Here is a 121,028-nt window from a genome sequence, read left to right as displayed (position 1 = left end):
CTGTAGCTTTCATTGCAAGAAATATGCATCTTCCTCTGAGGTAATTTCACCACACAAACTTATTTCCACAAATAATTCTTAGGTATAAAAAAATGACATGGGGACAATGTTTTCTCTTTTTAAGGTGCTCATATTTGGGAGCAGTACAAAGACCTGGGAACTTTAGACATCTAGCTTCTTACCTTGTGATGGAAAGTGTGTAAATTAAATGTCAAGAGGAAACCAAGCTGTGGAAATCTGATCCCGTCAGACTCCCTACTGCCCCCGAGATGCAGGTCAGGAGCTCACTGAGCACTGAATACTGCCATTACCTGGAGCCGCATTCATTTCTGTCAGGTAAGAGGCTAACCATCCGGTCTTTCCAAAAACATGTCAACTGTTCCAGTTTTACTAATAACTTTATTTAAATAAGACACAGGAACTTCTATACTGAAAAAAATACAAAACGAAAGCCACACATTTCCTTGTGTAAAGCCATATTGTATGCTGTCTCGAATACTGTTCAGCGCAGTGGCTAGAATGAAACAGTACCACTATATACAAAATTTAAACAATTTCTGACAAATTTCTACAGCTGGATGTAGAATACATTTGAGCTCAACAACTTCTGGGAAATTTACATGGCAAAGCATAAGCTTTTAACACATTTGGTTCAAATTTTAATATATTCTACGAACAAATGTACAACACAATTAATATTCAGCTTCTCATGAGAAAATAAAAGCACATGTCACCATAAATATTGTACATCAGAATTCATCACCAAAAAAGCATATTCGGTCCATCTTTCAGAAATTGATATTGATACTATTGCATCTTATTTGGACAAAAGCAGAGCATAAGATCAACACATCATGTAATGCTAAATCAGATATCAGAAGTTAATGGAGCTCATATTTATCTTACAGAATAATTTTCTTCCTTTAACCATAACCTACAAAATATAGTATTTTCATCAAGGCCTGAGATTATTAGGGTTAAAGGTGTCTGCTGCTGAAGAGATTGTTTTAAAAGGTTCCCCTGTGAAAATGGCAAAAGTAAACTGAGTCTTTTTCCATGACAGTCTCCTACTATATAACACTGACTAATTAAAAGGAGCCAGAATGCACCTTCAGGAGAGAGTATTACTGCACACTTTGGTGGGAAGATAATTGGGATCATGACAAAATAATACATAGAATACACACACACACACACACACACACACACACTCACACAAACATATACACACATATATATATGCCATTTCTTTAAAAAAAAAAATCAATGGTGTTGCTTTCATCTTTATCACTTCTTCCTTCTTCAATCTCCTTAGAAAATAAAGAAAAACCCAGGAATAACTGAAGGGAACTGAAACGTTCCTGTAGCTGTCGGCACCTCGTTCCCCTAATTCTTAAGAAAATTGTGCCATACACTTTAGGTGCAGATGGAAACAACTCTTGTTTTATTGAACCTGAAAACAATGGAATAAAAATACAAAAACTTCCCTTTGCTTTTGGATACTCTCTTTGTGCTGTAGAAAACAACGTCTGAAAGTCAGGTTCCTCCCCTGACAAATCAGGAGTATCTAGGACTCTCTTCACATGCTGTCGATACATTAGGTCAAGTCCGCAAGTTCAAGGCTACTTACTTGGGTGTATGCTCTACTCTGCACATCCAAAACATTAACAGCACTATTCATAGTATTATGGGAGGCTTAAATGAGACAGCTTCAAACTACTGCTTTTGTAAGTCACCAAATAACCTGCCTACTTATGTTGCGTTGATTCTAAGACCCACATATTCTCTCTCTATGTGAATGCAATTCGTGCACCTAAACTGCTTGAGGAAAGCAATAACCAAAAGTGTGTCGTTTTCCAACCTGCAAGTGAAAGAATTTCCAACAGAGAAACTAAACATTAATATGCCTTTAGAGAAAACAGTAGCATTTCATGACCTTGATGGCCAACAGTAACACAAAAATCTCAATCATCCCCTGCGAAACTTCACTTGTTCTGAATTTAAACCTAGACATTGTCTTTAAATTCCCTCACACACATCACACTCAATGTGGAATGTTTATGTACAGTCTGGTACTGGACACTTTATTTGTGACATGGAACAGTCATTAACTGAGCAACACCTGAACTTGTTAAAAAAAACAAAAAGCCATGTTGACACGTTAAAATGGTGAATATAGCAGTTGTTTTACTTGTAACCACATGACAACAGTGATGTCAGACACCACAGATTTGCTGGTTCTTCTCATGTTCCCCCATGTCCAGGATTATCATTCTCCTAGGTTGAATGCACTTCTTATTCTAAGAATGTGGAATGTGATGAGGAAAGGGAAATGCGTAAAATAAGGAAAGGCAAAAAGAGTGATGTTCCCTCTTTAGCTTTTTAGCTGTGAAATATTTAATATCCCGATATGATATACATTCCAAGTTACCTGAGTTTAGACTTCACCTGAAGTACCTGAAGCGAGGCCATAGGGTGGGCACTGTGCAACTGTTGTGGCCATTCATTCTATTTTATTTTTTTGCATTGTATGTAGTACGGAAGTTAGAAACAAACACCTGGATCAATTGTAAACATAATCCTGAAGTACAGTATTTTCCATAGGACAAAACACAGCAAGACATTTTCTATTGAGACAGGCAACTTTTTGATAATAGAGCTTATTTTACTGAAGAATTTGGAACAAAACACAGGACACGGACGACTCTGTCAAACATACTATGAAATGCATAGTCTCCACTTAAAATGCTGAATGACACACACGCATACTTTGCAAGCATCGCTGCCTTCCACAAAACCTGCTGACGAGGAGTTCCGTCCCTGCCAAGATCAGCTAAGAGATACGTTATGATGCCGATAAGGAGTTTGTTGTCGGTGGTGGTGTTTGGAAAGTCTGTCACTCCATGCACATGGAAGTCTGAGGGCTAGTCCCTGACCCATGGGACGCAGGGGAGAGGCCAGCTCCCCCCTGCCTCAGATGATCACATAGTTCTGAGCAGAGATGTGCTCTTCACTCTGCAGTTCCTGTAGGAGCGGCGGTGGCGGCAGCGGGGACGGCTGCTGGACAGAAGCCTCCGTGGCGCCAGCCGTGCTGGTGTCATCAGAAAGCGACGTGAAGGAAACCCGGGACGAGAGCTGCTCAACGGTCAGGGTGGCCAGGGCTGAGCTCTGGCCCGAGTTAGGAGCGTTCTTGAGCATCAGGTCGGAGGCAGGTAAGAGAGGGCCTAGGAGTTTTACAGGACAGAAAGCTGATCCGGTTGGGATGAAATTAACCTTGTTTTTGTCAGGACATGAAAAGAGAGGGGCTGAGACAGGCTGACGAGACCTAAAACCGTGAAACAAAAGGAGGTTTACAATCACTAAAAAAGGTAAGCACTTTCTAAATTAAGTGGAGTTCTCTAAAACAGCTAAAATGTGAATGGCAGGGAATGAGTTCAGTGTACACAGAGGGATAAACATCTTCCATAGCACAAGTCAGCTGGCAGACTACTGATGTACACAGCACTGAAGTGAGATTTCAGATGAAAGGATTTCTAAAAAGGCTGGGCACGTTTTTCAGAGGTCGTTAATTTGCTTTCCATCATTTGGGAATGTGGAAACACCTCTTACATTATAGCTGAAGATTATGCAAGGTTAGAATGACCTTTTGCGTGAAGAAAAGTATGTTGGGAGAGGGATTACCCCGTCATATATTTGGTTTTGAGCATTTCCTCCTTTTTCTGCATCTCTATATATACTTCTAACACAGATCAGGAAAAAAAAAAGTTTCAGTCGTTTCTGGAAGAGCCAGTCAGCCCAGCAGAGCAGGGCCCACAAGCCTTTCCTCGCCTCCCGCTCCCAGACGCTAAGCCATCAGCTTCTGCAGGACGGGCTCTGTCCCCAGCTAGGCTGCAAGAGGACGGCGGCCTCCACTAGGCACCTGTCCTGTAGCAAAGGGATGGGTGAGCCCAGGAGCCACAAGGTCTTTTTTTTTTGGTGCTATTCCGCCAAGTATTTACAGCACGATCCTCTTTTTTTTTTTTTAAATTTCTAATTTATACATACTGAAATTTCAAAAAGAAAAAGAAAAAAATCTGTGAACAGAAAGTCTCAATTCAATGAATACACACGCTAGATGTGTCTACAGGGAAGGAGACTGGTTTCCCTCTGGCTGTGGAGTCGCTGTCCTTGGGCCAGCTCCACGTGGACATGAACTCTGCCGCTACCTGTCGTGGTGTTAGCCGTCTGTACTCATCGGGCCTTGGAAGGGAAATGTCTTCATGACTAAAAACAGATCTTTTAGCTAGGAAGGATGAATTTCCAAGGTTCTTTTGTATTAGCTCACATTTTTCCAGTATACAGACTCCAGTTCTCCTTTCATAAGATCTCTTTTGCCCTATTCAATTCTCTTTTCAGAATTTTGAAACACATTATCAGCTGGATGGAGTAGTTGATTCATCTGTAATCAACTGGTCTCGGTAAAAAGCTTTACAGCTTTGCAGATCCCAGCTGATAGAAAAGACATTACTTACGCCATTTCCTCAAAGACCTTCACTCGCTCACATCCCTCTGGGGGCTCCCGTTTGAACATGTAGCTGTTGTTTGGTTTGGGAGATGAAGCATACTTGGGTAACGGTGAGCTACTCCCACTGTCTGTAAATTTAAAGCAGTTATATTAACTAGTGATTGAACGCTCTTTTAAATTAAATTTGATTTCCAAACAAGCAGCCTTTTGCACAATTTATCCACTATTGCCCCTCTGCTTCCACCACAGAGCTTCCTTTATTGAAAAGTTATTTCTAACACCCTTGTGTAGTACATTTCTTGTAAATAAAAGCTTCAGTGCAACAGTAATCTGCCACACTACAGAACATGAAAGGACAGTATTTTTTGGTCCAGAAAACTGCATTTTGAATGAAGTAGAGCTGTAGTGCTGAAAACAAATACATTATTATGTATTTCAAAAATGTAAATGAATGGTGTAATATGTATAAATTATGCAGAAAAATTGTAAGAGATTTTAACATAGGGTTCTCTATGTGATTCTCACTGTCCAATGTAATTGAAAATTTTACTATGTGGAATAATTTTCATTACAAAATTTCTCAGAAATGTTACTTTTACTAAACATCATGAATAATGTGTATATAGGGAAAAAGGTTTATAACACAATGTCTTTTTTCTCAGCCCACTATGAAAAAGGCAATTTGTGCAGAATTTTGCCTTGAAAATGCCTGTATAAAAGGACTTTTTCAGCATAATTTGTATTGTTTGCTACTGAAAGCATGAGAAATCTAAAAGCATCTCTATCTAACATGTTTTCTTCATATTTTTGACAAAAAAGAAAATGGTCTATTCATGAAAAGCCACAAAACTTATATGCAATTTCTCCCTTTCCTACCTGGCAAATTTGGTGGAAATTTGAATTTGGTAGAAATTCAAATCCACCAAAATGTGTCATTATCTCTGTAAGATGCCAAGCTGTAAAGTCAGTAACATCTGCATTCCTGTATAAATACAATAGTCCTATTTAAACAAATTCTGACTTAACACAAACCAATCCCCACTGCTAAAATACTACGTACATGGTCTTTTTAAAAATAATTGTTTTATTTTTCAATTATAGTTGACATACAATATTATATTAGTTTCAGGTGTACCACATAGTGATTAGACATTTATATAACTTATGAAGTGCATGATTTATTGCAATGTATCATTTTCATACATATTTTGAAAGATGACATTTGTGCCATAATTATTAAGTTGGTGCAGAAGTAACCGTGGTTTAAAAGGTTAAAAATAATTGCAAAAACCGCAATTACTTTTGCACCAACCTAATATATTTGTCACAATTTTGATAAGCTGTTTTGGATTAGGATACAGAACATAGTCTGAGCCTCAGAATCTGAGTAATAGGGATTTTTTTTTAATCACTATTAACAAAGTATAGTGCATATTTAGAAAGCAGATCCTTGAGGCACACTTCTAGTGTATTTGGTGAAGGATTCAAAGAGCTTCTATTAGTCTTGGGAATGCAGATGTGTGCTTCTATTTGAATATGGTTATATCTCTGGCTGGGAAATCACAGCCTGCAAAATAACAAGGCTAAACTATTGAGAAACCTAGCAAACCACAGTTTCCCCATCGTTACTGTTTATGCATGTCCCTAGAGGTTATGCACACTCTCTTGGAAAGAATTAAGTGTTAGAATTAAGTTTGGTTTCTTCACATACCACTCAGATTTGAGGACTCTCTTAGGGTCAACACTCACACTGCATTGCTGGGACAAAGGTGGGGGCAGGCAGGATATGATTTTTCTCTCTTAGGTAGATGTAAAGCTTCATCAGCCTGACTGGAGTCTGCATTTGCTGCTCTCTAGCTGAGCTACGCTAGACCAAGAAGACTGTTCCACAATCAAAAACTGGTGAGAATGAAACCTGGAACTTGGTGTAATACCAAAAATACAGCTTGACCTTGCTTTCCTATCCAAATAGCAACAAGCCATGCAGAGGAAATACATGAGGAAGCAGATACGGCATGTGATGCCTCCATGGAGATCACTGCTGGTCACGCACAGCCCCACGGTGTGCAAAAGAGGCCTAACACCGGGGGCTCGAAACTTTTCACGAGCTTGTTCTGCCATCAGCTGGGGCGTGACCATGTCAGTAATCAAGGATCCACCCTATTATCATGTGGCCACAGTTACAATCTTCTGTGTTCTATTTCTTACTGCATCATGAGGCCTACCCACATGAGTCCTCTCCTAACTTTATTGATGATTTCAAGAGACTTTCCCCGAATTGAAAGTTAGATGTGAGATGGATCATATACAAAGCTGATTATTTTCCTATTAACAATCTACAATGAATTAAATGTCTTTCCTTCCTGAAATCTTTCTAATTTCTAAAAATTTTCTACAAAACACACACACACACACACACACACACACACACACACACATAAATATATACATTTAATGCTTGGTGGTCTAGAAAAACAAAGCTTGAAAGAAAAAAATTGGAACCATTAACAGATTTGTTCAATCTGGAGTTTTTTCCTCAGGTAAATACATAATCTGAGAGTGCAAAGAGAAACAGAATGGAGATGCCTCACCTGCAGTTTAGGCTCTGTTACTAGTTGTACAAGCTTTCAACTACCTCTCTGAGTTTCTACATAACTAAAGGAATTGCCACTTCTAACTCTAAAATTCTGTGATTTCTTTTAATGGTTCTAACATACAAAAAGGGAACACTGTAGCTTTTTTTATTCTTTACAAAATGGCATGCTTTAAAAACAACCCACATACCCACATGAACAACCTATTCTACCCTTTACAGACTTGGATTTCTAACATTCATTTAGAACTCTTTGTTGAATTTAACAACCACATTTCAGTAACAGAACATTGTAAATGTGAGGTGAGCACGCCTGTTCAGGAGATTCAAGATGAAAAGTCTCATGGTAATCTTAATTCAATCCCTTCTGTTCACAAGTATGATAAATTTTCTCGTTCATTCTGTTATCCCACAGTAGGAAATAACTAGACATGTAGTTGAGATTAAGTGAAATGTTACTTTATGTTCTTATAAAATCATAGCCAATGTCAATACTCAAATTAAATGCAACGAAAATGACTATATGGCTGTCTATCTTCATAATGGTCTCATCTATATTTATAAAACAGAACCCCCCAACTCTGAAAATGAAGAGTATGGAAACATTTTATTGGCTATTTTATTATAACAGTTTATCATACTTATTTATGCATGTGTACCATATTTACCATCAAAATACAAGTAGTTTGTAAAATATATTTAAACACATGATAATGAATGAAAGCTTGGAAAAATTAGAGGTATTACTAAAGTTTGGAATTCCATGTAGAAAAAATATTCATTAAACTACGTGTACTTTTAGAGTTTAAGTTTTCTGAATTTCTCTTTATAACTGGCTTTCATTATTTCTGATATGTTAAGTTGTATGACTCATAATTCTGGTATAAAAAAGTCATATATATTAAGTTGGTTTATTTATGTGGACAGATATGTAAATCCTTCGCCATGGTTCTATTCTAGTCCTAAGTCTTTAGATGTGCTTTATCTCCTACTACCAGATTACTTCACCAAATTAAGTGGCATTAATTCCAAAACTAGTAATATAATTACAGAGAAGTGGTTCTTAACTCTGGTTTCACATTATAGTCATCAGAAGATGTTTTAAAAATACCAATAAATACCAGTGTCCAGACCTCATCCCTAAGAGATTCTGATTTTCGTCTGGGGTGCTGCCCAGTCATGTGCTCCCTTTTTCTGGTAAAGCTCTCAGATGTTTCCGAAGTATAGACAAATTTGAGAACCAACCATGAAAAGGTGAAAGCACTGGTTTGGAGTCAGACCATCTGACTTCTACTTCTACCTAGGCCTGACTGCAGCACCTAGGAAAACGACGATCCCTTTGTTTCCTGATCTGTAAAATGGGAATAACTATTGATTTCCTAGCTATGAAAAATGTGTGTAAAAGGATTAGTCTGAAAACAGAAAGGTCTCCACACATATTACTATAATAGCAGACACATCATTCCTAATTTGCAAATTAAAAAAGGCAGACCATTCAGAAATTAAATGCCTATTCCACTCTCTCTTGGCAGAAGAGAATAACAGAAATGTCATTTCTAATAGATCTGCACACTCTAACTTTAGTCAAATACATAAAGGGAAGATTTTGTGTCTGGTAGGAAAGCAGAGCAATATGTGGAGTACCAGATTCTCCCGTCATGAACTCTGTCAGTTCACGATGGCACCCTTCGGCATATAGAGATCATACTGAAAGGAAAACCAGTGCCTAAGGCATACAGATTCTATAGATTCCTCTACAAAGAAAATATTTTTTATAACAAGTGCACCAATCACCAGTAGAATGTAATTCTTATTCTATCTCTCACAGATAGACTAACAGGCTGGGAAAGTGAGCACAGGGTTTAACCAACACTCCTACTCAGTGACATATGAAGGGCATAATTAATAGTTAGCCAATAGAGTTAGACTAGAAATATGATTGACTAAATAGGATATAAACAGAATTACTAGTCTGCTATTGAAGTTACTTCTTTTACTTCAGGAAATAAAATTATCAGCTGTAGTGTGGTCTGATGGCCTAATGACATCAAGAGACACACAGAATATAATTGTATAGCATTTCTTGGCAACAAACTTTTGGGACAGTTGGCATCACTAATCTATTGAAAAGCCTGCATTTTTAATTAACTCTAAGACCAGATTGTAAACAGGTAAGGAGAACATTAGGCTTTTAAAAACAGTCTCTAAGGTTTCCCTGAAATTTCCAAGTCAACCAAGACATTAGCTATAGCTAAGATCTCCCTTAAACCAGGAGGATAAGGAGGGTAAGGAGGATAAAAAAATAATATCACAACCTTTGCTACTTATGTTTTTGAACTTTGTTTCAAGTAAGACTGCAATTTGAATAATTGGGACTTAACTTAGATTCCAAATGTTAGGCCCATTAATTAAATATTTGTCGTATGTGGGAGGTGTTTTATATTTTAATCACTTGTCATTTTATAAGTATTCACACTGAATTTACACCAATTTACAAATTCAGCAAACAAATGACAGTTCTTCCATTGTTTCTGTGTACTCACCATAAGTACAATGCTTTTCCCACAAACATAATCCTATGTAAAAGGATATGCAAAACAACACTGCTTATTCCTGTCTCCACATCTGATGTGGAATTGTTGGTGCCTTAAGTACTCAGAATCTGACTCTGTGACATGGCAGGTAAAAATGAAAGCAAACCACTTTACTGAATATTGTCCTCCAACCAATTTATAGACTGAAACCATGACTCTTATAAATGTAAATCGCAATGGTAAAAACCAAGCTGAAAACAAATTTCAGATTATACAGAATCTGTTACATCTTGAAAGCAATGTAAATAAGGATTGCAGGAAAATCGTCCTGATACAATCTTACATTTTTATGTTCTTGAACTTTTTAAATGGAAACATTTCCAGAGACATCAGTTTTCAAAAACCATTAGAAAAACACTCTTCATATTAAAATGCTCCTAAAGCGTCCTACGGGGGGGGAAGAAAAATGAACACTTCTAATAAAAGTTTCACTGTAATTTTAAACGCTCATTTAGATACTTATGGCGTGCCTAACTATATGCAAAATAGAAGGCAAAGCAACACGTTGTAACTGCCTTGTGTTAGGTAAAACTCGGTATTTCCTCCCCCCCCCTCCAATTCTTGCTAAAAGGAAATGGTATTATAACATCTTCAGGGAGAAAGCAACACAGAACTCTAAGCTTATCATTCCAGTTGCCTAAAAGCCCGTTGCTTCTCTGATATGCACTGCCTTCCTTATTAATGGCGGTTATCGCCCATATCTCCCAAGCTAGAAATTTCTTAGAACTTTGCCTTCATCCTCTTCTCCCTTTTCCTCCCTCACCTTGTACATTTAATCAGCCCTCATGTGCTGCTGCGTCTCCTTCCATTCTCCTCCTCCAGTTCCTCAGCCCTGTGCTACCCTTTCGCATCCTTGCCCCACCCCTGGTGTTTTCCCAACTGAGGTGCACAACACAATCTGCTGACACGCAGGAAGAAAATATTAGGACATTAATACATATGTACTTTCTATCTTTAAAAATAAGGAAGGAAGCTTTACTGGCACATATTTAGTTTGTGGACTGAATTACACACATATATAATTTAGAAATATATGAATTTATATTAAGGGTACAGATTAAAACTGCTGAAAAAGGTGTGTAATAAAGCAAGTTTGGAGACTACAGGACTAGACGCCTGAAACAGCACCTTATCTTGTCATCCTGCTGTCTCCCTCCATGTCTGCAGTTTCACCTGAGTTATGGGCCTTAAAGATAAAGCTGGTCATGTCCTTTAGCTGACAAAAGACCTTTGCTTGGCTCTTCGTTTCTCGTAGCAAGGTCTACGAGGCCCTTTATAAAACAGTGGCCTTTCTACCTCTCTACTCACTGCTTTCTACTTCCCACCATTCACACCTATGCTCCAGCTACACGATTTCTTACTGTTCCCTACACACCAGGCCTTTTCACAGCTGAACACCCGAATAAAGGCTGTTCCTCCTGCAAAGGCAGCAAGTAGTGTGACGTTCCTCCAGAAGATCCTTGTTGGCGTCTGGACTGCACAGAACTTAGGGAACTTACTTCATTTCTCCGAGCCTCAGATACCACATTCTTAAAATAATGGCCCTTTCCCTACTCATAGGATTGTGGTAATATTACAGGAGGTAACAAAGATAAAATTACCTGAGCGCACTTAGTCATCATGACAATCCCATGAGGCAGGTACCATCATTATCCCTAATTTACAGGTGAGGAAAATTGCGCTACAAGAGGTTGAGTAACATGCCCAAGGACACATAATTAGTAAGTGGCAGAGCAGGGATTCAACCTGTCTGCACCAGAGTCAGAGTTCATTACCGTTATGCTAGGTGCCTAAGTGTTGATCTATCTCAACTCTAGTGTCCTCATTAGATATATGAGGAGGTGACTAGATGATCACGTTATTCCCAATCTAACATTCCATTCGTCTAACTAAAGTCTTACAGCTCAGGTAACAGCTGCAGTGGGTCTGCCTTCTGTTAGACTCACAGAGACAGTGTAAGGGGTGCATCGGTATTTCTTCTTAGAGGAACACAAAAGATAATGGGGAGAAAAAAATTCAACAGATCGCCTTTTCTTCTAGCCTGATTGATAACCCTATTTTCTCCCTAGTTATGATTAGAGTAGATCATGAGATGGGTTTTAGCAAAGTTAATTCCTTTCCCCTAATTTCAACAGGAAACTTGAACTCCAATGGCTTCTTTGAAAGGCCTATCACTGAGCATAATCTTAGCTTGGCTACTCTTGTATCGTCTCTTTTTTTGGAGGTGATGGGGGAAGAGAGAGAGATTATCACACTCTTCCTGAACATTCAAAAACCTGACATATAATTTAACAACTTAAAGAAAAAGACACTAATATTTTCAACACAGCTATAAAAATATATCTTTAAAAAAATGTACATACCATGAAGAAAAGTTTTAAAGGATGACTCAAAAAATCTCCACTAAGCACCACTCCATGCCAGGTACTACTCTATTTGCTAAGGCTAAAGCAACAAGTAAGACATAGTTACCTACTCTGGCTGAAGCTTCCATTCTGGTAAATAGATACTAGGAGATTAAGCGAAAGTTATACTTAGGCATGTTAAAAAATTTTGGTTTGCTTCTATTCTAGTCTCTGGGTTGTTAACTGCTAGGACTGAGTTGTATACTTAATTAGTTTTAAATTATGAATAGTAACTCATCCAGACAGCCTAGCACAGCATCTGCCATTAGCACAATTGTGAACATTTTCCGAAAGAGAAGAAACAAGGCATTTACTGGGTGTTTCTTATGAGCTGTCAAAATAGGAATACATGTAATTTTAGATGTAATAAACAGGAAAAATGACCTTAGAGACATAATTCTATAGCAGATTAGTTTTTTTCAAACAGCAGCTAATATTGATTGATTGACTGGGGTGACATTGGTGAATAAAATTATATAGGTTTCAAGTGTGCAATTCAATAATACATCATCTGTACATTGCATTGTGTGTTCACCACCCACAGTCAGTTCTTCCACCACCATATGTTTGATCACCTTTACCCTGTTCTACCTCCACTTCTCCCCTCTCCCCTCTGATAACCACCATATTGTTGTCTGTGTCTATGAGTTTGTTTTGTTTCTTCTTTCATTGCTTTAGGACAGATTAGTTTTAACCTTTGTTGGAACTATGTATCTCAATACTCTTTGTAATTCTACCTCCAAGAGGTTCTTTTAGGATGATAACTATGCTAGAACCATATAGGGAGAATCATTTGATAGAGAAACAGATTTAGGCTCAAAGGCAGTGATTTGGGATGGTGGCTAAAAGAAGTATATCCAACATACCTATTTTCACAATATAAACCACAAAAAAGTGCTACAAAATCTTGGCTGATTAGGCTACCTAGAAGATAGAGGGTTAAAGTACGGTAAGGACAGAGGTCAAAAATTAAGAAATAGAGTCCTAGAGATAAATGCTAATAGAGTTAAATTGTATGTAGAAAGAAATAAGATGTCAAAAAGAGTCTCTTTCAAAAGTCTGCCCAGGGTCAGCTCTAGACCCTGAAAAAGATAATACATTTTTTTCTTTCCTGCAACTAAGGGCTGCTTAGTCCCAACACTCAAAGTTTAGAAATATTAATATTTATGAGCTAAATCACAGTATGAGTTAAATAGACTTTTATGCATTGGCCTTGGGAAACTCCATCCACATAACATACATTGTTCCTGTGAGAAAATATAGTTTAAGTTCCAAGTAACCGACTTATGGACTCTTGGAATACAACTCTCAGTAGTTGGCCTGAGTAGAATAGCTGAGTTGACTTCATGATTAGAATAATCAATGTTTCCACTCTGTCTTGCAAAATTGCAGAATTTTATAACAACGGCCTATGTGAACTGTGCCAAAGATCAACTGTAAGTAGCAGACTGAAGTCTAGATTCTGTGGCTTGCCCAGCACCAGTTTGGCTACCATCAAGGAACGCTGGCAGAGCTGCTAAAAAGAACTAATATTTTGATGCTGCCATCTGTGTTATATAAGTGACTGTTTTTCTCCCTTCCATTTTGGGCATAATAATGTCGAAGAATTTAGGCAAACTCTTAGGGTATATTCTGGGATGTCAAGATGAGAGCTCTCGTTCTGGGTCCCCGAATTCTCCACAGAGACCATAATGTAGGATCGGTGGCTGTTACTAGGTTAGTTAACCTGGCAACTTTACACGTGACCAGAATGGACGCCATCAGTCTTTTGGTCACTGGAAACAACGGGCAAAAAAAACCCCACAAAAAAACAAAACCTGAAAACAGTCTCTTAACGGCTGGACCTTTCTCAATAGAGTGTTTTTGTCCTGGCATTGCAACCGAAATAGCCAAAGGAAAAAACCAATAGGCTAATCAACTAGTCTTTGAGAGGCCTCAAATTACACATGATTCAAGGAGAAGAATGGATGTTAGAAATAGGCAGCAAAAACGTGAGCAAAGTCAGGAAAAGAATAAATGTTTAAAAAATGAGTGCTACAAGAATAATCAGCTCACTAGCAAGTCTCTCACTAGAGCATCCACTCACAATGGCCCTCCCCCCTCCTGCGCATGTCTATTGGGGACCTAATGCGTCTGAACCAGCTATTCTGCCACAGAACAAACTTCTCTACAGCAACTTCAGAATATGGAGGTGCTGCTTCAAATCGATCCCAGTTAACTGCAAAATTACAGTATCACCTCTGTTGTCATAGTTAGTGACACAAACCTGTTATAAATCTATAACTTCTACTTTTTTCTTTCCTGTAAATTCAAAGAAACAAAAGATAAATTTATGCTTTATTGTGGAAAAATGAAAGTTATAAGATAGGATTAGAATCTTTAAAAACAAAACAAAACAAAAAAACCAACCAGAATTTAGACTGTACATAGAAAAGCAATGAGTCAGAGACTATATTCTATAGCTTGAATGATATAATACATGTAAGTTTCAGAAACTATAAAACTGACAGCTTCCTCTTTTGTACCTTTAGTATTCAGAACATACTTGTGTAATAGTGTATTATTTATTTACATTACTATTACTCCCGATTAGACTACAAATTCCTTATAAACAGAGAGTACATCTTATCCATTTCTATTTCTCGACTTTCGAGTAGAGTACCTGACATACAGTAACATTCAACAAATGTTTCCTGAATAAACTACAAGTATTAATTCAGCTGAAATACATAAACCACAACTCCTGATCCTAAAATACGTATATATGTGTGTATATACTTGTATACATATATAAAATAGATGTTACTTTAATTTTCTCTTCACAAAGATGGTAGTTGATTTGTTTGAGAAGTTTGAAACTTTAAATTTTAATAGGTCACACATTTTTCCAGGGAACAGTAACATCAACTTGATCTTTAGCACAAAGTAATGTTTCAAGCTAAATATGGAAGATGTGTTAAAAAATTCAAGTCATGAAGTCTGAAACCTGAAACTGAGGTAGTCTTGTAGAAAACAGAGAAAAATGTCTTAAATGATTCTGAGATTTCCATAATTTATAAAGACATTTTTTTAAAAAAATTACTATTAGTCACACCTAAAATCATATATCGAGTGTTTACTAAGTACCAAGGGTTGTGCTAAGCACTTTGCTACAGTATCTCATTTAACCCCAATAATGCTACAAGGTAGATGTTATCACCACTTTTACTAAGAAATATATTTTTTAACTATTAGGAAAAGACTACTGGCCTTAGAGATGATCTGAACCAATGTTCTCATTATATGTTAAAAAAAAAACACATGAAAAAGCAAGAGAAACAGAAGAAAGAAAAGAAGACGTTTGTGTTATGCAGGTGGACGTCTAGTATTGGAAGAATAAAAGAGCGTAGAGGAAAATATACAAAAACATGAAAGAATTCAGATTATTGCACTGTCTCAAAAACATAGCTGCACTCTCATGTTTATTGCAGCATTAGTCACAATAGTCAAGACATGGAAACAGCCTAAGTGTCCAGTGACAGATGCATGGATAAAGGTCATGTGGTGTATACATACAACGAAATATTATTCAGCCATGAAAAAAGAGGGAAACCATACCATTTGCAACAACATGGATGAACCTTGAGGGTATTACGCTAAGTAAAATAAGTCACACAGGGGAAAACACTGTACATACTCGCTATATGTGGAATCTTAGTAGGATAGTGGTTGCCAGGGGCTGAGGAAATGGGCAGATGTTGGTCGAAGGGTACAAACGTTCAGTTATAAGTAAGTTCTGGGGAATCTAAGGTACAGCGTGGTGACTGTAGTTAACAATACTGTGTTGTATACTTGAGAGTTGCTAGGAGAGGAGAGCTTTTGTGTTCTCACCATAACAACAACAAAAGGGTAATTACGAGAGGTGAGGGATGTTAATCAACCTTGTGGTAAACATTTCACAACGGATACATGTAGCAAATCATCACACTGTACATGTTAAAATTATACAATGTTTTACATCAATTAAATCTCAATAAAACTAGAACAAAATTCAAATCATTAGATAATTGACAGAAATCAGACAAGAGAGGGAAGTTTGGGCTAAATTGTAGAGAACAAGTAAATAGTTTGCATTTTTCCTGAAGGCACTGGGAAGCTGACAGACACATAATTAAAATGATGATTATTTTTACAGCAGCAGCTACCATTGACTGAATCCTTAGAAATTAATGCAAGTTTTATGCACAAAACTTCACAGGACTCAAATCCATTCTTGTGTGTCAAAGCCAGTGAAGCTCTTAACTCCCTGGTTGAGTGTTTTCTGCAAAAGAACTTGCAGGAGAGTGACATGAATAAACTTTCTCATAATACAACGGATTGTAAATCTTCAGGAAAAAGAGATATTGAAGAGCATATACGGTTTTAAACTTAGACTCTGAGTACCTCCTCTGAACTGCAGAAACCACATGTTCATTTGCCTCATGGAATATAGTCAGTTAGAAGCCCCGAAGACAACCTCATACCCAGTTAACCAAAAGGGAACTCATCTATCATCTTCTTAATACATTTCCTTCTTGGTTCAGCGTCTTTCAATTATCTACAGCATTAAACTCAGAAAGTAGAAAACAAAACTCCAGAATTAATTGCCTAGTCCTAACTATCACTGTTATTTTTACTTTCCATTTTAACCCAACTACAAGTGCTAATAAAACAGCAAAAGTGGTCAACCTGAAATGCACTTTTCTTTTCTACTGGTATAACAAAGAACGGGTTTTGGAGTGAATCAGACAGACGTGTTTTGCCGTTAAGTTACGATTAACACTTCAATTTACCTTCAAAACAAATATTCCTACTACCAACAAGATGTTTTCTTGTTTTATTGTGAAACATCCACAATAAAACTGTTGTCTGGGAATGATTAAAAGTACTTGCTCCGGGAGGATGCCTCAGTGAAGTGAAGGTTCCCTAGGCTGACATTCCACAAAATGAAGACTTCTCACTTACAGTGAGAGGCAAAGAGATGTTTATGGTACTATACTGCCTTCCATCCAACCTTAATGGAGTAAGGGAGTTCACAAGGCTTTCAATAATGAAAGGGGAGAACTGGTGAGATCCATCCACAGAAATAAGAGCCAAAGACAAAAGGAGCTTCCATTTAACATGTTGGCAGCGAGTTAGGCACAATGATGAATGAAAGAAGCCAGACACAGAAGAGTCCACACTGTACCATTCCATTTCTATGGAACCCAGTTAACAGAGAAAACCTAGATTATGGTGACAGAAGTCAGAACAGTGGTTACTTCTGGGTAGAGAGGGGAAGGATGCTGTCTGGGACGGGGGCCACGGGAACCTTCTGGGGTCTAAAAATGTTCTGTATCTTGATCTAGGCAGTAGTGTCACGAGAGCACATATATGTAAAAATTCATTGGGCTGGGCACTTTACCTGTAAAAATACCTCAAAATAAAATAAATTAAGGGGTCAAAGTTGGACAAGGGGGTCAAAGTAGGACAAGGACCATGAAAATTCTGTAATTTTCTATAAACTTTAACTTGTTTATATTTAAATTTTTCTTTTGACTACGATGTATTTCTCTATGGCGAGAAGCAGTATATGTATTCTAAGCTCAGCATTTCTTTGAAAGTAGCTAGGAAGGTGGAAGCTGGGCAGTCTTTGCTGCCTTCTGCGTCTAGGTCTGAGGTGGCCAGAAACTGAAAGAAGAGAGTGAGCGCTGGTAGACAAGTACCTGACACTGGGTAAAGAGAACATGGGGAAACAGTTTGGGCTGAGAAGCAACAAAAACTCCCGGAGGCTCTGCCCTCTTATGGGAATTACTTAATAATTCATGTACATACCATAATATAATCCCTCATGTCCTATAGGTACTTATTAAACTTTATCTACTTGGTTAAAAATATACTAATTCTTCTAACAGAATTTTTAGAAATTATTTCCTCCCAAATCAATCTGAGTATGAAATCTAACTTGAGGACGAGAAATATTAATTCTACCATGATCATTATTAGCTTTGGGTAATTCCAAGGAAAAACCTGTGTGTTATACAGTGTGAAGCTGTGCATTAGCTCTTAGAACCATGCGCTGTGCTTCTCTGACACATTTTATGGAAGATGTTTGTAAGAGTCACAAAGAAGGGGGTATGTGAAACCAATGAATAAATAAACCTAGATTAACCAAGCCTTTCCAATCCCACCGTTCAACAAAAGAAAAAAAAAAATGATGCAATGGTCTAAGACAAAGAAAGCATAATGAGCAAGGCCCTACAAGGAACCCTCTAAGTGGATGGCTTCATTCTTACCTTTATCACGATCATAGAGCAGGTCTTCTGTTGAGCAAGGGCTACCGTCCTGGGATTCCGGGGGACAAAAGGGCGACACACAGGGCGAATGGCTGCTGCAGCTACTGCTGCGCTCCTGGACAGAGGGGGTCTGCGTGTCGATGCTGCGAGTGCTGCTGCTCCGGTAGTGAGCGGGGAGAGGGGCTCTCCGGCCGTCCGGTATATCCAAAGGCTGTAAGGCCACCAACCATCAGACAGGTGAATGACACTGCACACTCTCGGCTCACATAGAAAACACGGCATTTCCTTTGATTTCATAGTCTACTACTATCGTCACCATAATGGATTCTTCAGAGAATAAAAATATCCATCTTATAGCTGAAAGTAATTTCTGCATGTTACCTTTATGGAAGGAAAGGTTTCTTTCAAATCCCAAAGTAGTTAGATTTCAAAATACTAAGGATAAATTGTCATCAAAATTCCATAGCTGCCCACATTCGTGGTTAGCACTTCCCATAATACTCCTCAAGGACAGGGGCATCTTTTAAAGGGTTTCTTGTATTCCTAATGCCAAGTACTGTGTCTGGCACATAACAGATATTCAATAAACATCCATCCACTGAATGAATTCATCGAACTGCTCAATAAATCACTTTGCCTTGCTAATAAGAAAAGTGAAATCTCATATGCATAGGTATGAAACTTTCTGTTTGCTCATTCTTTCTTATTTTAATTTTGGAGGCCAGGAACCCCAAAGAGGCTTATTCTATCAGTACTCAATGAAGGATATTAACATAACTCAGAACAATTCTACTAACTTGGAATCCAACTGAGAAGAACTACTCATACTTTTGCTTACCATGTTTCCCCAAAAATAAGACCTAGCTGAACCATCAGCTCTAAGGCATCTTTTGGAGCAAAAATTAGTATAAGACCCAGTCTTACTTTACTATAATATAGGACCGGATATAATATAATATAATATAATATAATATAATATAATATAATATAATATAATAGTGGGTCTAATATAATACAATACAATATAATATAATACTTTCTTATATAACTAATATAATATAAGACTGGGTCTTATAGTAAAATAAGGCTGGATCTTATATTAATTTTTGCTCTAAAAGACGCATTAGAGCTGATGGTCCGGCTAGGTCTTATTTTCGGGGAAACACGGTAGTTCCAACGCATTGTTGAGTAGCAAAAAGAAGAAACAGAAACTATAACCATAGAATCATGTATTTTGAACCTGATAAGACATTAGTCTAATGTCTTCACAAATAGAGAACATATAGTTTAGAGCACCTGGTGACACAGCTAATTAAATGGCATCAAAGCTTCTGCCTCAGTATAAACTCTTTCTACTCTGCTTCCGCTGTAAAGACAAATCTTACTCCATTTTCCTCACCTATGTGCTAAAAAAGTACAGTGAACAAATAAAACTTTATATATTTAAAATACTTTTGTTATTAAATAGACAAGATTGCAATGCTAGGAAAAAGAACCAATACACTCTTAATTTATTTACAAGTTATTTTCACTAGTTACTGCTCCTACTCAGCTTTGTCATTTGAAAGCTTTTAGCAACACTGTCAGAGAAAAGTAAAGATAAAATTAGGCAAGATTCAAAGTGTATCTTTTTTTCTATAATGAACAACTTAAGTGACTTCACTAAAATAAAAAACTTCATTTAGCCAGGCAACGCTGCCAAACCAAAACTACACCATCTTTACAACCTGACAATGAATTACTACTCTATTGTAAAGAGAATATTATATAAGTATGGTCAAATGCTAAGAAAATGTTACTTTATTATTTGCATTTTTTCTTTTATTTAACTAAATTTAGATTTTAATTACAACTCTGTACTAAATCTTAGAATGAACAAATAAATAATTGGCACGGTTTTTTATAGACAAGACTGTATGATGCTTAAAGTAAGATGTGTAAGGTTCTGAGGACAACCCATAAAGAAAGATCATTTTGGAAAATATATTTGAGAGCTTAATGACAGTTATTTCTTAAAACTTAGATATTTAAATTAATAAAATTTTACTTTAATAAAAGTGTCAATATTGGTAATCAGGAAAAGAATAATGTATCAATTTGTAAACTGAAAACATTTAAGAATTAGAGTCATCCTTCATTCCTGTCCTGTTTGATAAACAATCTTTCTGTATTCACATTTCTTAATCTGTAACTGAGAATATATATTAGTTTCCTTAACCAACTTTTGATCTGTTGGGGAGGGGGGTGTTTAGAATAATGAGAATAACAAAACAGATTTTAGAAATCTACATGTTTAAATAAAATAACAATGGGTTAAATATAAAGGCTAAGAACATTGATATATTTAAAGGACAATTTCCTTTTTTTAGCTACTGGCAGATTCCTTAATGGTGATATTTTGATTCATTAAAACTCTGAGGCATACATAATCATATATCTAAAAATTCTAAACATTATTATTTTAGTTCTAAGTGTGTAAGTTACCCCAGGATAATTTTAAAATGGTTACTATGCAATTAGAATATGACTTATTTAAAAGCAAAACTGTTAAGTTTTATATTCTAGTAAAGCTTTGCTTTCAAGTTCTAAAGGAATCAGCAAATATGTGACTGATTTTTCTCATCCTCAAAAATTAGACTAATTTCACTTTCTTACAATACTGTTCTTAAATATTACTTATGTAAATAAGGAAACATTTTAATGGTTAACTGCTAAGAGATGGCATAATTTCCAAAGGGTTCCCTTAGGGCATAATAAATATAAAATGAAAATTTAACATGCAATGTCTAAGAGAGTAAAATTGCACAACCATTGGGAGGATAATTTTAGTAATATTTATCAAAATTTAAAATGTACAAATGCTTTGACCCAGCGATTTCACTGCCAGGAAATTGTTTGCAAAAGTACACAATGTTTTCTAAAGTACTTCTTGTGATAGCAAAAATGAAAACAATCTTTTACAATTCAACAATAAAAAAACAAATGCCCTCCCACAGAGGATTTCTAAATCATGGTACAGTCATATGATGAATCCCTATATATTAGCACACACACGCAACCATATATGTAGCGGGTAGGATATGCAGGAAACTATAAATAATGCTCATATATACTAAGCAATACTGAGAGTAGAAAAAATTTTTATTTTTCTATTTTATAAATATAAAATTAAACTGTTTGGATTTTGAGATTTTTTTAACTTTAAATCGGTTATAAAACCTATACATTATTAGATAATGTGTATATCAGATACACATTTGACATTAATTAAATTTCAGTTCCAAAAAAAAAATCAATCAGAGATAATTAAGCCAAAGGGTACTTGATGGTTTCTTTTATTGAGAATACCTTTAAAATGTGGTCAAATATAGTTCACATGTAGTAGTGTCCAGATTTCTTTTCTGGGTCACAGGTATCTATAAAGTCTTTTTGATTAATTCAAAATGGATTAAAGACCTAAACATAAGAGAAAGCTAAAACTGTAAAAGTCTTAGAAGAAAACAAAATAATAAATCATTGTGCTTTAGATTAGGCAATGGCTTCTTAGACATGGCACCAAAAATACAAAGAGCAACAACAAAAAGAAATCAGACTTTATCAAAACTAAACATGTTGTGCTTCAAAGAATATCAAAAAAGTGAAAAGTGAAAAGACAACCGAAAGCATGGGAGATATTTTCAAGTAATATGTCTAATAACGGACTTTTATCTAGAAAATAAAGAATTTCACAATTTAATAATAAAATAGACAACCCAATTTTAAATTGGGGCAAAGGATCTAAATACACAAATGGCCAACAGCACAAAAGATGCTTGATATCATTAGCCATCAGGAAATGCATATCAACACCATGAAGAGATACCACTAGGATGGCTATAATAAAAGAGACAGATAATTATGAGTGTTGGTGAAGATGGAGAAATTGGAACTGCCTGGTGGGAATGTAAAATAGTGCAGTGCAGTCACTTTGAAAAACAGTCAGGCAGTTTCTCAAAAGGTTAAACAGTTACCATTCCAGCAATTCCACTCCTAGGAATGTACCCAAGAGTGAGGAAAACATGGTCACACAAAAACTCATATATAAATTTCATAGCAGCATTATTCATAATAGCCAAAAAGTAGAAACAATACTAAATGTTCATTAATGGATAACTGGATAAATAAAACCCATACACAACTGAGTATTATTTGGTAATAAATAGGAATGAAGTGCTTATAGATGTTAAAACATAGGTAAAACTTAAAAAAATATTATGTTAAGTGAATAAAGCCAGTTATAAAACGCCACATACTGCAAGATTTCATTTATATGAAACGTCTGGAATAGGCAAATCCATAGCAGGGAAGGCAGATTAGTAGTTGCCCAGGGCTGGGGCCCCTGAAGGGAAATGAGGGATGACTGCTAAAGGGTACAAAGTTTCTTCTGGGGGTGATGAAAATGCTGTAAAATCAATGTTGGTGATGGCTGCACAACTCTATGAATATACTAAAAACCACTGACTGAATTGTACACTTCCAATGGGTAAATTGTATGGTATGTGAATTATATCTAATAAAGCTGTTAACGAAGAAATAAAAACAACTTTTGAGACAGTTCACAATAGTAAAGGAAAAAAGGATTCAAATATCCCATGTAACCTTACCTTGGACACTTCCTCCTTCCCATTATTTTCTTTAATGAATACCTTTTCTAGCTCAGGACTTATTCCTTCTACATTGCAGGGCACACGTGAAACAGATGATTTTGGCACTGATACAGTTGACAGTGGCATGGGGACTGATCTGGATCCAGCAGACTACAAAACAGAAGACGAGGTGGTACCAAATTAGTTGTCATCAAAGAAATCAAAATTAAAGTGCATGGTAAACCTGAAAATAGAAACTCAATGAGCAGAGTTATTTGGACATTTCAAATCCAACATAAATTCAGATACACATACTTAAATTTAGGTTCTACAGTAAGGAAGTAAGGTAAAAATCAGAGTCAAAACAATCCTTTACGTAAGTGTATAGGAATAATTGTATAATGTGTACACTTTTTGCAGTAGAATGGCAGACAGAATCTTCTGACCTGTGTAACTTTTTTTTCCTTTTCTATTTTTACTGAAAAAGCATAGCTGAAATCATGTAAGTTAAGTGTGCTTAACTTACTGAGGCTTGCTTTACTCTACTGTATAGCTCTGTGTGTGCGTGTGTGTGTGTCTGTGTTTCCTGCACTGTGACAATTCCCTTCGAGAATCTTTCACTTCCGTTTTGTCAATCACTTAAGAAAACCTTTTGGATTACTACCCTGTTTCCCCCAAAATAAGACCTAGCCGGACAATCAGCTCTAACGTGCCTTTTGGAGCAAAAATTAATATAAGATCTGGTATTATATTATATTGCATTATATTATTATTATATTATATTATATTACACTATAGTATTATATTATATAAGACCGGGTCTTATATCATAGTAAAATAATATAAGAGGGTCTTGCATTAATTTTTGTTCCAAAAGATGCATTAGAGCTGATTGTCCAGCTAGGTCTTATTTTCAGGGAAACACGGTAAGTAACGTGGCAACAATACCAAGTTCAACAACATTCACTTAACTTTTAGGTTGTTTTCAAAAGTCCTTTGAAAGAGTTCGTAAAAATTAACCACTCCTTATAGCTGCTGTGAGGGTATCAAAAAGTACAAGACAAGACTTTTGATAGGCAAGGAGCTTTATACAACAGAAAGGGAAGAATAAAAATAAAGATGAACAAGGTACACATAAAAGCAATATATGATCTCTGATTCTGAATGAGTCAAGTTGACCTGTACGGTTCACAATGAGGTGGGCTGCTAATCACTGATTGACACATGAATCACACTCCCACACTTGGCGCTGTGCTCCTGCCATCTGTGGCCTGCTGCCCACTAATTTTCTCCTATTGATGAACGAGCTTTATTCCTATTGAAGTTTTAAGTCTGTCACACATTTGCTGTTTATTTTAGTAGTGCCTATCTTTCTTTCCGTACTTTGATGGTTTTTCATATTTAAACACTTCACCCATCATGATTTATTTTTATGTATGGTGTGAAGTAGTATTTTTTTTTCCCACGCAATAATCAAACTGCCCCAACATTTCTTTACGGATTCTGTATTTGATTTCCTTGAGCTGTTAGCTGATAATCCCTATACAGAGATCCACTTTAGTTGCTATAATTTTATAGTATATTTCAGTATCTTGTAGGGAAAGCCTTTTCAAATGTTCTTTTTTATTAACTGGCATTACTTTTCCATATGAGCCTTGAAAACAATTTTTCAAGTAATAAAACAATTCCTTTTAAATTTCCACTGGAACTCAATTTGTACATTAATTCAAAAAATAGCGAGCCTTCCCATGCTTGAATGTGTTAAGACTTCCTATTTATTGAAAAAACAAAACAAAATACAAACTTCCCATTTATGCCTGTATTTTACATTTCATATCCTTAATAAAGTCTGATAGTTTGCATATTTTTTTTAAGTTTAATTCTAAGCATTTTATAGTTTTTCCTTATTTATACTAACATGTTATTGCCAGTTATAACATAATAAATAAATATATATTTGGCTTCTACTTTGTCACAAAGTTCCTACAATTCTTGTAATTTCCTGAGTGACAGGGGTGCTAGTCGCATCTTCTGTTCCAATACTTGGCTTTTGACCACGGATCTTGACACAGAGCTCCTAAGTTCCTTAGAACTTCTTGCGTGATAGAAGCAAGAGTCTTTTATTCTAATGAGGCGACTCTTGGTGGGTTCCTCGATAGCTTCAGAATGGGGGCTAGTCACCAGAAAGACCAAGCCATGATTAGAAGCTTGAAACTTTCATCTTTACCCCCCCCCCCATCCTCTGGGGAGGGGAGAAATGCTAGAGATTCAGCTAACAGTGGGTTATGCCTATGTGATAAAGCCTCCATAAACATCCCTAAACTGTGGATTCGGAGAGCTTCTGGGTGGTGAACACATATCTATATCCACGGGCCAGAAGGGTGGCGTACCCCACCTCTATGGGGACAGAAGCTCCTGGACTCGGGAGCCTCCCAGACCTCACCCTATGTTCCTGTTCACTTGGCTGTTCATCTGTATCTTTTATTATATCCTAACAAATGTGTTTCCTTGAGTTCAATGAGCCATTACAGCAAACTGCTGAACCTGAGGAAGGGGTTGTGGGAGTCCCTTATTTACTGGCAGTTGGTCAGAAGTACAGATGACAACCTGGGACTTGCAACTGACATCTGCAGGCGGGGGCAGTCTTGTGGGGCTGAGCCCTTAACCCGTGGGGTCTGTGCTCCAGGTAATTAGTGTTAGAACTGAATTGTAGGACACACTCAGTTGGTGTCTGGAGAGTTGAAGAATTGGCTGGTATGGAAAAAACCCCACACATTCGGTGTCAGAAGTGTTGTAAGTAGAGGGTGCAGTAGTTTACTAGTATAAGAGAAACTACTGATTTTTATATGTTTATATTTTACGCAATCACCTCATTAAGTTCTCTGTTTTTTCTTTTTATTATGAAAAATTATAATCATAAACATAATTAAACAGAATAACATAACGAACCCTAAGGTGCACATCATCCAGCTTCAAAAGTTGTCATTTGCAATGTTATTTTATCTAAACATCCTTTTTTTTCCCTGTTCTTGGAATATAGTTAAAGCACATCTAGACCTTACATTTCACCTACAAATAGTTCAGTATGTACAGCAAAAGATAATTATTTTTACACATAACTACATGGCCAAAAAATTCATTTTAAATTGGGAACAAATATATAAGTCTTTTTTGTTAAGTCAACAAGTCAATAGATCTACTACAAATGCATTACAGAAAAGATGCTTGAAATAAACAAAGTAATATACTAATTCTATCAGATTAAGAAGAAAAAGGAAGGCATATATGAATTTTCACTTGAAATGTCTGAGGCTTGCCTGCAAATTGCATGTTTGCTTTATAGCTCTGATGAAATATAAATGGCGTACAATAAAATCCTCCCATTTTAAGTATGCAATTCACTGAGCTTTGCAAATATATTAATATACAATCATCCAATTATGAGTATAATCACATTTTAGAACCTTCTAGCATCCCCCAAATTCCTTAGGGCCTCCCTATAGTCAATTCCTACCTCTAATACTTTCTGCCTCTATAATTTTGCCTCCTCAGAATTTAAAATAACAATCATAGAGTATGTAGCCTTTGCTTCTTGGTTCTTTCACTTACCATGATGCTTTTTTGAGATTCAACCATGTAAGTACCAGTAGCTCCTTCCTTTTTACTGCCAAATAGTATTACATTGTATGGATATATGAATGTTGTTTACCTATTCACTAGTTGATGAACATTGTTTCCATTTTTGACTCTTATGAATAATGCCTTCATGAACATTGATGTACAAGTCTTTGTGTGGACATATGTTTTTATTTCTCATGGACAGATACCAAAGAGTGGAATGGCTAGGCTGTAGGGCCAGTGTGTGCTTAACTTTTTAAGAAAATGCCCAACTATTCTCCAAAGTATCCGCACCGTTTTATGTTCCCACCAGCAATGCGGGCTGTTCTTGTCATTCCACATCCTTGCCTACACTTGGTATTGCTGGTATCGTCCACTTTCGCTCTCCTATCATTAGTTTTAATAGTTTAGTTCATTCACTTTGATTTTCTAAATATACAACATCATATACACATAGTGATAACAATTACTTCTTTTCCTCACTCTGCTGTCTACAGCCTCTATGCTACTAGCAAATAATATCAATAATTACAGACATCTATGACTTGTTATCACAACACAAATGCTTCCAGTATTTTATTGGTAAAATCTCACTACATTACATTTGTAGTTAGTCACATTAGAAGGTGTCCTATTTTTAAATAAGCTCTTAATCACATATGAATACTGAGTTTGTATCAAGAATTATTCAGCATCTATTTTGATCTACTGATGCAATGAACTAACCTAATACATTTCCTAATGATGAATCATCCTTACATTTGTGAAACAACCAATAATTGGACTTTGATACACTACTTGGGTTTCTTCTGCTATACTACTATATTTGATTTGCTAAAATGTACACCAATATTTATAAGTTTATTTGGTCTAGACGAGCCCTTACAAAATTTTGTTCCATGGCATATGTTAGTACATGTTCCTGGGACAGGGGGAGGGAACAAAACTGTAATCCTCAATTTCTTCACATGTAAGATAGGGGCAAAATATATAAAGAGATACAAAGATAGATGGGTTAAGGTACTATTAGGAAGAGTAAATGAGATAATGCCCATAGTTGCTTAGTAGGTGAATGAGCTAGGATTTCATGCCAGGCCAGTATCAATCATCCTTGAGACCATGATACTCTGTTGTATCTGTTATTAAAAAAAGATTATTCATATGGCTAAAAAAAACCCACTTCTTACGCAACTTAACAAACAGTAGTAATTTAGTAGAGCTAGGGAATTACTCAAATCTGGACCGGAAGTTAGCCTACCTGAGTGTGACTGATTGCTATGTGGTTGCCGTGGAGAGGTGACTGCCGGTCCTTCTCCTTACTGTGCCGGCTACTCTGTTTACTACGTTGCAGTTGCTGCCTCAGTTTGGCAATCTGCTTTGGAGAGAGGGGAAGAGACGCAAGAAGAGAACAAAAGTGATTACCAATTTTTAAGTCCTTATTTCTTTAATTTTTGGATATTCATAATTTTTTTCCTCAAAGGTTTCAAGAAGAGATATTTCATAACAGTGATTTATTCTCCCAAGTTCTTATGATTAAGACTACTGAAAACAAAACAAAAATATATGCTACAAATGCTTCACTTGTACAATTTAAATAATGCTGTTGGTAAATACGTACAATAAATTTCCCCAGATTATTTCCGATTTAACCTTTGTAACACCAGAAACATCTGCCTCTTTACTTTTTGTAAGGTGAAAAACTAGTATTTCACATGGCTATCAATTAAAATCAAACCCAATCTTGTAATATAATTTCTAAGTTCCCACCTTATATATACAAAATCCATCTGGTTTACCAATTACTAAACACTTTAAAATTGTAAATCCCATGGCAGTGAAGAAAATCAAAGCATTTCGCATTAGTAACTTATGAGTACTTAATATCTTCCCATATTACTCTTCAGTCATACAACTTTCATTTTCCAGTTTTATCGAGGTATGACTGACATAAACATTCTGTAAGTTTAAGGTGTACAATGTGTTGATTTGCTGTATTTATATATTGCAGAATGATACCACCATAGCATCAGCTAACACCTCCATCCTGTCACATAACTACCATTTCTTTTTGTGGTGAGAACATGTGAGATTTACTCTTAGCAGCTTTCAAGTATATAACACAGTGTTATTAACCATAATGAAAATGCTGTACATTAGACCCCCAGAATTTACTCATCTTATAACTGGAAGTGTACCCTTTGACCAACCCCCATTTCCTCCACCCTCCAGCCCCTGGCAATCACACTCTACTCTCTATTTCTGTAAGTTCAGCTTTTTTTAGGTCCACATACAATTGAGATCATACAGCATCTGTCTTTCCCTGTCTGACTTATTTCACTCAGCATAATGCTCTCAAGGTTCATCCATGTTGCTGTAAATGGTTCCATTCATCCACTGACAGACACATGGCTATAGTCACACAACTTTTAAAAACAAATAAAACTTAGGATTTAATCTCCTAAACGGAACGGTAATACTCCCAGGCATTTACTATAATATGGCTTGGAATTCATGAAACTACTAATGTATTTTAGGTGACATATAATCTGCTTAAAGTGTGCTAGACCAGGAGTAAAATATTCCTGAGCATTTTAAAGGGAATCGCTTGCAATTTGGGGGAAGTTATTTAATATTGGTATTATTTTCCTTGTGGAAAAGATGACATCAAGGAACAGCTAGTCCTTGAACAACTATAGTGAGCCCAGTTTTATGTCAATTACTAGGCAAAGTGTAAATACAAAGTTAAAATCTATAAAATCCATTGATTTCCTAAAAGAGATAAAGCAAAATATAACGTAGTTTAATATTAGCTTCTTACGTTGGACAGCCATAGCAACAAAAAGCAAAAAAATAAATAGTTGTTATTAAAGCCTATCAATGCTCAGGGAAGAAAGTGGAAAGGTTGCTGGGAAAACTTATTTTTACCTGCGGCAAATAGAAGAGAAACACGGAAGGAAACCAAGCACCTAAACAAAGGAATAACTTATATCCTTTCTTTTATATTAAGATCCTTTGATTCCTTTAGTTTTTTAAAGGTCTTTGTAGCTGATGGACCTCTCATACAACATCCTTGCAAAGATATACAAATAAGGTTATTATTATTTCTGTTCCCTGTGCTCTGTTGTAGTGACATAACTTTCTTCTAGGGAACATTAACGTTCATGAGAAAAGGGATCAAAATTAGTAAGGTAATTATTATAAATCAAGATACAGTATTCTCTATGATAAAAAATAAATAGAATTTCAAGTTGTACAGTCATTTAATTAGGATAGAGGTGTAAAATTTACTGTTTTCTGAGTATTAATGATGTTTCGTGGTATTTCAAAACTGACAAGAACTTGTATAGAAGAGCTCATAACACTCAGATTCATCAAGGCAATTTATACTTTTTCGTTTTAAAAATATCTTTAAAAATAAAGGTCTTTGAACTATCGAAATAAGCCAGAACATTTTTTATTCTAAACAGCTTTAACAAACCACTGAAAACAAAAAGCATCCTTCATGGTACACACCTTAATACCAATTTAAACTATGCAGCCTTATGGCTTCCACACAATACTGCTCCTCTTTGGAATATAACATGGTTATGCTCTTGTTTATAATGCAGTAGAGATTAGGGTAAAAGTGAAGCTCATCTTCCTAAGTACATATGCTCAGAACATTGTAAGTTTTAGTCAAGAACTGTGTAAAATGAAAGCAAGACACCATAAATCCTCCTTTGCTTCAAATACAGGAGGTTCCTGTGTTACTTGTACCACATTCAGAAGAGGGGCAGACCCACCTACAGAACAACTGTACGTGCTCTCACCTTCCACAGCTTTCACTTAGAGTTTCCCTTCTCTTTTCCCTTTGCTGCTCAAGACCCCATAGCCATCCATGGCCACCTCTTCTCCCTAACGTTGGCACCAGTGGAGAGCAGACACAAAGGGGTCCTCAGGGAGGAAGGCGCAGAAGGAAATTGTAACTCCCCCCCCCGTCCCCTCCCCCACACGCACTCCCATCTCATCCGCAGCCCTGATCCTCTGCCTGAGATAGCCTCTCTACAGCCCACATTCCACTGCGTCACACAGAAGCTTAGTCCTCACCTTGTGGGCCTACGCACCCTGGTTACTACGAAGACATGACCACACAACCTTCCTTTACAAAGGGAACACTGAATTACACTGACTGGATTTTTAAAACTAAACTCTAGATGAATCTTACTTTGTGTTTCTAAATATTCATTAGCTATTCTGTGACCTTAAGAAAAAAATTAAGAATGGACCTTAAGCGTATTATGCTAGGTAAAGTAAGTCAGACAAAGGCACTGTATGATCTCACTTCTGTGTGGAATCTAAAACAAACAACCTCATAGAAACAGAGAGCTGATTGGTAACATTGCCACAGGTGGAGTGGGGGTCAGGAAATGGGTGAAGGTGGTCAAAGGGTACACGCTTCCAGTTATAAGATGGGTAAGTTCTGGGGATGTGATGTACAGCCTGGTAACTATAGTTAACAATACTGTATTGTATATTTGAAAAGTTGCTAAGAGAATAGATCTTAAATGTTCTTACTAGACACAAAAAATGTGTAACTATGTAAGGTGATGGATGTGTTAACTAAACTTTTGGTTGTGATAATTTTGCAATATATACCTATATCAAATCATTAATTACATTGTATACCTTAAACTTATACAATGTTATATATAAATTATATTTTAATAAAGCTTAAAGAAAATTAAGAAAGGAGAGAGAAGCCTTCTTTAAACATAAAGGGGGCACCAAGCACATGAGCTGCCAAGTTTTAAAAAGTTAAGGAATAGTGATCCTGGGCCACACAGGAGAAATAATAATTATAGACAGAAGAATTAGCATTAATTCTCATAAATGAATGGCTAAGTCAGTTGTGAAATTAGATAAACAAAAATCAGGGACTGGACCCACTTCCAATCTGAGAACTAGGAACACATTTTATTGTAAGTTTTTTGAAACCTGATAATGTGCTCTTGTTTGCTATTTTTGTCCTGTTAGTTTCCCCCCACTATTGTGAACATTAAAAAAACAAAATAAAACAAAACTCTTATCCTCAAAAAACTAGTTGAGTACTTTTGCCTCAGGTATTGAAAGAGAGGGAAACGTTTCTCAAAATTAATAAATTAATTCTATTCTACAGTAGGCCAGGAAAAAGAGAAACTTTAAAAGGACTAAGTGGTAGCAGTAAGAAGGGAAGCAGGATCCCAGGGCTTTTGAAAGAAAAGAAAAGAAAAAAAAAATAAAGAGAGCTCAAAACCAGGAAAAAGGAACTTTGCCACTTGTTTTTGTATGAATTACCGCATTCATTTCTCAGTAAAAACAGAGGAGATAGATACTATTATTATCCCCATCTTATAGGTAAGGAAACTGAGAGGTAGAAAGGCTGAAAAACTTGCTAAAAGTTGCAGAATGACCTCACAAGCATGGCGGCTGAGTGACTAGCACTTCATTCATTAGGGTCCCTCCAGGGCTCTGCCCTTGAAGTCACACAAGTAGAACAGGTATGATTCAACAAAGGATTCCCTGCTCAACGCATAAGAGTCACACAGTTAAGTGACAAAACAGATATTGAAACTTAGGAAGTGAGGTTCCAGAGTCAGCTATCTTAACCACAGTTCCATGTTACCTGAAGAAGCAAGTTATTGACTCACAAGGAGTTCAATAAACGGGAATGAAAATTTTGACAACAGCTGAACCAAGGAAAAATCAACACCCAATTGCTAAAGGTATTAACCAGACAGATTTTTCTTCTGAAAATATAGTTTGAGAAGTCATGCGTCTCAAGCTGTTCTTTACTTTTATATGAAAAAAGGGAATACGTGACAAGCTTTAGTGCTTATAAAGATCAAGTGTCTCAAAAGAAATTTTTTGCAGTCTACAGATAAATTTTAAATATCAGACCCCTGGACAGTGTTCAAAGGAATTTAAAAGGTAACATTACCTAATCTAATACTAAAAATAAAAATTTTAAATTCCTTTTTGCCTTTCCATAAATACGAATAATCAGTGTTATTTCCCTGTTTGTCTTTAAAGAGCCAACAGGCAAACCCTAACGAACCCTAATTACTATTCATTCAGCCCCAAGATAATCAAATGAACAAACATAGGTACATGTATGCATGAACGTGCATCTATGAAGAGCACACACATGTGCACGCACATATACACACACAGGGAGAGGTCACCTGCACGCACATCAGCCCTCACACACGCACAGACAGATACGCTTGCCCACACACAGACTCACAGAAACCTGCCACTGCAGGAACAGACAGACAGAGATACTCCTACACACAGGTTCATCCCCACAGACACAGCTAGCTTTGGGACAAATGCTATACATACAAAACAACTTACAGTATAGCAGTGTATTTATAACTACCAATATGACATGCTTGTCAGTAGAGGCATGTTAATGGTACCAGACTAACATTTAAAAAACAGTTCACGAACCCACGTGGTCCCACAGATGTATTATATCTCTTTTACAGACCAGCAAACACTCTCAAAAATAAAGTACCTTTCCCAATGTAACACAGCTAATAAACGGCAGACCCAGTCCTTTAATTCGTAATCTCTAATTCGTAACCTCTATTACCTACTAACACTGTTGAAAATAATACTAGGTTAATGTTCAACTGCAAGTAACTACCAGTCACTAGTGTGTATTGGCTCATAATCTCAACCACTTTGCAAGTAACTTCCTTACTTAATGCTGGAGATATTGCAAGATGTGAAACTGAAATAAAGATGAACAAAAATTTGATGAAGCAATTAACTGACTACATAGTAACCTGATAAGTTTCCATTTTTTCGATAAGTAATTTGTATGACCTTAAAAATTGGGTACAATTTAAATATTGAAAAATTATAAAACTTCTTTATAACTCAATTTAATATGGATTGAGACAGAGACTTTATTAGATAAACATATGTATTTTTAAAAGGCTTATCACATAATTCCTTTGATTTCAAGGGGATAATCAAAATTCTCCAGACTGTTGTCTTTTAGGTCCAGAGAAAATATTGAAATTATTTTCCCCTACTACAGCATGATAAAGTTTTTTTTTTTAATACCCAAAACTAACAGAATATTTGGGAAAATGATACACTCTTAGTAAAAGCATAAGGAAATGTTTATTTTTCTTACATAAAAAAAGGAAGACCACATCAATAATATCTATTAGTCATCATCTGATCAGAAGTGAGAAACATCCCTAATCATTTCACTTACTGTTCCCGATGATTCCCTCTAAGAAAAGCTATCTTACTAATGAGAGGAGGGCTTATTTGTGAGATAAAAAGCAACCCATGATTTTTCCTTATTTCCACTGAAGGATTTAAGAAAGTAAACCCACTTTTTTCATTTATCTTTATCTAACTCAGAATAGAAAAATAATCAAAACAACAACACAATAGTATTATTTATAGTAATAGTAATAGAATGTCACCCTCTGGGATAAAGAGGTTTGCTTACTGCTTACTATAAAAACAGTGGATTCCCCAAGTTCTGGGTTTCTCTCCTGTAATGTGCTCTACTGTGTGTGCAGGCATCCATTTCAGCCCTCCCCATCACTTTCATGGGACCTGGGATTCAGGGGAACCAATGCAAACTTGATTGTTTTGATACTTGCTGTGCTGTGAATAATAAAATCCACTGTCTCTGAACTAGGAGTCTCATGCCTCTGTCAGCATCCATGAAAGAGTAAAAGACAAACTTCTTAGGCAGTAAGCAGGAAAAAATCAAATCTGAGAGGGTGTATTTCCTTCTTTAACTCAAATGAAGAAAGAGGAGTTTTAATGGAACAGCTTGGAAAGATCGATGTATGTTCCCCACAAATAAGGGAACATGAGGAACTAATATCTGACTCCCACTCCAGATACTGAAAATGTTGAGCTAGGCTAAATGTTAAGATTTACTCTTACATCAGAATCAGACTTAAGCTCCTAGACATTAACCAGACCAAAAAATGTGTGAGAGTTTCCCTGGAACCATTTGGGAAATTTGAGTACAAGAGTCATTGTGGAGGGTTGTCTTAGGTCTTATGTAAGAGGACTATCTAGAACAGGAAATGGAGCTCAACAGCTGAAAAATTCTGTTTCTAGAATGCTAGAAGCTAACGAGACAGTAAGGAACTCACTAACCCAGAAAGATAGAATGGCAGGTCAGAGATGTGCAACAAGGGATTGCCAAAGAACCCATGAAATTACAAAAGACAGTTGTAAAACTCTGTCAAGCCCAGGGAATATAAAAGCATTATAGAATAGTAGTACGAGTCAAGTAGGAACATTTCTTTTCCCCTTACCTTTCCCTCTCTCCCCCATGCTCCAGCTCCAGAGGGGTCAGAAACAGTAGCTATGGAGTTAGGAAGGAGGTGAGCAAGAAACAGAAAAGGAGCCTCCAGGATCCCTTCACCCATGAAGTCACCCAGCTGTAGCAGGCCCTAGTTGGGAGAAGAAGAGTAGCTATAACCATGAAAGAAGTTAGAGCTTTGACTATTGTAAGAGACTGGAAAGCATGCTCACTTGAAAGAACCCACAAGTGTAAGAGTGATCCAATTCTGGTTTTGTACCACGGGCAGGAAATGAACTTCTCTCACCGAATAGGACAGTGGGAAGTAACAGAAAGTCCATTAGAGATCATCCCTTAAAGTCTTAGTTGCTTCTCCTAATATGTAATTGTTCTTTAAGAAGTACATTATCTACTGTTCCTTTTGAAATTCTAGATGCTTACACAGTATTGAGCATACAGTCTTATTCGTTTGATGTTATTCCACTAATAAACACATGCCACTAAGGGCTAATAATGTATGTTAAAACAATGTCTTAAAAATTTACCTTTCTTCTCTTTTACCTCTACTAAATACCATGTTTTCCCAAAAATAAGACCTAGCCAGACAATCAGCTCTAACGCGTCTTTTGGAGCAAAATTAATATAAGATCTGGTCTTATTTTACTATAATGTAAGATTGCATCTAATCTAATATAATATAATATAATATAGTATAGTATAGTATAATATAATATAATACTGGGTCTTATAAAATATAATATCATAAAATACTGAGTATAATATAATATAATATAATATAATATAATATAATATAATATAATATAATATAATATAATACCAGGTCTTATAATAATTTTTGCTCCAAAAGATGCATTAGAGCTGATTGTCTGGCTAGGTCTTATTTTCGGGGAAACATGGTGTATAGAAATCAAGCACCATAAAAAGTAGTACTAATTAAATTTTTATGATTTACTTAGCAGACATCCTAAACTCGAGTTATGCTGTATAAATTAATTTTAAATTGTGCTGATATAAACAAGGAACCACATATCTAACCAATGGAAAAGTACACTTGTACATTTGTGTAGTTTGTAAAATCTAAATAAAGGTTGGGTCAACAACTCCTCAGTACACGCAATTCAAAGGAAGAAAATTAATCTTTTCATAAAGGAAAATGATGTCTCACTTGAATTTATTTCCTTAACATGGACACAAACCACAACCTCACTATAAACTGGTATCCATTAGTTTCTGATAAATGTATCGATAACCTGATTGCCTTTTTTTTGTAGGTAATTTGCTTTTTTTACTAATTGCAAGGAAATGTGTGTGTGTGTGTGTGTGTCCTTGATCTACAATTCCGTTACACTATACCCAAAGGTCAGAATATTTTTCTTTGTCCTGTTTTTCCTCCTGGGACCTGGAGGAAACATAAAGATACACATTGCTCACCAAATCTAGCTGATTTTCAACCTTAAAAAAATTTCTCTTCCCTGATGCTTATTATTGTTACATTCTGGAACTCCTAAGTTGATCTATTTTCCATGTTTCTTAACTTCTCTGTCATGTTTAAACTTCTTTATCATTTGTTCTATATTTTACCTGATTTGCTCATTCATGACCATCATCCTTTCAATTTTCAGTTGAATCTTTTGATTCACTAATGCTCTCTTCTGCTATGTCAATTTAATCCACTAAAGAGTTTTTCATTTCACAACTTTTGTTATTTACAAGATTTCAAATGGACCTTTATCATTACGTCTGTTCTTATTTACTCCTATTCTCATTGTAAGTTACTATTTCATTTGGAATTCTTAAACATTTTTATGTTTAAGTTCTTTCTTGGGACTGTGTTCTTATCCTTCTTTCCTCAGATGTGAATGGTCCTATTTAATGTATCAGTTGTCTCTTATGGCAACAGATTCCTTATATTCCCTGAAATACCTGTTTGCAAGCTCACTTTATGTGGAAGTTTTATCTTTTATGAGCTCTTTCTCACCATGTTGTTTCATGGTTGCTCAGAATAGCACTCTGGAGTTGCACAGCTTCTGAGCAGGTCTTAAATCAGGAAGACTGGGACTCTGGTCCCCACCTGAGTAGCGCTCTATTCCAGGTGACTCACACACACACACACACACACAACATATGGTTACTATGTATTTCCATTTTTGCACAGCTGCTCTCTGGCCCACAGGAAAACACCAACAGTGTCACATGGAATTAATCTCCACCCTAGTTTTACTGCCTAGAAACATGGTCCTAGTTCCTTGCTTTACACAGAGTCCAGTTCCAATCTCCCACCACTTGCAAGATGCGTTTGGTGCTCTTAAAATGTGTAGAAATCTATATACTCTCTTAAATTTGGCTTAAAAATTTTCCCATTAGCCCCAGGGAACATGAGCGAGCCAGGTTTCCATGAGCCAGGCAGCACTGCCATCCACTTACCACAGAGGATTCCCTTTCTTTTGCGGCCCACAGGGGTTTTCCTTGCCTTAAGGTAGCTAGAACATATTTACGTATTTCTTTAAAAACTTTCACATTGCATCCTTATAAACTTGGAGCAAAGTGGAGGCAGATTATACAGGTGCTTTCTCTGACATCTTAATCAGAAATCGTGATGCAAATTATCTCAGGGGGAGAGTATGTATGTGACTCAGGAAGAATGGATGAAGTTGAATTTGATCCTATGACAAGAATGCAGGTCAAGTTATTTTTTAAAAACACTGGATTTTGCTAGTATACAATGTTTTAAAATGTTACTGTTTCAATAATAGTTTTCACTTTTCATAATTTTCTCAAATTCCAGTTCTGTATTCTATTATAAATATTCTTTTTACTTTTAGTCTTCACCCATGTACTCTTATAATTTTTCCAGCCACAGTTATATATCATAGAATTTAACATCTTCATGACATAATCACAGAAATCCCAACAGTCTTTTACATCTATTCCTTTTTTTCATCTTTACTAAGGTATAATTTACATTCCCTTAACTTCATCCATTGTGAGGGTAAAATTCAGTAAGTTTTAATCACTTTGTAGAGTTGTATAACAATGCAATGCAGTTTTAGAACTTTTTTCATCACATCCCAAATTTGCTTTGACTCTATTTGTGGCCACGCACCACTTCTGCAGCCCCGCACCACTTCTGCAGCCCCACTCCCAGCCACATGCAACCACTGTTAGGGCTTTTTCACCTCTATACACTTGCCTTTTCTGGCATTTCAATGTAAATGGAAACATATAATATGTAGTCTTATTCATCTGGCTTCCTTCACTTAGTAGAGATTGGCAAACTACAATCTGCAGGCCAAATCTAGCTTGCCACCTATTTTTGTAAATAAAATTTATTGGAACATAATCACGTCCATTCCATATTGTCTGTGTCTGCTTTCACACTACAACAGCAGAGCTGAGTAGCTGCAGCAGAGAGAATATGACCCACAAAGCCTAAAATATTTTCCATCTGGCCGTTCCCAGAAAAAATTTGCTGACCTTTAACTTAGGGAAATGTTTTTGAGATTCATTCACATTGTAGCATGTATCAGTATTTATATCCAGTATATCGTTTCTTTTTATTGCTGAATAGTATGCCATTGCATGAATATATCACATTTTGTTTACCCATTTACCTATTGGTTGGTATTTTCCACTCTTTAGTTGTTCTGGATAACTCTGCTATAGACAATTATGTACATGTCTCAGTGAAGACATGTATTTTCACTTTTCTTATACCGATTCCTAGGAACGGAATTGCTGGGTTACATGCTAAGTTTCTGATTAATTGTTACAGAAACTGAGAAACTGTTTTCCAAAGTGGCTGTACCATTTTATATGCCCAACGACATTTGAGGGTTCCAGATTCTCTTTATTCTCGCCAACATTTGGCATTGTCTGTCTTTTAAATTACAGTTGTAGTTGGTGTGTAGTTGTATCTCATAAATTAAATTTGTATTTCTCTAATGACTAATGCTGAACAACTTTTGCCATCTATACATCTTTGGTGAAATACTTCTATTCAAGTGTCTTATCTATTTTTAAGTGGGTTGTTTTATTATTATAGACTTGTATGAGTTCCATATACATTCTGTGTATAAGCTCTATATTTCTATCAGATATATGATTTGCTAATATTTCTTCCAGTCTGAGGCTTGTCTTTGCATTCTCTTAGTAGTGTCTTTTGAACTGTAAATGTTCATTTTAATAAAGTTCAACCTTTTTTTCTTTTATGGCCTTGCTCTTGGAGTTGTATCTAAGAATGTATTGCCTAATCCAAGATCTTCCAGAAGTTTTATAATTTTAGAGCTTATATTTAGGACTGTGATCCATTCTGAGTTAATTTTTCTCTACGGTGAGAGTCAATGACTTAAGTTTTTCCTTACATATGGGTATACAATTATCCCAGCACATTTGTTGGAAACACTCTCATTTTCAATTGAATTATGTTGGCACCTTTGTTGAAAATCAATTGACCGTACATATAAGGGTTTATTCCTGGCTTTACAATTTGATCCATTTATCTATATGTCTTCCTTTATGCTGACACTTTGCAAACTTCATTAATGTACATTTATAAGAAGTATTAAAATTATGTAATTAAGTCCTTCAATTTTTTTCCTGGCTTTCAAAATTATTTTGGCCATTCTAGGTCCTTTGTATTTCCTCATAAATTTTAGAATTACCTCGTCAATTTCTACTAAAACCAAAAAATCTGGGATTTTAGTACAGATTACTGTGAATTAATACTGAGTGTTACAATCCATGTACAAAGTCAGTCTTTCCATTTACTTAAATCTTTAATTTGTCTAGCAATGTTTTGTTGTTTTCAATGTACAAGTCTTGCACTATTTTGTTCAACTTATCCCTAAATATTTTAATCTTTTTGATACAACTATAATAAACTGTTTCCTTATTTTTTGGATTGCTCATATCTAGTATCTAGGCATATACTTGATTTCTGTATATTGATCTTGTATCCTGCAACATTACTGAACTTATTAGGTCTAGTAATGTATTTGTATATTCCCTACAAGTTCCTACATATAGCATCATGTTACCTGTGAATAAAGGCAGTTTTACCACATCCTTTACAATCTGGGTATTTTATTTATTTTTCTTGCCCGATTGCACTGATTAGAGAACCTCTTGTACAATACTGAACAGAAGTAATAACAAGGTGACAGGGGACATTATTGCCTTGTCTCTGATCTTAGGAGGAAAGCCTTCCAGCTTTCACTATTAAATATATTATTTGTATGTTCTTCATAAATGCCCTTTATCAAGCAGGTAATGTTCTTTTTTTTATTTCTGGTTTGTTGATTTATTTTTTTCCATGAATTGATATTGGAGTTTGGAACACATTTTCTCTGACTCTACTGAGATGATTATATGATTTTGTTCTTTATTTTATTACTATAGCTTATTACATTAATTGAATTTCAGATCTTAAACCAACTTTGTATTCCTGGGACAAATCCCACTTGCTCATGGTGTTCAATCCTTTTAATATGTTGCTGGATTTGGTTTGCTAATAATTTGTTAAAAGCTTTACATCTACATTCAAGAAAGATTCTAGATCAATAGCTGCAATTTTATTTTTTTGAGATGTCTTTCCTTGGCTTTGAAATCAGGTAACTATGACCTAATAAAATAAATTGGAACTATTTCATTCTCTTCTATTTTCTGAAAGAGTTTGTGAAGTATTAACATTATTTTTTCTTTGAATATTTGATTAGAATTCACCAAATATGATATGGGGATTTTCTTTTTGGAAAGATTTTTAATTGCTCATTCAATTTCTTCACTTGTTACAAGTCTATTTCTATTTGTTCTTAAATCAGTCTAGGTAATTTATTTCTTTCTAGTAATTTGTCTTTCTAAAAATGTATTATCCATTTCATCTTAGTTTCTAAATTGATGACATAAAGTTGATCAAAATATTTCTATATACTACTTTTAAATTCTGTAAGGTTGGTATTAATGTCACCCCTTCCACTGCTGATTTTGGTAATCTGTGTCTTCTTTTTAACTTGGTCAGTCTAGCTAAAGGTTTGTTATCTTTGTTGATCTTTTCAAAGAACCAAGTTTTAGTTTAATTGCTTTTCCTCTCATAGTTTTGTTTCATTGGTTTCTGCTCTATTTTTATTGTCTCTTTCCTCTGCTTCCTTTTGGTCTGGTTTGCTCTTCTTTTTCTCGTTTCTTAAAATGGAAGCTTGGGTACTGATTTGAGAATTTTTTTGGTTTTTCTTATGTACACATTTAAAGGTATAAATTTTCCTTGAAGTACTGTCTTAGCTGCACACATAAATTCTAAGTTGTCTTTCTCTTTGTATTCATTTAAATATTTTAAAATTTCCCTTGTTATTAGAAAAGCATTGTTTAATTGACAAACACTTACAGTTTTCTAAGATTTCTTTCTGTTCCAGAATTCCAACCTTTTGTAGTCTACTAAGACTTGTTATATGGTCTATCCTAGAGAATGTTTAACACATGTTTAAATAGACTGTGTATTCTGCAGTCACTGGGTAAAGTTTTCTATATATGTCAGTTAGGTGAAGTAGATTGATAATGTGTTTGAAGTCTTCTATCTGCTTTCTGATTTTCTGTCTAATTAGTTGTTCTATCAAGTATTGAGAACGGGTTTTGAAATCTCCAATTAACACATTTTTTGCGGGAAACGAGTAAACTCTTCATATCGCTTTTTATACCAAAACGCGGGAGACGAGTTAACTCGTTTTGTTCCGCTAAGCGGTGGGGCGCGGGAAACTTGTAAACAAGGGCGCCAAACGGGTGACGGACTACGCATTATCTATTGTCAGTGGTACCCTATGCGTCTACCTGCCGATACAATAAATTTGGGACGGAACAAAAACAATAGCCATAAAAATAAATAGCGGTAATATTTACAAAAAAAAAGACACAATGATTCCAACAAAGGATTTAGTTTTTGCATTTCTGTTCGTTTCTCCAGTGACTCCATTATACTGCTTTCGTTCGGACGTCTTACTTTCGTGTTTCTGAGTTCATTCTGCTTTTATAAAATACTTTTTGTTTTAAATTACTGAAATTTCGTACAAAATACCTAACTACTGTTGTGATTGGTGCAAAATCATAGTTTTTTTTTGAACTGCCTCTAGTTTCTTTTCTGATAAATATTATTTTTGAAAGTGATAATTTTATTATCCCTGGACATGAATCAAGATACATACGAGAGTGACGATGAATTGTTTGTTGACAATTTATCTAATTATTCCTGCCAAAGCGAAAGGGTACCGCAGTGAAACGCGGTACATGTGCAAGTTTTGTAATGTACCCCTGCACAAAGGAAAGTGTTTCGAACGCTACCACACAGTGAAGCACTATTAGGTTATAGTTTTTTTTATATGATCTGTTGAAAATTTCGAAAAAATATTGTAATTTTGTATACATAAAATTATTTTGATTGTGAAAGAGTGTTTTTTTCTATGTTTACCTAGAATGTAGTAATTTTGTGTACATAAAATAGAATAACACATATTTTGCAAAGTAAATAAATAGAGACCTCTTTTTAAACTAAAATACTGAAAGTTTCATAGAAAAATATCAAATAGATCGAAAGATATGAATATTTTATGGAAAGTCTAATTTTGGCGAGAAAATGTCAAAAAAGCCCCACATTACGACGCAATTTGGCGGGAAAATGCCCGCTTACAAAGTGTTAATATTGTAGAAATTGTATTATTCCTTTTACAGTCTTGCTTCATGCATTTTGGAGTTGTTGTTAAATGTATACATAATTTATGATAGTTATACCCTTCAGATGTATTGACCTTTTTATCATTATGAAAAATGCCTCTATTTGTCTTAAGTGGTATTTCTTGTCAAAGTCTAGTTTGTCTGACAAGCTTTCTTATGATAACTGTTTACATTGTACGTCTTTTCCAATCTTTTTATTTGCGTCTTTCAATCTAAGGTGTGTTTCTTAGACAGCATGTAGCTGACTGATAGTGTTTCTTTTTTATCCAGTTTGACAATCTCTGCCTTTTGAGTAAAACATTCAGTCCATTCACATTTAATATAAATATTTATATGATTGGATTTACTTCTGCTGTTTTGCTCTTCAGTTTCTATTTGTGTCACATCTTTTTTTCATTCCTGTTCTTCCTTTACCGCTTTCTTTTGTGATGTTTTTTAGTGTACCATTTTAATCCACTCTGATATTTTTACTTTCTATTTTGTTATTTTCTCAGCAACTGCTATAGGGATTATAATATACCTCTTAATTTATCACAATCTACTTCAAAATAATACTTAATTCCACTAAAATAAAAACTGTATGTCCTTCCCTTTGCCCTTCTTCTGTGTTGTCTTATATACGTATATTTCACATATATATGTTATAAACCTATGATAATAGTGTTACATTGTTTCATGTGATCTTATGTGTTTTAAATATGTGGAAAAATGGGGAAAAAAATATATTAATGGTCTCTTTCATATTTACCCATTGACTTACCATATCTAAAACTCTTCAATTCTTCCTATGGATTTGAATTAGGATCTGGAGATTTCCTTGAATATTTCTTATAAGACAGTCTAGTAGCAGGGAATTCTCTCAATCTTTCTTTACCTGGGAATACTTCATTTCACCTTTATTTTAGAAGACTAGTTTTTCTGGATATAGAATATTTGGTTGACAGTTTTTCTTTCTTTTAGCACTTTGAATATGTCCTGATTTATGGTCTCCACTGTTTCTGATAAAAAGTCAGCCTTTAAAAGAATTATTGGTTCCCTATGTGAAATGAGTGTTTTGTGTGTTTTTTTTATTCCAGCTTTCTAAATTTTCTCTTTTCCTTTGGATCTCAGCAGTTCAACTATGATATGTCCATGTGTGGCTCTTTTTATGTTTTCCTGCTTGGGGTTTGTTGCGCTTCTTGAATCTACAGATTTTTTCCCCCCATCAAATCTGGAAAGTTTTCCACCATGATTTCTTCAAATAGTTTTTAACTCCTGTCTTTTCTCTCCTGTGTCTCCCATTTCATGTATGTGTATGTACTTAATGTTTTCCCACAGGTCTATGAGGGTCTTTTGGTTTGTCTTCAATCTTTTTCTCTCTGGCATCAGGGTGTATAAATTCTACTGACATATAATTAAATTCACTGATTCTTCCGCCATTTCAAATCTCCCATTGAGCCATCTAGTGACTTTTTAACTTTAGTTACTATACTTTTCAGAGTTTTTGTTTGTACCTTTTCTTATAATAACTCTCTTGTGAAAATTCTTTATTCATTGAATCACTGTCATCCTACTTTCCTTTAATGCCTTAGACTTGGTTTTCTTTACGTCTCTGAACATATTTATAATAGCAGTTTGGATATTTTTGTCTGCTAAATCTAATATATGGGGACACAGATATAGTTTCTATTCACTGCTTTTTTTTCTTAAGTATGGGTCACACTTTCTTGTTTCTTTGTATATCTCTAACTTTTTAGTTGAATGTTGGACATTTTAGATAATATATTTTAGCAACTCTACAATCTTATTTTCTCTGAGGGCAGTTGTTGCCTCATCTGTTTGTATTTTAATAACTTGATGGACTAAAAGCCTGTTTTTGACATAATGTGTGGTCACTGATGTCTATACTCCATTATTTTACCCCTCATTTTTCTTTTTAAGGCTGGTCTTTTTAAAACCTTTCAAAAATTGTCTCCAGTTTTCACCTTAGTGTTCAGCCAGAGAATGATCAGAAATTTTACTCAAACATCTCAAACCAGTAAGGCTTCCACTCCCAGGATGATATTTGTGTGTAGAATAAGGAATGCATTCAAAGTCTAAACTTTTTACAAGTTGGTCCCAGGTTTTATTATCTCTACTCCTGCGTAAAGCTCCTCTCTATATATCCTTAGGTTCAACTGACCAGTGAGGCATGGGTGGCTTGGGCCCACTTCATTCTTGCTGGACATATTCCTACAGCCAACCTGGGATATACGGTGAATTTATCAAGCCCCCATGACTGTCTTGCCTCCTATGACTCTATAAAATCTTGCTCCTCCATGAGTCTATTGCTTGCCACAAACTGGACCACAGCCTAACACCAGTGGAGCCACTGGCGCTCCCTGTTCTTTTGCAACATAAGGTCACTATTTTAATCAAAATATCCAAGTGCTCTCTCATCAGCAGGGACAGCAAAACTCCTGCTTTTCAAGGCCTGCCTCATCCTGGTTGAAATGCCACACCAATAAAGCTGGGGATGAGGAAGAAGGGAAGAAGAGTAGCACCGGATAAGAACAATACAAACGTGTGTTATTCTCCCCTGGGCACAGTTTTCATGAATGAAGCTTCTCAATTTGTTTGGTTGATTTCCAGAGTACTGAATTAGTTGTTTTATCCAGCTTTATGATTGCTTTGGGGGAAAGCAATCAAATCTCTCACTCGGTCATGTCAGCCATTCCTTTTTTTAATAGTGCATATCAAGTATTGCTGTAGTCCAAAGTTCAACTATGCCAAATCTTGGTTACAACTTTGAGACTGTATTTACCTCTGAGATAAAATTACAAGTTCACTTTTTTTGTTATTCACATTTTATGCATAGATATGTAGCTACTTTAGACTAAATATTTTCAACTCAGCTTCCTTTCTCTTTTTTTGCTACTGGGAAAAACTGATTTTGTGCCTATGTGTTTATGTGTAGGGTAAAAAGAAGTTGAGGATTGCTCTACATCAACATTATAAAGAAGCTACTAAAAATATAATACAGTCACAGGTAAAATCATGCTAATAGACTAGATCGACTTAGTCTAGATACCACAATGTATGCAAGATACTGATAACCCATGGTATATGAAAATGATACTGAAAGGAAACTGTGGCATATGAAAAGTATTTGAAAGAAATGTCAATGTTTGCGCTGGAGATAAATACCATATGGTTAGCCTCTCAAATATTTAAACTTATACAATAATACAGAGGGCAGAGTCAAAATTAAGAGGTATAATTCTGAGTTCAAGATCCAAAGTAAACTATTTAACAACTTAAGCTAAAACAACTGAACCGGTTTGGTTCTCTTGCAAAGTGATGAGCTTCCCTGACTGAGAATGACAGTAACAGAGCAGACGACCATCTTTTTAAGGCGTGTTTACATAGGAGATGAACTAGATGACCTTTCAACTCTAAGTTTCTATTGAAACAAATAGAGAAAATTATAGATAGATAGATACAGGAAAAATAATCTAAAATATACATAAAGGTGATCATAATTTGGATTACTCATAACAAATAAGGGAGTAGGTCATGAAAACTATTTCTAAAAGATACAAGTTCGACTGTCCCATAGGATCTCAAAGAGCAACAATATGCCGGCTTTCACAACAAAGCTATGTATTAGAAGCAGCAAACACTTCCCTACCATTGTACAAAGCCATGATCTATAGTTCTGGTTGCTATAACTCAAAAACAAGAAAGCTGAAGTGGGAACAAAACATAATGAAAATGAAGAAGATCTAGAGATGATTACATAAAATCGGAATTCATTCTGGAAAGGCAAAAGCTGAGAGGATGCAGAGCAAATATTTATAAAGAACATGAAGGACACAGGTAAGGTAAACTCAGACTTGTTGACTAAAATGTGGAAGGCAACCCTTAAACTCTGAAAGAGGTAAAGTTAGTACAAATAAAGGAAGTACTATAATACTCAGGAAGTACTATAATACTGTAAGATAATTTGCTAGGACCAAAATAGGTTGCAGACTGAAAACAGAAATAACTTACCTCTTTCAGTTGATCAGCACTCCCCCATGATGCAGAACGTTGATGTGACCTCTTTTCTGCTCCCTCTTCTGCCCAGCAGCTAGGTGTCTTTAAAAAAACAAAACAAAAAAGAAGGAATTTTGTCTTTACTCCTTATTCTCACAGCAACTCAAAATCTTACCGTATACCAGTGAAGGGGCTGTACTAAATACTAAAATCCTTTAAACACTAAGATTTTCATGACTTTGTAAAATACTTAAAGCATTCTGTCCTATTCTGAATTAGACATGATTAATTTAAGATGTCTCTAAGTAATGTTACTCAAAACATTTTATTTTTCACATCAACATTAATAAAATACTAAAATGTAATAAAAATGCTAAATCCCAAACAGTAAGACCATTTAGTAGCTGTATTAAAAAAAACAGAGAAAAAAAAAAACAATATTAAAGTAATATCATTCTTACTACACGAGAGGACAGTAAGAATGTAGTAATATCATTCTTACTACACGAGAGGACACTCAGTGTAATGTAAATTAGGGAAAGTAAAAACCACAAGTTAAAGACAAATGGTAATGATCAGCACAATAAATATATATGGTTTTACAAATTATTTTTATTACATACTGAAAAAAATCATCGCTTAAATTGAGGCTGCACCTGTGACTCTACGTTATATATAACTTCTTATGAAAAAGCCAACAGTTCTACTTTATACAATTCAAAATGCTTGTGGACAACTTTTAAAATAATTACCACCTCTTAAAAGTAATGAAATTCCAAAATGAAACCAATAACAATTAAATGCAACCAATAACGATTAAATGCTAATGGAATAAAAATACAAATAAACTGCTTAAACAGTTCAAACACTAAAGCGAAGCTGTTTAGTCATAATTGAGAAAGTAAAATATTTTATTCTACAGGCAAGTGCAAGGATAAGAGGTATCAATATATTAAATAATCTGCTTTCAAAGAACTACTTAGTTATAAAAATTTCCTAAATTGAGTCTTAGATAAGACAAACGACTCTGAAATAATTTAGCCCCCCAAGTAATCATATCTTCAATAATCATTTTTTCTAAAATTATTCAATCATAAATTTATTTTAGTCAAACTTTTATTTTGAGAATTTATATACCTTAATTCTTTCACCTTTCTACCAAGTGGAAACATTACCTTTGTCCACAAATGATTGAGAATCACAATGTTTAAAACTCAAAGTGCATTTACAGAAAATGAGTCAAATTTCTGGCATGTTCCACACTTATAACCCTAATTATTTTTACTTTGTACAGCTCTAACATTTTCAAAGGACATTTACATAAACCGTATCTCCAAATAAGAGATAAATTAATAGCCACAAAAAGTTTGCAACTGCCTTAATACAGCTTAGCATTGCAATGGCAAATGGAACTAAATCTGAGGTCTTTTATCTCGACAGAATCTCTCTTTGCTTCATATTACCTTTCCTTTCTTAAAACTGAATGTGAAAACCTATTTATTTCAGAATGTAGTATTATACAGAAGAAATAAAAACCAACTACAAAAGAATATTTATGTTCCTGGAAGCTGGCTACTAAAATAAGTTTTTTAAAAGTGTAAAACCACCGACGGACTACTCTCAATGATGTGACTGTAGACTTATACGCATATAAATTGTCTAATTGTATTCATTAGTCTCAACTGTTCTAAAAAAAATACTCCCCAAAGAGTAATGTCTTAATAATCACATCCATTTAAACTACATAGTATGGAAAATGCTCTAGTCTACAAATATGTTCTATAGACTGCACTGTCCAATATAACAACTACTAGCCACAACCAATAATTTAAATTAAAATTAATGAAAATTGAATTAAACTAAAAATTCAGTGCCTTAGTTGCACTAGCACATTTCAAATGCTCAATAACCACATGTGCCTCGTGGCTACTGGCTGCCTTATAGGAGAGCACAGATATGGAACATTACTCCCATTGTAGAAAGTTCTATTGAGAGCAGTATTCTATACATTCAAGCACTGGTTTTTAACAAGTTATTTTAGTCAAAGTAAAATGAAAAGATGGCTACTTGGTTTATGAAATCTATTCAAAGTTCATGCTTGTGAGGTCACAGAAGATGAAATAATTTGTATCCAATTTGTTAAATCTGAGTATTTGAGAACTATTTTATCATTTAAATTAGGAAAACAACACAAAGTAGCAAAAGTTCTTTCCTTTCATATCAGCAAGCAATTGTTTCCAGCTAGTCTCTTATTGTGTCCATTAATCTAGAGTAGAATTTTTGTGAACTATGCTACTTATAACATTGCTCATGGATGTTAGTAAAAATATATGACAAAAGGGTTCCACGGTAAAATAAATTTGGGAAATAATGTACATTATACCTCCACGACTCAATCTACAGTGCAATTAGCATTTCAGAAGCTAAAACATACAAACATACAGACACACACACTTTTTTAAAAACCTCTTTTACTTTCTTTCTCTTACTTACATGACCCCAGAACACTTATTTTTAAAGTACGCTTATTAACATGCTCCACAGAAAACTTGGAAATATAATCCTCAATAATTTGTATTGCATATAATAGTTGCTCTCTAGTCACCATACCTTAGGGGAATTTTCTTTTCTAACTGCCTCCACTTAGACTACCAAGGAAGAGAAAATGAACCTTTTGGACACTTGGGCAACGCAGAACCAACGCCTCTCTCTAAGACTGTTGACAGAATGGTGGTTGGCTAGAAAAATTCTCTCTATGTGAAAAGGTTACTTATAGGTGGAAGAGGCCATTTTTTATTTTCAACTCTCAGAATCATCCAAAGTGCAGCCCATGAAGCTATCTCTCTCTCCAACCCCCAGGTTCATCCTCCTACCGCTGGTTTCCTTTGTGAGAACTGCTTCTTCTCTGAGTGAAATACACAGAAAACAGTACTATTGCACGGGACTGCGCACTTGATTTTAAGACTATTTGTTAAGAGCAGTTTTAGGTTAACAGTTTTAGGTTCACAGAGATTTTCCATGTAACCCTTGCTCTCAAACATACACAGCCATCTTCCCCGGAGTGGTACATTTCTTACAACAGATGACCCTATAGTAACATGTGGTTATCACCCGAAGTCCATAGTTTACATTCTGGTTCATTCCTGGTGTTGTACATTCTATGGGTTTGGGAAAATGTACAGTGACACGTATCCATCATTATAATATCGTACAGAGTATTTTCACTGCCCTAAAAATCCTCTGTGCTCCACCTATTCATTCCTTACCAAGCCCAACCCCTGGCAACCACTGATCCTTTTTACCATCTCTAGAGTTTTCCCTTTTCCAGAATGTCGTAGAGCTGGAATCATACAGTAGGTAGCCTTTTCAGAATGACTTCCTTCACTGAGTAATATACGTTTAAGGTTCCTCCATGTCTTATCATGGCTTGATAGCTCATTCTTTTTAGTGCTGAATAAAAGACTGTTGTCTGGATGGACCACTTTATTCATCCATTCAACTACTGAAGGACATCTTGGTTGCTCCCAAATCTTGGCAATTATGAATAAAGCTGCTATCAACATCCATGAGAAGTTTTCTGTGTTAACATATACTTTCAAATCCTTTGGGTAAATACCGAGGAACATGAACTCTAGATCATATGGTAAGAGTATGTTTAGTTTTGTAGGAAACTGCCAAACTGTTTTCCAAAGCAGCTGTACCATTTCACATTCCCACCAGCAATGAATGAGAGTCCCTGTTGCTCCACATCCTGGTCAGTATTTGGAGTTGACAGTATTCTGAATGTTGGCATTTTAATATGCCTGTAGTGGCATCTCATTATTGTTTTAATTTGTATTTCCCTGATGACATATAATGTAGAACATCTTTTCATATGCTTGTTTGCCATGTTCTTTGGTGAGGTATCTATTAAGATCTTTGGTCCATTTTAAATGTCAGGTTGTTTGCTTTCTTATTGAGTTTTAACAGTTCTTTGTATATTCTGGATAACAGTCCTTTATCAGACGTGAATATGGGTACTTATGTTACATATTTATTCATAAACCAGCAAGGACAAATATACTTTCCTGTTTTATCAATTTCAAAACAGATCAAACTAACTCCTAGCAAGAAAATACTTATTTTCAATATGTAAGAGCCTAACATCACTTCCAAAAACCCCACAAAAACAAAAGAATAACTTCACAATATTCTCTTATACTTATTTAAAATGTATTTAAATCTTAAATACAAGTTTAAAATTTATTTTTGTAAGGTTCATCCTTGCCCTTGAAATTTACTGTAGTTTATAATCTCTTATGAAAATGATTATTGACTGCTAATTATTTTACAGTACTTAGATGATCTTTAGTATTAAAGTAGTAATAAACCTGGCAACAAATGAAATGGAATTACTTGAAAATCAATGATATTTGAGCTAATTAATTAATTATAACTATAGATTGATTTTAAGTTTTAAAAAGTTTTAAAATAATGAGAAAGTCTTCATTACTTATGAATACATGTTTTAGAAATTTTGTTGTGTTTTGACTAATAAAAATTTTAAAACTTTTTCAACTTTTAACTTAGAAGACCATTTTGAAAAGTGTATACCGATGACACTTTTAAAAGGAGCACAAAAAGATTATGATTCTAATATTATTATCCTTTGTTTTTCTGGTAACTATATATAAATATAGTCTTATAACCAGACATAAATATAAATAGCTGCTTCACTTGGAAACAAAGAGTACAGAAAAGGAAGAGTTCAGCTGAAAAAAGCCATTAGGAATTCAGTGATAGCAGCATTTACGTACAAATTTTTTATACTCCTATTATAAACCTAGTTATGTGCTCATTGTATTAGACCCGTTTCAACATGTGGTCCCTGGATGAGCATCACTGGCCTCATCTGTGAACATGTTACAAATGCAAATTCTCAGGCTCAATCCCAGAATTACTAAATTAGGAATTTTTTAGATTAAAGTCCAGCAACCTGTGTTTTAACAAGCTATCCAGATTATTCCGATGCAAACTAAAGTTTGAAAATCACTGTTAGATTAAGGAAATAAAAACGAGTAAGAAATAGATTCTGCACTCAAGATTCCATGCTGACCATATACCTACTCATTTTTCTTGTAGGCTAATATCATTAACAAGTAGAATATCAATTGGCATACATTTACATCTTTAGAAATTAACATAAGCTAATGTAAATATTGTTTGGAGCCATGTAGAAAATTATAGGGATAGAGAGTTTTCTTTACTGAGGACCATTAAACAGTAGCCCTTAGCAAGGATTAACATGCCTGGGAATTTAAGTAAAATGTACAAAATCCATGCCTATTGAGCCCGCAGTATGTTCAACACACAACTGAACTGGCAGTCTGTGAAGTAACGATTTGTGATTTTCTAGATTATTAACCAGGGAACTTATTCAGAACCTATATTTCCCAAGGTGAGGGGGAGGGAGGGTCTTGGTGGTAAATCTCTGGATTGCAAATTTTTGAAAACAGGAAGTAACACAGGAATCAACTATTGCATCTGTGCTTGACACAGTAAAATGAAATAATTTGCCCTACTCCGTGAGAAATGCTAATTTGAGAAAAAGTAATCATAAATGTACCAACAACCTTAAGAATATTCATAGTAATTATATTTTCAAGAATTAACCTGAGATGTACACCAAGAGAAGCACTGGAAAAAAATTAAAGGTCTATCAATACAGTAATGAAAAATTGTGGCACATTCTTATAACACACACACACACACACACACACAAATATCACAACACATGGACTATAACCTCACTTTAATAAGCAAATACATTTTAAGAAAAGACTATAAAGAGATATTTCAAAATATATATAATGGTGGGTATTCTAGATAATTCTATAGTAAATCCATAGTATTTTTTTTTCAGCTGAATAAAAAAAGATATCAGGAAAATAAAAGATTTAATCATGTTTAGGAATATTTAATGGCATGCGAAAATAGTATAACCTACTAAATTAAAAAGGTTACAAAACACTACCTATACTATCATCTGAATTCTATTTTTAAAATGGTTTTTAATTTATCTTTTAAATTTAAATAATCAAAATATAAAAGGATATGCATCAAAATGTTAGAAATGGCTACATCTGGATGTTAGGAATATAAGCAACTAACTTTTCTACAGTGACTACTGTTTTCAAAATCAGAAACTGGTTTTAAAGAAAGACAAGAGAGCTATGCTATAGAATTGGTAAGTGGAGACGTACATCTATTCTGAAAAAGCCCAACATAGAATTAGAAAAATCCTAACTTCAAATACAAACCTCAGAGCTACTATGATACAGTAGATCACATGTTAGGATGTTAGTACAGAAGACATAAAATATTCTTCACTAGCCAGGGTTTCCCTTTGACTCGAAGGTTGGGATTTTCTCACAATTGTAAGTGCCTATATGTAGATTATCAACTACTGGCTATGGGATAGAGGAGTTAGAAAAGCCAAAACACTTAACACGTTGCATACGGATCACGAGAATCTTCACGAGGGATTTAAACCCCGCCGTATGCAACGTGTTAAGTATTGAAAGTAACTGAAAACTGAAGGTCACTAAAATGTCAAACACCCAGAACTATTAGTGGAAAGTTATTGATGAGAATATTGACAGGAAGTTATAATTCAGTTTCGATATGCCTTTCATGGTACACTTTAATATGGGAAGGAAAAATATCTATAAAAATGTTTTTATGAAAAGGTTAAACATAGAGCTACCATATAATTCAGCAATTCCTAGAGAAATGAAAACATGACCACTCAGAAATTTGAACACAAATGTTCACAGCAGTCCATCAACTCATGAATGTATAAATAAATTATAGTATGTTCATACCCTGTAATATTAATTGGCAATAAAAAGGAATAAAGTACTGATACAAGCCACAACATGAATGAAGCTTAAAAATACTATATTAAGTGAAAGAAGCCAGATACAAAAAGGTCACATATTCTATGAGCACATTTATATAAAATGTTCAGAATATGTAAATCTATAGAGACAGAAAGTAGATTAGTGGGAACCTACAGCTGAGGGCAAGTGGATTGGTGCAAAACTGTTAGTGACTGCTAATGGATACAGTGGTTTCTTTTTGAAGTTATGAAGATGTTCTACAATTGATTATGGCAATGATGGTACAACTCTGTGAATATATTAAGAACCACTGAAATAGGTGGAGTACATGGTATATAAATTAAATCTCAGTAAAACTTAAGAAAATTATTTAAGTCAAAGAGGCAATTATAAATCAACCTTATTTTTCAATTTAAAAAAATGCCATATATTCCTGAACTTGGAAGTTCCAGGCATTATTTGTATTTTCTCAAAAATAATTATTTTCTGTCATGCTTTTCTTGCCACATTTCAAATCAAATACAAGCACTAGTTGATTAATATGACAGAAAAGGCTAAGGGGCACCGTACATTAATAATCAGTCCAATCTGCTTTCTCAAGTCATCATGAGAACATTTAATAAAGGAATTGAAGTGGCCACATAAAATAAACTGTACCTTAGAAACATTTTTCTCTGGATTCTTACAGAAACAGTTACTAGACTTCTGATAAATAATCAGTTTCTGCTTTAACCAAAAGAAGATGGTTATATGAGGAATTAAAGTATTATATAAACAGTATTTCAATTTAATATTTGGTATATGCACTTCACAATATCCATTCTAACAAGTGCTATTACTACTATTAAAGATCAATTTAAAATCAAATGAGATCTAATTTTCAGTTTTTAGAGAGTATTAAAATGTATTTATTCTTTGGTGTTACAATTTTTTAAATTATAATTTGCGTTGGTTGCTGTTTCAAAAAATGTATCCCCACATGTAAAAGAATTAGAGCAATTTTACTGTTTTAGGGGAAGGAGGGGCAATAGGAGAGGGTGAAATATATGGTGACAAAAGGAGAACTGACTTTGGGTGGTGAAATACACAATGCAATATATAGCTGAAACCTATATAATTTTATTAACCAATGTCACCCTAATAAATTTAATTAAAAAAGTAACATTCCCAAATACGTGAATAATACATTTAACAATCACATTGGAGGGTAACTGCCTCTAAATTAGTAAGAGATAAATTATTCATTGTTTCTTGATAGCTTTTAATGCTTTTTAAAATCTCTCGTACCTGACAATCAGAAACACAGGTGACTACTAGATAGATAACTGCCAAAAATATTTCCACGCCATTCTGAAATCCTAAAAATTAATAGTGCTCAACTGTTGGCAAGAATATCATCAACAGAACCCCTAAATAATGACGCAGGAAGTAGGCATTTCCATAACAATGTAAGTGCACTCTCCCATACTTGGACCTATAAATCTGAAGTATCATTTCTTACTTATAAGATTGCACAGTAGGCCCCGACAGCTACTTCTGACAGCAACCTTCCAGGAACTGTTTTATTGAGTTTCAGAGCCCTATCATGCCCTGGAGCTATTTGTATCACGTTTATGCCATTTCCTACTAATCCAGAGTCAATGTTCATAGTTGGGTAATCAATTGTTGATACTAGTAATAATGCCTTTTTCTGTCTACTTAGTTCAATATTATTATACATAAACCTGACGACAACAAAACATCACAGATTCTAATACAAAGGCAGCTAACATTTCTTACATTTACTACGTCCTAGATACTCCGCGAGAAGATTAACAAGGATTATTTTATGTATTTTATGTCATCATCGTTGCAGTGGGTACTAGTGTTATCCTCCCAAAGCTGTGAGAATTCCAACAGCACAGAGAACTCTTCTTACTTAGTTTTTACTAGTTTCCTACCAATATGATACATTCTGTTTCAATTATTTGTTTATACAAAATATAATTAATAACTTGAAAGGCATATGGCTTTCTCAGACTATACCCTTAACTATGATTTAACTCTTAAGTTCTTAAAGCTTAAAAAGTCTAACAAATGTCTAAGTAAATGCTAGCTGTCTATTACTCTCACCGGATTTTTGACAGAAAATAGATGGGTTGTAAGATATAACAGGTTGAGAACCAATGTACCAGACGACAAAAGTCAAGAAGAGAAGACTAAGAGCATTATTTCAATTAAATACAACCTCATCTATCTCACAATTTTCCCTAGATGTAGCATAGGGGTAATGGTATGGGAAGAGACAAAGGAAAAACAGGTTAATTTTGTTACCTGTTAAATGCTTCTCAGAATGGAGAAAAACTGAGTATATGGGTAAAAAAAGTATGGGAAAGACTCTTTGCTATATACCTTTTGCTTTTGAATCAAATGAACACATATTTCAAAATTTGTAAGTACAATTTTGAGTTTCTGGTAAGTTTAGAGATAGTATTTAAATGTGATAAATAAAATGGTAAACATTTTAATCATGTATTTAAATTTTTCATCAACACAGCTGACTGTATTCCTTTGGCAGCCAAAAATACTACTCGCTAAACTAGGAAGGTGATTTGGTGTGGACTGTTCAACTCTAGAATTATACAATCCACTGTCTTTTAACTAGCTAGTGGCTGAACGAAAAAGTAAAGGTGATCCTGTACAGGAAGGAATCTTTTATACATTCACTCAACAACCAGTTAAGAACCGGCTCCATAAAAACAACTTAGATCCCTGCAATGCAATCTAACAGACCAAGATGGCTAAATCATTAGACTTGCTTCCATTTCAAGAAAAGCCTCCTCCCCCCACCAAATTGTTTAGCAACCACTGCTTCTTAAACTTCAACAGCAAGCTCTTCCACTGGGTGCAGGAAACCCAAACAGCTGTATCAAGTATGATTTTGGTCAGGAAATGAGTTTCTGATCACAGTGCTAAAACTGAAAGTTCTCCTTTATACCTATCACTATTTAAGGTGCGACATCTACTCTTTTGATTAAAGTCCTCCCCAAACAAGTTCCTTTCATGAAGGGAAGAAAAGGATAGAGCATTTTAAATAGAATTAAAATAGCAAGGAATTTATATACTTTTAGTTCAGAGTTGTTGACTTTGTCTAATGGTGACTAAAGCCAAATGCTAAGGAATGATTCTAGATCTGTTTCTTAAAAATAAATAAAAATAGATTTCTAGGGAGCGATACTGGCGTAGAGGTAGGATCATAAAACTCCACCCATTCAAAATTAAGAAAAATAAATTCAGAGGTGGTTTTATGGACCTTTTGGCATGTTTAAATGTTTTATACTTTAAATTTTAAAAATTAATTTAAAACAATAAAATACCAAAGCAAAACACCATCTGGAGAAAGGAAAGAAAAAGCATGCAGAATTTCATTTAAGATCTAACCATCTCATCTATCACCTCTCAAATAAAAGAGGTAAATGAGAAAAGTACTAAAACCTTTCTCTGATATCAACTTTAGAAGGAAGATAAATAAGGAAAGTAGGTAGTCAAAGTGGAAGGACTTACATACAGCAAAACAAAACCTCAATTATCCATCAGACATTTTAAAAAAAATTTCCAGGCTCACCATTATCATATTTTTCCTAATAGGGAAGAAATATGGCAGATGATTCCCAAAATAAATAAATAAATGGCTCAAAGTGAATTATTTTCAGCAATAAGCAAGCATTACCAGAATGGAATGACAATAACAAACTAAGAAATAAAAACCATGGGAAAGAGAGGTGGAGGGAAAAATGGAGGAAGAAATTTTCCTTTGGAGTTCCTCTTTCCAGGTGTTTATCAACAATACCATGACCAATATCCAAACATTCATCTATCTTTTCCCCTCTCTGCTAGTAAATGTAAATAATAACAGCAATTACTTACTGACAATAACTGTCAGTCACTACTCTTAGCATTTCAAATGCATTAACTCAATTTAATTTAACCCTTACAACAATCCTATGAGGTATAATAACCCGTTAACAAATCAGGAAACTGAGGCACAAAAGTAAAGTAATTTGCCTAAATTACAAAGCTAGAAAATGCTGGAGCCAAGATTCAAAACCAAGCAGTCAGATTCCAGAACCACAGCTTCTGACCAATGAAAAGGAAACAGAGTTTACAATATTATATCATGAAAAGGTTAAATTCAGGGGAAAAACACTAATCAAGATAAGGAGTATTCTGTGATAATAAATAATACCAACCATATGGAAGATACAATGGACATACATCTTTAAACACCTATAATATTATCAAGATACATAAGGCAATGACCACTGAAAACAGGTATCAGCAGGAATTTTAACTCAACAACTGCCAGCTCATGACAGAACAAAAAGACATAAAAAAGGGGCTGGGGCGGGGGGGGGGGGGGCCCTTTTGGAAAGTGAATGATATAATTAATAAGGTTGAATAAACATATAATGAATTCTATATCTAAAAGACAAGACTGTACCTCCTTTTCAAACACAGAATATTAAGAAAAAAATGAATTATCTGTTAGGCCACAAAGAAAATATCAAGAAGTTTCCAAAGACCTATAATTCCATACTCTAATTATAATAAAAGTAGAAATTAAATTTTTACTAGGAAAAGAATCTTTAACCACTTAGAAATTCAAAACAAAACAAAGACCTCTGATATGCTAAACAGAATATAAAAAATAAATTGCATATCTTGAAAATATAAATAATGGAAACATTATACACTAGCCAAAGCTGAGTTCAGAGGATGAGTCTTGGCATAATGAAACATTTATATTACTAAACAAGAAGTATCACAAATACAAAAATTGAGCAGTCATCCCCAGAATCTAGAAAAAGAACAGGAAAGTAGAAGAAAAGCAATGGTAGAGCAAAGTCCGAAAGCAATGAACTGGTAAAACACAAAAACACAGGAAAATAAAGTCAACACCTTAAAAAAATTAAAAACTATATAACCTAATAAATTTAATCACTCAAAATACAAATATGCAATATTAAAAAATGAGAACAAAACTGAATATACGTAAGAAATTAAGAGAATTACACAAGAGTGCTTTGTGAAACTCTATGCAAATACACTTGAAAATCTGGATGAAATAGATTATATTTTAGCAAAACAAATGAAAAAATTGAACTAAATAAACAGAAACTAAGAGGCTAAGAACCATGGAAAAAAATGGGATTTACTAAAGAGCTGCAATCCCCAAACATAACAGGCGAGTCAGTTTCATAAGTAAAATTTTTTCAGACCCAAGTAACAGATAATTGAGATGATATTTACACCATGCTGTAGCACAAAGGAAGGAAATCTTGCAAAATCATTTTATGAAGCAAGTCTAACACTAATCTAAGGACTACATTATAGAAAAGGAAAAAAAAAACTTCAGACCTCATTTCTGAATACTGAAACATATTTAATACATGTTAAACACTTCATTTTATTAATTCTTTTTATTTCATATTAAAGAGAACTCCATAAACTAATAGGGTTTATTCCATAAATATAGTCATAACCAATTAAGTAATCTATTAAAGCAATTCACCATATTATAGGTTATGAGTCAAAACAACATATTCATTTCAATGATGAAATGGCATTTTGCATATGAAGAATCACTCCTGATTTTAAGAAAAACAATTACTAAAATAAACATTTGTTTGTCAGAGTGAATGCACCAGCTTTTTTAAAGTTGACGTAAAATTGACATATTTTATATTAATTTCAGGTATACAAAATAATGATTTGATATTATGGATACGGTGAAATGATCACCACAGTAAGTCTAGTTACTATCTGTCACCACACAGTTGTGGGATTTTTTTTTCTTGTGATGAAAACTTAAGCTTTATTCAGTAACTTTCAAATATGCAATACAGTATTAACTAGAGTCACCACGGTGTACATTACAAATCCCTTAGACTTATATATAACTGGAAGTTTGTACCTTTTGACATCCTTCACTCATTTCACATGCCACTTACCCATTTGTGGCAACCACCAACATGTTTTCTATTACCTATGAACTTGGGTTTTTTGTTTTATTTTGCTTTTAGATTACACACATAAGTGAGATCATATGCAATTTGTCTTTATCTGAATTATTTCACTTAGCATTATACCCTCAAGGTCCACCCATGCTGTCGCAAATGGCAAGATTTTATTCTTTTTATGGATGAATAACATTCCATTGTGAGATATCTCTACCTACCTACCTACCTACCTACCTACCTACCTACCTACCTACCTACCGGGTGTGCCAAAAAATGTATACAAGTGGACACTTTGGTCAATGTTGCTCAAGCAGTAGTTCGCCATAATCAGAAGTGTCTGGACGCTGCTGGCAACCACTTTGAGAACCTCTTGCAATTGCAGAAGTCAAATGTGACTTGAATTCGTCTTTTGTTATCGGTATATATTGATTATTACAATTTTAATACAGTTTTCCTTTCTTAAAATGTGTACGCATTTTTTTGGCACCTCGTTTGTGTGTGTGTGTGTGTGTGTGTGTGTGTGTGTATGACATTTTCTATTTTATTTATCCATTCATCTGTCAATGGACACTTAGGTTATTTTCATATCTTGGCTATTGTAAATAATGCCGCAATGAACATGGGAGTGCATATATCTTTTTTGAGTTAGTGTTTTCATTTTCTTCAGATAGATACCTAGAAGTGAAATTACTGGATCATATGGTAGTTCTTTTTTAACTTTTTTGAGGAAACTCTATATTGTTTTCCATAGTGGCTACAGCAATTTACATACCTACCAGCAATGTATGAGGGTTCCTTTTTCTCCATATCCTCACCAACACTTATTATATGTGCTGCCGAAGCGAGCACATCACCAACACTTATTGTCTTTTTGATAAGAGCCATTCTAACAGGAATGAGGTACTATCGTACAGTGATTTTGATTTGAATTTCACTGGTGATTAGTTACTTTATGCACTTTTTCATGTGCCTGTTGGCCATTTATCTGTACGTCTTCTTTGGAAAATATCTTTTCAGATCCTCTGCCTATTTTTTAAATTGGATTGTTTGGATTTTTTGCTATTGAGTTGTATGAGTTCTTTATATATCTTGGACCCCTTATCAGATATGATTTTTAGATATTGTCTCCCGTTCAGTAAGATTTCCTTTTCATTTGGTTGATGGCTTCCTGTGTTGTGCAGAAGCTTTTTAGTTTGATATAATTACACTTGTTTATGTTTGCTGCCTTGCTTTTGGTGTTAAATCCAAAAAGTAGCCAAGATTGATGTTAAGGAGTTTATCCCCTATGTTTTCTTCTAGGAGTTTTACAGTTTCAGGTCTTATGTTCAAGTTTTAATCTATTTGGAGTTGATTTTTGTGTATAGTGTAAGATAGTGATCCAGTTTCATTCCTTTACATGTGGCTGTCCAGTTTTCCCAGCACCATTTATTGAAGAGACTGTCCTTTCCCTATTGTATATTCTTGGATCCTTGTCATAAATTACTTGACCACACAGGCATAGGTTTATTTCTGGGCTCTCTGTTTCATTGATCTATGTGTCCGTTTTCATGCCAATACCATATTGTTTTGATTACTGTAGCTTTGTAACATTGTTTGAAATCAGGGAGCATTATGCCTCCAGTTTTGCTGTTCTTTGTCAAGACTGTTTTGGCTATTCAAAGTCTTTTGTGGTTCCATAAAATTTTAGAATTGTTCGTTCTATTTCTGTGAAAAATTCTGTTGGAATTTTGAAAGGGATTGCATTGAATCTGTGGATTGCTTTGGGTAGTATGGACATTCTGAACAATATTAATTCTTCCAATCCATGAGCATGAAATATCTTTCCACTTATTTGTATCTTCAGTTTCTTTCATCAATGTCTTACAGTTTTTATTGTACAGGTCTTTCACTTCCTTGGTTAAATTTATTCATAGGTATTTTATTCTTTTTGACACCATTGTAAATGGGATTGTTTACTTAATTTTTCTTTCTGACAGTTCATTATTAGTGTATAGAAACACAACAAATTTCTGTATATTGATTTTGTATCCTATAAATTTACTGAATTCATTTACTAGCTGCAACAGTTTTTTGGTGTAGTCTTTAGGGTTTTCTATCAACGTCATCTGTAAATAGTGACAGTTTCACCTCTTCCTTTCCAATTGGGAAGTCTTTTATTTCTTTTTCTTGCTTAACTGCTCTAAGACTTCCAGTACTATGTTGAATAAAAGTGGCGAGAGTAGGCATCCTTGTCTTGTTCCTGATTAGAGGAAAAGCGTTCAGCTTTTCACCATTGAGTATGTTAGCTGTAGGCTTGTAATACATGGTGTTTATTATGTTGAGGTATGTCCCCTCTATACCTACTTTCTTGAGAGTTTTTATCATAGATGTTGAATTTTGTCAAATGCTTTTTCTGTATCTATAGAAATGATCATACGATTTTTATCCTTCATTTTGTTCATGTGTTGTATTATGTTGATGTATTTGCAGATGTTGAACCATCCTTGCATCTCTGGAATAAATCCTATTTGATCTTGGTGTACAATCCTTTTAATGTACTGCTGAATTTGGTTTGTTAATATTTTATGGAGGATTTTTGCATCTATGTGCATGATAGATATTGGTCTATAATTTTCTTCTATTGTGGTGTTCTCGTCTGGTTTTGGTGCACCAGCTCTTTAAAGCTTCTTCCCATAGCTAATGTCATGGCCACACTTAACTTCAAATGGGCAGAAGAGTATAATCCTACCACGTACCAAGGAGAGTGTGAATATTTGTTAACAACCCTAATCACTACTATACATGGGAAATCAGACGAAACGCCTTTGATTATTGTTCTATACTATTAGGTTGGTGCAAAAGTAATTGTGGTTTTTGCATTTTTAACCTTTTAAACTGCAATTACTTTTGCACCAACCTAATATTTTTATTGTTTGACCACTTTACAAAAAGTATGTGTCACTTTCTCATTTGAAAACCCCACACACAGAATTTTAAATTTGTCCAGAGATGAAGTTTTAGACTTCAGACTACAGGGAGAAAACTAAGGGAACACTACTGTCTGATTACAGTAACCTTAACTACAAGTTGAATTTTAAAAGTTGGTAACAAATTTTTGTTTAAAAAAGGTTGTACCCCCAAGGTTAATATAATAAAGCAACATTAAATTCCACAAATCGGTTTTAGTTTTTCTTTCTATTAAGCTACACAGATTATTCCAATAAGCTGGTAGCAACTCATTTCTTCATTGGCCTTAAAAATGTGAAGTTTTTTCTTTTAGTCCTCAGAATAAATGTGTGAATGTGCAAACCAGATATTATTAACTTCAATTTATAGAAAAGAAAACTGAAGTTTGGGCCACACAGCAGTTAATTCAGTGGTCCATGACTTTTCCCACCCCCATTTTATTTTTTAAAAAAATCAAACACATAGAATAGTTGAAAAACCTGCTCAGTGAGTATTCATAAAGCCAGCAATTTAGATTCTACATTTAACATTTTGGTACATTTGCTTTATCACATATCTATCCATCTATCCATCAATTGAGCTTATATTTGATTCATTTCAAAGTTAGTTGCAGATAGCAGGCTTCACCCCTAAACATCCTATTCAAGTTCAGTATTTGTTTATGTTCTTATTTTAAAAGTTAAGTTATATAGTAAAACGCACAAGTGTATACTTAGGTACGTTCTAATAAGTGCATTCACCCATGTAACCAAAACCTCTATCAAGATATACAACACTTTCATCATCCCAAAAAGTTCCCTCACACTGGGCCTTGATTTGCACACAAGATCTGTCTCCAAAGTCCACAGTCTCTTTCATAACACTATGTTACTTCTTTTTAAAAGGCCCATAGTGTAAGTACACTAAACATTAAGAACTGTATTTCTAACCTTCAATAATTAAGGTAGTTGAAATATGGAAAAATAACAGGAAGAAAATGCTAGATATGCCCTCCACCAAAACCAGAGAGCCTAAGTATTTAATAAGTGAACCAAGTTGAGTGTACCACCTTCCTTCTAATACCGTTTGTTTCCCCAAAAATAAGACCTAGCCGGACCATCAGCTCTAATGTGTCTTTTGGAGCAAAATTTAATATAAGACCAGGTCTTATTTAAATATAAGACCAGGTATAATATAATATAATATAACATAACATAACATAACATAACATAACATAACATAACATAACATAACATAACATAACATAACATAACATAACACTGGGTCTTATATTAATTTTTGCTCCAAAAGACGCATTAGAGCTGATGGTCTGGCTAGGTCTTATTTTTGGGGAAACACAGTAACTCCCACTAAATAAACAAAAACTTCCACTTCCCTCTCCAAGAGTTCAAGAGTTAATCCATGAGGAATGAATGTGATAGTACAAACCATCTCATAGGTTCATCTCCTGTATCGTTAATTAAACTAATAGATAGTTAAGGGCAAAATCATTTCTTATGCTTGTGAGGCAAGCACTAGGTTAAGTGCTATACGCGTTAATGGTTACTGTAATAGGAGAGGCAGTAGGGAACTGGAGAAAAAGAAAAAGCTTCGTAATCTATCAAATCTGGGTTCAAATCTCTTCATATTATTTATTAGCTGTATAACCATGCATAAATTACTTAACTTCTCTAGGCCTCAGTAGGTCCCCTGTTAAATGAGGCTAATGTTTGCCCTGCCTTTCAATGTCAGGTTTCTCGAACGATCTACATGCAGACCCAGGCAAGAGAAGCCAATACCCTGGATCTCAAGGTTTGGGGGAAATAGCTCTGGCCCTCCTCTAGCTACGCCCCTCCCCACAGGGTGAAGAGATCTTAGGGCCAAAGAGACATCCACACCATGAACCCACGCTTCTGCCGTGACTATGCTCTGAGTAATCCAGACTAAGGAACTCCTTGCCCAAACAGCAGCACAACATCTGTTCCAAGGTCTGCAAGGACCTCGTCCCGGGGTCTGACTTCCTGAGGGAGAATGAATGGAATGTGAACGAGTGGATTAGGGGTTCAAACATATGTGTAAAGCTACCCTTCACGGTACAGAATGGAGTGTGGGGTAAGAAGAGATATGGGTTTAGGCTCAGAGGCGGGGTGGGCTAGGCCCATGCAGACCCATTCTGGCATGTAACTCTGAAGAATTCAGGAATTCTTAGCTCAAACCTGAATTCCAAGATTCATATAAAAATGTATTTGTCAAATTAAGAGGATAAAATGTATTTTATGCAATTAGTTTGTTAATTTATTTATACATGTATGGTCAGTCTTCATTTATATTTGCTTCAGATACTGTAAATGTTACAAATGAACCTGTCTATATCTACCACTAATAACCTCACAGGTGTATTGCCATATTCATTTTCAAATGTTACCACATTTAGTCATATAACATTATCCTAAGTTAGGTTATATTAACTCCATCTACAGACAAAGAAACAGGCATGTTTAAACCTACCCAGCACCCTTTAACCTATCTCCATCTCACTCTTCTTAACTAAAAGATACCTGAGTTTCCTCCTCTACCATATGATCGGAACGTCCCGACAGCCAGTACTGTTCTCCGTGACCGCTCTTTAGCACCTGATACTGTGAACAATTTTTCCTTTCTTACAACAGTGTTTCTGTTGGCGTCTAAGGCTGGACTATTTCTGTTCTCTTAGCTTTTGCTCTTTCTCTGGCACCTCTTCTTTCTCACAGTTGTGAACGATGAATAATGTTTCTGGCTGGTGTCAGCATCAAACATATGCAATAAAACATAGGTTCTTTTATTTAATCTAAAAAGAATAACTAACATTTTTAAGTACCATGCCAGTTACTCTACGAGGTGATACATGCACGTATACTACTCCATTTATCCTAACAGCACCATAAAATTGGAGCTCAGATTGGTTGACAAATTAACCTGTGTTAGAAACCTGGCTCCAACACTTTCTAGCTTTATGACACTGAGTAAGTCACTTAACCTCCCTGAGTTTCTGCTTCCCCATCTGTGCAATCTTACAATGTTCTCGTGAGAATTAAATGAAACACAGGATAGAAAACACACAGCATATGGTACATAGCTAGTATAATGTTAACGCCCGCATCTTATTGCCTGCCCCCAGGTGAGTCCATTACTTTTCTCTCATTGCCTTGTGAGCATTTCCAAGAACTATGTCCTCAGACCCTTAACCTTCTTTCTTTATACTCTACACCTCCACACTTGTGACATTTGTGAACCCAACTCCTCCATAAAGATGGTTTTGAATTATCTGTGTCCATTTCTAAGTGTCCAGGCCCTCATCTCTAAATTCTGCTAGTTATTTCTACTTGAGAATCCCACTGCCTACCATATCAAATGAGTCCTTTTCCTCACAAATCAAAGAATGGAAAGCAAAAGACTAGGGGTGGAATAAAATATTACAAAGGGGGAACTGAAACGATGGATGATAAAGAAGCTAATTTCATGGTTTCAAGCTTGTCTGAGAAAATTAAAAATATTGAGAAGATTCTCAGAGATCACGTTTGAAAATTTCCACCCTTTTTCTTTTCCCTCATTCTTCAGACAAGAAACTCTAATCCTTCTATTTTCCTAAACTACAAAGCCCAAAATGTTCTCATTCTTTTGAATTCCCTCACATTTAAATGCTCCATTCTTTAAACAGGAACAAACAAACAAACAAACAAACAAATCCAAAAACACCTTTAACGTAAATTTCCTTAGTCAGGTGTTAATACTTTATACATTATTTCCAAGACTGTGAAAACTTTTCTTCAAAAACTACTTAGTTTCGAATACAGTTACTCGTCATTGTACTGATGTCCCTTAAGGGAGCAACTCTTAAAACTATAACGTAAGTCCCCCAAGCCGAGTAATATCGATTTATATGCTATTTACTAAATATTAAATAATTTTAACACTTTAAAACCCCAGATGATAAAAAGCAATTCGTTCAACGTTTATTACAAGAAATGGCTTTCTTCTTTGGTTGAATATGTTATATTTTAAATTGGGGAATATCTGATTAAAAATTACATTGTCTTTACTGCGATTCAAACAGAAGAACCGCAGGGGAATAAAGGGGTTTTGATTTGCTAATTTTACCTGAGTAGCTTTATCTTTCATGCACGAAGGGTAATGAAGATGAGGATCCCGTGGCCACTGTCCTGTGAGATAAGGTCCTGTTATCGTATCCAAAGAAGAGGTTCGCCTTATTGTACTAGAGGTTCGAACTTGCTGAGATTTTGACCTGTCCACTATAAAAAGTGAAAACAAAAAAAAATTAGATTAATCACTAACGAATAAAGTAAAATTCAAAGTTATTTCAACTTCACAGTTTGTGGAATGTCACCCTATCAATTTTCTCTACAATATTTTTACTCTAAGAGCCCTCTTCTAGGATCTGATGAAATTTATAGACCTCTGCAAAGGAAAACTCATTCACATATTAAATCTTGCATGTACTTCTGGGGCTGTCACAGATCCGATGGAGCCCATCCAGTTTAGAGACCTATTCTGAAGTCGACTTATTGTCTCCAGTGCCATTACTTTATAAGACTCCATCAAATCTCATCTGGACTGCCACTTTCCTAACAGCTATCTCTGCATACACCTCAACTAAATCTTATAGTGCCACCTCCTTCCACTGCTAAAACACATTCCTATGGTTATTGTCTTTAACTCAAAGACTATACTTTTCACAGTTTGGCTCCCAGGTACCTCAAGCTCAATGCTTATGTCTTGCTACTCCTCCATAAACCCACGCTAAGTGCCATACAAACCAAATGCAGTTCACCGAAGGTAAAACACTCCCTTCTCTGCCTCCACACATTCTACTGTTTCTGCAACCTAGAACTCTCTCCTCCCCTGTTCACTTGACAAACACTTCTTTAAGATATATGAACCCTCCTCTGCTTGCACGGAACCCTAACTTTATCTCTCTCCCCCACCAGAGAGCATAAGTTTAGTTGTTACAAACTAAAAAGGAGTCAATGCTCAGTACTTAATGAATTTATTCACAGCTACATAAAAATGTGTATAATGAAACTTATATTTTATTTCAACTTCCTCATTTATGGAGGAAGAATGTGAAGCCCAGAGGGATAAAAGTGAATTATCCAATGAAACAGAACTGCTAACAGGTAACAGAGTTAAAAAAAAACACAAAGACCTTCAGACATTCTACACAGTTCAGTCAAAACACTGTAACAATCTACTTCTCTCCATATGGGCATCATAGGTACCTCAGTTGAAAATTAAAATGATCATACTGAACTAAACTATAGAGGATTTTTCATATATGCATCCCAAATAATTTACTACTAATGTGCATTCAATAATAAAATCCAGTGGATTTCAAGCTCATAGTCTTATTCAGTTATAGCTCACATCAAACAAAATTGCCTTGCACATTAGAGGGTCAAGAAACATTTGTTAATGAATGCCATCCTTTAACGATCTTCCTAAAACCAGAATAGTTTCCTTTAAATCAAAAAACAAAAGCAAATGTAGTATACACTCTGATGTTATATTTTTTATGTACCTTACAACTGCAGTTTTTACTTCTTCATTGACCCAAAAGTGTCAGAAAAGATCTGAAAATCACCAAATTTCCTCCCTATCTTTATTACATAGCTCTAACATTATTTCACCATAGGCAGAAAATCTAGAATGACCTATTTCTACTCTTTGGGATTACCTGCTATTTTCCTTGTGAGCAAAAACATGGTAAACTGTTATGAGCATTTCATGAATCATGGAGAAGATATATTTTCTGTTTTCAGAACATATAGTTCTTTGTCTTGTACATTAATTGAAATGAAAATACAGAATATAGGGATAATATAATTATCAGCTTGATCTGTCACAGATTAAAGAAGTACTCTAAAATTCCTAAACTACTATTGAGATCTAACAATTCTCTTTATCTCTTGCAATTTTTCTCCTTTATATTTTAGTTCTGTATAACTGAGTACATATTAATCCATGACATCATTATTATGGCTAATGCTTCACCATTATAATCTGTTCCATTTATTATTTTTAAACTCTGTCACACTGAATATTATAATCCCCTTTGTCTTTATTTCTAGTGTAATTTGCTTGGTACGCCTATTCTTTCATTTTCAATTTTTTTTTGAATCATTTTGTTTATGTGTCTCTTGTACACAGTATATATTTGGGCTTTTTGAAAAAAACTGCAGTAATCCTTCCTGTAAAAGGTAAGTTTATTCCACTTATGTTTATAGTTATAACAAACCTGATGTAACTTGTCATATTTTTCTTTCTATTGTGTAATTCTTCCTTGCTACTTGTTTTCTGTTTTACTGTTTGTTTTTTCTTACCTCCTCCCTCTAGCATAGGTAAATTGGAAAATATGTGGAGTGTTTTTAGTTTTACTATTAGAAATTGTTTCTATTAATTATTTAAAAAAATTTTTCTGGTTATAAAGAAATACCCACAAATTTTAGCAACTTTGGGAAACAGACGTCTCTCAAAATCTGATTTATAACAATTTGTATAAAAATTTTTTAAGTTAACTTTCAATCCCTCCACCAGGAAAAAACAAGACAAAAAGAGATTATCCCTTGAAAAAGAACCAACACTAAACTTAAAAAGGCCTATACAAATGTCAGCTATAACCAGAAAACAAAAAGCCATCACATGTGAAAAACTTGTGCCTAAAAACTTAAACTGCTCCGAACTATTTAAAAAGTTGTATGTCATCTACTTATAGTTATTAAAACTCCTTCTAACTTGGTAAATAAACAACAGAGACCATTTTTATATTTTATAGTGAGTTAAGTATATGAAGAAGCTATAAATGAGCCTCTTGATCTGTACAATATTCTAATTTATATCTACTAACTTTTATTATATTTTTAATCACTGGACCATTGCTTATCACTTTCGAAAGATCACGTTATCCACATAGTGTCCACCTCTGTCATTAGCTACTTTGTCAGAACTGTGGTCTACAAGTTATTTTGACTAGGTCTTCCTATTAGTAAATACGCAAGCATGCATCAACATGTGTAGTTAGTTATTTATAAATGACATATGTATCATATTACTAATATGTTATAAAAATTATAAAACAGACAAAACAGAAATTTATATGTATGAAATAAAAAATTAAAAAATATGTGTGTATGAAAATTATTAGAAGTCATGATGTTTTCTTCCTATATCTCAATGGGTGGCCTTACTTCAATATTAAGACTACTGGAATAAGGGACTTGAAACTGGGTACTAATGCAATCTATAGATTGGCTAGTTAGTTTGGTCTAATTCTATGATATAACCCTACCGCGCTTTGTTGTTAAGAATGCGTAGCACCACACATTACCAACACACACACACACACAAAGTCTGCCTTACAAATACTTTAAAGGTTATATTTGAAACATACTTTAAAAGAAAGATTCTCACCATACCACATGAGATTCCTCATACCAGGAAAATTTTAAAGATATGGAGTTGTTTATAATCTAATATATCTATGGTCACAGGATGCGGAGTGCAGCATAGGGAATAGAGTCAGTGGAACTGTAACAGCCATATATGATGTCAGAGGGGTAGTAGATTGGCATAGGGGGTTATCACTTTGTGAGGGGTGTAAATGTCTAACTATTACATTGTTTTGTACACCTGAAACTAATTTTTTTAAAAAATATATGGAATTATTAGTAATTTCCATGTAAATTATTTGAAGGGTAAAAATTCAGAGTAAGTTTAAAAATTGTCAAGACTAGCACTCTTCCAAGATATGATTAGCCATAATAATGCCAATATCAAATATCTCTAGGGCCTTAAACTTATCAAGAGTCATCATAAACAGTGTAATTCTATTTCAACAAGATGACTTGTTCTTATCCAAACTATCATAGCAATGAGTTAGTTTTTAACTGCCTCCACATCTAAGGCTTGATTCTCCCCAATTTTTATTTATTTAATTTGTGGTATTATCTCCTATCAATTCTGGTTTTACAATTTAGTGCAATGAGGAAAAACCAATTGTATTGCATTATTTATGTATTTAACACAATAAATTTTCTTATTTCATGATTACAGTTGTGATTAGAATATGTATTTAGTTTTGACTTGAGTGATCACAATATTTCTCTACTAATTATTAAAAAATGACCTCAACTCAAGTACACCAAACGAGAAACCTTTTCAACTAGAAACATATATTAATATAGTCAAACAATCTTTGATTTAATTTACAACAGCTTGAATAAATAAAATTGCCAAAATAAATATTTAATTCTATATGTAAATATGAAAAAAAATCAACGCAATAAATACTTAGTCATTTCTGAAGCTAAATGGGCATCAGGCAGTGGCGAAACCAGGTCAGCATTTATTACTAAATAAAACTTGCTGAATGTGTACTGCATGCAAAGCACTGCTCCACGCACCAAGGGGGATTACAAAATATAATAAGTTTCAGACTCTCCTCAAGGAGTTACCACTCTGGTGGGAGGAGATACGATATGTATAATCAAACTATAACACGAAGCAGTGTGTGCATGGCACATGGACGCCAATGAAGGGCAGGCAGGCGCGCAAGGCAAAAATACACGAGGCCGCAGACAGCAAAGCTGATGTTCTCTCACTGCACCAAGGGAAATGTTCAAGGAGTAAGAGTCTTGTCGTACCACTTTGCAGTCCTGTTGCTGACGTCTCTTACTTCAATATTTGAGGGTAAAATACAGAATAACTAAATTCAGCAATAAAGTAGATGTTTAAAAAAAAAAAATCACGTGTATTTCCAGTACTATCTTCATTTTAGGACTGGAGACTGACTGTTCATAGCAGCAATATGTAAAAAGGCTTCCTCGTTCCGTTCATCTATAGGCTGTACTTTCCCTCCCGCCTCCCCCTCCCAGAATAGAAAGCCACATGGCAGCAGCGTTGTAGTCCTGGGGCTGGCTCCTCTGGGTACCTACTGAGGACTAGACCAAATAATGCTTGCTCTCTGACAGCCAACTGGAAATTCAACTTTAGACTAATAATAATAAAACAAGTTAAAAACAAGAAGCTATATTATATTAGATAACTCTGAATCTGAATATCAAACCAGGCATTGCTCTGAACAGGCAAAAAATGCTTAATACCTAACTGCCAGAGCAATGTAATATGTTAAATTAATTTGTTCCCAACAGCAATTTTACTTTAGTAGCAATGATTAAAGATTGACTAGTCAGTGAGTTTGGAAACCTGATGTCTCAAGCTAATCTGCAGTGGAAAATTAACAAAGTTAAGTGGAATTTCTGCAATTAATAAAAAATGTTATTGAACATTAGAAACTTGAAGAACTTCAGCTACAGACTAATACGAAACAAGCCACCACACCTTCCCAACTAACCTTACCTACTGGTAAAGAGGATGCAGTATTTTTGAGTGCCATAATGTATTCTTATAGAATGTATACCAAGACACATAATAAAAAAAAAGTGCTCACATTCTTTTTTGGACTGTAACACACTCTTTTCATCCTACATTCATAAGGATGAAATAGGTTAATTTACTCCGCATAAGCCAATGAAAAATGTCCGTTCTCTGTGTTTAGCTTTCAGTGATTATTAGCCAAGGCTTTCCATGAACAGTGATTACATAAGCAAGGCACATCTAAACGTAAAGAAAGCATTTAAATAATTTATTTAAACCTTTAGAAAAAGAGCTATTATTCCAATTATCTGTCGGTAAGGACTATAACTCCATGAAACTTGGCCGTTACACCACGACCACCAAGAATGAACTGCTTCTTACTTTATTAAAAATCCATCACTGATTTTGACTGTAAAGAATGTTCAAGCCACACAATTCAGCAAAATGCTCCAGATAACTAGTACTAATGCCAATTTTTCCAGTTCTTCACTATGCAGAACCTGTAACTAATTTTTATATAAAAATAGCACATTAACAATATTAGCCAATAGTATCAGAACACACATATATAATGACATTTTGTCTCGAATTTAAGCTCCTGAAGTGTGTAAAACCTTTTTAATTTTTCAACAGTTAACAGAGCAAAATCATGTCTGCCACATAATTTTGTGCATCCAAAATGAAAACAGCTATTAAGTCCCATAATGTATACATGTGCGAATGCCTTAAATTGCTTAGTACTGACTAGAAGAAGAATGTTAAAGAATGTTTAGAAAAAAATTGGCAATATGTTTTAGCCACTACAATGTCAACATCTGGGCAAATCTGAGAAGTAGTAGAAACAACTTACATATTTCACCGAGAAATTAGATCTTGGGAGATCCTAGAACATAAAGGCACAAAGCCCTCAGGCAACTAACTTATAGGTGGACTAAAAATGGATCTCATGGGATCCTGAGCTGTGCTTTTCTGCTTACGGGTCACCAGGCAGCTTGTTAAAAACGCAAGTTAATGGGCCACACTCCCAGAGATTTTAATTAAGCAGGTAGAGGGTAGAACCAGGTATCAACCAAGCCAGACTGGTTCAAATGTGTCATCAAGTTTGGGAACCACTGAGGTCCAAAAGCAACACTTCTCAAAGTGTGAGACATTTGTTGAATATGCTCTTTTCTGGGCCCAATGTCTCATCAACAATGTGAGACTCCCTGGTAGTGGGACCAAGAAAAGTGAATTTTTAATAAGCATCTCAGGTTACTCTAACGCTACTAAAAGCCTAAGAACCTATGTCTGAAGGACTGGAACTAGATCCTTTAGAATTATAGGTGCTCAAAAATAAAATCCTTTTTGACAAGAACCTACTCCATTTAGAAGCACTGAAAGTTTGACTATACACCCAAGAAAATATCCTGCTGCAAAAAAGTCAACCCATTCTTTGGAATCTGCAACTAGCAGCTCAACTTCTAAAATCTAATAAATTTAAACATTAGTCATCTCTTTCGAAAGGTCACTTTCTAAACTGAGTGCCAGCCAGGACAATAAGAACCCGTATTAGAAATCTAAATACAATAAGAAATCTCAATACAGAGCACTGGAGGCAGAAGGCTTAGGAACAAGACAAAGATGAGATAAAGTTCAACATAGCTTCTTCTGGAAAGGGAGCCTCCCACCCATGGTATTTTGCATACAAATAAAAGTTAACTACAATAAAATTTACTTCCTGAAAAATCTATTAAGTCGGTTCCTTTATAAAATGAAAGTGCCAGAACAAATTTAAATCAGACATATAAGCAAAGTGAAATTTAGATTTTAATAATTAATTTGGTTAAAGAATTTAAGCCGGAGTCTGAAAATATTATAATATATTATAGCTAGTTTATTAAACCTTATCAGACAGAAAATCAATGAGTTTTTTTATTAAGTCTAACTTAATCCATTAATTATAATTTCAACCTTCATCATCAAAATCAAAATCACAAATTCATTGAGCAGAGACTGAAGACATTAAGTTGCTTTTCTTTAATTTCAAAATATCTTGAAATGATACAGTTTCTAATCTAGTGGAGATCACTAGCCATAAATAGCAGGTAGGAAATTTTCCTGCTATTGGCTCACTGAGGTTGAGCATAAATTTGCTAAAAGTTCTACTTTGTTAATAGAAATTTGCTTCAGTATTTCTGTAATGAGAGCTACTTCCTTGAAAGCTATAAGGACTTTCTCCTTGGCCAAACTTTAGTCAGGCTCCTCTGAAGTCTTCTCAACTAGGCCCTAACTCTTGAGTTTTCGTGTTCATCTCTGCACTGTCCAATTTTAGCAAGAATCTCTCTAAGTCAGTTTAACCAGAATTCCCCTCCCTCAATATCTGCTCACCCTTCATGTCTGACCAGGTTCCTCATCCCCCATCCCCATGTGATCGATGTCCCGTCACCCTGACCTGCCTTCAGCAACAATCCTGTTAGGTCTGTTTAGCTAGAATCCCCCACTTACCCCCAAGTTTCTTTCCTCTTAGTAATCTCCCACCCACTACTCTGCTCCTGGGCTATAAATTCCTCCCTTTCCATGTTGTATTTAGAGTTTCAGCCCAATCTCTCTCCTCCACTGCAAAACCCCACTGTAATGGTTCCTATACTTACCACAATAGACCTCCTGAATAAAGTCTGCCTAGCCATCCTTAACAAATGTCATAATTTTTGCTGTAACATCACTACCAACATTATGAATAATTTTCTCCTTGCCTCACAGTTAGAGAACAATTTTCCAAAAAAAATTACAAAAAAAAAAAAAAAACTTTAAAAACTGTACAACGAAGAATAAAAAATTATAGAAAGGAGACAGGTATACCTTTCTAGCCAGTCTAATGTACATTAATATTGATCATCTAGAAGTATTACTATATTCAGCTTTCCAAAATTAGTATAGTTCAGGCACTTCACTATTGGCTTTTATGGGTCCTTTCTCCATGATATATAAGAAGATGAAAAGTTAACCAAAATACATGGGGCCACATAAAATAAAATCATCAAAATCAAATGAACTTCAGATAAGAGATAGGAAAGACACTAGATATGAATGAATACACTATCTGAAATAAAACTAAATGGCAAAAACTGAAGCCATCTCTGTGTAAGTAGATTGTGAAATACTTATCAACCAGATGTGGAATCCTGCCAGAGAAGCAATCTAGAAAACATGCATAAATGACCATATGGCTGCCCTACAGAAATCTGGAAAGGAACCAATCAAGAAGCTGACAAGAGAAACAAACACACTTCTGACCAAATGAGGCCTGACATAGCTTGTAACCTGAGGTCTGTTAAGAAAAACAATAAAAAAAATGTAGTCAAACAGCCATGTAGAAATGATTCTCTAGGTCACAGCTCTCTCAATTAAATTTGTGTCACATGACACATATATTGAAATAAGACATTGGGAGGAAGGCCTTCAACCTATTTTCAAATAAAACCCAAGACAGTGTATTTTTATATCAAGGTTGTAAAGAAAACGTCACAAAGGTGGCCAGGAAGCCTGGTGACAAGCACTGTATGAACGCACCACAAATTAAGATGGAGCTCTGGCATTTGGAATGCATCACAAAAGAATTATATATATATAGCAGATGAGATGCTAAAAATTTCTAAGATCATTTTTTTTCTGGTGGCAAAATGGTAGTCCTCTAAGGAACACTGGCAAAATCATAATTAGTAGAATGTTCCATAAGCTTTATAAACTTCCAAAGAATTCAATTAATAGAGATTCTAAACATCTAAAACTCATTAGGACTAACGGGCTCAACGTTACAGAAATAACCACCAAGTATTAGCAACCATAAAACAACCAAAATAAGATGACCAAAAACGAAAGTAGTATTGTAATTGAAAGGAAAGCAAATATTCCTTAATAAGAAGACTGAGTATTTCACAAAATTTTGTTTTAAAGCACTTAACTTCCAGTTAAAGCGTTGGTAGAACTTGGAAAATTTTAAACAAAATGAGACAGATTCACTATTATTTCCCATTTAAAGAGAAAAACAAACAGAAAGGCTACAATATAAGCTACAAAATAGGCAGTGTCTTGACCACAGTATGACAACCAACGTTACTGATGAAACTCCTTGATTTTTAAAGTAGGGAATAATTGCCCCAAAACTCTGATTGCATAACAAAGGCACTTTTCTTCAAAGTTTAGCATTTAATGAGGAAAAAGAAAGAAAGTTAAAAATAGAAAAAACTCCATCCTTCTAGTAGAGGATACTACTAAAAAATTCAGATGCTTTTATTCGGGAAATATGTCCATACATATATAAATATTCTCTCTCTCTTCCATTACTTGTCCAGGTAACAGTTTCACTTTACAATACTAACCCATCTCTTAGTTTTTATTTTAGATTTATGGCAGATTTCTAATATATGCAGCATTGTCTATTAAATAGAGCAGTAAGTCAATAATCAAGATAGTTACTATATAAAGTTTTGTCAAAATATTTCAAAAGTAGGAAAGATGGTAGCTGAAAATATTTTAAATCTCCCCATAATGACAGAGCAATGAGAATAGCCAAACCTAAGATTCAAGGACAGTATCTACAATATAACAATGTCACAAAGTCGGCCCACAAAAACTTCAACTATAAGTGAATAGGAACAAAGCATCAAAAATTCCTGAGAGGCCGCGGAAGGAAAGTCCCTGGACTTCTGATGGTCCCCAGAAAAAGAGAACACTAATCACTGATGGGTAAATATAAAGGGTGATTTTGAGAACAGTAGCCAAAATTGGGAGGGAATTCTACAAGATCCAACCTATGAGTGAACGCAAGAGGACACAAAGTGAATCAAGTCTGACGTGCTGTGACAATATGGCTAGTCCCAAACCTAACAAACAAAAGCTGCTTCTAATACAGAGCCCAACGCTGAGGAGAAATTACTGGGAGTCAAATCCAAACCGAACACAACAAGGACAATAACAGCAAAGAAAAGGGAAAGTTGAAATGAAGTTGGGGAGTGGAGTCAGGAGGCTGATCACAGAAGCGAGAGATTTTAAAAAGTCATTTTATAAAAACAATAGAAGTAGAAAGACTAGAGCTCTGAAGCTAGAAAAGGCACCCTAAATGATCCTTCCCTCCTCAAAGTATGGGAAAGTTCATTCCACTTAAAAAGTGAGTAACAGAAAAGCATAGCAAAGTAATCCCACACAATTATATCATAAAGGAAAAGGGGCACAAGGAATAAATGATGTCGCTGTGGATGATGAAAGCTGACCAGAAAGACATGTCCATAGAAAATGAAAACCATAACCTAACAGTTCAAAACAAGCTAAAAATCTTTTTTAAATGATAGAAGCAATGAAAAGTGTCAGAATTAGAAAACGTCAGAAATGGTATATTTGAGGGCAAGGAAGATATGAAAAGTGACCAAACTCAGGAAACACACAAAAATAAAGGAAAAACTTATTTCAGGAATGAAGACTAAATTACAAGAAACACAACGGGTAATGCCTTAACAAATTTTAGAATTAATAAAAATGAGATAAAAAGATTTCAAAATAAAACAATTGGTATGTAACATAAGCAAGACAGTCCAATATACGTTTAACAGGAGTCAATGAAGATCAAAGCAATAAGCCCCTCCTCAAAAAAAAAATGCTAAAAACTATAAAAAACTCTCCTAAAATAAAACTTGAGACTACATATTCAAAGTACATACATATACTGGGGGAAATGATCCAGAACAGCCTACATCAAACACATTTTAATAAAGCCAAAGTGACCCTCAAGTATAAGAGCTACAGATAAATATTATATCTGAGTTCTTGCTACATAAAGTATGCAGGATTCAAGGACTATTGTTCCTATAAGTCTTGGCTTCATACAACCAACAGTTTGGAAAGGAATTAGCATAAGGACTGCCGGGAGGTGTGAGCCACGCAGGTAGTAACTTGGAAAGGAGAAGGCGGCAGCAGAATGCTCAGTATTTCTAAGGCAAGTCGTCTATCACCACAGGAAAGAAATGACCAGAGGAGAATCAGAAATTCACAATGATCCTCTCAGCACATTTGAATTTAAGACTATGAATTTCCAGAATCTCTGATAACCAAGTGGGTTATTAAATTCCTTCTAGAAACAGATATGTATATTTATTGAAAATTTTAAGTATTCTTTCAAAATTTTGATTGTGTTGACACTGAGAAAAATTAATACTAGCCTTAGAGAGGTATGCTTTCTTCCCAGATAACCAAGTAACGAATCAGCTCCTGCCTGCCTAATCTAGAGAAACTAACTGAAATGGAGCATCCACAATCACTCCATCAATAGGGTTTTTGCCCCACCCCACCCCCACAAGCGGGCAATCAGAGAGTAAAGTTTCAAAGTGCATCCTATTTGGAAGTCTGCAGCAAGAATCAGGAAGGGATCAAGGGAGAGGAACTCCTTTAATGGGGAAAGGTGCAGTTTACCATGGGAAATGGCAGGACCATGGACTGAAGGGCTTGAAGAGAGAGTTATGTCAACAAGGAGACATGGGGAAAAAAGCCTTGAAGAGGACCTTCACCTTTCAAGGGGCTAAATTTAAAAGGGCCTCCCTTTTGAAGGGACAAAACTACCATGCTCTTTCCACATCATCTAATCTACTAGACATGTCAATAAAGAACAAAGAGTCCTAAAATAAATTTCAAGGCCGAGAAAGAGTTGATTATGACTATTAACATTACGGAATAAAAGTCTTACCGCTACCTCAAAAGGACAATAAAATTATATCATGTAAAACGAGATTTCTAATCTGTATGATGGCTATAGTTCCTCTGAACAACAATCTGAAAAAAATTACCAGCTTTCTTATCTCTATTTGAATAAAAAATAGTAACTTAATATGACACAGAAAGCACAATAGTCTCTTGGACAAGTAATTATCTCTTCTCATGATATCTATGCTGAAAATTTGTAGAATTCTAAGTCCAAATATATTTTAACAACATACAACTGATAAACAAAAGTAAGGTTTCAAACACTTAAGCTGAAGCTATAAACACTCTGCTTAGGTAATAGTAACGGTAGATTAGCTCATATAGTATAATAATAGGGTTAAGTAGTTAATTCCATGGTAAAATGTAGAAGAGATTAAGGGGAAAGGCCTAGGAAAAGAGTAACTGCTTAACCTCAACAAGATTTGACTGCCAATCAAGCTAATTTACTTACTGACAGTAGGCAAATGACAAACAGAAATCTATCTTGAAATGTCTGGATACCCCAGATTGGCTTAATGCAAAAGAATCTAGTAAATAAAATCCAGCCTACAAGCTGTATTTTCCCCCACACTGTGTCCTTAAATACAGAAATGAACATGATTTCAATGGGAAATACACAGCTAACTACACGTCTCTAGAATAAACCCAGAATCAAAAGGCTCAACAGAATGAAGGCTGCAAAAATAAGGAAGCACAGATGTTTATTCTAGCATTTACTTTCATAAATATTGACACCAAAGAATCAAATATGTAGCTGTGAAGCAGAAGTTTGTCCAAAAATAAATGCTTCATTAAAGTCGGAAATGGCCAAAAGCTGCAGGAAATATCCTGAAGGAAAATGCCTTGTATAAATGACACCTTTGTAGAGGCCACAGAGTAAAACAGAACATGGTAAAAACCAGTTCTGTGTTTGCATACACAGAACACCTTCCACCTCAACAATTCTACAAATATTGTGCATAAAAGGTTGCCAGGAAATGTTGCCAAGGACTGAAAGCAATTTAATAAAAAACCAAAATTACTAGTGGCATGACTAAATATAGGGGAAAACTGTCATAAAATATTTTAGAGTAGCATCACACTTTATTCCTCTAGAACATCCATAGAACTGGCCATTAAAATCTTAGTCAAATATAGTCTATTGATATTATTTGTTGAACTGTACTTTAGTCAAAAGGGCACTGCCTAGAAACTACAAATGGACTAAAGTCACACAGTTCCAGAGTTTACTGTTATTAGCATCCAAGTTATTTTTTTCCTTTATATGATAAAAGTGAACAAATATCGGATACAGCTTGACTCGTTAACAATACCTAGAATAGCTGGAGCACTTGGAAGAAAAAACTGAATAGCACTTCAGATGTATTGGAAAGATTCAATGTGGGAGGAAAACAAAACCAAACTAAGCTAAGTACTCAAAAAAATAGGCAAATTGGATTTTCCTCTCTTTCTCTCTCTCTTCATCTCTGATTAGAATTTTTTGAACCCTTTCTATGTAATGTTGAGATAGAACAAGTACTGAATAATATAGGTTCAAACATAAAGCCGTAATTTTTCATGAATCACTGATCTCTCTCTCTCTCTCTCTCCCCACCTATGGTAGACCCCCTTATCTTCAGGGGATACTTTTCAAGACTTTCAAGACCCCCCGTGGATGCCTGAAACTGCAGATAGTATTGAACCCTACATGCATTATGTTTTCCTATACACACATACCTATGATTAAACTTTAATTTATAAATTAGGCATAGTAAGAGATTAATGATAATAACTAATATAATAGGTTATAATATGCTGTAATAGTTATATAAATGTGATATCTTTCAAATTATCTTATTGTACTGTACTCACCTTTCTTCTTGTGATGATATGAGATGATAAAATGCCAAACCTATTCCTGAATCTACGTAACCATCCTTACTTGCAATAAATGGCTTGGTGTTGCTTGTTTCAGGGGATTCCTTGCTGAAGTCCTCGTATAGGCTCCATACTTTCTGGCAAAACACACTGCCTTCAATAGGAACAAGTTTACTGTTCATGTCTTCCACTCACAAATGAATGCCTTTTCCATCTTAACTAAGCACTTATCAACCACAGTGGCTGTAACTTTTACAGTTGTGTGACAGCAACACTAGTACAGATTTCTTTTTCTTTCTTCAGAGTTTCACAGACAGAAGATTCATTCTTACCATAGATCTTAGCAATCTCGGCATACCATTTTTTTTTCTTTCCTTTTTAAGTCAGAACCTTCCACCTTTTCTTTTAAATGAAGCACTTTACGGCTAGCTTTACTTAGGCATGTCCGAATTGCCAGCATCACTGTTCTTGTGCTTTGGGGGCTATTATTAAGTAAAATAAGGGTTCCTTGAACACAAGCACTGAGATACTATGAGTCTATCTGATAACCAAGACGGCTAGGCTACTAAGTGACTAACGGGCAGAGTGCATGTACAGTGTGGATACGCTCAACAAAGGGATGATTCACGTCCCAGGCGGGACGGAATGAGACAGCGCGAGATTTCATCACGCTACTCAGAATGATGTCTGACTGAAAACTTATGAATTGTTTATTTCTGGAATTTTCCATTTAACAGTTTCAGACCACAGTTGACTGTGGGTAATTGAAACTATGGAAAGTGAAACCACGGATAAGGGGGAACTACTGTGTATTTTAACTATTGTACTTTCACTTAAATGCAATAGAAAAGAAAAACCTAATACTACTATTCACTAACCTGTTTCATGTGTACATAAATGATTAATCTAAGACTTACCTACCAGAGGGTGGGCTCCTTCCTAAAATTAAGCCATTGTCTTTTGGTTCGTTTCTTTAACACCTAGCACAACTACTCAAGAAACATTTGTTGAACTTGTGGGTTCATTTATCTATCCTTTCCTTAGTCTTTATGAAATAAACTAGAAATCACCTGGCATGTATTCTGGACCTCCTTTACCAAAGGACACTTTTTGGAAGGGCCTCAATCAGAAGAGCGCTATATAGTAGTAGTACCTCAGTTTTTTAACGCCTCCATTGATGAACATTTCGGTTTACAAACGCTGTAAACCCAGAAGTAAATGCTTCAGTTTTCGAACACGCCTTGGAAGTCGAACATGTCACAGGGTTTCTGCTGAGTGCAAGATCCTGAGGCCTAGCTGTTGGCTGTTTTCGAGCGCTCAGAACCCAAACGGTCTTTCAGAATGGATTACGTTCGAAAACCAAGGTACCACTGCTATTTTCTTTTTATATTCTTTATATGAGGCCCATCTAAAATCACTGTGAATAAAGTACAAAACAGTGACAAAAATACAGTGGTACCTCGGTTTTCAAACGTCACCATTGACGAACATTTCGGTTTACGAACGCTGTAAATTTTATGGATCTATGGTATTTACGAACACTGTAAATTTTATCGATCTATGGTACCATTAGACAGTAAAATTCATGCTAAATTTGCAATTTTAAGGGTTGATTTTAAAGATCTGGAATGGATTAATCCATTTTGCATTACTTTCTACGGGGAAACCGTGCCTTGGTTTGTGAACGTTTCAGAACTCGAACGATCTTCTGGAACGGATTATGTTTGAAAACCGTGGTAACACTGTAAACTGAACTCGGGTCCTACTGCCATCCTACTTTCCACATTTATATAAAAAGGCAGGCTTTCTATTCTCAGATATTTCATAAACAGGTAATTAGGATAGGTTTATATAACAGAACTTTTCATATAGTGCATATCCAAGAAACATAACATGTTTATGTAAAATAATAAGACCATTTAACAAATATACTAAATTTCTTGTCTTGCCAGACATTTGGGGATACCATGGACTATTTTCGCAAGGCCACCATTGCTTAAAACAGCTCTGAACTTTTTTGAAATGATCCTTTAAAAATTTAATCAGAGTAAGTTATATAGCATCTTTAGTTAGAATTGCAAATTATATAAAAATAAACAATCCCACCAAGAACACACACACTTGATATTGACAGAAGCACTGACAACAATGAACCCCACTTGCCAGTAGGATGGATCAGATGAAGTCAGAATGGGACTCCCAAAGTAAATTTCAAAGTAGCTCCAGTAGTAGCAACTGGTAGAACTTGTTTTTTTCTTAAACTCTGAGCTACAGTCAAGTTGGTAATGCTAGCAGCTACGATTTTTAAAAATTAGTGCCTTATCACAGTAAAAGCCCAATGTGCATCTTCATGGTTGACAGATGGCCTTCATGATCATTCAGACAGATTCAGACTTCCTTTACCTTATGACTCCACCTTTCCCCCAGAGACTTGGTTGTAGTCCTCTGCTAGAATCCCTGCATACAGCTGGCAGATGAGGTAAGAGAAAGAATACGGAGGATGAAACTAGTTCTTTTTTTATTGAACAAGGGTGAAAGTCTTGTATATCATTTAGCCTTACCTAATTGCACGGAGGAGTAAGAAATATAGTCTAGATGTGGGATCAAGCGGGAGAGAAAACAGGATTTGGTGAATACATAGAAGTCTCTACTATAGAAGAGCTTAATTTCATTTGCTGTTTGTCTGAATTACCCTTGGAGATAGTTTGACCCAAATTTTAGAGTGAGTCTCACTGAATTATTATCATAAACTGTCACCGCAAATAGGAAAATCTAACTTAATCTAATATAAGGCAATCTATCTTACTTTACCCTGACAAGGAACATGTATTCAAAGTGTGGAGCTATAAAAGGCTAATGGAATTTTCCATAAAAAGTGAGTTTAGTTCGCAAAAAACACAAGGTACACAATGGAGGATGCTTAGATGAGTTTTTTATATCAAGCTAAGGATTCTGAACTTCAGAAATCATTTTCTTTTCTTTTAGAAAGACTGTGCTTATAGCAGTGCAATGGCTAAATTAAAGATGGGGGGACTAATGGCAGGGGAAACCACTTAAGAGGTGGTAGTTCCAACAGTCCAAGCAACAGTAATAATCATGACATGAAGTGGATGAAGAGAAGCCACCAGACTCAGGAGATAGTTCTGAAGATATGGGACAAGATATGGTGCTCAGTCGGATGAGGAAATGAGGGAGGAGGAAGAGTCAGTGATTATACTGACAGGATTTAAGAACCTACCCACTGATGCTCCTTAACCAAGGTTGTACTCCATAATGCCAATAGACAAATAAAAGAAACCATTCAGCTCCACTTCTGTACCAAGTCTCTGGGTTTAAACTTGAATCATTCAATACCTTTACCTTGGTAACTGTATTTCTAATCTTATCTTCTTACATGTGAATAATTAAAACACATGACCCAAATTTTGAATTATATAGGGTAAAATTTATTAATAAAAATTATTGGTTTTTTTATCTGTAGCTTAGAAAAATACACTAGGCCACTTTTTCAAAGCATGTTAATTTAGGGAATATGATATATTCTACTCTGTAAAACATAAGCTGAATACACTTTAAAACTTTTTATACAGATGGTACCCAAATCAGCAAGAAGGTAAAGAGCATAAGCAAAACATCCAGACATTTATAATACTTTAAAATATTTGGATCTGTAAACTTGCAGAATGTAAGGATCATGCCTGTTTTAATTTGCATACAGAGGTACCACCTATAAGAATACCCACTCCAGTCAATAGAAATGCAGTAACAAAACTTTTCAATGCTTTTTTTCAACTTTGAATTTAAATACCAACACAATCTCCTGCTCAAAAACCACAAAGCCAACTCCAGCAGAGAAAATTATCATACATTTGTTAAGAAAATTGAACTGCAGATAACTGGGCCTGTAATTCTAAACTATGTTAGATGATTCAGAAAAGGAAATTCATATTTAAGCTGATTAATTTGTTCCTCCAAACCCACCCAACAAACTTTTCTTTACCAAATAACCCTGACGTAAACTGTTTGATCAAAGAATTCACCATTTAATACATGCCTCCAGGAAGGAAACATAATTGTAGTATTACAAACAGTAAACTTCCCCATAATCACAGACGTTCAGAATTGTCTCTAGTTAGATGTCTATCAGTTTTATCTTACATAAGATAAGCAGAATCCCTAAGTCTATACTATTAGCGTAGTAAAATTATTTAAAGTACTACGAAAAGATGACCACGAATCTCTATATGGAGAAAGCATCAGGAGTCAGCGACTGCTGAGAAAGAAATTTGATCTTTAGGGCCTTTCTTGTAAACACACGTGTGCACACATGCATCTCCCCTCTACACACACGCCCACAATGTGTAGATCTTAGGAATAAACAGATTACTTGGTCAATTAATTTCTTGGTCCTTAAGTATATACACAAACTATAATTGGCTCATAGGAATATGCAATTATAAAGAAAATCATAACCCACAGCACTAATCATATTTCTAGTCTAATGGCACTTAATTTGTCTTTGTCCTTCAGATGTTAATAACAGTAGAAGGTTTTATGAAAGTTTTTCATGATGGAAGAAATACTTCCTCATGAAGCTGGTTAGAAATAGTTTGCTAGGAAATTATAACTGAAATAATAACTTCTTTTTGTAAGGCCATAACATTCCAAAAAAAACCTTGGAATATTTATCTAATTTAAAAGGATATCTTTCCACAGATAAATGTAAGAAATAAAATCATTAATACATAAGCGTTATTTCCCTTTTAAGGGTTATTTTAATATCAAATTTCTTAGAATCTTTAAACTAAGACTAGAAAGGGAATGTAAATGATCTATTCATGTTCATTTGTAAAAACGTATGGTATTAATTCTGCTAGATGTCAGTAAAACATTTTATGCAGCAATAAGAAATTACACTATTCAGTAATGTATTTTTACAACCTCAAATGAACCTCAACCTTGTGTAACTGACTTCCTAAAAAGTTTGTGTAAATAACACTTTGGTAAATTGAATAATTTTACTTGCACATAAGTTAAACATTCTCTAAAACAAATAACCACCCCAAAATCTGCTCTACAGTTTTAATTTTTTACATTATAACGAAGCACAAATTAATATGTAATTTACATTCTCCTTTCTTGGAGCTTAGAATAATCATGATCTTTATAACAGACTATAAAAACATTTCGATTTTTAATTGAAAAAGCCCACCAAGTTTGAGCATGGTGGTTTAAGTTTCTCTGCATAGCATAAGAGCTCCCACAGCTGATTCCATGGAGCCTCACTAGATCAAATTCATTTAGCAGAACTCTAAATATAACTTAGAAAGACACTTTGTAGAAATGTTATCTTCCATCTCAAAATGTGGACCATCCTGACATCACCCATGTTTGTCCCACCTATTTCTACCAGAAAGAACACCCAACTCCTATTTTATATGAAGGCCTAAACAGGTACTTTTCCAAGCTTACATATCACCAGTAAATGGTAGGCCCTAGATGAAGATAAAAGTCATCAATTACCTAAACCGTTAGGCATTTTAGAAAACAGGGAATACAAGTAAAATCTATTAATTTTCATCTTTGTCAGATGTTTATAGGATTGCATGACATAATAATCACTGTTCAGTGATTTGAACCCAGCTTTTATACACATATACCTAAAACAGAAATCTCTATGTAAATCCTGTATTAGAATTTCACAATTATTTACTGCAGGGTCTTCTAAGCACCAGTCAACATGCTGGATGCTGGAATGCTAAAAATGACAAGATGCTACCTGATGAAGTAGACACGTCCACGTCCACAAATTACCTTGAATACAATTACAGAAACATTAAAATGAGTTTAGATGAAAAATCTTAACAGTTAAAACCCCTAGAATTGCTCTGTTAACTATGGGAACAATACAGTGACTCTAATCAAAGATTCAGCTACTGTACTATATACATTTACTTTCTTTTATGTTTTGAGGCACTTAATTCAATACTTAAATATTTTAAATGAAAATATTAACAATTTATTTCATTACATTTCCTATGCCTTCCTGTTTTCCTAAAATTCCTATATGCAATTTTAGTTGGCTTATTATATGGTTATATTCAGCAGCTATAAGCTTTTCAGTGTTCCATAGGCAAGCTAAAAAAAAAAAAAAATCAACTCAGAAACTATGCTTTACCTAACATCTGCTGTACCCTGAGATTAAGTGTAACACTTAGTCCATTAAAAGGAGTATCTGTATAAAGACATTATTTTTGACCACCTGGCTTAGCACAAAGTAAAATAGGGCAACTATCATAAAGATTAACTAACACAACTGAATAGTAATAACTAAAAGCTATAACGCTAATTCAAGGTAAAAACTACAAATAGATAAAAATTGAAAAAAAAGTAAGTTTTAAATATAATAAAGACAAATAAGTCATTGTACATTCAACCAAGATACCAAGTAAATGGTAATACAACATACGAAGAGTTTATTTTTCCCTTCTAGCTCAATAACAGCAGATACTGAGTCCAAGCCAAGTCCTAGTCATTTCTCTAGACACACAGGGCCCCACTGTCCAGGTTATTACTACATAGCATTGTTACTACATACTCCATTTCTACACAAGAAACCACATCCAACAATAAAGTTTAGAATTCTGAAAGGATGTGTGAGGATGTGTGTCTGTAGAGAGAGCCAATGACATCATCCTAAGCCAAACGATAGCAGCATATTATATCATGTCCAGGCAGCAATACAGCTTAGACTAGATATATAAGCCACAGGATGAAGCTCTCCTAAGCTTCTAATGAAGGAAAAGCACATATAAACAGAACATTGGTATTCAACAAGTATACCAAAAAGCTCAACCTAACTTAGGAGGTAAGCATAGGAAAATAGTAATTCATATATGAAGTCCAAAGCTCAGAGAAAACAGTGGGTAGAATTCTTGGCAGACTTCAAATGAACTGACCTTGTTGAGAAATATGAGTGTGAGCACACCAATTGCTCCTCGAGTATGTATGCTGTAGGGTCAAACAGAGTTCTTCAGACATAGTAGGGTTTCAATAAATGTTTATTGTGTGAAAGAAGGAAAAAATCCATTAGTTTTACTTACCAACATATTGCCAACAACCAGTATGATATCTGAAACAACATTTCTTTAATGAACAGTTATCACTAAAATTACACTAAAGCTACACTAATCTTTAGCCATATATTAACCAAAAAGACAAAGAGTAAACAAATGCAATTAACTGAACCAGGTATTTTATAATAATGGGTCACTGCCGTATGTAAAGAATGAATAAGAGTCTAAATTAAGTTTTGTAAAGCTATCTGATCAAAACATTACAGAATATTGTAGCTTTTTTCCAAAAACCTTACTTATTTCTGAGCACAGTCCAACTCCCCAATTTTACACTACTAGTGAAACTGCATTTAGCAATGCTTGTTAACCTCTGTTTAGTAAGTACTAGGCACTTAAATAACCTGACTTTAAGCAGAAAAGGATAGGTGATTCTTCTCAGGGTGATGCATCAGATTACCTCAAAAATACTTTAGAAGAAAGAAAATGACACTACCACAGTACTCTCAAAGGTAGTATGAATGTATTTTGTTTACAGACTACCAGCTAATATATAAACAAATCTATATTTTACTATAATCTTTTTGTACCTTCATGGAAAGATCACTTCACAGGTTTACATGAGAATAGTAAAGTTTTTTTATGGGTAGACCTGATGTAACCCTGAGCAACTAAGCTCTCCTAATTTTTAACTTCCAAGAAACAAATATTACTTCAGTAATTCCACTTATAAACTCATGTATTCAACTAGAAAAGTAAATATAATTACAGAAGAAATGTCATAAGAAACTTCATCCATCACATAGGCTCTCTATAACACTTTTAGTATCTTAATAAAAATACCATTTCTAATGTTACTTAGGAAAGGACTCATGCTCCACACTGACTATTAAAGAGAACTTACAGTAAGCACACGTGACACTGAAAAAAATGCCAAAGCAACCTGGGAAAAATTATTAAAATGGAGATCAAAATATCTTTTCTGTATCACATCAGCAAACCTGGAAAAAGTACAACAGCCCAAGCAGGTATAAACTGAGAAGACAGTATACCTTGTTGCTTTGCTATGAGGGTTATATATAAAAAGATACTATTTTGAATGTGCTAAAATATCAAAGTAAAGAAATTCTAAAAGTAAAGAATCCATGTCAGGGTTGAATGGAGCATTAATGATGCTTTATTACAAGTATAAAGCTTACATCGTCAAATATGAGAATACAAAAGACCTTACTCTACCCAGGTTTTGACAGTTCATGTGAAAGAAGTTTTGAAAAATTAAATCTAAATTCTGTCTTAACAAAGTGGTAGGTCCTTTAAAGACCAAGGGAAAGGTCTACTAATGGCATAATAAGGTTTTGAAGTGCTGCAACATTCTTATATGCATACCTGAGGCCTGACTCGCTGGGAACACTTGCAGCTATTTTAAGTTCTGTGGACCCTAGAGTCTAGTCTCATTTAGCTTTCTTTTTACTCAACCCCCCAAAGCTATTTTTGGCCTTTCCATGACTTAACTGTATAAGCAATGGGATAACCCATTGTGCATGCTTTCCTACCCCAGAATTAATTGGATTCCAAAAGCAACTTCCAGCTAACTTGAAGACAGGACTTAGAGAGTTACATGGGCCCTCTGTGCATGCTTCCTGACCTTGGGCAAATTACTTAACTTCTCAAGATGTCATTTCCTCATTTGTGAGGAGAGGTTATGAAAGTATTCTACATTGGGTTCCAGTTAAGACTAGAGGCTGACATATAAGCTCAATAAATGGTAACTAACTTTATTAAAAATCATTTAGTCTATACAATGCTATAGTAATCAGAACAGACAAACCGAACAATGGAACAGGAGAGTCCAAAAATAACCCAGACATAAATGTTCAACTAATTTTTGACAAGGGTGTCAAGAATACACAATGAGAAAAGGACAGTCTCTTCAACAAATGGTGTTGGGAAAACTGGATATTTAGATGCAAAACAATGAAACTGGAATTATATCATACACATAATTAACTCAGAATGGATTAAAGCATTAAATATAAGATCTGAAAAAGTAAAACTCCTAGAAGAATATATAGGGAAAAAGCTCCTTGACAACCGGTCTTGGCACTGACATTTTGTATGACACCAAAAGTACAAGCAACAAAAGCAAAAATAAACAAGTGGATTACATCAAATTGAAAAGCACTGCACAACAAAGGAAACTATCAACAAAATGGAAAGGCAACCTATGGAATGGGAGAAAATATCTGCAAACCATACATCTTATAAAGGATTTATGTACAAAAAAAACGAAACTCATACAACTCAATAGCAAAAACACAAGTCACTTGATTAACAGTGGGCAAAGAAAGGATCTGAATAGACATTTTCCCAAAAAAGGTATATAAATGGCTAACATGTATATGAAAAGGTGCTCAGAATCACTAATCATTAAATGCAAGTTAAAACCACGAGATAGCGCTTCACACCTGTTGGATGGCTGTTATCAAAAACATAAGACATAAGCGCTGGTGAGGATGTGGAGAAAAGGTAATCTGTACACAGCTGTTAGGAATGTAAATTGGTGGGAATGGAAAATAGTATGGAGGCTCCTCAGAAACTTAAAAATAGAACTGCCATACAATCCAGCAATTTCATTTCTGGGTATATATCCAAAGGAAATGAAATCATTATCTTCATGAGACATATGCATCCCCAAGTTCACTGCAGCATTATCCAGAATAGTTAAGATATGGAATTAATCTAAGTGTCCGTTGATGGAAGAATAGATAAAGAAAATGTGGTATAAATATACAATGAAATATTATACAGCCTTTAAAAGGGAAATCCTGCCATTGGCAAGAACATAGATGAACTTAGAAGACACTGTGCTAAGTGAAACAAGCCAGACACAGAAAAACAAATGATCTCATGTATATGTAGAATCTAAAAAAGTTGAATTCATAGGAGAAAGTAGTATGGTGGTTGCCAGGGGCTGGGAGGTCAGGGAAATGGGGAAACATCAGTCAAAGAGTACAAACTTTCAGTTATGAGTAAGTGCTGGGAATCTAATGTACAGCAAAGTGACTACAGTTAATACCACTATACTGTATAGTAACCATGTGAAGAGACTGATGTGTTTATTAGCTTGCCTGTGGTAATCATTGATATACGTACATCAAATTATCACGCTGTACACCTTAAATATATACAATGTTTGTCAATTATGTAAAAAACTGTAAAAAAAAAAAAGTAAAAAAAAGAATTATCTAGTGTAATAAACTTAGTTTTCCTTTCATGCAGAATTTTCTTCATACCCAACCAAAATCTTAAAAATACCATCTCGCTCATTTTAAAGATAGAGAAAATAAGATGCAAAGGGTTAGTGACTTGATATAAGTCAATTGTTAAAACTGGAAATAGAACCACGTCTTTTGATTCCAATTCTAATATTTTCCAATGGATTTTTTTGTTTCTAAGAGTCTTTTATGAAACCATTTGTGAAAGAATTTCTTCAGTCTTTAACTTGATAAGTCAGAGAAAAGAGAGGTTATTTTATCAAGGAATAATGTAACCACACATTTCTTCATTCCACCTTCATTAGAAAAAAGACAATTCCAAAATCAAATGTACAGAATCAATTATAGGGCAACTCCAGTTGTCAGTCAATGCTCATTCAGTCTTATATTAAACACTATCTACAGTAATCACTTTATGAGGTATTAATTTATTGGGTATTATTTGTTAGGTATTAATAAAGCTAACTAAGCCACAGAGTTCATTTATGTCTTTTTCTGCTTAAGAAAATTATTGTATAATAATTTCAGAAACTGTCATCAAATAATTGTTTTAATAATGTAAAAGTTAAAATTAGCTATATTAGACTATTCAGGAAGGTTCTCCCTATTGGCTAAATAAGGGGCTACTGCTAAATAAGGGGCTATTACTGTCAACAGTTGATAGGTATTTGATCTCTAGAAACACTAGGCAGCAAGTTGTAGCAGTTTTTGCCTTCCTGTTATGAAGTACATTCAGATGTTTAGTGGATTTCTTAATTCTAATAACTAAGACAATTTTGGACACTAATCTTGCCAAAAATGATGAGTTTTACTAGTTTCATTCATCCCTATTTCTGGAGAGCCATCATTAAGGTGTACGATGGTGGCGTGTCATTAAGTTACAAACATACAGAGTTCAAACCCACATATTCAGTGATAACTGTGAACTCCAGAGAGAGCAGAGTTAACCTAGCACCAGTTGCTGGGGCAATCACTTGAGACCAGAGTTTCTGCTTAGTGATTCCTGAATTATTCATCAGTTTACCACCAAGTGTAACCATCTTTTAATATTTAAGGAGAAAAGTACTTCTGCTCACTATAGTATGATTCAAGGACAGCACAGATTCTAGAAGTAAGGAGGGCCAGGCACAATCAAGTTTACATTCTTGAGCCCTCAGGAACAAGTATTTCTCTTTCATGTTCTCTCTTGCTCTCTCTCTCTGTCTCTCTGTCTCTCTCTCTCACTCAATTCTTTCACATAAGAAACAAATGGAGAAATAGGACTAATCCATTCTTATTCTACTTCAGTTACATTCAGCATCCTAGGTCTTACATTTTTAGACATTCTGAAAATGTCAAAGCATATCCCAGCATAGTGCAATAGTGCTGTGGAAACAATAGAAAACCTGTTCCGTAACAATGTTTTTAGCTCAGAAATCATGGCTGGTCACCAACATCAGTCCTTTCAAATTAGGAGCAACAGGATAGTCTTGTGGAATGAACAATGGATCTGAAATCAGAAGATTCGCATTTCAAGTCCACTTTCCTGATGAGTGAAAGTATACACTGCCTTGTATATAGTAAGTGCTCAAATGTTTTCTTTCCACCTACAACTAGAGACAACACAGTACAGGGGAAGTTTCTGAGGTATTCATGAGCTTGCCTCCCAGTATTTGACTCAATTACATTCACTTGAAGTAAACAACACTGCTTATAGGTATTTGCCATGTTTATTTCTACTAAAATGAAATGCTAGAAAAGTATTTTTCCAAAATTTGTTTAGTGTAAGTAAAATCCTTATTTTCTTCAGAATTACTACTAATCCATTATAATTTGTTTTATAGAAACACAAATCTTCTTCTAGAATCAGCTGGATGATGGGTGGAATCATGATCAGTTCCAGGGGTCCAGACAAGGGGTAGAGGGAAAGAAAAGCTGCTGGCTCTCTCAGTTCCTTAGACTTGCTATATCAGTAAATATCAGTAAATGAGCAGTGTTCTCTCTTTCCTCCACTTTTGGCAAACCCAGTTTGAGACCACCATCAAGTTTAACCTCTTGTTAAAATAAACAGTATATAGGACAGAAACAGCATGAGTGACTTGGATTCCTCTGACACTTCCTAAGACAACAAAATTATATATTGAAGACAAAAGACAACAGCGCCAGGCACAGACCCAGGACAGGTGCTGTGGGGAAGCCCATCTCGGTGGTGTCTGGGAATTTTAAGCTCTGGAGAAAAGGCTGAACTAAAATTAAGAATAACAAAGTCATTCGTATATACTCCTTAGCAGATTATTAACTACATTTGAAAGTTTTGATAGAACAGGCTTCAAATTTGTTTATTAATTTAAGATTTAAGAAAAACCCTCTTCTATTAGCCATTGGTGGATATTGTCAGTTAGTTCCATTGTTATTCATTGCCATGGAGACCAATTATTCCTTTGTTTTCAAATTCACATTTAATCTGCATTATCACAAATAAAAAAAAAATCACAAGGATGCTATACCCATCAACATTTCCCCAATGTATAAATCTTAATTTGCATTAAATCCTTGAAGAAATGCACACTTCAGTGAATGAAACGTCCTTCAGGACTGTAAAAAATGAAGTAATTTTTAGTTCAATATATACACACAAAACTTTACTTACAGTTAGGTGCTTTTATACCTCTGAGGTATATGATATTCAATATGTTTAAAGTTATTTGAGAGGAATGTAATCTTTGAACATAAAGCTGTAGTTTAAGAATAACTTCTATAAATTCACTTATCTATTTTGCTATTCACCCACTGATCTAGAAATTTTATGCACCATAATTGGTGGGAAAAATTAGATACATAAATAATGAATGTTGTTGATACTTAGTGTAGTTCTCAAAAGGGAAAATTCTGAAAACCTTTCCCAAAAATCAGTATTTGAAACCTGTCACTTTATGGAGTAAAAAAGCCAAAACTTGAACTATTTTCACTCTTGTATAGGAAAGCTTTGAAACAAGTTTCTTTAAGTACTCTAAGAAATTTTAAAAGGTAGGGACAAGAGGAGGACCTTAATTTGCAAGAATATCCACCTGAGGAGTAACTTCATAGGAAAAGAATGTCTGAGTTTCTTTTTAAAGTAACAGAAAAAAGTAATTAAAATGTTGGCATTCCACAAACTGAGTACAGCATACAATGACTCAAAAAGGGGAATTTAATGAAGAGATAAAAAACTGAAAGCAAATTAATTGATTAAAACACACAGACACACACACACACACTGCATGCAGTCATTCAATATTATATGCTGGCTGGCTTTGTATTTTCTTTTAAAATATAACCATAACTTCTTAACGCATAAAACAATAAGACTCAAGATACTCATGAAAAATTCTAATCAAATTTCACTCTACATTTAGTAATATGTTAAGAGTGTCAGGCCTACATAAATCTGTTACGTTAAATCAGGAATCAGTGCATGCTATAATATTTTTCTTAGCAAAAGCTGTATAAACTACAAGCTCTTCCGTGTTTTTAACCAGATTTGGTACATATAAAAACAAGCAGTATTCTCTATCCAAAGTACTCTAATACAACTGTTTTTATATCTTTAGAATTTATAATTCATTCCAATGTTCAACCTTTATGAAGAACCATGAGAGAATTTGCAATTGCTGCTTACTCTCGTGCACAGTAAAAACTGTATTTATTATGTTTTTAAATCTATAGGTTTTGCTGTATGAGGTTTCAAAAAGAAGCAACTTTATATTTTCTTTTGGTTGTCACTCATGATTTTAGCTTAAAGAGCATTAATTTCAACACTAACATTCTGCTATATCCTCATTTGAGTTATTCTATTTATCTCAAAGGTAGACTTTACGTATTACCATTACAAAAAAATAACTATTTGCATAATACTTTATGATTTTACATCTATTACAACACATCACAGGGAGCCTGAGGGGGCATTCAGCAGCTTGTCATTCACCACTTCAAGACCCTTCAGAAGCAAACAAGGGGGAGGGTGACATTTTGCTAATAGCAGAAGTAAAGAAATGAATATAAATAACAAACCTTGAAGTTTTAGAAATACAAAAGAAATGTTTGAAATACAAACAAAAACATGATCTATATGCCTAAACAAGATACTTTCAATTTGTAAAACTCCACATCCTCTCTTTACTCTCTCTATATAAGCAAGGTGTTTGGAGATTTATGTATCTCTGTGATGATACCCATTTAAATTATCTGAAACTGTGCTACAAAATTAAAGGAAATTACCATTTTCTTGCTGGATTTTATAAATTAATATATTAAATGTTAATATATCAAATTTGCACACATTTAAAGAATTCAGCTTTTCCTCAGCCTTCTGAGCCTTCTGAGTAACATTTCTTTATTACTCTCAGCTTTAACCCTATAAATATACATATTAATGTTTAAAAGGGAGATAACAATGATTCACATATTTAGAGATTATGCTGTTTCATAATTTCTTCTTGGCAAAACAATTCCGAAGAAAACTGCTGAAAACTTCTATATTTTCTTCCACAACCACCAGTCCAGTTAAAAAATACTGAAAGCTCAGTTATGTCACCTCTAGTCTAACTGCTCACAGTACTTAAAGCTTTTTGTAAACAATATGCCTCTATACTAAATACACATCCCTTCAGCCACCATCTACTTAACATTTTTAAATCTAGTTTCATACGCAGGGCAACACCATCTTAAATACAGACACAGACACACACACACACACACCCCAGAGGAGTGTGCAGAAAAGGAAGGAGGTGGAGAGCAAGAAATGGAGCACGTTGTTGTTTTTCATTCATGCAGTATAGTGATGTCAGTGTCTGCAGCAGCAGAGGCAGCGGCAGGAGCCTTGACCTGAGGAGACTGAAATCCACTGAAGTCAGAACCTTGCAGAATTCAAAAGAAACCGAGTGGATAATCATTTGAAAAATTGTTCAACTGTTTATAGCATGGATTTTAAATGGCTAAATAAACAGAATAGAATAGTTGCACAGTTTTAATTTGGGTAGGTCTCTATGAAGGCGGGATGTGGAGAAGTAACATAAAGGTAATGGAATCAGGGAACTGGGGTCAGAAAAATCTGCATTCAAAATCACTTCAATGTAAGAAACTGACAAAACCACCTGGTGTTAAAAACAGCAAAAAGATCTGTTCTATTCCCAGAAGCTCTCTGATGATGCAAATCTGTCTACAGCACAACCAAGCTCAGAAAAGTGTTTTCATCATGATTGCATTAAAATTGCATTACACTAGAATGTGCCATACTACAACAAAGAGGATAGTTGAAGCCCAATCGCAAATTTCATTAAAACTACTTGATGATGGACCATGTAATTCCTAAGCAATTAAGGCTTTTGAAGGACGGAGAAAAACAAGTTGTACTATGATCTGTTGTAAGATGTTAGTGTTTATCAACAAAAGAGGAGGTACTAGATGGCCATTATATGTAGCAATTGCCAAAACTACTCTTACTCTGCCTACAAAACCCTCTGTACATTATTTGTCAGCCATGCTTATTTTATGGCTGTTATATTAGTCTCTAAAAGAAAATCCCAAAACTCAATCTATGCACTGTTGACGCCAAACAACTCAAAAATGTGTAACTGCTGCCTTCTTTTCCTTGTTACCTCTCATTTCGTATAGCCCTAGAAAATGTGCAAGGGAGTTGCATATGGCATTAATCTGATAGAAAATGGTGGCCTTTTCTATAAAATACAGCCAAAGATGTGTGCTCAGTGGTGGTCATTATTAGGGCGATCACGTTGTTTTCATTCATTCATTCAGGATTTGCTGGAGGATGTCAGTTTCTGCAGCAGCTGGCTTGACCTGGGGGAGGAGTGGGGGAGCAAATTCCTCCTGGTGCATACAGATTACAGGAGGTACTTCTTGGTGCTCATGTACACATACCACTGCACTACATTCTACCTTGCCTCACTATCGAGTGATCTGAAAACAAGTGCCTTAGCCACATGCTAATTACCGGTCAGAAATATTAAAACAAAAACACCCAAACTGCAATCTATCATAGTACAACCATTCAACCATTTGCTCCCCGTCTAAGACCTACATCAAGAAAACTCCGTTAAAAAAATTCCACATACCATATACACATTGTACAGAGCTCCACTGTGTTTCCCTTCCAAGCAGAGATTTTTCCACTCAGTATGATCTGTTCTCTCCACAATGCAGCAGCGATGGCAGCGGCAGCAGCATCTGTAGCTCTAGCCCGGTATCTGATAATATTAGCTACTCCACTCTCCCTTATGAGCTTTAAGTCCCTGTTTTGGCTAATCTTCCTTTTCTCCCCGAGGACTCAACTAGATCACGCATTGTGTCCCTAGACATAAACAAAACCAAACCCAAACAGAAAACATTAAGGGAAGCGGACAGCATCCACCAGCTCACCATTACCTTTGACACCTAACAAAAAAGAACTCGAGGTCCTTTAACAGCTCAACTGAACTGTTAAGTGTACTTAAAAATGGAAGGGAAAAGAGAGCACACTTCACAAATAGGTCTTTAAAATTTACCACGATAATCCTGAGTTGGGCATAAACTGTTTCCAGTGCAGTACTGCTCCGATGCATATGACTATATAAGTAGAGACAGGAGGGTAATCGAAAAAAACAAAAAGGCAAAAACACTACACCCTTGAATTGCACATCCAAAACTGTCCGCTCTACACACGCAGCCAATATCCTTACATCATAACTAATGCCACCACCCCTCCAAAAAAGAAAGAAAAAAACAGAAGTATCCCGGTAGTCAGACATTAAGAACTTTGGAGGAAAGCACAAAGAGGCTGTAGAGATTACAACCACCACCTTATGGGTTGCCGGAGAGTTTGTGCGTGTGTGTGTGTGTGTGTGTGTGTGTTTTAAAGTGTTTCGCCCAGCTACTCCTACCCCGCTAAAAAAAAGCAAACACATGAGTGAGCAAATGAGCTCTTAAACTGAAAAACCTTTCCACGCAGGTGAGTGATGATGGAAGATAAAATCTGAGGGATGGCAGGAGGGTCGAATAAAAGTTGTTTTGCAGTTCGCTTTTCCAAGCCCCGCAGCGACCGCAGGAGGGTGAGATTCCCAAAGCCACTTTCACACCTTCGATAATGCACTAGCAAAGAGAAGCCCGGAGAGGCTGAAGTTTCCGCGGAGGGCACCGTCGGGGAGACGCAGCCCGGGAGGACGGAAGGGTTGGGCTCGCTACCTCTGCACACCGGCGAGCCGGGGCTCCTTCTCTCAGGTGAGTTGCTCCTCCGGTGGCTCTCGGGGGACCGTCTCGGGCGGCCCTTGGCCCGCGGCGTCTGCTCGGTGGGGGCCCCGGCCGGCGGTGGCGTCGGGCTGGGCGGGCTGGGGCCGCGGGCCGCGCCGGGCCCCGGGAGGCTGCCCAGCGAGGCGGCGGCGGCGGCGGCGGGCGGGCGCGTGGGACTGTGCTGGCTGCCCCGCAGGAGCTGGTAGGGCACCGTGGCGCGGATGGGCTGCAGCAGCCGGCCGGCTCCCGCAGCCGGGGCGCAGCCCACGCCGCCCGCACCGTTCCCACTCCCAGCAGCGGGGGCGGCGGGCGGGGAGCCCGCGGCGCTGCGCCGCATCCTCTGCGGCGGGGGATGAGGGGTCTGGGAGGAACTGGAGGAGGAGGCAGTGGACATGGTGGCTCCGCGGGCCCTGGACGACGCCGGCCGACACGGAGGCGCGGAGTGAGAGGCGCGCGAGCGTGTGGGAGCCGGCGCGACTGTGCGTGCGAGTGTGTAAGGGGGAGGGGCGGGGGTATTGGGGAGGGGGAGGAGTCTCTCGGCTCCCCCTTCCCAACGCGCACCCCCGCCGCTTTGGCGAAGGGGGAGGGGAAGGCTGCGAAAACAAACGTCCAACGGCCCCAACAGCCCGGCCGGGCTTGGTGTGGCGGTCACGGCTGGGACCGCGAGGAGCCTGGAGCCGCCGCCGCCCCGGGCATCGCGCTGACAGGGGAGAGGGACAACCGTCCGGATCACGGAGCCCCGGGGGCCGCTCGCTGCCAAGCGTGGCTGCACGAGCGGGAGAGCCCGGCAGCTGCAGGGAGGGCCGGGGACTCCAGCTGGACCGGGTAGGGAGTAAGGGCCTTGAAGTAGCTGGTTCTCCGCGGAGCCCGCGCCACTGCAATCGCCACCGCCGCCGCCTCTGCCCGCTCCTCACTCCAAATGGCAACTAATCCCCCACCAGCACCCCGCCCTCGGCACCGCCTCCCGGTACTCGGGACCCGGCAGCTGCCGCAATGAACATTCCCATTGGCTCCGCCGCTCTCCACAAGCGTTCTAGTGGTTGGTTCCGGAATAGGAGTGAGAGGAGTACCTACCAATGAAAGTAGTGAGTCCGACTTTGGAGGCGGTGCATGAGGGGTGGAAGAGTGAGGAGGGGGCTGAGCGCGCAGGGAGGAACGTGAGAGTTGACAGCCTTTGAGGTGAGAGCGTGACTTTGATTGGGCTGCCCTAGGAAAGTGGGTCCCTCTGTGTCTGCGCGTGCCCCGAACCCACAGACACACGCACGACCCGGTAAGCAGGTTGAGAGGGCTCCACCCTCCCGGGTCGACTGTACAACTTCAGACAGAGAACACTTAAGGCAAACTTTACTATGCAAGTACACCTGTTCTGGTGGGATATTTTGGAGTTGGAACCAGAAAAATCCATCCTTTCCCCTCTAATTTTAGTAATTGCTTTTTCATGGCAAATAGACTAATTGATCAAAGGGACTTTAGGCCATCAGAAGCAATGCCTAGAAGTTGGATTAAACGATGGGCTGATACTTTCACAGCCTATCCTAACGTTCATAGTTATGCAATGAAATGAGATAATCAAATCTTATGTTCCAAGACAATAACTCTGAATTGCAGGGGTCAACAAGGGATTGTGCATCATTACACCATCAGTTAGATATATTAATGGACGGCACCCTGTTGCCTTTCCCCAAAGCACATGGCCTTTTGGGAGAAAAGATACCAGATTTAATAATGCCAATCCACTGTGATAAATGTAGTTTTTATTCTGCAGTGAAACTGAAGAGATACAAAGGTTTTGGATGACTTTCAAAAACCTAAGCTTATACTACAGCAAACCTAAGTTTTAAACCTTAAGTTGAGAAGGAACAATTAATTTAAGGGTCTACATTCGTACCCTCTATTTATTTCCTGGAGATAAAAAAAAAGAGAGAGAAGTGAGAAGTCACATTAGTCGCCTCTTGTGTCAGCCCACACTGGCAAGCTTCCTGTGAATTTCAGGCACTATATGTAGAGGTCAATTTCAGTTGGAGGAGCCATCCCTTTCTGCTTCCTTGAGCAGTCAGACCAGAAAGCATACTAGGTTCTGTAAAAAGTGGATGAAACCCAATATAAATATTAGAATTGCATCCAATATTTCATCCTATCAAGACTAGTGATGGTTCATAACTTTATAATACACGAGAATAAGTGACATCTATTGAACATTCACCATGCACCAGTCACTGTTCTAAGAACTTGTATGTGTTAACTCATTCACTCCTATAATCCACAAGTAGATGCTATTATTAGCTGCTGCACTCTGTTCTCATCTGAGGCACAAAAAAACCTCAATGTCTTGCCTGAGATTACTCAGTAAGTGGGGAGTTAAGAATCTAACCCAGGTGGACTAACTTGAGTTTGTGAGTAAGCCCTTTGCTCTAGCACAGTACAGCTTAAAGCTGTGGAGTACATGTTTGTAGAATATTTACAACGGTCCACAAATCTCATCTGTGAGATAAGGTCCCTTTAGTTTAAAAGAAATTTTACAAGTGAAGATAGTCCACTGTGTGTGTGTGTGTGTGTGTGTGTGTGTGTGTATTGCTTTCCAGAATAATATATTTTAATTGTAAGTAGAGGAAAGACTTGACTCTTTCAAATTTGGTATAATTGACCCATTGTGTTACTTTTTCTATCTAAAATTAAAGATTCCTCATTAATTAGGAAATTGCATTCTTTCATGAAGGAAAAGAATGATAAATGTCTTGCTTCTTTCCAATGACTTTTCCAGCATATCATTAACCAAAAAAAAAATTAAAAAAATGACACATTAAAATATGTAAAAGGTAAAAAAAATGCTGGTAAATTTCTAAGTTGTTGATTTGATTACAGCATGGTTTCATTATAGAAATGTCATTTCTGGCCACTCCTAAATATAAGTATGGAACAACCTCAACACATTATATTACAATAATTCTAAATTTATACCAAGCCACAGTCATAATGATCAATACTTGATCTGGATTTAAAACGACATACCTGCCCATACTTTAAAGCCTTTTTGTGTTTGTTCAAATCTGCCATAACCAGCTTGTATCAGACACCTAAAGCGAATCTAAATGACCCACATCAAGAACTAGTATGATCATAAAATACTGTTTGTGGTTACTGATATGTCATCCTGACCTATTTGGGTGTTTAATCACCTACTCTTTGCTAAAGAAACCTTGGTGGTCTCTTAGACTTTCGTTCTCATGAAATAAGTACTGATCTTCATGTGTAAGGAATTCAGTCTCCAAACAAATCAAAGGTGAGCTGCTATAAACTAAACCCCGAGTCTGCTTTCAAATGTCCGTTTGTGAAATTCGTAGTATTTTATTCTTATTAAGGATGGGAGTGGGTCCCAAGGGGCTACGTAATAAAAGCTTTAGGAAAACGTTCTCCTCAGTAAATTGGAACCTCCTTAGAAGGAGGTATGGATTGCTGGGCTAGAAGAGCACTGTTACGCTACTGTGCCAGCGATGGGGTAGATAGGCCCAGTGCAGATATCTCTTTTTGTTGAATGCAAGTGTAACAATCTCTGGAAATTCTACATACGACTTAATGTTAGTAATGCCGTCTTTACTATGGTGTCCTGGCTAGAAGACCACATTGAAAGCACAAAATACCTTTGTTCTCATCAGGAGCCCTATCTCTTGTCTGCCTGTGGGACAAGAATCCAACACGAGCGAATCTGAGGTAGAATTATATTACACGTACTGCTTAGTTCACATATCATAATGGACTATATTTTAGATTTAAATGAAAACTTGGAATAATCATTGGCTACATATGATTAATATGCAGCCCTATGTGGAGAGAGAATGAGATAAGGAGCCGTCGGGCCTACAGAGCTACTAACACCTCTTTCTTGTTTCATCCAGGTTTGCCAGGCTGTTCTTCCAAAGCCCATCCCAATCTACGAGGCAGTCCAGGCTGTCAGGATTAGCAATGAGGTCATGGCTGCGAGAGAACACTAACCAGATCTGCACTGATGTTCATCTTAAGCTGATTAAGCTCTCATGTAGGTGGATTCTTTATAGCAACAACAAAAAAAGCCTTGCCTGAATTTTTGTCCCTGGCAGATGCTTACAGTGAAACTCCTTACTGCTTGTGACAGCCTACGTGCGCCTTTGCACTAGGTGTTCCCTCTGCCTGAAAGGTTCTTGCCCCAGATTTCCACATGGCTTTCTCCCTCGTTTCCATCAGGGCTTTACTCTGATGTCACCACCTTCCCGATGACAGCTTCTCTACAAATCGTTTTTGAAATTGTAAGCACCCCCTAGGCGGTCCCAACTCTCTAGCCTAATTTTTTTCAAGAGCACATATCACCATGCAACCTATTATATTTTGTTCTGTCTGTCTAGACTATAAGAGCCATGAAAGCAAGACTTTTTATCTGTTTTATAACTGCTGAATCTCCACAACAAAGCGCAGGACGTGGTAGACACTATTTGTTCAATGTTGCTCAAAAAAGTAGCAAATCCTAACCAGTGCTTGTCCCATGAACTAAACCTGTGCCTTTTGTTGGACAAAAAAATAGTAGGATATTAACGGGCATATCTCTGGTGCAAAGGCATAGCCACAGAGTAGGAAAATGTTCCATTTTTTCTGTAAACCATACAGATATCTGACTTGGGGGTTGGCATTCAAAAAGAAGGCATATTTTATGTTATGGTCCTTATATAGGTAAAGTGAAAAATGTTAGTTCTTGGAGGCTCATCAGAGGTTGAAAATGGAAAATGAAATCGGTAATGGAGAAAAGACAGTTGAAATTTGCAGAAAAAAAACAACAGACTGAAATTGATAGAGAAGGACAGTTGAGAAGGATCAGTTAGTGAGTCCGTCACATCTGCTGATTTGTAGTTAGCTCTATCTTACTGTTAGGAACAGCTATTCTCAAGAGGCCTGTGTAAAGGAACTGAAAAAAAAGTATATTTAATTAAGTGGAAAAGAACATTTCGTGTAAATAATAAAGTGTTTTGCTTTATCTCCGCCCCCCCCACCTTTATTGAGTTATAATTGACATATAAGATTGTGTAAGTTTAAGGCATACAAGGTAACGGTTTGATATAGGAATATAGCACGAAACAATTAACACAATAAGGTTAGTTAACACATCTATCACCTCACATAGTTAAAATTTCTTTTTGTGGTGAGAACTTTTAAAACCTATTCTCTTAACAACTTTCAAATATACAACGCAGTATTGTTAAACTATAGTCACCATGCTGTACACTACCCCCAGAACTTACTCATCACTGGAAGTTTGCACCTTTTGCTCACCTTCCCCCATTTCCTCCACTCCCCATCGTCCTGCCCCTGGCAACCAGCAATCTTGTCTCTGTTTCTGTGAGTTTGGTTTTTTTTTAGATCCCCATGTAAGATCATATAGTATTTGTCTTTATCTGATTTATTTCACTTAGCATAATGTCCTCAAGATCCATCTATGTTATCACAAATGGCAGGATTTCCTTTTTATGACTGAAAAATATTCCATTTTATATATTTAGCACATTTTCTTTATCCATTGATGGACATTTACTAGGTTGTTTCCATGCTTGGCTATTGTAAATAATGCTGCACTGAACATGGGAGTACAGATGACTCTTCAAGATACTGATTTCATTTCCTTCGGATATATACCAGAAATGGAATTGTTGGATCATATGGTAGGTATCTTTTTAATTTTTTGAGGAAGCTTCATATTGTTTTCCATAGTGGCTGTACCAATTCACATAGCCACCAACAGTATACAAGGGTTACCTTTTCTCCACATTCTCACCAGCTGATTATATCTTGTCTTTTTGATAACAGCCATTCTAACAAATGTGAGGTGCTATCTCACTGTGGTTTTGATTTGCATTTCCCTGATGATTAATGATGCTGAACACCTTTTCATGTACCATTTGGATGTCCTTTTTGGGGAAAAAAAAAAAGTCTATTCAGATCCTTTGCCAATTTTTTAATTGGTTTGGTGTTTTTTGTTTTGTTTTGTTTTGTTCTGTTCTGTTTTGCTACTGATTTGTATGAGTTCTTTATATACTTTGGGTATTAACCCTTTATCAGATATGTGATTTGCAAATAGTTCTCCCATTCTGTGGGCTGCCTTTTTGTTGCAGAAGGCATTTCTGCATTTCTTCCTTCTGCTTTTCTCTTGCAGAAGGCTTTTTAGTTTGGTATAACTCCACTGGTTTATTTTTGCTTTCGTTACTTGTGCACACAAAATCCTTGCCAAGATCAATGTCAAGGAGTTTGTCCCTATACTTTGTCTCTAAAAGAAATTCAGAGGAATCAATAGAAATAGGATATTTTATTTTTAACTGGTAAACATTAAAAGAGTAAGTATGCAATTGTTTCCACAAGGATAGAAAACAGTGAAGAAGACCACCAGTTTTTTTCAGCTTTCATCTCTACAGCAATTCCAGTTGCCAACTATGATGCAAGGGGCACGTCCCCTAGGCTGATACATAAGTAGACTTTTGTCATTTAATTAAAAGACTATATTGTACAAAGGCAGCACATTTAGAGGCTAAAGACTTGGGTACCAAAGTAGTGCAAATATTCTAAATCTTTCCACGTTGTGATATTCCATCTGTTTTAGTTTCAAACAGTGTCAACAATACATGAGAGCAATAGTAATCCTATGAAGAGAGTATGCTTAATTATCATAACATTATTTTTTTAAATGAGAGTTTAGAGTGATTAAAATGTGTTATGGATGAAGTTCCTCCTGTGTGGCTGAATTTTACTTTTTATCACAAGTGTATTAACAGACTATTGTTAAGATGCAATCAATTCATCAGCAGTGCTTGACTAGAGAAGTTCCTTTTTATTATTTTAAACTTTTTGTAGTGCACAATTTTCAGTGTTCTACTCAGCATCTTAAAGGTCCATTGATACAGCTAATAAGCCTATATGAAAGTTTAATAGCAACAATATTAGCATCAGGCCTTAGTAATTAATCCTCATCAAGTTACTTATTAAATGTCTTCAAAGTATCAGGCACGTTGGTGTACTCTGTAGGGCATGTCTGTTCTCCCTCTTTTGTAGATTGTAGTCTATCAGAGGCAAAAAGATATGCCTACCAAAAAAGGTGAAAATCATGTTTAAACATATGTCTTCCATAGGAGAAATGCAAATAAAGTAATATGGAAGTGATGGGAGGGAAAGATAACTTTTGAGGAAAGACTTCAGAAAGAATAGAATGAAGAAGCCTTGTTCTTAGGAATACACACGATATGTTAGGAGATGATTGAACAGTCTGTCTTGACTAATGGTTAATGAAACGTAAGTCTTAGTCTGTTGATGACAGGTCGTGGAGGTTGCCAGGCAAGACTCACACTTTATTAAGTATGCAGTGAGAAGCTGTTGAAGATTCTTGAGTGGGTGAGGAGAACATGAGAGGAGCTGTGTTTTATGAAGATTAATGCAGGGATAGTTTACAACCTGAATTGGAGACTGCAAACTGGAAGACGATTTATCAGACTTTGAGACTCGTCCACATGTGTTTAGGTAATGAGAGTTAGAGGAATGACAGAGGACATGGAGAGAAGGAATAGATGCAAATAATGCTACTTCTCAGCTGATAGACCTTGAAAGTAGGAGGTCAGGCAACTCGGAAGCTTCAGGTTTGGCCGCATGAAAGGATAGTGGTGGCTTTAGCAGGAACTGGGCAGCCAAGAGAAGGAGTAGGTTTGGGGAGAAAATAATGAGTTCAGCTATGAATAAAACAACCAGAGGATATTTAAGTGGCGGCAAATTTTTTTTCCCTTTGTTTTGCTGCGATATAATTGACGTACAGCATGGTATATGTTTAAGGTATACAGCATAAAGATTTAACTGACATTGCGAAGTGATTACCACAGTAAGTTTAGTTAACATACCTCATCTCATATAGAGACAAGAAAAAAAGAGAAAAAACATGTTTTGGAGGCCGTTTTAAAATGATAGTGAAGTTGAAAAGACCAGAGATATGGATTTTGGGGTTATTCATGTACATATGGTATTTGAAGCCATGGGCAAAAATGAAGTTGACAAAGGAGAAAAGCATAGAAATAAAGGAAAAGAGGATCAAGAATAAAATTTTGAGAAATTATACCTTAGTAGATGAGGGAAGAGTTAAACAAAAAATGAACTAGAGACAAAGGCTGAAGGGAAGCACTCCTTAATAGAGTTTGGCATCTCAGAAGATAAGTTTGGTAGATGCTTTGTGGGGTACCTGGCAGCTCATGTTCCCTTCTCTAAGAACTAATCCTCCCCACATACAGAGGGCGTGGGCCTGACAGCTATTTGTACAAAATGACTTTGTTCCTCTGACCATGGTTCGTTTGACAACTGACCAAAGCTGGACCAATCAAATTTCTCCTCTGGGAATTTGGAATTAAGCAATATTTTTCTATTAAGAGCTTGAACTGAGTAAACACAGAAACTTGTGCATGGGGTGGCCATCTTCTGTCACAGGCACAGAGAAACACAGGAAACTTGCCTTCTGAGAGAAAAGAATGAAGTGACTTGCAGAAAATAGAAACGAGACCAGGTGATGAGAGAGAGAAAGAGAGGCTGAGAGTATGTTCAGTTTCCCATGACGACTATTTTATATCTTATCCTTTTTCTTCAATCCTCTAAAACCATCCCCATGCCTGCCTACATCTGTTACAACTTTAGTATATTCCTACGATCAAATCTACAAATCTTTTGGCATTTGAACTCATTTCTCCTTTCTTTCTGTTACAATTGATACATTTTCTCCTCTCCTATTAAAAGCCATTTTCTCTACTTGTGATTTAAATTTCTTCCTCTCTTACCTTCTCAGGGACTTCATTTCTTCAGTTATTCCCTCCCTCTGTTCATCATCAAATAAATCTTGATTATTCCCGATATGTCTGAACATATTCCATCCTGACACTTAAAAAAAAAAAAGCAAAACAAAGATTCCTATGCTGTCCATTTCTATCTACGCTTCTAATTCTCTGATCCCTTCACAGCCACACTTCTTGATCGAGTGGTCTACAAGTTAACTCCAACTTCCGATTCAATGTACTCTAATCTGGCTTCCACCCACCATGCCACTGAAAACTGCTCATCAATGTTATCAACAGCCTCCACATTGCCAGACCCAATGGATATTCCTTGGACCTCATCCTACCCCAACTTTTAGTAGTTTTCATCATAGTTGGTCAGGTTCAACTTCTTGAAGAAAAAATAATCTCTCCTATTGGCGTCTAGGACACTACACTGTCTGGTCTGTCTCCTGCTTTTCTAACCACTGCTGTTCAGGCTTCTTCAGGAATTTTTCTCTTCTAGTTCCCTCTAAAAATTGGGCTCTATTCTCTGCTTTCTTCATTATAAACTCACCTTCTTGGTAATCTCAGCCATTCTCATGGCTTCAAATATATAAAACGCTGGCAAGTACCAAATCAGTCTCTCCAGTCCAGACATTTCCTCCAAATTCTGTATTGAGATATCCAGTTGCCTGTTGGACTTGGCAAATCTTCATGAATATCTGAAATTAAGGTTTCTGAAACAGGTCGAAACTCTTGATTTCTATATTACTGCTTTTCCCTCCATCAAAAAGAATTCTATATTTTTTCCCACTTCAGTAAATGGTGTCACCATCCACCCAGTTTTTCTAAACAAGACAACCCGAGAAATACCTCGATTTCTCACTCTCCTTCCCTCTTCAACACCAACCCATCAGCTAGTCTTATAATTTGCTCCTCATAAATAGATGTCTAATCCATCCACGTCTCTCCACCTCTTCTGCTACTTCATTAATCCAAACCACCATCATCTCTTACCTGAGCTACTGCTATAGCTGCCAACTGGTCTTCCAGCTTCTTCTCTTGCCTTCCTTAATCAATTTTCTGCCTGTCAGTTAAGGTAAACCTGGAACTATATTGGACCAAGTTATTTCCTGCTTAAATCAGTTCAACATCTTCCAATTTCTTTGCAATGAAATCCAAATTCCTTAAAATAGGTTAAAAGGCCTGGCCTGCTCTGGCTTCTGCCTCCTTCTCTACCTGATCTTGCCATATGCTCCTCCCTCACCCTTTAAGTTCTAGCCACAGTGGCCTCCTCACTTCCCCCGAGATGCCTCTGCATAGCCTTTATGCAGGCATATCCTTCCACATCCCCATTCCTCAGTTTCTCTGAGTGGTTTCATCACATTCTTCAGGTTTCAGCTTAAATATCATGTCTTCAGAGTATCCTTTCTGAGTCCTCACCCATTACTAATAACCTATAATTATCGTTAAGCCAGTTTGTTTCATCGGTAGTGTTTATTACAAGTTGTAAATATGCGTTTGTTTACATGCTTGTTTAAGCCTTCCCCACTAGATTGTAAAGTCTCCAAGGGCAGGGACCTTGTTTCTTCTGTTCACTGCTTGATCCCTTAACACCTGACCAGTGCCTAGAATATAACAGGTGCTCAATAACTATTTGTTAAAACTTGATTGGTTACTGATAGTCCTAATTCCTGATTCCAGTCCTTCTGCAGCCCTATTATATTTTCTCTTCTTTCTTTTCAATCAAAATTTATTTGGGTGACAATGGATAGTACAATTACATAAGTTCCAAGTGTACAATTCTGTAATATATCATCTATATATCACATTGTATGTTCACCACCCAGAGTCAGTTCTCCTTCCATCACCATATATTTGACCCCCTTTATCGTCTTCTGCTATCCCTCTTTCCCCCTTTACCCTCTGGTAACCACTGAACATATTACATTTTCTGTGGGAGAGTTCCCTATAGTCTTATCTTGAAATCCCCTGTGTTGTTTCAGTTTCATTTATAGGTTTTTGTTCTTATAATTAAATGATTGATAACGTTTTTAAAAGGATGAGGTGATCAGCAATTTCCAAATGCTGTAAGGGCTGAACAAAACTCATTGGATCTCATCACTGCTCATCTTTAAGCCAATGATGTCCGTTAGATGTGGCGCAATGGAAGCCAGATTATAGCTCTGTTGATGAGAAGAGTGAGAAGGTAGGTACAATGAATGTAGAACACTCTTTTTGTGAAATCTGACAGTGAAAATAAGGCATGAAGTTAAATGAGATCTTGGCTTTGAGCAGAGTCCAAGAAAGTGTATGTTGGTTTAGTTTGAAAAGAATAGGGGAGAAACATCTATTTATAATGCCTGTAAGCCAAAGGAGAAAAAGCTGAAGAAGCAAGGTTTGAATGCGGAGGAGGATTAATAGATTTAGCTTTCAGGAGGCAGTAGAGGATTTGATTGACAGCACAAGTTTGACAAAAAGGGATAGTGTTTTCTACTCCATTACAGGAAGGAGGGAAGATAAGAGAGTGAAGGTAAAGAAAAATTTTATGTACAGCGAAGGGAGGTTAAGCGTAGCCACTTCAGGAGGTAGCAAAATCATCTACAGCCGGTTGTCAAGGGGAGGGACAGAATCTCTTGAAAAACTTTCTCAAACCACAACTGCAGCTCTTTATTCCATCCCCTCCCTGCCCAAGACTACAGCCGCTGCCCACTGCTACTACTGCTGCTGAAGGCTGCAGTGGTTGATGGGAGTGCGCCTTATTTCTTAGGTGGGACGGAACAGAAAACAGCCTTCAGCCACTGAAGAGAAGGGTGGGCAGATGGGAATATGGGGGCTTGCAGAGATCTGATATCATGAAGAATCTGACAGGGATACAGAACCTTGTTTTCTAAACATGGAGATCATTGGGCATACTTGGAGCCCTCGCTAAAAAATACAGATTTCAGCCCCTCCCTGGAGAGTCTAATTCAGCAAATCTGACCATGGAAGGGATAGGATTCTATAATTTTTAACAAGGTTCCTCAGTGATCTTTATAATCAGGCAAATTTGGGAAACAATGAATTAAAAAGTGAATAGAAGTTAACCAAATTCAATTGCGGGCCCAAAATAGTTCCTCAGTTTTCAGCCAAATACAAAGAAATATTGATAACTGACATCAATTCATAGAAATTACCTAAGGAGAACAATTTTTAAAGAATTGATATCTAATTCTATGGTTCCAAATAATCTGCAGTGATATTTAAAATATAAGATTAGTTTATAGGTACTTTATTACAGAGAATTTCATTGAGGAAAAGGTAAATGGAACCAACTGGCTAACAGTTATTATTTATAAGATAAACAGTCAGATATTTTAAAGCCTGTTCTGTTTCTAGTTTGCTTAGCTCCCAGATTAATAAACTAAACATAAAATCTAAGAATGTAACTTGATCTAATCCATTCCTAACATTCTTAAAGAACATCTTTAGCACTCTAGCAATAGAGTCACTGAGAGTAGATTCAGTTTCAAACATTTTTCCCAATTTCTCCGAAAGGGTGAATTGTATTGATATACAATAGTTGGGCCCCAGACCCCTTTCTGGGACCACAGGGCCCCACTAATTTGTACCAGTTTTCCTCTCCTCTAGTTGGCCCTGACCATCAGGTATAAATTAGCGTTAAATCAATATTAGCTGATACTTCCCCAGGTGTGGGAAGTGCAGAAACCTGATCACATGAGCAAACACGGCCCTTCCGGGCTACGTTTAAAATAAGATGGTTATTATTATACTGTATGGGGAAAGGTTTTTCAACCAATCTCATGCCACCTTAATTTGCATTAACTTGATATACTGATATCAGCGTCAGAATCCATTTTTAGTTATTACAGTTTCCCTACCACCCTTCCTATGTTCTCCATTTTTTCAGAGAGACTTCTCCTGCGCTTCCTATTTCTTCTCACCTCCAGCCATGCCATATGCCTCACATCGTTTTCCATCTCTAGGCCTATTTGCTTACGGGTTAAGTGGACGAGCCAAAGGGGACCTGGTTTCCCTACCTGCTTTCATTGCTCACCTTGGGCGGAGCAGTGTCCTAAATAAACGTCAGTTTTGCCACAGCACCATTACTCAACAAGGTGTTTATACAACTGCCACTTAATAACATAAAAATAATTAAGGCACTTAAACTTATTCTTGAGCAAAGAAGCTTTAGTTGCCCACTTTCTTTACTCAAGGGCCAATCTCACTTCACTTGTTCTTTAAAATAAAAACCTCTTAAAGAGTTTTCTTTAAAGAAAATCTAAAAGTTTCAGGCAGGGCATAAGTACTTTAAGTGAGGTTTAAGCTACATTTACCTTTGAAAGGATTGGTTCCTTTGTTAATTATCAATGACAAGGAATCTTGTCATTTCTCTCAACACTGCCAAATCATAGCTACTCAAGGTGTAGCTACACATTTAACACACTCATAAATATTGAAAACATATGTTAAGTATTGAGCCATAGATGAAAACAGAAACAAATGTTCAAAATTCCAACGAAATGGTGTGGCTTTACAGGATTTTTTCCCTTCTATATCCTGAGTTTTATAGAAATTGCACAGTATGTTTAAAACACTTTCTGTATGTTATAACCTTTCTGTATGCAGCAATTCTGCGAAGTGGTTAAAACCCATATACCACTTCCATTTTACAGATGGAGCGACTGTGGCCTGCAGCATTGGCTGGGGTCACCGTTATCACATGAGAGATTCCAAACTGGAAATGAGATCTCCTGACTCGAGGCCCACTGTGTTTCCTTCACTGCAAAAAATGCCTTTGTAGCAAGAGTGTCAGGGATATGATCACTCGGTAGTAGAGAAACATGGGTCTTTTCCATCCTTCGTCTCTGAAGGACCTATGAGCTAACGCTATATGTGAGAGAGGCCACTTCCTGCCTGAGAGATTGATTACCTACATTCAGGGCAACCTGATGATGCACCCTGATAGGAGAAGGGCCTGTCTAAAGGTCCTAATTTGCTTTAAACATCCAGTGTTCCTGATAGGAAGACAGGGTGTGGTAATTATATATCTTGCTTTTGGCTTATCTTCTCCATATCCTCACCCTCACAGATGTCTTTCAAACATTGGTAATTACAGCTTTCAGAGCCAAGCCTACAAACCCATAAGCCACACAGATGACATACTAAAATCTACTCAAACATGTAAGCCTGAAGGAAATTTCAGTGCTACTGGAGTCCCATTAAAAGAAAACTGCTTACAAAAGAGGTAGCCTTTATTTCTGTGTCACTGCTCTACTCTCCGACATAGGCATGCAACTGTCTTGTTGATCTGTGGGGGCGCATATTAACTCATTTGCCTCTAAATTGAATCAGTGACTTAAAAATAGACTACAGTACGTGCGTGGATGACAAGACCATATGATTAAAACCAAATCCAGCAGTCTGACATTGGAAAACGGATCCAACTTAATGAAACCAACTTCAAACAGGGAAGGAACTGCTCCTAAGCAAGATGAAGAATCAGTATCAAGAAATAAGTACAAGACAGAAAAGCAGTTGTCTTTATCATGATGGCCTATACATGGAACCCGAGTTAATAACATAATAATTTCTTAAGAATTCAGCAAGTTTTTGCTATAGTAGCAGCAACATAATAACATATCACGTATGATGGAATTTCCCACCACATGTATCGCTGGCCAGACCGATGGTAATATAGCCTGTCTAATTTGGGGTCCCATAATTTAGGAGGGTCTGAAATGTTGAAGGAATGATCAAAGCAGACACTAGAAACAGTCAAATGAATTATATCATTTTATTTGGTTTGGAGAAGCAGTTCGGAGGCCTAAGTAATGGTCTTCAGGTATATTTAAGGCCCTAAATATTGGTGTGTGGGTATTTTTTTTCCATGGAATGCAAGGAAAAGAATGCAAGGAAATGTTATGGATTTGAGAAAGATGGGATAAATAGAAAGACCTAGCGTATGGTCAGCCCCTGTGCTGTGCTGGGTACTCTATGTACATTATCTCATGGAATCTTCACAGAAACCCTGCAATGAATCCTGAGAATGCGAGAGAGTAATATGTCAAAGGTCAGAGTCCTTTATCTGGTATTTGGTCCTAGGGTCTTTTTACCTCACAAGTCCTGTGCTCCTGACACCAAGTCTTTGTACTACTATTATCCATTGGGTGGGGTTATGGAATCCTCTTCCGCCATTCGATTCATGAATAGTTTCTAGAGCTATATATGGAATAGTGATATAGTATTCCTATCTAGAAGTAAGAAAAATAGCTAAATTCCTCTGAGGTCACCTTCAGCAGTAATTTTAGATTAAAATTCAGATCAATAGAGATTTAGTGCAAGGCTTTTACTGAGCACATTATTATTTTTTAATCATTAAAGATCTGAGACCTATGGCATGGGTAAGACTTTAGGTTTTTATATTTAAATACCTACTTAATTGTCCACTTACTTAAACGTCCAACAATAAAGAATTGGTCCAATAATTAGAGTACAACCATACGATGGAATTCTATGTTATGGTTAAAATTAGCCATAGGTACAAGGAGACATATGTAAAAACATATTGCTAAGAGTGGTATCAAAGAATATATGGAAGAATTTTAATTCTGTAAGAAAATGTTTTGATATGTTACCAAATGAATAAAAAAAATCAGAAAAAACAAACCAAGCTATTAGGTATATTTCCAATTGAATTTAAATACACATTTACATATGCATTGATAAAAACAACTGGGAGAATATATATACCAAAATATTAATGGTAGTTCCCTGTGGGAACTGGACTAATGGGTGACTTTTATTTTCATCTCTGGGCTTCTCTAAAACAAACAGGTCTTACATATATTACTAGAAAAAATACTTTACACACAACAGGCATGTGTACATACACACTATACAATTTCCTGCAAAAGTTTTAAAATTTAGAAATAGAATAACAGTGTATTATGATTATCCTATACAGTTATGTACAGGATAAGGGAAATTTATTAAATAGCATTGAGCCCATTGGTGAGAGCAAACTGTCAGTATACCCATCAATGGAAACAAAGTTGGCCCTTCATGTAATTTCTTATTATGCTAAAATTATTACATATTACTATCAGAGTTCTTTCAGCCCCCCGCCTAAACCTCCTACTCATAAGGCACACAGAAAACACACAGCTAAACATATGGCACTGTGTAAAACAGAGCTAATAATCACAGCTAGTTTATAGGGTTTTCAAAAGATTTAAATAAAATAATACTTCTAAAGCTCCTAGCGCAGTGCCTGGCACAGTTAACATTTTTTTATTGAGTGCTTACTATCTTGGTAGTTCTGTCCTTACCGATATGCTAAAGAACAGTAATTGTGCAGAGGAAGATGATTATTGATCAGAGAAGTTTGTATCAGCCACCTGGCACACATGTTTCATTTTAAATAGCCGTACAATTAATGTAGGTGGTGTCCAAAGGAATCTCGGGCACACTGTAATTATGTAGTACATTTCATGCACCACATTTACCAAGTTTTAATGAGTAATGAAAACAGGAAATGAAGCCATGATATAATTCAATTTTTCTTTAATCATTTTGTTTATGTTTATATTTCCAAAATGATCAAAATATAAAAAGAATGAGTACTTTACAAGTAAATTGTTCTTTGCCTGCATCTAATTTTTCAATTGTGATTAACAACAGCTTTCAATTTAGGTATGTCCTTTACTATGTAATACAAACAAAAGCACATCTAAAATTCTTTGAAAATACCATCATCCATTTGGAGACTTTTTAGTTCAGGCTGCTATAACAAAAAATACCACAGACCGCCTGACTTAAACAACAAACATCTATCTCTCCCAGTTCTGGAGGTTGGGAAGGCCAAGATTAAGGTGCTGGCGTATTTCGTGTCTGGTCAAAATCTGATCCCTGGTTGATAGATGGCTGTCTTCTCAACGTGTTCTTACATAGCAAAAAGGGTGAAAGAGCTCTCTGAGGTCCCTTTTATAAGGGCACTATGCCCATTCATGAGATTTCCAGCCCCATGACTTAATCAGCTTCCAACGACCCAACTTCCTAATACCATCACATTGGGGGTTAGGATTTCAACAAATGAGTTTTTGGGAGAACACATTCAGTCTATAACAGAGACATACACTTGTTTAGGCGTTATTTTAATCATCTTCGTTAGGTAAAATTGGAATGGTTGAATGTCCCACATTTTTTAAGAGAAATCATTTTAGTAGGGGTCACATTTCTAAATAAAGATACCTTAACCTAATGATTTAAAAGAATATGACTTGAGTCTATCACCCATTTCAAAATCAAGAATAAAAACCTCAGTTACCTCTGTCGTGCTGGGCGGTCTGCAGGGTCTCTGCTCCCGCTCCCCACATAAGAACGCAGGATATGGTGAGGCCAAAAAGGAACACCCACGGAGCCATAGGTAGGGGAGTCATACCACTATAGTCTTGCTGGCAGCTGGGTTGGAGACACAGGAAGCAGGAGCCACACTGTCTGCAACCTGCTGTCCACTTCTCTGCAATCTGTAACCCGAAATCCGCCGTGCTAACTGCAATCCGTGCTTGCTAGCTCAGCCACCATCTTCTTGTTAGTCCCCATTTTCTGCTAGCGAGGCCATGGCAGTTATATTAGTGGCCAATGGCTCACTGGTTATAGCCGACGGCCAACTAGCCACAGCTGATGGCCATCCAATCACAGTTGATGGCCATTTACTACCTGAGCCAGCACCTTTCTATGTGAGGCCGAGAGCCTGGAAACTGCTCTTTGGGGCTCTGTCCCCACAACTTCCTAAGTGAAAGATGTTACAATTATAACTGGTAAGAAAATGGTTCAGAAATATGAATGCGATTTTAAAGATTATACTTAGACTTGTCTCCCACTCCAATTGAGACCTGAAGTATTTATTTAGGGGAGTGAAAAAATCTAGGTAACTTAGTAGCAAAGGTTTTTGTTATTTGGAGAATAAGGATGTCTTGTCAAATGCAGCTGTTTCCAAAGTGCAATTAAGGACTATACCTCACATATCAGCCCTGCCCCTTCCTATCTCAGCCCTCATTCTCTGACCATCTTCTCGGAAGTCCTTTGTATGATTCCCGCAGGGACCATTGCTAATTAATACCTTCTGGGGTCCACCTTCCTCACAGCTATTGAAGGCTTTTTTTTTTTTCTTTTTCAGGAAAAAGTTTGTCCTAGGTGATGTATGTCAACCCTTGTCTAGCCTCATAACTTGTTTTCTAGATAACAGGTTTATTTTTAGCCCCAGGAGGCAGGATAGCTGGAGGTAGGGGGAGGATTGTGGAGGGAGCTCAAAATACCATCACCCTTCAGTACATAGCTGGGTAAACTAATTCTGCCAAAGACTACAAGTTTTGGTATTTCCTTGTATATGCTCAGTGGGATTTTTAAAACTTCACCATTTCACAGAAACTCATAGACACAGACAATGGTTTGGTGGTTGCCAGAGGGTAAGGGGGGTGGGGGGTGGGGGGTGGGAGATGAGGGTAAGGGGGATCGAATATATGGTGATGGAAGGAGAACTGACTCTGGGTGATGAACACACAATAGGATTTATAGATGATGTAATACAGAATTGTACACCTGAAATCTATGTAATTTTACTAACAATTGTCACCTCAATAAATTTAATTAAAAAAAACAAAAAAAAAACTTCACCATTTCATATTTTAAACATTTTTATGGTTTGTTCTGTTTCTGTCATGTGCTTTGAAGATCATTAATTTTAAAGCAAGAAAATGAGAATACAAAGGGGGGAAAATTCAAAGGGGGAAAGGATGGGAGCCTATGAAAAGTTCCCTTACTCTCTCCCACTTAGAGCAAATTTATATTTGACTGAGTCATGGTTCTACATTTATATTCCAGGTAGCAAATTACTCTAGTGGATAAACAGGGAATGTCTTTTTCTCTCCCCAAGAGGAAACTACATGACTCTAGATTTGGATACTAGATAGCAGCTGCCAATATGGAGCAGAATAGTTAAAAAAGATGATGGAAAAGAATTTTTAAAAATTTAAAATTAAAAGAAATTTTAATTTACATTAAAATTTAAGTGAATTTTTAAATTAAAAACACTTTTAAATTAAAAAAAGATGATGGACATATTTACTTTCTATCAGTGGATTTAGAAAAGAATAGATATCTCAGGCAAATGAAAGAACGTATTTGGGTCTGTAAAATTAAAAGCAGGCTATACTTTGTGTTGGACAAACTTCCCTAGACAGGAAAGAACCCACCTTAATGCTGAGGGACAAATCAATTAAGTGGCCTAAATTTCACTTTTCTTCAACTGTAAAATGTGGTGATTAAACTGGTCCAGCAGAAGATATAATAAGCACAGATTGGAATAAATCTGCATTTTCCAAGCCTGATGAATTTTTAAAACGAAATTAAGTGACTAACTGGTATCTTGAAAATGGAAGGATAGAACCGAGTCATGCCTCTTGAAGTAAAGACTAGTCAAACTAAAAATCCTGTTGTCTCTGAGGACAAATTATAAAGAGATAAAGAGAGTCGAGATGACCTGGATGGCCACAGCCCCCACTGTGAGACTATGAAGGAAGGAATGGAAAAGGAATATTCTCTATATAAACATAAATGTTAAAATCTGAGCATTTTACTTTGATTTCAATCCAAAAATAAATAAATGAATTAAATATCAAAGATGTGTCTTCTAATTTGAACTTCTATGTACATATAAACCTAATGTGTACTGGGTGCTAAAAATCTATTCATGGTATGTGACTGAATATTCTCTATGCAATGTGTGGGTGTTAAATCAACACAGTAGTTCATTTATTATAAGATACTTTTTCACATTTTAACATCTGTGAAATGAGGATAAATTTGGAATTAATGGCATGTCATAGTTTAATTGGCAGCATCTTTTTTCTTAGCACCATTTAAAATGACACGACTTACACAGATGATGTCTTAGATTTCTGAAGTATAGTATTCAATACAGTTTAAAAACCAAAACTCTCTCTAGAATACCTAAGGACCTCAAAGATGTTTTAGTATTGGTGAGTTATTTAACAGTAAGCTGGGAAATGCTAAAGAAATGCTCCTGAGAAGGCCTGTTTTTGGAAGAATAAATTGACATGTATGGTCAGGAGGAGGTTGGTGGGCAAAGAAAATGAGCCTCATGACCACATCAGTGCTTTAGATCTGGCGTCAGCTAGATCTCTCCTGCCTCTTTCCCGAATCTTCCAAAGCTAGGTCTAGTCAGTTTCAGTCCTTTCCCATTGTATTGGAGATCCCTGACATATGATCACCAATAAAGCTCGGATCCACAGGAAAGATTTTGTACCCTAATACTGAGCAGAATTGTTGGTGGAATGTATTTTCTAGGTATTGTATTTATCCAGGGTTTGGCTGTAAAGGGTATTTTATACTTTTAAAAGATTTAAACCTTGTAAGACTTGTATAAAGTAAATGTCTTTTAAAAAACTTAAAGCACTTTTGTCACCTGTTTAGATCTGCTCAGAAAAGCATCAGTTTTTCCATAAGGGCTTCAGAGATCTTAAAGGAATAAAGTAGCAAAGAAGTCAGTATTAGTGAAGATTAAAACCAATAATTTACTATTTAAAGAAATGAATATATAGACACATCATATAGAGATATATAGATAAGGCTGTGGAAGGGTGTGTCAAAAGTGGTTACTTCTGAATGAAAGCAATCAAGTTTTTTTTTTCTCAATCTATATTTTTAAACTTTGGCACAGTAAACATGTATTGCATTTTCAGTAATTAAAAAAAAGCAGTAAGGGCTTTTCTTTTTTATAATTAAACAGCAGGGACTAGAAAGTACAGCTGGAATCTTCAAGGGTGCATTTACTTAACAATTTTTTCCCAAAAGTTACAAGCACAATCCAGTCCAGCCCCGAAGTCCAATTTGAAGTCATACACGAGACAGTGAGGGTCCACAAGCTGGTGTAGAAGGGAAAATTCTGGCCTCCTACTGTAACCACATTTGTGCCAAATTAAAAATATTGATAAGTACTATTTGAGCATAAGTGATGCAATACTACATGTCCCCTTTTGCTTAGCGATTAGCACAATTTTAGTATGTGCTAAAATTTAGGATGCCTCCTTTACCACATATATCTCTGGTTTTTGTATTACTCAGGAAAAGTAAGTATTATTCAGGTTCTTTGTTTCCTCAAATCATGTTATTAACATTTATTGACATATAGCTCTTTCCTTTTTTTTTTTTTAAATCTTAGGTGTGTATCATTTTATCAGCTTTGCAGGAAAAACGGATACTCTTAGGATCTGATTTGGTATTTGAGGAGATAAGCTCCCTTTTAGCTCATGCATAATAACATTACATGATTGTTTAGAAAGAGATAGCAGGCTATGTCAGTTCTAAGTTTTAATATATTCTTTCTGTCATCGAATAACAAGTGAATTATCTCGCTGATAAACCATAGAACCCATATCAAGCTGTGAATGATGTCTAGTTACTCTATTCTTCCAACTAAGAGCAGAGAAAAACATTATGTGATGGTTAGCATTTTGGTGACTTTTGGAAGTTTTATACAGTTAGCACTTCACATGTTGCTCAGAGAGCATTCTTTCCAGTGATTTCTGAGGGAGAACAAAGGCGAATGGAAAGGAGAACTGACTGAATATTTGTGAAATTGGGCAATGAACTTCTCTAAGCCTCCGTTTCCTCCCTGGTAAAAGAAAGAAGATAATTTCTTCCTCACATGGTGGTTGTGACTATTAAAAAGGATGATGTAGTAAGATGAAAACAGTGTGTTAAACACTGTGGTGGTTATTATTATTGCCTAAATATGAGCATTGAGCACATTAGGAAAGACCTCATTAAATTGGGCGCTTTAGCACTCAGGGTAGCCATTAACCGGAGAGGCAGAGAGAGGACCGGCTGAGCCCTGCTGACCTTGGCGTTACAAAACCAACCCCAGAATTTCCTGGTTTTCGGTGGCATTCCTACTCATTCAAGGTGAAGGGTCCATTCTGCCTCTCTCCTAGCAAAGGAACTCTCCCTAGCAAAGGTGTCCGATGTTACCACCTCAGTACCAGTAAGTGTGGGAGTATTAATGGAAAAGAGGAGGTCAGCATTCTCTTGAGAGACTTCAGGGAAGCTTTTCCAACTGGGAATTGAGATGGGCAGTGAACTATGATTTAAACAGCTAATGGGAGTTAACTAAATACACCACAAGGAGTGCTGGCCTGTGAAACGTGGATCAGCTCTTTCTGTCTCTACATATACACACCTAAGTCCTGTCAGCACAGTAATTCCACACCCCAAGTGAGGGAGTTAAAGATAACGGACTAGATCACTCCTGTATCCTGGGGACAGAAAGATGCCTGGTGGCTGAAGAGATCCGCTCTGTTCTCTGTAAGCAGAGATTCTAGTACTACCATCATCTTCTTACTTTGCTTCAACAGGGACAAAGGGGATTTTCTTGAGCAGCGTGAGTGACAAAGAAATGAGGCAAATTATTGAGAAACTGATGGGCGTTCATCGAAGAGCAACAAATATGATTTATAATCCTGAAGGGACTGCTTTCAGAGGGCAGATGAAAGAGACAAGTCCCTCCAGCAGGACCACCGGCTCTAACTAACAGGGACTGGCTCATTGGCCACAAGTACTTGAACAGTATAAAGAGCAGGGACAGAGAGAAATTATTTAGTGTGGTCTAAGGGGACAGCAGGAGGAGTGATAGAAATGAAAAGTCAAAACAAAGATGATTTAGGCGGCAGAGCCAATGTCAGGCCCTAATGGAGAGAACTGTTATAGATGGTGCCGTCCCATCCCCCCAGGACTGGTGGAAGCCTCATCACTTGTCCCATTTACAATTGGAAAAGGCACGGAAAAGTAGATCAGCATATTGGAGAGGGAAAAAAAAAAGCAAAACCACCACATGCCCTCCGAGAATCAGTGGAATGACTTAATAGGTCTTTTCCATCTCAAATTACTGCAATGTGGCTTGTGTGCAGGGGGACCTGAATTGCAAGAATAATTTTCCATCATCTGGGCTTCCTTTCTCTTACTACAGGGCCTCAGTGAAGAAATGATAATAGGTAATGGAGAGCATTTTCTGCATTATAAATGGAAGCCCACAGTGAGTGTAATGATGCTTTAGTGTGAAAGCAGAACTGACTAGATTG

The 121,028-nt window shown here is 35.9% G+C and overlaps 1 protein-coding gene across 2 annotated transcripts; it reads right to left on the bottom strand.

Moving 5' to 3' along the window:
* Nucleotides 1-379: 379 nt before the first annotated feature.
* GLCCI1 (glucocorticoid induced 1) lies at nt 380-98,984 on the bottom strand. Of its 2 annotated transcripts, none has more exons than XM_074340766.1 (8): nt 98,033-98,984; nt 66,613-66,764; nt 46,686-46,772; nt 27,891-28,007; nt 23,033-23,185; nt 18,390-18,600; nt 4,512-4,632; nt 380-3,325 (listed from the first exon to the last, which is right to left on the bottom strand). In XM_074340766.1, exons 1-8 carry the CDS (start codon nt 98,469-98,471, stop codon nt 2,974-2,976), a joined length of 1,632 nt encoding a protein of 543 aa, XP_074196867.1. In that variant the 5' UTR covers nt 98,472-98,984; the 3' UTR covers nt 380-2,973. The 2 variants fall into 2 exon arrangements, with proteins under 2 accessions (XP_074196867.1, XP_019585338.2); XM_019729779.2 differs by having other exon boundaries at nt 27,891-28,004; nt 98,033-98,616.
* Nucleotides 98,985-121,028: the final 22,044 nt, after the last annotated feature.

This window comes from Rhinolophus sinicus, linkage group LG09, assembly GCF_036562045.2.
Source record: "Rhinolophus sinicus isolate RSC01 linkage group LG09, ASM3656204v1, whole genome shotgun sequence".
NCBI lineage: Eukaryota > Metazoa > Chordata > Mammalia > Chiroptera > Rhinolophidae > Rhinolophus > Rhinolophus sinicus.
Note: the sequence above shows the minus strand (reverse complement) of the source record. Positions and strands in the feature narration are given on the sequence as shown.

Bases quoted from the DNA above. Each gene is read 5' to 3' on its own strand.
- GLCCI1 (XM_074340766.1), bottom strand. From the start codon at position 98,471: ATGTCCACTGCCTCCTCCTCCAGTTCCTCCCAGACCCCTCATCCCCCG. The intron at 46,773-66,612 runs GTAAAATTAGCA...GTTTTTTTAAAG, and splicing joins TGAAAGATAAAGCTACTCAG to ACACCTAGCTGCTGGGCAGA. The intron at 18,601-23,032 runs GTAAGGTTACAT...GTGGCCTTACAG, and splicing joins GGAAGGAGGAAGTGTCCAAG to CCTTTGGATATACCGGACGG.